The sequence below is a fragment of the Marmota flaviventris genome, chromosome 3, assembly GCF_047511675.1.
Source record: "Marmota flaviventris isolate mMarFla1 chromosome 3, mMarFla1.hap1, whole genome shotgun sequence".
NCBI lineage: Eukaryota > Metazoa > Chordata > Mammalia > Rodentia > Sciuridae > Marmota > Marmota flaviventris.
Genome location: NC_092500.1, coordinates 168,607,448 through 168,751,626, shown reverse-complemented (window position 1 = coordinate 168,751,626; position 144,179 = coordinate 168,607,448). Strand labels below are relative to the sequence as shown.

Here is a 144,179-nt window from a genome sequence, read left to right as displayed (position 1 = left end):
GACTAATCAAGCTGCATCAATTTGAGGCACTCTGAATTTGACTTTCCTGAAAAAAAAGATTTATGAATTTGTGTTTGCAGATGTGATTTCAACAAAACCAAGTATTATCATTAAAAAAATTAAAACTTGATTACCTGACCAATTATATCCACTTTAAAAAAAACTAAAAGGACTTATTTCATAGCTTTATCGGTTTATCTAAGACCTTCAGCTGTGGAACACCCACCTGTCCCGTGCCCCACTGGGTCTCCTCCCTCCCCTCCCTCTTTCAGTGAAGCGCCTTTCTCCTCTCCCTGCCTTCCCTATAGTGGCCCCTGCCCATCTTCCCTGTGCATCTATCTGCTAGGCCGCAGCAATGAACCTCCTCCCAGACACAGGAAGACAACGAGACTTTGCCTGGGGCTCGAGGCTCCCCAACAGGTGCTGGTACCCCAGCAGTCTGTGTTTAAGAACCAAAGACAGGGAGAAGTTCAGGCAGTGAGACATAATTGTAAAAATGAGGACATTCTTCCATAACGGGCTGAAATCTGTCTGCAGATGCTCCCTCCCAAACTCTTACATAATTATTAATGGGTACCCTCTTATGGCGCTTTAATTTTTGTAAGCTCTCAAGAGGGAGAGATGGATGTGATCAAAACTGTTTTTCTAAAGCTTTGATTCTGAGTGCACTTGCGTGTCACCATGATTCAGGATAAGAGCCTAGTTTGTCAGGGAGCAAGTTGCCCGGGAAGCTATAAAGATCTTGTGGTGCTGGGGACCAAACCCAGGGTCTGACGCATGCTAGGCAAGTGCTCTACCACTGAGCCACATCTCTGGCCCTGAAACTTGTGCTTTGAAAGCGAACCCTGAAATTTGAGGCAGTAGAGTGAATCTCTCTTGGTGGGAAAATCTGGGCTCCCTGATCTTGGGGTAGCAAAGGCTAATGAGTTGAGAACAGCCCAGAGCCTCACTGAGCACCTGTGAATCCAGCAACATGTGTTTTAAAAGTCACAGTTAAATATTGTCTGTCTCAGGAAAACAGGAGTGGTTTTGCCTTCAATCTCTTTATATCACCACTTGACAAATAATAATAAAAAGTCTCCTCTAGTAGATGCTTTTCACTTAGCTCCTGGTTGTTTGCTCCTGCTGCTTCTGCTCTGGGGAGATATTCATCTCATTAGAAGAGTGGTGACTGCTTATCCCTCTTGAAACATTTAAAGAAAAAATTTCTCGTTACTTTTGCTTAGAACTGGCTGAAGAGTTTCTTGTACCACCATTTAAACAGATAAATATTGTCTACAGAGTTAACTTTTAAAGGTGTGTTCACAATTGAATTCAATACTTGCAATTATGGTATAACCAATAAGTGTTTGCAACCCCCCCCCGCCCCCGTCCCCATGCCACTTGACAAGGTTTGTTTCCTCCTCCTTTATAAAAAACAATTTTGTCAGGCAGCTACTAGAAGCATCCAAAACTGCCATGGATAGAAATTTGTGTCCAATTCTCCATTTATGGATCTTGCTGTATTTTTCAGGCTGACCTTGAACCCCTGAGCTCAAACAATCCCCCCACTTCAGCCACCCATGAAGCTGGACTTCTACACAAGTATGGGGGCACCTGGGAGCAGATGGCTGTCTGGGTCAGGGGCAGTAGTAAGACTATACATCTGTCAAAACTTGCAGAGCTGTCTACTAAAGGATAAATTTTACTTCATTAAAACCTAATTTCTTTTTTAATGGGGGAAAAACAGTAGGTGCGGGTTTTTCATGTGGTGTCTGCAAGTCACAGTTTTCACTGTGTTGTGAAATTCAGTTTCTTGGAGTGTCTGAAGATAATCCACTCCCCTCTCCGGACAGGCAAGCAGTGGCCCTGGAGTTCCTTCTATCTGGGAGAAAGGAGGAGCAATCACCCTTCCCAAATCTTGGTCAGCCCCAGTGCCTGCAGCCTCTGTCTTCCTCCTGTTGGAACCTGACCTCTCTCTCAGCCTCAAATTCCTTGCCTACAGCTTGGTGCCCTTTGGGCTTTTGTTTTCCAACTCACACACCAGCGTGATCCTAACTGCTGGATGGAGTTGCAAATATACTTTAAAAAATCACTTTCTGAACAATGCTTATTCATTTAAATGGTGTTGTCCGTGAGCACGTCACTGTGTGCAGAAGTGCCCCAGCTGGCACTGTCCATCTGCCTCATGAAGCAATAGATCTTTGGCAAAAACTAAACAAAACCCTACCCTCTCCCTCCATCCCTCTCCTTGATCTTCAGCATCTCTGTGATGACTAATTTCAGGTGTCACCTAAGCTGGGCTCTGGTGCCAATATTTAGTCAAACATCTTCTGGATGTTCCTATGATGGTGTCTTTGCATGACTTTGATATTCATTATATGAGTGGGCCTCATCCCCTCAATGAGCTGAAGGCCTCCAAAGGACAACAAGGAGCAAGAGGAATTCTGCCAGCAGATGGCTTTTGGAGGTAAATCGCCCCCTGGGCTCTTCCCTGGGTCTCCCACCTGCCAGCCTGGTCTGCAGATTTTGGACTTGCCAACCTCTATAGTCACAGAAGACAATCTTTATAATAAATTCCTCTTTATACATTTTGTTGGTCTGCTTCTCTGCAACACCCTAATACAGAGTCTTCCCATTTGTATTTAAATATGCTTTTAAGTCTATTCCATCTTTAAAAAGTCCTTCCTCAAGCCCCCGGCCCACCCACTTCTCACTCTCTTCAAGGCCACATCTTCCAGGGGCGGTCTCCCCTTCTGTACCTCCTCACTGGCAAAGCACTCTAATCTGGATCCCCTCCCCAGCTGTCCTCAAAAAGGCTGAGTGAAGGTCAGTGGTATCCATGTGGACGAAACCAACAAATGCACCGTTCTCCCTCGTTGACACTGATGGTGAGAAACTCGCGGCTCGGTTTGTGCGGCCTGGTTTTCTCCCACGCTCTGGCTCTTCTCCTCTGTCCAAATCTCTCAGTGCTGCAGGTCTCTGGAGATCTTCCTGGGCCTTCTTTCTTCTTTTTCTCTCCCCCTAGGTCATGTCACCCATGCTATGGCTTCACCTACTGCCTGTTTGCTGACTATGCCCCAAACCTGTACTTCTTCTGAGTTCCAGACACATGTATCCAATGGCCCATTCAACACTTCACCCGGGCTGTTCAATAACTGGCTGTCCCTCAGAAATGGGCCCATCATCGAGAAGCAACCTAGGAGTGACCTTGGACATTTTTGGTGACATATACTATTACTCAATTTTATTTTCTGGGTAGTTTTCAAATCCCCATCTTCATCACAAACTAGGTTTTATCCACAATCTCTTCCCTCTGAGAACGCTCATGTATATAGATTCTCCCAGTGTTCTCTCTCCTAACACGTCCTAACAACTTGTACAATTATTTAATTCCTGTTAGATGAAAAATTCCCGTGTCTGTTGTCCAGTCATAGATGACATTTATCTTTCCTTTTGACTGCCCAGCATCTGAACTCCCCCCCCCCCTTTTTTTCAGGCAGGTTGCTGGTTGAACCCACGGCCTTGCACATGCTAAGCATGCAGGTTCTATCCTGGAAGCATCAATCACTCCATGAATCCTGGTGTTGAAGGTACCTCCTCTCACCTTCCCAGCCTCTCTGGCAGGTAGAACACAAGCAATTCCCCAATCAGGTGTCAGTAAAAGGATTGACTCAAGACCTGGTGACACTGGGGGAAGGGGCTGAGAAATCCATTTCTCTCCTTTGGGCAGTAGTGGTGGCAGGGGGTGCAAGGTGGGCTCCTGGGGCTGATGCAGCTGGGTATGGGGAGGTTCTTGGGTAGAAATGAGCAGGCAGTAACCGTGCAGCAGTTCCCATCGTGCTGCTGAGTGCCACCCCAGCCCTCGGTGCCCCTGGCAGCTTGTGACCTTCTGACAGACTATACTGTGCATACTGGTGGACTATACCAGAATCTCCCAGAGTTGTCCAATAGAGAAGATGGATCTGGTGTCCTGGCAGAGTCCCTGAAATGGAGCCAGTGTGGACACGACAAACAGGTGCTGGTTAACAGAATGTATCCAACACAGGAGTCGTGGATGCTTGCGTGGACTAGATTCCTTACCCTTACATATAATTAATTCCCAAAACTCACATCCATTTACATGTAAATGGCAAAAAAAAAAATTCACAAAAGTAAAACCAGTGGAAAACACCATTATCAGTTGATATTGGAAATTCCTTTCAAGTTGTGCTCACTGCACAGTAATACATGACTTCTTTTCCAATGAGGGGAGGGCATATCCAAAAATAAAGTTGACTAGCAAACAGGGAGAGTGCCTTCTGTGAGGGACAGCTGTGCACTGAGTTAGGGCTACTGGCCACAGGCTGAAGCCCCAGTGGAAGAAAGCACACAGGGCAGAGCTGGTTCACTACGGAAGATGACATTTCTCTTCTGTAAAACCCAAATAGTAACTGCCTCAAATGGCTGCTATGAGAATCAGAGCTCAAAGTCCAGAGTCAGGCTCATGGTATGTGCTCCTTCATTGTTTCCACCATTAATTTTGGCCCTCTTCTTCTCACTCAAATCTGTGCTTTATTAACCTGTAGGGCTAACACAGCAATGTTTAAGAAACCGGCAGCAGTTTTTTCATGCTATTCTCACACTTACACCCCACCCAAAGTACAGATTCTTTGGCAGGAACTTTATAGCACTTTATTTATAAAAAGCACAGATGCTATGAAAATTAACTTTCAGACAGTTGAAATGCTTACAGATTTTTTTCTTTTTCAAATTTATTCCTAATGCTGAACCTAGTGATGCCCAAATGGGTATCATGAAGCTCAAAATCTGTCTTCACACCAGGATTATTAGCGTTGCCATTTGCACAGAATAAAATAAACCCCAGTGACAACACTGCCTAGTGCTAATCCCAGGTCTCCCATGGAACTGCTGACAAGCATTTTCTAAGAAGATAAATTATTGTAGTAATGTTTTGATTAGAAGCTGTGATTTTATGGATATAAATCACTACTTCAGAAATGTTATATAAAAATAGGGGCTGGGGATATGGCTCAAGCAGCAGCGTGCTCACCTGGCATGCATGCGGCCCGGGTTCGATCCTCAGCACCACATACAAAGAAACATGCTGTGTCTGCCGAAAACTAAAAATATAAATATTAAAAAATTCTCTCTTTAAAAAAAATTGTTAAATAAAAATAAAGACACTTTCAGATGCTTGCTCTAGAAAGAGGGGCTGGAGTGTGAAAGTAGCATCCCATTGTGTGACCACACACCAACATCAGTCAAAACTCAACAGTAGTCAGTCAAAACTCAATAGAAGGGAAGGGCTTGGTGGCACACACCTGTTAATCCCAGCAGCTCGGGAGGCTGAGGCAGGAGGATTTCGAGTTCAAATCCAGCCTCAGCAAAAGCAAGGCACTAAACAACTCAGTGAGACCCTGTCTCTAAATAAAATACAAAATAGGGCTGGGGATGTGGCTCAGGGGACAAGTGCCCAAGTTCAATCCCTGGTACGCTCCCCACCCCCCAAAAAAACCCTTAACTGAGGGGCTGGAGTTGCGGCTCAGAGGTAGAGCATGTGTGAGGCACTGAGTTCGATCCTTAGCACCACATAAAAATAAATAAATTTACAACTAGAAAAACAAACAAAAACCTCAACAGACGATAAGACCACTCTTTGTAAACAAAGCATGTCTCTAGGAAAGGAAGACATCTCGGGTTCACGCAGAATTTTAATCCATCAGTTCAATGCATGTCACTTCAAGGTTTCTATGAGCTCTAGTCTATTATGATTCTAATTATCTTTTTTTTCTCAAAAATGAAAAAATGCAAACACCTTGTGCTATTCTATGCAACTTGCTTTAGAATTCAACTGTTCACGATTCCTAGGTTATCTCAAAACATAACTTGCCACTCACTTCAGCTAAATCCAATAGTACTAGCTTGAAACTAGTTTTGGGGTGTTGAAAATTACTGAACTTTGTTTTGAATAAATACATTTAACATGCATAAAATAGTTAGCACTATGTCAATTCTGAGACTCAGTGAGAAATAAAGACCGGGCACTCACCTACAAGGGCTGTGAAGGAGCTGGACAAGTAAACAGAACAACTTTACTAGGTAACTGGTGGGGCAGTGGGGACAAACACCAGCTGTGCCAGATTACAGAGGCAGCACCTACCCTAGCTACCAGGGGGGTGTGACCTATGCTGATCCTGAGACATGCAGGTGAGGATAAGGGTGGGCAAGGGAAGGACACTTTCAAAGGGCCAACGGTTAGAAGAGTGAAGATGGGAGTAAAGGAGGGCCACTGGCAGACAAGGCCCCAGAGAAGCCAACCTGAGCCATTTGAGGGGACTACAACTATCTCCAAGACAATGGGGACCAACCATTCGAGGATTTCAGGGGACACAAGATAGTATCAGATTTATATTTTAGAGCAATTATCATGAATGCTGAGAGAAACATACTAAGCTCTGAGAGAGGGTAGCCTGAAGGAAGCCGGGAAGGCAGGAAAAGTAGGCGGAGCCAAGTACAGCTGACCCTCTTCTCCTTGATGGAATGGGTCCAGGACCCCAGGGGCTACCCAAATCTGCAAATGATCAAGTCCTCTGTGAAAAATGGCAAAGAATTTGCACATAATCTGTGCAATCCTCCTGTATGCTTTAAATCTTTCCTAGATTACCTATGACATCTGATACAAGTGCTGTGTAAGTAGCTGTTATACTGTATTGTTTAAAGAAAACCCACCACCCCCCAAAAAGTTCTGCACATATTTAGTAGACACAATTTTTTCCCCCAAGTATTTTCAAATCACTGTTAACTGAATCCATAAATGTGGAACCATGGATGCAGACAGCCCACTGTACAGGGTGTTTCTGATGCTGAAGACGGAACTCAGGGCCTTGTGCACTCAGAGCACACACCCCATTGAGCTGCCCTCCAGATTCTTCTTGGGTACACCCGATGTCCTTCTGAGCATTTGACTTGTTGAACACTGGCTGGTCTCCTGGCTTTCGCTCTACCGTCTCCTCTGTGAACAACATCCCCTCGGCTGGTGGAATGCTCTGAAGGCTCCAGACCCACCGGGCTTCACACACAGCAGCTGCAGTGCTCCATGAGCACTATGTAGGGACCACTGCTCTGAGAAGAGGAAGCCTGGAGGGCAGCAGCGCCACCTGACTCTCCCAGAACAGCCAGGCACCATGGCAAGTTCTGCGTAGACAGAGGAGGCCTTGTGACCTCTGAACTCCCAGGCAATATACACAGTACAAAATAATATACTGACAGAAAAAGTTTTGTGAGAGCTTTAATGGCACAAAATGTTTATAGCTACAAGTTATACATGTATTGTAAACTGTATTTAATGATACAAAATGCTAACTAAATAGATGAAGAATGCATATTCACTTTGGCTCAGTTAAGTCCAATAATATCAATAACTGTTTTTTTTTTATAAATTCATCTAGCTGGCTAAGTCTTCAATTTTCTTTTCTTTTTTTTTAGTCTAGTAAATAATTTTACTGCAATCAAGGTAACTTGCTACACTTTTCAATGTGCAAGGTTGTGCAGTTTTGCTCTTGATGTTATTTACAAATATTTTAAGCCAGTTTTCATCAAACATAAGAAAATGAAACCTGCCTTTTCAGCCCCAATTTGTAAACAGGTGTAAAGCTTTTTAAACATTAATCTCAGAATTTCAACTGTTAATCGTTGAATTCTCCTTCCCAATCAGACAGTGTGTTTTCATTCAACAAAAGTCTAGGAGGAACATAAACATTCATCCCACATGTTAAGGGCTATAGATAAATACTGCATGAGCTCCTCGTGTGGTGAGTTCTACTGTGATAAAGTATTCATCATTTTCCATAACTTCAAAAAGGGCAACACTGAACTTATTTTCAATGCTGGGAACAAAAAATCACAAATATACCCAAAATCCAATGGCACTACTGATAAACTGCTACTGAATTTAGAAAGAGGGCAATGTATTGCCTATAAAAAGTTGCTCTTAAAGTACAATTTTCTTCTTCTCTCCCATGCTACCAATTATAATACAAATTGTATTGTTATAGCAGTTTAGTTCTCTTTATCAGCCTTTCCAATTTTATTCAGGCTTTTCAAAAACAAACAAACAAACAATCAAACAACAACAACAAAACAGTGGACCATCAGATATACTTTCTTCCCAAAGAAACTGAAACACAAAGACTTGAAATAAATATGTTAGAAGGCAAATCAAGTGCTACCAGTAAGACAGAAACAAGTTATAATTAAAAAAAGATGTCCAAAATTATTTAGATATCAAATGCTAGAAAGAAAAAAGAAAATAATTCAGGAAACTATTTTGGATATATCACCTTTCTTAAAGATAGCCAGTTATGTTCTCAAAAAAAAGCAGAAAATAATTTTTTGTTGAACCTGTGTTACTTTCCTCTGTAATATATCATTTTTACCAACCTTGATTCAAGAAAGAAGAATTAGTTTCTGCAAACTGGAAAACCTGGTTGTCATAGTGTTTTTATTCAAGTCAACCTGATGCACTTTATAGATTGCTAGCTTTAAATTTTAACAATTTTAACAATTGGTTCTCTAAATATTCAATAGCAATGTCTACATCATAAACAGTAATAGTTTTTATATATAAAACATACAGTAGTATCCTTCAGAGTCATGCTGTATGTTCTGAAATCCAATAAAATCTACTTGAAATAACTGGCAATTCTGATGCTTTCTAACAATTTGGTCCTAAAAGCTTCACATTTTAGAAACAAACGAAAAAGCACGTTGTTGAAGGGATCTGCTGAGTGTTCTGAAACGTCAAGAGTTTAACATAATTGAAAAGACTACTACATGAGAAAATCACCAACGCCCATGGAATCCCAGGGGCCACCTTGGGAAGACGCACAGTAAACACCAGCAAGGGAGGGACCAGAAGGAAACAAATGGCATCTTTCCAGAACTTTGCCAACTGTTCCCACAACCCAAGTCTGCTTTTCAAAGTTGCACAAGTGCTTGGAATAACTCTGAAGCAATTTTCTTCAGAGTTTAAAGGCTTCAGAGTATAAGTGAAGCTTCCTAAAACAAGAAGCCTATGTTAACAACAAAAATGGACTCACTCAAGTCTCTTCTTAGAGGAAAAAAAATGAAGAAAAAAAAAAGTAAAGTCATGAAAAACTCACATGCAGCTACTACACGGAAATTTCAAATACACAAAAAACTCAAAAGCAATTTTGCATGACTAGGCCTGAGACTTCCTTATCAGAAATAAAGATTCCACATCATAGAAAAGACAGCATTACAGCATACTAGTAATAAAATCTGCTGATGTATCTTAGTTTTTACTCTATTTCCTACCTATCATTTACACAGCCCGCCTCCTAAAAACTAAAAGACGCTATTAGGAGGCTTAGAAAAAAAGTGGCTCCAAAGCTGGTTTAAAATAATTTTTTATTGCCCAGGATATTTTTTCTTGTGTCTTGCTTTTTATTGTCATTGTTTTTGGTTTTTTTTTTTTTTTTTATTTGTTTTGTTTTGTTTTTGCTTTCTTTTTAATAACTATAAATTCAAGCTTTGGGAAGCTTGACTGTCTTAGAAAACAAAACAAAAACTAAACAAAGCATTTTATATCATTTGCTAACCTGATTTCATCTCAAGAGAGACAGTAGTTACACTGCCAGAGTAAAATTCCTACCGTGAGTGATGCAGGTCTAATTCTGGTGGCACTAACAGGAGACAACAGCATTGTTGACAAAATTATAATCTGCTGGTGGCATTTGCGGAAAAAAAGCCCTTGCAAATTTCTAAACAACAGTAAATTCTGTTAGGAAATTCTAAAGTGTCTTACAGGCCAAAAAGGGAATAAAGTTAGTAAAATGCCTCAACCGAGTTTGAATAAAATACTGGAATTGAGAGTTACTGGACTGGATATGTAAAAATAGGGGGAAAGGTTGGTCATGCTTACAATGGTCTCAAGTTCAAATAAACTACTGTGACAATACACCACTTCACAGGCCACACACATCTCCAGGGGCTTTTCCTTCCCTCAGTAGGTGCTGGCAGAAGGTGTGCTCAGTCGTTTTCCAATATAGATGCTGAAAGGAAGCAGAGCGATCATGTCTCACTTGTTTCTACATCTCTATACCAGCTTGTCCACAGGTTGATTCCTACTGAAGAACTATAAGCTTTCCAGTTCCTGAAAAAGGCTCCAACAGTATACACACACAGTTCTCAATTCTGACTCCCTGGAGCTACCACTTTCTTTTATTTATTATATATTTCTGTGGTGCTGGGGATGGAACTCAGGGCCTCACATGTGCCATATTAGTGCTCTCCCACTGAGCCACATCCTCAGTCCACTGACTTTTTTAAAAATTTTATTTATTTGAATTTTGGGGGTGTGCAGGGGATAGATCCCAGGAGCACTCTACTCCTCAGCTATATCCCCAGTCCTTTTAGTTTTTTATTTTGAGACTGGATCTCACTAAGTAACTGAGGCTGGCCTGGAACTTTGGATCCCCTTGCCTTAGCCTCCTTGGTACCTGGGATTACAGGCAGGCAAACCAGTCACTAGCCCTGCAGATCTGGTTTTATCTGATTCTGTCTATTCATTAACTCAGGACTGAACAGCCAAAGAGAAGAGGTCCTCTTCTCCTTTGAGATGTTTCTTTCTGGTGGACAAAAAGTTCTATTGCTACTTCAGGTAAAAAAAAAATAAATAAATAAATATATATGAAATTACTTGGGTGCTAGGTTTAGGCAAAAAATTAGAGCTACCAGTGCCTTTAAGATGGCTCTTACTGATTAGAAATAAATAAAAATACCAAGTCAAAAAAAAAAAAAAAAAAAAGGCTCTTACTTACTTACTACAACTCTATAAAGGATTAGGGTCCCAATGTGACTTTTTCCATTCCAAGCAAGTACTTAAGTACTTGACCTCTTAATAACACAAGCAAAGGGAAATTAAGAAAAATAAACAACTACCTCTACCCCCAGTGCAATAAAAGCAACTTAATGTTTTTAAGCCCTTTTCTTAACATTCATTTTGACAATCTATGTCAACAGCTACACTTGAGGCAAGAAAAGTCTGAAGATTTACAAAAGCAAGAAATACTGCAAGGTCAAAAAACCACCTCTTTAGGGCAAATGAACTACTGAGCCCTTATAACTTACTAAAATCTAACCCCTGCCTCAGGGTCCATACCCTCCCTTCCTCCATAAGCACCTCTCTTTCTGATGCTTTTGATCACCCTTACTGCCTCACTCAGGCAGACCAAGCATCAGGAGAGACAAAGGGTATGGAAGGTTACTGGGATCTGCCTCTGTGATGCTGAGCTCCTTATGGGGAAGGTAAGGGATTATCCATCTTTTGAGGATTATACATGAAAAATGACCCACTGGGCATGCTTAAAGAGCATAACACGTCTTTAAAAAATAAAAACAAAACAAAACAAGCCAGGTGTGGTGGCACATGCCTATAATCCTAGTGACCCAGAAGCCAGCCCCAGCAAAAGCAAGGTGCTAAGCAACTCAGTGAGACCCTTTCTCTAAATTAAAATATGAAACAGGGCTAGGGATATGGCTCAGAGTTGACTGCCCCTGAGTTAATCCCTGGTATGTGCCCCCCGCCACAAAAGAATGGCTGGAGATGTAGCTCAGTAGTAAACTGCCCATGGGTTTGATTCTCAATAGCAAAACAAAAACAAAGTCTAAAATTAAAATTTCACTTAGTGGATTAAGATGAATATCTTGGGCTGAGGATGTGGCTCAAGCGGTAGCGTGCTGGCCTGGCATGCGCAGGGCACTGGGTTCGATCCTCAGTACCAAATAAAAATAAAATAAAGATGTTGTGTCCAACGAAAAATAAAAAATAAAAAAATATATTAAAATTTAAAAAAAAGATGAATATCTTATTTCCAAATAAAGGGAAAAACCTATTATTAAAACTGCCTTGGGTTGGGGTTGTGGCTCAGTGGTAGAGCACTTGCCTAACACATGTGAAACACACGTTCAATCTTAAACACCACATAAAAATGAAAAAATAAAGGTATTGTGTTCATCTACAACTAAAAAACAAAAACAACCCCAACTGGCCTACAGGTAGACCAATCAAATCATGTATCAAATTTAATTTACCCATTTTTTTTGGTACTGGGGATCAAACCAAGGGGTACTTTACCATTAAGCCACATCCCCAATCATTTTTATCTTTTTATTTTGAGACAGGGTCTTGCTAAGCTGTCAAGGCCTTGAAACTAAGATCTTCCTGCCTCAGCCTCCCGAGCTGCTGGGATTATAGGTATATGCCAGTTTAATCATTGTTAAGTTTATTTTATTTAAACTAAAATTTACTTTATTAGAACTAAAACATTAAAAGCAAACCAATATGGGGCTGGGGCTATGACTCAGTGGTAGAGCACTTGCCTGGCACATGTGAGCACGACATAAAAATAAACAAAATAAAGGTATTGTGTCCATCTACAACTACAATATTTTAAAAAATAAAAAAAAAAAAAAAAAAGAAAAGCAATACAAACTGTTTTCCCATGCATTTCTTACATCTCAACAAAAAGTATGAGGATGAAATGAATGGAAAAAACTTTAAGAGTTTAATGGTTTACTTACCCTAGCCCCAAAGCCAAAACATGAGAAAGGAAGAGAGATGGAATGAACACCTTCAGAAATTCTGCAGAAAAAATACCACCTTTCTTCATGGCTCCACTTTTCCTCATGCTTAGAGACACAGCGCGCTTGGGGTGTCTGAAGTGGAACTCCCTGAGAGAGGAATCCAGAGATGGAGTCAGAGATGCATTTGCTGGACATACCTCAGGGGTCTCCAGGCCCCCTGCAGAACCCACAGGGAGACGCAAAGAACTTACTTGGGTGGAACATTTTCAGGTCTACTGGACCAGTCGGACACCCAGTCTGCACTTTTCTTCAAAGCCTCAACTTCCTTCTCTCCTTCTACCACTTCCTCTTCTGACTATAAAGAAGAATTCAACTTTCAACAAAGAATTAAAAAAAAAAAAAAAAAAGTACAATTCCTTCTAATACAAAAACAAATCTGTGGACAGAAAATTAAGAACTATACTCAGAAGGTTCTGCCCCATTTTCATATTAGAAAAAGGCTATTTTTCTAAAAAGCTGACAAAATGACCTAAGAGTATTTTCTATCCTAAAATAAACTCAGTGAGATTGACTGTTGGTACAGTGAAATATAAACTATGAACTTCAAAACTATTTGAGGATACAATGATAATTAAAGTTTGGAAAATCTAGATAACTATTCAATCCAGTGCAGATGAACATCCATTACATTATTTTCCTTATTTTTGTATGTATTTAGATTTTCATAGAAAAAAATAAATAAACGCAAACATATCAAAAAAGATATAACAAAAATACAAGTGCTGAAAAGCAAATCAAATGGGAAATACGATAAGGAAATAAATAATGGTCTTAGCACTTAGACGACCACCGTTCTAGAGGCTTTATATTCATCAATTTTCACTTGCATCAACCCTATAAAATATAAGACTGTTAAAACCTACTTTCTAGATGGGGAAACTGAGACACAGCATTTTGTACCCTGCCTAAACTTCCACGGTTAAGAAGTGACAGGGCAAGCATGCAATCCAGGCAAACTTTAACATACCTGCTCTTAAGCAACAGGTTTTACTCTCTGGAAGTAGATAACAATTTTTAGATAAATCACTATCCAAATATTTCCCAAGGTTTTGACACCATGTTAGCAAAAAGTTTTTTGGAATAATCTGTTTTAAACTGAGTCAAGAATTTAACACTTACTCTCTCAAATAAATGAAAAAGAAATTTTTATTGCTAATGACAACCTGAAGTTTCAGGCCAAGATATGCGCCAAGAACAATTAAAGTTTCCAAAAGTTTCCCTTTAACAGAACCCACAGGACTAAGAAATTCCTCAGTACTATTTCTTCAGTTTTAAGGAATGCAACACTATGACCCCAAGCCAAAAGGTCTCAAAGCTACAAAGTGTTCTCATTTTGTTTGCGTAGGATTGTCTCTCTGACCACAGCTTTCATTCTGTTCAGGAGACAGTTGCAAGGCAGAGCCTGGCATGTTCACAGCCTTCAGCTCTGACAGGTCTAGTTTATGGCTGCCCAAGGAAGAGAGCTTGAGACTGGATCTCTGTACAATCCTTTTCCCCAACAAAACCAGAGCAAACCCCTGTGGATTCTTGCTACTCGTCAATACCACTCTTATCTAGTTCTGCTGAACTTGGCAAATCCCAATGAATGACACACAATGTAGCATTTAGAATTGAGCTTTTTCCATTGGGTATTGGAGATTACTCAGAATCATGAGTTGGCTCTTTGGAGTGGCACTGAAATCATCCTAAACCAAAAACAATAAATTGTTACAATTTGCATACAGACTAGCTTGTGTGCACACAACATCTGACTCCTCAACATACTGCAGATAGCTTCTGAAGTTGCCTCCTGTGGCCTCCTATCTCTCTAAAACTGCTCACAGATTTAGCTCTGAATTTTGAATAAGTCAGTATTTTGCACTTTCCAACAGAGGGAACATGCAGTAAGAGCTTATGCTTTTTTTCCTCCCTAACATGGTGGGATTTTTCTCTCAGCTGAGTAAAGCAAAGTTTTCTCTGGAATAGCATCTTAAAAAGCTAAAGAAATTTCTTATTCTAATGTTTACATAAAGAATGGTAAGCTCCCCTCATTTAGCACTGCTCTGAGCTTCCTTTCATTTATCTTAAATTTAATTTTCAGGTTTTAAATTGTTTTCCACTTCTTGGAATGGCCAAAAAATGGTAAAAGTGCACTTGATCTAATTATATGAGATTCATGCTTTTAAATGAATCAATGATCTTCTCTCTGCACTTACATCTATTCAAAGAAGAGTCGGGCGTTTCAGACTGTTCTTGTGTGGGAGCCCCTTATCTTCACAGTTAGATTTTCCTTCTCTGGCCAATCCTGTTCTCTTAGGTCTCTAAAGTGAATATTAAACTATATACTGTGATCCATGAACAGACCAGTTTTACAAGACAGAGAAGGTTATTTCCAGTTTGAATCATCTTCCAATGACACCCAACACTCTTTGATCCTGAAATACAACGCAAAAATGTCTTGAGATCACCTGTGGTCCATTTCCTGATACAAAATGGTTGAAAATGGAGACTTGAGTACTACTATCCTAAAAGTAGTTTTAACTAGCTTTTCCCTAAATGTATGACCTTAGCAGTCCCCATACTCATAACTCATCAGACCTGTTAGTTCATTCGCAAGCCCTATGAGCTCTCCTGTGACCAATTCCATTCAGTGGCTAATTTCAGTAGAAAGAACAGGGATCATGCACAGCTTAGAAAGACCCGTTTTCTTTCCTTTTAAAAAAAAAAAAATTATGTTTTAGTTGTAGTTGGACTCAATATCTTTATTTATTTATTTTTATGTGGTACTGAGGATCGAACCCAGGGCCTTGCACAAGCTACGTGAGCGCTCTACCACTGAGCCACAACCCCAGTCCCAGAAAGACCCTTGCTTTGTTGTCTTAAATAAGTAACTTAATTGGGGCCAAGCTTCATTTTCCCCATTTGTCCAAGGGGATGATATCACCTCTTTCACTAGACTGAGAACATTAAAAGTGAGAAGTATTTTTAAAAATAAATTTAGCAACCTAGCACACACACTCCTGGTAAATGTTAGTGCCTCCTCTCCTTGCTCCTCCTAGAGAAGCTTGAAAATGTCATCTATCCTTCATAGACAGACACACATGAGAATATCCCATGTGATGAAGCATACCTAACAGTCCTTTGTTTACTGTTTTTAAGTGTTTCTTAACCCTAAACTTCCTTCTCATTCATGAAAAAAAGTAATTTTTCCAAATCCCAAAGTAATTAATTTTAAATTGTTTCTTCAATTTAAAAAGAAAAACAATGCAAAAGGCTTTTTCAAAGTTTAAATAAATGATCCCTATTCATATCTACCTTATTAAAAGTCTTACTCAGCAATGTTTTTCTTACAAGAGTTAGGGACTGCTTCTGCCAAAACTTACCCTTGTTTCAACGGGTTGATCTGTCAATGTGGCTTTTCCTTTGCCTGAGGAGAGTCAATGCTCTTTTAGGTACTTGTTTCTGATTAGGGATCCACTGGTAATCTTACTAGAATCTGACACAGTGAACTCCTGAACTTCACAAATTCCTCTGAAATTCTAAAGTGGATGTATTCAGCTCTAGAATTCCATGTCAACTCAATGATCAGATAAGCCCAATGGTATAGCTGTCATTCCATAACCCAGGAAAGTACTGATCGAAGTATTCCATGGGATTATTAAGATAGTAAGGGGGGAAGTATGTATGAGGAGGGGAAGGTGTAAGGTCAAATAAGCTAGAGAAACATTTGGTTTAGTGAAACTGGATTTCTTTAATGCAGGAATTTTCAGAGCTACTACCTAGGGTGACTACTGCTAAGGAGCCGGGCTGTACTATTTTCCACTAATCTGACTTCAGAACTGTTTTATGGAGCTTCCCATTGAGCAAATATTCCTCAGACACATTTTGGAAAACACCAATCTAGATCTTCAGTCTGTATATAGAAGCTGATACTGACTGAAGACTACTTCTTCAGGAAAGGCTATAACACAGATTTAATTTCCCCTCCCTCCCTCCCTCCCTCTCTCTCTCTCTCTCTCTCTCTGATCTTTGCCATACTTCCTGGAATGGGGACATGTACTTTTGTAAACATTAGTTACAGTTTACTGTATGGGGCCAAACTGACATACATTAGCCAGAGAATCAACAATTCTCATCAGATCACCTCATTACACAAAAGCTTTGCCATTTGCTATAAACTTCTCTACAGAATATGGTGCATCATAAAATATATGGTATTCAATCTGTAGAATTTCTAGGTTTCAGAGAATGGCAAAAATAGAGCACAGCCCAAATATGGAGAAACTGTGCAGCTTTTTGAAATGGATTACTGGGCGAATCAAGTAACAGGAAAACTATTTCTATTGCAAACAGGCCAAGGATCATGCATAGTAAGAACACTGCAAAACAAGGGTTTTTAAAAAAATAACTCATGTAAACATTCATTCAATATTTTTCAAGTGCCTAAACACAGGATAAAAAGAAGATGGTTTTTGCCCTCAAGAATCTGTACTCTAGTCATGTGTAGTGGGACACACCTATAATCCCAGCAACTTGAGAGACTGAGGCAGGAGAACCAAAAGTTCAAGACCGGCCTCAGCAACTCAGTGAGATCCTATCTCAAAATAAAAAACAAAACGAGCTAAGGATGTGTCTCAGTGCTAAAGTGCCCCTGGGTTCAATCCCCAGTACCAAAAAAAAAGATAAAAGTTGATCTGACACCTATGTAAGATTAAGGGCAGGCCATGAATGTTCTAAGTCATTAGCAACAATTATACACTCACCATATTTTATGATGCAAACCTCTGTAAGATTTAATTTTTTCCTTTTAATACTATACTTCCAACCATATCAATTTCTAGTGAATTATTTATCTTCTTTAATTCAAGGAGTCTTGCCAAAATTTAGAAGAATGTTTCTCTCTTGCTGCAAATTCACCTTGGAAGTCGCTGCTTTGATTTCAGATACAGGCAAAGTTTTCACACCCGATTCTAACACAGCCTTCATTTGAATTTATTGCAATCTTAAATAAGACATCTCAGTTTTTCTATTTATAAAGTCAAAAAGTAGCCTGGAATATTAGGAATGTTACATCATAGACAAAAAATTTCCAACACTTTTAGGGTGAAAGGGCCCCAAATTCTTAGTTCTAAAGAAGTGCAACAAGAACAAATATTATCCTAAATAACTCCAAAATTGGAAATTGAGTAACTTAAAACAGCTTCAAACTATTGTTAAGATTTCTGAATAGTCTTCTTTCTCAATATACTTCAGCAAAAGACTTAGAGAACCTTCATCATTCCTAACTGCTTACTTTACTATAAATGAGAATAATAAACACACACACCTGAGAGCTATGGTCCCTGCTGGTATGCATCTCCACATCAAACATGATCTGCCCATCTTCTTGAGGTGAAGGGCTAGGAGAGAAAGAACTGAGCTATTAGCTTTACCCCTCTTCTTATCAAATGAATTAGTCTTTACATGAAATTAGAAAATCAAATTACAGCAAGATGACTATACAAAAACAGTTAATCCAAAAGTATATCATAATCCTAAACAAGCAAATTTCATGTGATAGAAAGTGACTAAATAAAATCAAGGGCTCTTACAAATTGTTCCAGACTTCACCAGTGGTGATGAATTCCTTTACAATGCTAAATCTGCAAAGAAAATATTACATAAAGCAAATAATGTCACATTCTCTTGTTTTATTCTTTTTTTTTTTTTTTAATAAAAGCAAAATGATCTTCAAAGTCAGAATCCTAGCTTGCGGTTCTTTCAAAGTTCTTTCATCATTAAATAATTCGCTCCCAGCAGTTCTCCAAGTATGAAGAGTAGTTCTGAAGGACTACTTCATAGGGTCTTCAAGGTTAAGTTTTCTTTCACAATATTATTAGGATTTATTTGCTATTTCCATTATCTCATAAAATTATAGCAGAAAATTCTACCTGATGTGTAATATTATAGCAGACTGGATGTAAAATCAGGTGAGAATCCACCTATTCTCTAATAAGCCAGATATTAAATTTGTGAAATATAAGACAATTGTCACTATTTCTTACTAATTTTTGTTATGATAAAGCTTTTTTTTACTCAAAAAAGTTACTTATGTTCAAATGTAATATATTTATTATTTTTCAATGAATAACTACATATTCTAAATTTTGTCCTAATTTCTTTTTCAGGGGGAGGTGGTGAGAGGATTGGACTTAGGCTCTCAATTGTGCTCTACCACTGAGCTTCACCACCAGCCCCATTTGTAAATTTCTAAAACAGTAAATATCCAAATACACAATCTACATGCAAAAGCTCTTTGGCATCTCTAATAATTCTTAAGAATGTAACAGAAACTGAAAGGTTTAAGAAACGTTATTCTATTTATTTCAAAAACACGTGCTCTGAGATATTTCAGAGTGAACTACATAAACTTATATCTGAACACAAACCGTTATGCTAGTACAAAATATATTCCCAGAACAACAAAATCTACAGATGAATTCTTAGGCAAACACATGATCACAAAGTGTACTTGTTACAATCAATGAATACAATGTGCTAAGTCCATTTCTTAGTTTTATCAATGATCCTGTGTAACTACAATGAGCCACCGGAATTTTCAATAGACACATTGTGTTCCCATCCCATGTAAAATAAAACAGGTCTGAAGGTGTATATCAGTGGTAGAGCACTTCCTAGCATGGGCAAGGCCCTGGATTTGAACCCTAGCACCAAAAAAAAAACAAACAAAAAAACAACACTCAAATAAAATAGAGGTGAAAAATAGACCGTGCTCAAAGGAACAGACATTAACTACTAAAGTCACCAAGGGCATGTGTATAAGGTTACTATATGGAGATGTCAGTGAGAAAGCTTCCAAGAGAAGCCACATATGTGGTCATCAAGACCCTGACCTGACCCATCCTGGCACATGGCACCACTGATAGAGGAAATCTGAAGGAGCCAGGAGGCTTCACACATGTCCCCAGGAGTGATCTCTGAGGAACATCAGTTGACTCCTAAGACTATATAGGAACAAGGTCAGTTTTGACCAGCTTGGTCTTAAACACCTGGCAGAAGAGTATAGCCTGAGCACAGTCCTACATGGACATTTAAAAGGGGGAAAAAATTATTTTTAATATAATTTAAGACGTACATTTGTGTCAGCCCTAACAAAAGTAAAGCTGGAGACTATAAAGGAAGGGTACTCATGAGAGTGCCTAATATTTAACTATCACAAAGACTCTAGAGACACAGGCTGTCCTGCATTCCAGAGACTGGCTGAAATACTAATTGTTTTCATGTTAAGTGTTTATCAAAAAAGTAATGCTTTGCTGTCTTGTTTATTGTTGTCCCAGCATAAACCTTGCCCTATATATACCTTGTCCAGTCACCTGCCAACTCCCACCATGTTCCTCTGGACTGCTATGATACTGAATACCCATAACTGTCCATGCCCCTCCTGACAGAAAACAAGAACTCTGGGTCACTTCCCTCCAACTTCGCCCTCTCTCAGCAGGAAATAACTTGGAGATGTCATCTCCCACTTTTCCATAGAAATGGAAGGTAGAAATTGACAGTGGGGAAATGAAACAGTGTTACCTTCACCTTCTGAAAGTAGCACTCATTGTGCTAAGGCTTACTTAAAAAAAAAAAAAAGATTTTTCCTCTCTTCTCCCCTCTCCCCCTCCCTAACAAGATTGGGGAGACAGCATTATCTTTTCTTCCCCTAGTTAATTGCCTTGGAACACACAAACTACAGATAGGAGAGGCCTGCCGAGGATCTGGAAAGTGAATATTTCCCAAATTAACAAGTGAATCCTAACATGCCATCAGGGGGCTTCCTACCAGAGCACACCTGGGATGTAACCCTTGAAGTTCCTTTAAAACCCCCTTCAAAATGGATGGCATTAGAGCATATTATGCTAAGTGAAGTTAGCCAATCCCAAAAACACAAATGCCAAATGTCTTCTCTGATATAAGGGAGGTGACTCAAAATGGGGTAGGGAGGAAGAGCATGAGAAGATTACCTCTAGATAGGGAAGAGAGATGGGAGGGAAAGGGAGGGAGAAAGGGAATTGCATGGAAGAGGGAAGGAGACCCCCCTTCGTTATACAGAATACAGGTATGACGATGTGAGGGAAAAAAATAAAAATAAGTGGGTCACATTAGATTGGGTAGAGAGAAGTGATGGGAGGGGAAGGGAGGGGAAGCGGGGAATGGAAGGACAGCAGAATAAAATAGATATTATTATTATTGTGGGTATATACGTGACTGCATGACCAATGTAATTCTGCAACCTGTACACTCAGAAAAATGAGAAATTATAACCCATTTGATTCAAATGTATGATATGTCAAGATCATTGTACTGCCATGTGTAACTAAAACAAATAAAAATAATAATAATTATGCAATCACAAAAATAAATAAATAAATAAAAATAAATAAAGCCCCCTTGTCCCTACTGAGAGAGTCATAGACTTTGGGACAGGAGTCCACTGGGTTTCTCTTTTGCTAGCAAAGCCATAAACCTTCTTTTTCCTTTTTCTGAAAAGAAAAATAAGACCACCAGAAATGACTTATTAGGCCAAGGTATCTTAAGACCAGTATAGTCAACATAGGAAATTCTTAAATGATAGGAAAAGGAAAAAGATGGTTCTATGTCAAACAAACATATCACATAAACTTAAAAAACTTTTCTCTTAAATAAGAAATGTCAGCAATAGCACAGGAAACAAACAGAATGAGGTATTCTTGTCCTCAGTTTACTGTATTTGTTCTTATAACAATGTTGGCATCAAGTTAGGGGCCAGCTTTACATATAGCTGGGACCAAATCAAGACAGGCAGAGTGACAAGGCAGGAGTCCTACTGCAGCACCACTCTACCTCTGCACTGCTGCCACAAGCACCAATCTCACTCCCAGAAATACTAGCTCTCCCCTGGTCAACTGTTTGCTACTCCTAACAATTTGGAATACAATAAGGCTTCAACCATGGCTCCTATGGAGAAGCTGGGAGGTTGTAAAATATCCCAAGTCTCTGCCTCACCCCTTACAACTGAATCAGCAGCTCTAAGGATGGGGTTTTGCACTGGTATTTTTAAAAGTGCCCTGATGAATTTAATAAGCAGTTAAGCTTAAAAGTCTCTATAATTGGGTGGAGAAAAAGCAATATATACAAGGGTTATCTTCTAACAACCACTGTTAGGGACAAAAATATATCTTCAGAATAATTTATAAATACAAATCAGCTCTGGGACTAATATTCTACAATCCCAACTCTTTCACCTATAAGAAACATTTCCCAACAACTTCAAACATAAAGAGTTGCATGTCAATTCAAATGACATTAATTTTGAAGTGTTTTTAAACAGCCAAGTGAGTAAGATATTACTGAGCTAAAGTACTAGGCCTCCTTTGTCAGATGACAGTAACCCAGAGCCTGAAGTATGCAAGCTAAGTAATAAGAAAGTGTTCAAAAGCATACGCCGTACCTCTTTTCACATATTTAGAAACCTAAACTTTAAATACAACCTTAGGAAAATGTATTCATATTCCATCATATGTATAACTGCAAACAAAATGAAAGAAGATTACCAGACAAATAAACAGGTGATTTTTCCCTGAACCATGTGAACAACAGATTAATGGAGACAGTGGTATCACTATTCAAGGTTCATGTACTTGAAGATATAGTGAAATAGGCCATATTAAGCAGAAACCTTCACAAATCTAAACAGAAAACTTTAGAACTCCTTCAACAAATTCCATAACACAAATCTTCATTCTGAAAGACAGACTAATGCTATTTACTGGAATCAGTGACAAACTGCTCAGAATGTGCTCTTGTTCTGCTTATGACAAGAGACATCCCTGGCTCTAAGAATCATGGGGACAAGTCAGAGATGATTCAGGGACAAAGCGGGTGCTCAGTGTGCTGCACAGTCAATAAGCCTGCCCACTGTTGCCTTGCTAACATCAGTGGATCATAAGATGTGCAGGAAGGTCTAGCAGATTTAATTCATTTCTCTCTTTTTTGACATGTTTTTCTGATAAACACTAATAGGTGCTATATACATAATTTCTATAAGATATAAAAATGTTAGGAAAAACATCCATAATTCTGTCCTCTGAAGAAAGTCACTGTTTATATTTTTAAGTTTTCCCTTATTCCTCCTCCTGTGCGTGTGCACTTTAGACATGCTTAGTATTAGTTAACTATTAATTAACCAGAAAATTATCCAGTACTCCAGAATGCTAACAGTGTGCTGCCACTGCACTAAGAGGTTTTAAATATCTGAGAGGCTGAGGCAGAAGGATTGCCAAGTTTAAGGCCAGCCTTGGCAACTTAGTGAAATCCTATCTAAAAATAAAAAAAGGGGTGGGGATGTGGCTAAGAGGTAAAGTGCTTCTGGTTTAATGCCTAGTTTAAAAAAAAAAAAAAGAATCTTTACATATCATTTAATACCTAGTCCCTCTGAAAAGGAAAGGAAAAGCTCAGAGAGGTGTCAAATTAATAACTTGATTTCATTCCACTCATACATCTCTCTCAATGCTTACTCTGTCACCACAAGCAATCCTTAATCAGTGGAATTCGCTTCCCCACATAAAACACAGAAAAATTAAATCTGAAGTAAAACTTCTCCTGAGGAACAGAAGGTCTTCAAAATGAACTTTCTTTACAGACAGAGGTTCGTTCTTCCACTGTGCAAATATTGCCAGAACCTGAACTGACTTGCAGATCCTGTGAGTCAAACATTTATGAGTGTCTGCTGCATGCCAGCATCATTACTGACAAGGGTGCAAGGAAGAGCCATGTGGCCCTCCTATGGGGAGACAGACTTCTAAAGAGGCAAGTCAAGCACAATGCAACTTGGGGAAAGGACACAAGGGCAAAGGAAACTGGGAGGAAGTTAGATTTATTTTACAAATTAACATTTATGCTATTGAATTTTAAACTGATAAACATGTAGAAATAAAATAATTGGGGCGCCGGGTGGGGTGGCGCACACCTGTAATCCCAGTGGCTCAGGAGGATGAGGCAGGAGGATAGCGAGTTCAAAGCCAGTCTCAGCAAAAGCAAGGCGCTAAGCAACTCAGTGAGAGCCTGCCTCTAAATAAAACACAAAATAGGTCTGGGGATGTGGCTCAGTGGCCAAGTGCCCCTGAGTCAATCTCCAGTACCAAAAAAAATTAATAAAATGAAAAAAAAATCTAAATAATAAAAATTACTGAATCTGGAGAAAACCAGAGGGCCCTCAAAGGACTGTCAATTAGCTCTTTGATTTAAATACATATGGAGGTATATTTTGTTAATTGAACATTTAAGCAAATAAATTTTTTCTCATGGGAATTAGCCCTGTAACCCACCTGTCTCCTGAATTACATCAAAACATGGATCTCACTTACCTGTCACAGTGAGAACTGCCTCTTGAACTGCTCTGTCCTGATTCATGCTGTGCATCCAAAAGAATCTTTTCCATGTCTCCATTGTGGATGGAAGAGGAAGAAGGTACATGTTCCAGCCCTCCATTCTTCCCATTGCCATTATCATTGCCATTGCTGCTATTCATGGGTAGCTCCACCCAGGAACCTGTTGGACAAGTCAGATAAGTTAACCACAGCAAGACTGAAATCCGTCATGTGCATGGATGCTAATATGGCGAATTCAGATAACAATTCTGACTTGCTTTAAAGTGAATGCAAAAGTATTCTGAAGAAAGTAAACAAAGTGCAATAAAGTCAAAATCTATACTGTTCTGTTCCTGAAGCAGCAAATGCAATTGGTTAATCGCAAATGACCAATTTAGAAGAAGCTGGAAATCTAAAACTAACTTTTTAGAAAACAAGTTTTCTAAAAATAATTTTCTCCCTGCTTACAGTTTGGTCTACACACAATCAACAATTTCCTGAAAAAAAGAAGCTGCTTTTCAAAAAATAAATAGCTACTTCATTACTAGACGGGCTACTTGCCTTTAATATTTTAGTTTCTCTCTCTCTCTCTCTCTCTCTCACACACACACACACACACACACACACACACACACTCTTCTTAGCCTGCCTCAGTTATTTAGTATCTGCATCACAAATTAACTAATAAATATATGACTTAGAAAAGTCATACAGTTCACCAAAATAGGTTTAACAACTAACTACCACAAACAATGATGAAGCTGCTAGAGAAGAAATCTATATTCAAGGAAAAATTTGGGGACTGGCATTGTGGCTGAGTGGTAGCGCGCTCGCCTAGCAAGTGCGAGGCCCTGAGTTCAATTCTCAGCACCATATAAAAACAAATAAAGGTATTGTGTCCAACTACAAGTAAAAAATAAATATTTTTTAAAAAGAAAAGAAAAAATTTTAATGTATGTACAAATTTAGAGCATAAAAATAATGCAGCTGGTTCTTAACAAAATCAGGTGAAAATGACAAAAAATTCTAGGAGGAAAAAAGTTTTAGCTCTAGTCCCTATATTTGTGTCTTCCTTTCCTCTTTTATTCTGTCTCCTTTTTTATGTACTAAACATACCTGGTGAATGTGACTCTTCTCTTTTCTCTCCTGCAAATTCCTACTTTCTAGGGTTTTCATTAAGCCCTGCTGGTTTGGAAGCAGAAGCCACTGCACAGGGCTAGAGAGAGAAGTGGATTTGTGGGGGGTAAATAGTCAAAGAGGGTGGAGCCTTATGAAAAGGGGAGGAGGGACACTTGTAATCTGCATAGGTCCTGAAAAGTTTTTACTAGCCCAATGAGTTTGCAGAACTATTAGTGCTTGAATTTTAATAAGAATCGATAACAGTACCCAATAAACCAACGTTACAACAAAAAGAGAAGAGTGTTTTCATAACTTCCCTTCCTTACAATAAACTTTGTTTTAGAAAATATAACCCAGCAGGTTGGTAGGGCCATTCCTCTGAATTCTCCACAGAAGTGCTGAAGACTCCCAGGGCTAAATGCAGAGTTCCATCAATCAGAATAATCACTAAAACAAGTCAAAACCTAAAATACACTCTAAATGAGGCCATGACTATACCTGATGGAGGGTGAGTTCACTGTCCTCCTTACAAAAGAAAGGAGAGCTCAGGCATACCTGGCTGGCTGGAAGTCTGACCCTACCTCCCACCCTCTGTGTACAACCTTCCTTTCTGCCTTCAGCTTCCTCCCAGAGGTAACACTGCCTAGGACCCACCTCCATGGGCTGCCTGGAGGACTACCATAGTAATATAAGGTGCCTAGTAAACAGAAGCTCATACACATGCTATGGAAAAAGAGTTTGAATCTATAAAGTATGTTCTCAGAACAGTGTTTGCTAAATAAAGTTAGCCTGTCCTTTCCATCAAAGGCAGCCCCAGAAGCAATCACAGTCCCAGATTCATCACCCAGGACAGTGCCATCAAACAAGAGTAACAAACACAAGTTGCAAAGCTGAGAGATAACTGAATATTTGGAGTCCCTTAAAATTTAGAGTTCTGCAAAATATTTTTGGGAAGGAGGGGGAGAGAAAGAGATAAAGAGAGATAGAGACAGACATACACTAGAGATGGAGAAACTGGTATATGCTAAACAAACTTTTTCCTATTCCCATTGCTTCTAGAATTTTCAAACTTCTTTTGAAACCAATAAAAACAGTTCTTGTACAGAAGCCCAATGTGTAAAATAAACAAAAGCCCAGAGCTACCTCCTGCAGAAACAGAACTAAGGACCCAGTAGTTCCAGATGGGTCTCTATGGAAGTCGGTCTTCCCTAAAACACAATTACTCTGTACTTGATGTACATCTGATCAAAGGGAAAAAAGGCAGCAATAGTGCCAAGTTTTCTGGTCCTTACTTTCCGAAGAACTTCCAAACCAATATGTGAATCATATTTTCTGCACTAAAAATACATAAGCCATTATTAATCTAGCATTTGTTTAGGGACCTTGGAGAGACCCAGCTAGAAAAGTTTAGGGAAAGTAATGCATGGTGACCTTAATACTCTGGAGCGCACTCACAGCACTTCTGCTTAAGGCAGACTGTTTTTATGTGGCAAATGTTAGTACAGTGGTTAAAAACAGACCAAGCCAGATCCCCACTTATCACTTAGTGCTTTCACTCCCTGGACAAGTTACTTAACCTCTTTGTGTCTCAGTTTCCTCAGTAAAATAGGGATAATAGCAGTATTTGCCTCACAGAGTAGTTAGGATTATTGAATAAAGTGAATAGAAAGATAAGGATCCCTGTAAGTACTATGTACATGTCACTACAATAATTATATTCTGTTTCTTTTTAAATCATTTCTGATTGCAAAAAAAAAAAATGTGTTCTTGGAAAATATAAACATCAGTATAAAATGAAAGAATTAATGCTTCTCCTCAAAACCTCCTGTTCCTACTCCCAAAGGAAAACATGCAAACTGGTTTTAAAGGGAGACTTCTGAAGTTTTTTGAAATACAGTTGTTGAAAGACTTTTTGTTTTGGCCCTGGGGAGTGAATCCAGGGGTGCCCTACCACGGAGCTACATTCCTAGTCCTTTATATTTTTTGAGACAGGGTCTCAATAAGTTGCAAGGGCTGGCCTCAAACTTATCCTCCTGCCTCAGTCTCACAAGTGGCTGGGATTACAGACGTGTGCTTGTCTTTGTATTTATAAACAAATAGAATTGTACTATATGGACATTTCTGTAAGTAGCGTTTTTCACCTAAAACTTTGGAGATGTCTTCCAATATCAATACTTGTGGACATTCACCGTTCTGACCAATGCATTGCACCTCACCTATTATAAAAATGCACTATATTTTAACCACTATCCAATGGCAATGGGTAACCATTACCCAAATATTTCTTTTTAATATTTATTATTGTAACTGGGGCTTCAATAGACATTTTGGAGGGTAATTTGGCAATATGTATTAAGAGCCTTAAAAAGGTAGATTTCCTTAACTCAGTAACTCTCTTTCAGAAACATTATATACAGAAATATACAGGGCTACAGAAAAAGTTATGTACACATTAAGAGCCTACATGTTAGCTCTATCTTTTGAGTAACAGAGAAAAAAGCAAATCCATCTTTCTCAATAAATATACTATACACACACACACACACACACACACACACGCTTTTTCCCCATCACCTAATTCACTCCATTTCCAGCCTAAGAATTTCCTAATGTTCTAACTTTACCAGTCCTTCACAAAGTCCCCTTTCACTTGGAAAGGAAGCAGGGCAAGATGTGAGCATTGTGCTGTCCAAGTAATACAAGTAGAAAACAAATTCAGAGTGAATTATCTTCCGAATACGCAAGCTTTAAAATAAGAACTAGATGTTTTCTCTGTTATTTTAAAAAACTATTTACAAGCTGTTCCTTTATGCCAGTTTGTACATAGACACAATGACATTTTCTAGTTTTTTTTAAGTTTTTTTTAGTTTTTAGTTTTTAGTTTTTTCTAAGTCTTTGGGAACAGCTCAGAGAGATCATGAAGGCTGATCCAATAACTGTGATGACATTCACTCCTATGATTTCATAATCACCAGTTGAATCCTCTTGAGGGTTGGGGAGGTAAAGAAGGAAGAGTATTTCTCCTCATTTCCCCCCAGCTTTTCGAGGCTGTGTATAACTGGTACCTTCAACAGGGACAATATATTTATCTTCTTTCCTCAAAGACTTTGTTTCAGGAATCTGATGCTAGAATCCAGAACAGGCCTTCAACAGTCACTGGCATTCTTCTAAAAAATATGTTGACTTTTTTGCACAAATAGGTGCTTACACACCAGTGACTTATTTATTCAAAACACTATTACAAGGCAGTGGTATGTCATATGCCACAGTCTTAAGAGCCCTCCTGCCATACCTGGGGGAGCAAGAACATTGTAGTTGAAGAGATTTAAAAAGAAAGAAAAGGCTGTTTACACTCCTATGTTAATTTTCCTTATAGGCCATGTTGAATCTTATGATATAAAAGTCTTATTCAAATATTCTTAAGGAATTTGGTAGCTTTCTTAAGAATAGAACAAACAACTGAAAATGACCTTTCAACTTTAGAAATAGTCTGGATATTTGCCCTCTAATTTGAAATAAAAGCAAACAGTCCCCCTAGAGTGGCCAAAAAGAAAAAAGAAAAAAAAATCAGAGAAAGGTTTCACTATTTCAAATATTTCAATAATTTGCTATTCAAACTCTGCTTTGACCCCTGAACTAAAGATAAAATCCCAAACCAGAGATAATCTATGGAGTTTCATCTTCTGTTTTTCAGTTGTGCAACTTTACCCAGCAAAGTACTAGAACTTATCAGCAATTCAGATAGTATTAGATGCCTGAACAAGTTGTTTTGCCCAGTGACTAAAAATCCCTTTAAGGAATCAATAAGGTTTCTTGTTTTGTTCAGTCCAGTGTTGTATAATGAGCTTAAAAAGCAAACAAAGAGGCAAGACAAGACAGTAATTAAATAAGGCATTATCAAAAAGCTGTTTAGAAACTTTTGAAAGTTCAGCCTATCCCAAATAAAACATTTTTACCTAGCAAATTTCCCAAAGCAACATCTGGCAGATATCACATGCAGGCTGTGTCCTTCCACTTCTGTAAGGAACTAACAAAAACGTAGCAGGAACTGATTGGCCAAAGATATCAAGCACCTCACAGGTCTGCCAGACACCAAAACAAACATATATACAATTCACTACCACCACCCCTTTTTGGTTAAATGGTCAAAGGAAAGTTAAAAGCCCTTTGCTTTCTGTGAAATCATGAATATGTACTGACCAAATTCCTAACTCACAAGAAAACACTGAGCAAAATTAAGAAATAAAATACTAAAAGAAATAAAACAGGTTGGCCACTCTGTACATGAGGCAGAATGATAGGCTGAAAGAATAAACTACACACTCAGGCCTATTTAAGAGATGTGTCCTGGAAAGAGCACCAGATTGGATCAAAGTGGGAACAGGGCTCCCAGCTGTGGACTTGGGAAAGACCTTTCTATCTTTACTAGTAAATAACAGGGGACATTTATCTGAAGTCTCTTCTCATTCTAAAATACACCTAAGAAAAGTATGCTAAAAATGGGTAAAGTCCCACATTAATACGTAATACAAGTAACATTTAAAGATACACAAATCGACTCTTATTTACTGTGCTGTGTCAAACAGTATGAATATCTTATTCTAAAACACAGATACTTAAGCTTTTTTTGAAAAGTCAACATTTAGGGAATAATTTCATCAAAGGAGGGAGCAGCAGAAATAAATAATGAAAGCATCTTAAAATATCCCAATTCTGCCGCCACCCTGTGAGAACAGGAACTCTCTTCCCTAAAATGGTTAGGTCATGTTGAAGCACCTTCCTCTTATGAAAACGACTGCCTGCATGACCTTTAAGCACCCAAGTGCTTTCTGAACAATTCCGCCTGGCCCTATGCTACCTCTTTCATAAGAGAGGAATTACAGAAAGGGTGGGCAAGCCCTTCCAAGAGTAGGCGCTCTCACGACAACCAGGAACACTGTTAGGACAAGACGTCTGAGCGCCAGAATGTTAGGGAAAACAACTGTAGTCGGTGGACACTCCATCCTGCCCACGAAAATTCCGTTTCTGAAAATCCACTGTCCAGACTCCGTGATGGGTGCAACCTTGGGTGGTCACAAGGATGTTCTTAAAGAGGTTGCTGAGTACACAACCCACCGTTTGAAACAAGAATAAAATCACTTAGGCAACTTGGGGGAAAGCTCAAAAAGGAAAAAAGAAAAAGCAGGAGCAGAGCCTCCTCAGCGCCACACGTGACTCCAGTAACCACTGAATTACCAAATGGTTTTCCTGACCCGCGTGTGGCAACAAAGGGACGCCGCCCGCGGGCTCAGGTCGCGGCCCCGAGCGCCGCCGCGCGGGAGGGCCGACCGGCCCCGCACACCTGCTCGGCTGCACGTCCCGGCCGCCCGCGCTCCGCCCGCCAGCCGCGTCCATCCCCCGGCGTCCCCGCTGCACGTCCCCAGCCCGGCCCACGTCCCCCAGAGGCCCGCTCCGCCCCCACGGTCCGCCCCCTCCCCGCCCCGCAAGCTCCACTTCAGGGACGGCACTCGGGGTCTAGGCGACCCCTGTCAGCTCGCCCCGCGACTGTGGCCTCCAAGCAGCCCCAGCCCAAGACCACGGGAGGGAGACCCACAGGCCGGGAGGGAGACCCACAGGCCGAGAGGAAGACCCGAGCGCCTCCTCCTGACAGGAGACGGAAGCTGTCAGTCACCCGAACATCCAAAACCTAGACCAATGGGAGGCCTTCTCCTCCCGCCCCCCGCGCGGAGCTGGCAGCCGCGGCCGGAGCAGCTCCTCCTCCCCCATCCCTCCACCGAGTCCGTCGGCCCTGCACTCACTGTTGAGGCCGGCTGGCGGAGGCAACGCCTGTTCCCCTTCCTCGCAGTTGTTGTTGTTGTTGTGCAGGGGCGGCGGTGGCTCAACCAAATGAGACGACATTGTCGGGCGGCTGGAAGAGCTGCGGCCACAGCTAAGAGCGTCTCCGGTTCTCGGGCGGCAACACAACAAGCCGAGTCCCCCGCCCCCTTTTCTGCGCCTGCGCAGTCCCGCCCCTCCTCTGACGTCAAGGCCCGCCCCGGGCACGTGATGACAACACAACAAGCGGCGGCGCGGGGCGGGGCGGGGCGGAGCGGGGTTGTTCCCGTGCTGGTCCGGGACGTGCAGACGCGAAGTCATGCTGACGCGCGAGCCTGGAACGAATTCTTGCGTGTAATTTGAGCTGACCGGATGCAATGAATTATGCAGATGGCACTGGGCTAGAGGATACGGAGAACTGTGGAATGAGGAAGTGCGAGGTGCTAAGGTGCTAGCGCCCAAATCTCCCACAGGAACTGGATCTCCACGTTTTAGCCAATCCTTGTGCATTTAGTTTTTAAATATCTGTTAAGAACTCACTTCTGTAGGGGTATCGTGATACAAAGCAAAAATTCCCAGTTGCTCCCTGCCCTAAACCTAAAATATACCTGGTGAGACAAAAAACCGTGGAATCCAAGGTTTCCTAAAACTTGCTAATTGAAAAGAGAAAGGGAAATTCAGAAAAATAGAAAAGAGAAGAAAATAATTACTCAAATCTTATCAACCACCTAACCTATTTCTGGGACATGACTTGGGAAGCTGTGCGTGGGTGAATCTCAACTGTGTTCCTAAACACTCCTACATCAGATCTCTGTCTTTGTACGATTTCCTTGATCTGATTTGTGTGTGGCAATGTATTTCTCCCAGTCTGTTACTTCTTGTAACTTTGTTTCACAGTGCAGACCTATAAAGTTGTAGTGTAACTAAATCTGTCAAGTATACAGGATTTGGGAAGAAGCTCACCCAGGATTATGAATCTATTCTCCCATAACTTTTATCTAATGCTCAATTTTATGTTGAGACCCTAATTCACCTGAAATTTACTTTTCATATGTTGTAAATTATTTAACGTCAAGTTTTCCTCAGTTTTTAGTCAATTGACCCAAAGATTTCATTAATTTTTAAGGCATTTTTTCTTCCACTGATTTGAAATTAGCTTTCTAAGGTTCTAAATGCTCACAAAAGGAGGGTCTAATTCTACCATCTAAAGTTACTAGGTAACTGCTAGAGAAAGTTTCTCTTGTCTTTTAAAAAGTTTTCCTGGCTATTTATTCTTCAGATGAATTTAAAAATAGGCCTGCCCCAAATTTGACCTTGTGTTGGTAATTATTATTTTTATGTTTTTATATTTTTTGGTACTGGGGATGGAACCCAGAGTCTTCTGCATGCTAGGCAGGTGCTCTCTCTACCGCTGAGCCACACTTTCAACCCCTTCAGCATTATTTGAACAAGGTGATATATTAAACTATTCTTTTTAATATATTTGAAAATTCAATACTAAAAAGTTTTTTTAATTACTGAATTGTCAGATATTATTGCAAACTCTTTAGATTTTAGTCAGAAATTTCAATTAATAGATTAACTGGGGTGGGGGTAACTTATATGTTTACAGAAGTGCCTTTGCATTCAAGACTGTTTTATCCCTCCTTGTGGGGTGGGGGGAGGATGCTTCCTCAAAAGGCTTTCAGATGTTTCTTAATCTTTTTAAAGTTTTGATATAATCTTATGTTCATTTTATTAAAAAACAATTAGGAAGTTTCCTTTTCTTTGGTCTTAAATAAATGAAATTGAAATTACTGTTTTTAGGGATGTAATTCCCTTATAAAAACGTAGGGGCCTGGTGCTTTCAGGGGGATTTGCTCTGTTTCTGTAAGATGTCACTTTCATTTCTCACTTTGTGTTATTTGTCCTCTATTTTTTCTTGATTATATTACCTAAAGGTTTGTCTATTTTATTGACTCTTAAATCAAATTCCTGCTTTGTAATTGTATTATTCCTAATGTCTTCTTTTAACAGCTTTATTAAAATTTAATTAATATACCAGGCAACTTAGCTGTTTAAAGATCAGAATTCAGTATTTTTACTAGATTTGCAGAATTGTGCAATCATTGCCCCAACCTAATTTCAGAAAAAAGAAAACCTATAATTCTATTAGATTTCCAATTTGTTTCCTTTTGATGTGTGTTTGTTTGCTACTAGGTATGATAGGGGATTTAACCTAAAGGTGCTTTACTGCTAAGCTACACCCCCAGCCTGTTTAATTTTTTTATTTCAAGACAGGGTCTCCCTGAGTTGTTTAGGTCCTTGCTAAATTGCTGAGCCCAGACTTCAACTTCCAATTCTCTTATCTCAGTCTCCTGAGTCCCTGGGATTACAGGTATGTGCCACCGTGCCTGGTTAGTCCTCATTTCTTTAAACAATTTCTTTTAATACCCAGAAAGTTCTGAACCATAATAAAATTAGAAAACATCCTCTTTTTCTGCCTTTACTTCCATTACCCATTGTTTTAGTGGGTCATATTCTCTCTTAATATTTAACTATGTAGTTTTAATATGGTTATATTATTTAACAATTTAATGTGATAAAGGTACCTCTTACTTTTCTTCCTGTTTTCTATCACATTTTTAATTACTTACTAGAGTCTACACATAAGAGTATATATTCATAGCTATCGCCACATCATGGTGCATAACAAACCACCCTAAACTCACCAAGTTAAACAAGAAATATTTATTCTCTCTTACAGACTAGACAAGTGTTCTACCACTGTACTTTTTATATTTTATCTGTGAGATGGACCCTCACCAAGTTGCCCAAGCTGGCCTCCAATTTGCAATCCTCCTTCTGGAGCCTCCTGAGTAGCTAGCATCATAGGAAAGCACCACCAATTCTGGGTCAGTGAAAGTTTTCAATTGTGCCAAATATGGAGCTCTTTTGTTATTGTTGTTGTTGTTGTTGTTATGAACATCCAGTTTTTCCAACACCATCTGTTGAAAGGTTTTTCTTTCTCCAATGAGTTGCTTTTGCATCTTTATGAAATTAGCTATTCATATATGTGTGGGCTTATTCCTGACCTCTTCATCCTGTTACTTTATCTATCTTTATGCCAATACACACTTTTGTTGATTTACCTTTATAGTGAATCCTGATATTAGGTAATGGTATCCCTCCAACTTTGTTTTTCATTTAAAGTTATAGGTCTTTGAATTTCCATGTGTTTTAGAACCAGCTTGTGAAAATTCATAATAATGTTCTGCTGGAAAATGATTGGATTGTTTTGTATCTATGGATGAATTTCTCAAGAATTGATATATTCACAATCTTGAGCAACAACCCATGAACAAGAAATTTCTCTCAGTAGGCCTTCTTAAATGTCTCTTGGAATTTTTTTTTTTTTTTTTTTTTTTTTTGTAAGTTTTCAGTGTATAGGTTCTGTACATCTTTAGTCAGAATTATCCCTAAGTATTTCTACTTTGGGATACTATTATTAATGGTTTTGTTCTCACTGGTTCTAGTAACTTTTGAATAGATTCCAAAGGCTTTTCTACATAGAGACCATGTTGTTGTTGAGTACATGAATAATTTTCAGAGATTCTTGTTAATTATTTTCTATTAAACTCTATTGCGATCACAGGAAATACATAGTGTGAATAACTTGAATTATTTCAATTTTATTGATATTTATTTTGTGACCTAAAGTAGGATTATTTTCATAAATGTTATGTATGCATTTGAGAAAAACATGTTGGGTGGAGTGTTCTGTAAATGTCAATTAGATCAAGTTGGATAGTGTATTTTTCAAAGCTACTATAATTTTTCTGATTTTCTGCCTAATTGTTCCATGATTTATTGAGACAGGAGTATTAATATATAAGACTGTGGATTTGTCTATTTTTTTTGTGTGTTATGCTATTTCAGTTTTTGTTTCATGTGTCTTTAAACTCTGTTACCAGATATAGGTACACCAACATTTAGAATTGTCATCTTCTCAATTGCTTTCTTACTTTTCACCTTAATTCTTTCCTCTGAAATCTGCTTCACCTGATATTATTATTAATCACTTGAGCTTTTCCATGAGTAAAATTAGTATTAATGTCTTTTGACTTATTTTTTCTTTTACCATTTACATATCATATTCAAAGGACATTATTATACACAGAATATAATTGAGTCTTGCTTTTTTATTCTACTCTAACAATCTCTTTCAAGTGGAGTAATTAGATCATTTACATTTAATGTGATTATTGGTAAGGTTGTCATTGTATTTGATTTTTATCCGTCCCATCTGTTGTTTACTTTATAGATTAATCAAGCATTTTGTATGATTCCAATAGATCTCCTTTGTTGGCTTATTCCTGTAACTCTGTTTTATTGGGTTTTGATGGACATGTTTGTAATTATTATATCTCCTTTTCTTGCTGAAATTAACTTTACCATTGAACTACATCCTCAGCTCTTTTAATATTTTAATTTGAGACTGGATCTCACCTAGTTGCTGAGGCTTTCACTAGATTGCTGAGGGTGGCCTCAAACTTGCAATCCTCCTGTCTCAGTCTCCCAAGTTCCTGGGATTACAGACATGCACCACTGAGCCCCGATGTATCTTCTTGATAATTGACACTTTTATAAATAAATAATGACCTTTTTGTCTTAAACAGTTTTTGGACTTAAACATTATTTTGTTTGATATTAGTATAGGAACCCAGTTGTCTTTAGATTACTATTTACATGAAAAACTTTTTCATTCTTTAACTTCAGACTTTCTGTCTTTGGATCTAACGTCAGTCCCTTGTAGGTTGCATATGTTGGATCATGTTTTTAAAAAATCCCTTCTGCCAGTCTCTTTCTCTTGGATAGTACAGTTCACTTACACTTAATGTAATTACTGAAAAGAACGAATTTACTTTTGACATTTTTGCTACTTGTTTCTATATGTCTTATATCCTTCCCCCTCATTTTCTTCAGTACTGCCTTCCTTGATTAAATGCACTTTCTTTCTATTGTTTTAATTCTCATTTCTGTTTCTACATATCTATCTGACATATTCTTAGTGGTTTCACTAGGGATTGCATTTAACATACTAAATTTGTAACAGTTTATTTGAAATTGACACCAAATAATCTCGATAACACCCTGATACTCTTAGATAGCTCTGAGACCCTGTTCTGGTTTGGCTGAGGTGTGAATGAAAAGCTCCTGTGTTAGTCCATCCTAATTTGAAAGGACTGCTGTGGGTGGTAACTCTCATGGGTGGGGTGTGACTGAGCAGGTAGGTTGCTGGAGTGTGCCTTGGAAATTTTATCTCATTCCCGTCTGCTCCTCAGTCCTCTTCTCTGCTACTCGTCTGCAATGAGCTAGTAGCTTTTCTTTGCCCCATCCTTCAGCCATGATGCACTGCCTCATCTTTGGCCCAGAACAATGGAACCAGTGACCATGGACTGAACCCATGAAACTGTGAGCCAAAATAAACTTTTTCCACCTCTAAGTTGGTAGTCATCAGGTATTTTGGTCACAGTGACAACAGGCAGAATGACATATGAAGATACAGAATGTCTCCCCAAAGCTTGTGTGCAGTAGATTTGGCCCCCAGTGCAGCAATTTCAGAAGTGGGACTTCTGGGAAGCGACTTATTCATGAGGGTTCTGATCTCATGGATGGATTAATCCATCAATGGGTTTATAATTGAATAAATTATTGGAAGATGGTGGAAACTGTAGGAGGTGAGAAATGTGAGTTAAAGAAAGTAGGCCACTGGGGGTGCGCCCTAGAATGGTGTCACTTTTTTCTGGTCCCTTCTTCCTCTCTGTCTCTCTCTCTCTCTCCTTCTTGGGCTGCCATGAAGTGAGCAGCTTCCTCCACCACATGCTCCCATAACTATGATGTTCTGCCTTTGTCTCAGGCAAAGAGCAGGGGAGCCAATTGACCATGGACTGAAACATCATAAACCATGAGTCAAAAGAAATCTTTCTTCCATTAAGTTGATTTTCTTAGGAAACTTGTCACAATGATGGAGAGCTAACACACCCCCTGTATGTCGCACCTGTGCACAGATCATATCTTTAAACATTGTGTGCCATTAACATGGATCTATGATAGTCTAATATCATGCTATTTTATTTTTTGGGGGGTACTAGGGATTGAACTCAGGGCCACTCGATCGACCACTGAGCCACATCCCCAGCCCTATTTTGTATTTTATTTAGAGACAGGGTCTCACTTGGTTGCTTAGCACCTCACTTTTGCTGAGGCTGGCTTTGAACTCCAGATCCTCCTGTCTCAGCCTCTGGAGCTGCTGGGATTACAGATGTGCACCTAGCTTAATGTCTTGCTTTTTAAATACAGAAAACAAAAGGACTTGTTAAAAGCCAAAACTACAAACCAGACTTTTATGTTTATCTGTATACTTACCTTTATTGGAGTTTTTATTTCTTCAAGAAATTCAAGTATTCTTTCACTTCATCTTCCTTTAGCATTTTAAAAAATGTATTTGTGCATAATAATTACACAGAACCGTGGGTTTCATCTGTCATTTGTGCATGCACGTAAAATAACTTGGTCCATTTCATTCCCCATTATCTGCCTTGCTCTTTCCTGCTGCTTCCCTCTGACCCCTTCCTTTTTCCTGCTGGTGTCCCTTCTATTTTCATGAGAGCTCCCCCCTCCACTTTTTCTCTCGAGCTTCCACAAATCAGAGAAAACCCACAACCCTCAACTTTCTGAGTCTGGCATATTTTTGTTTAATATAATACTCTCAAGTTCCATCCATTTTTCTACAAATAACAGTTTTGTTGTTCTTTGGGGATGATAGAAACTCACTGTGTATGTATACCACATTTTCTTTATCCATTTATCTGATGACACACACCTAGGCTGGTTCTGAAATTTGGCTGTTGTTAATTGTGCGGTTATAAACATGGGTGTGCATATCTCTCTAGTATGCTGACTTTAATTCTTTTTTTTTAAATTAAGATTCTCTCTCTCTTTTTGAGAGAGAGAGAGAGAGAATTTTTTTTTAATATTTATTTTTTAGTTCTCGGCGGACACAACATCCTTGTTTGTATGTGGTGCTGAGCATCGAACCCGGGCCGCGCGCATGCCAGGCGAGCGCGCCACCGCTTGAGCCACATCCCCAGCCCGACTTTAATTCTTTAGAATTAAATGTCTTAGCCCTGATTTTAGAGGAAATGCTTTCAGTTTTTACCTATTTGGTATGATACTGGTTTTGAGTTTGTTGTATATAGCCTTTATTGTGTTGAGGTAACTTCTTTCTATCCCTCTAGTTTTTCTACCTTCTTTCTATCCTTCTATTTTTTTTTCTTCTTTCTATCCGTCTAGTTTTTCCCAGGTTTTTAATTTAATTCCTTAATATCAAGGAGTAGGCATAGCTAGATACTATGGTGGTTCCATTCCTAGCCTTCTGAGGACCCTCCATACTGATTTTCATAGTGGCTGTACTAATTTACATTCTCACCAACAGTGTTTAAGGGTTTGTTTTCTCTGACATTTTTTTTATTATACAGGTACTTTTGTTGTATACATATTAGATACACACAAAAATGAAAATCCTACTCTCTAGAACATAAGACAATAAATAAAACAAAGATATTACATAAACGGCATGAACATTAGACCAAGTATGTGATCTTCACATTCATATTACATATGTAGTTCAACTGTTCTTTTATAGTTCACTTATTTGAAACTATAGACTGATATAGGATATATGACACTTAAGTATTAGTTCATGGCCTTAGAAAACAAGTTTGTTGGTGGTATTTATATATGGGAAAAATAAAACTGTTCACGGTATGTAACTAGCATGTCTCAGGGGACATGAGTTAAGAAAGCAAGTGTAAGTATTATTTCAGAAATGCTACCTTCATTGGAATGACACTTCTTGAATATACATTCCTTCCTGAACTCCATTCTAATATAATTTATAAACTCTCAAATGAAGCTATGGAGGTTAAAATTTAAATATAATCCAGCTATAAAAGATTGGGACTTTTTTTTTTTTTTTTTTTTTTTTTTTGGTGCTATGGATTGAACTCAGGGGCTTCAGGCATGCTAAGCACACACTATACCACTGAGCTCTATTCCCAGTCCCATTATTTTACTTTCATACTAATTAAATAAAGGCAAAAATATTGTCGGTATTCTGTTTAAAGGCAGGGAGGTACATCATAAAGTTTTAAAACATGTCAACATTAAAAATATACTTTTATCTAGAACACCTGATGATGCATCATTACTGTACTTATATTTAGTAAAGTGAACAAGCTACCATTATGACAAACCCTATTTATATTTAAGGAATACAATAAACAAACTGACTAAATTTACCTATATTAAGGAAAAACTCAGTCTGTTGTGATTGACAAGGCAGGATGCACAGAAGGACAACTCCTATAAGAAGAATGTTAGTGAAGAAGTTCACTGCCAAGAATACTTAGATACTTAGCCAACTGTAGACGTAAGGGAAATAGAAAGCCACACAAAACAAAGGAAACCAAGCAATAATAATAATAAAAAAACCTCATTCCTCATTGGAGCCTTATTTCTCTTCTGTATCAGTCTCAGAGTACAGAGAGCACAGTGCTGCATTAGGACGGCATACGAAAGCATCAGTTTTGCCTCCTGGCTCTGATAACTGTTCCAGTGAAGACACACAGGATAATGGTCTTTTAACATATCTGGTAATTTAGAAGTCTTCTCTTGAATACGTCGAGAACGTCTCACTGGTGTTAGAAACTTCAGCTCCTTAAATGCAGAATTTGATTCATCAAATTGGATCTTCTTTTTTATACTTTGCAAGTATGGTGTAGTAGATACATTTTATTTAATTAAGCAGCTTGCTATAGTTTCTGCATCAGGGGTTTTAACATCATTGGTCAGAGCTTTCATTTTGTCATCTTGTTCTGTCTTTAAATACCACATTTCTATGATGTTTATTCTCCATTTCTGGTTTTTCTGGCTCTAAATTAACACCTATATCTTCAGTGTTAACTTCTTGAACTTGTTCTTTGGATACAAGCCTCAATATTTTCTCCCAAATTAACTTTTTCTTGACTCTTCATTGTTAGAATATCCACAAGGGGCGTGTCACATCTCTTCAATAGGCTGAGCCCCTGCCAGAATGGCCTTCTCAAAGATTGAGATAATATTTTCAATAGGACTTGTGATTGGTTCAATATGTACAAGACATATCCAATATTTCACAAGTTTTTTGGCATCTGGAATATTTTTAATTAGGTCATTCAGTGTAACCAATATTTCTCTTTTGGGCACCCCTTATTAATCAGGTTTAGGCATTCAGAAATCGTCTTGTTTACTTTTTCAGTAAATAATCTTTGTTCATCTTCTTCTGCCATGGTAGTTCAAAAGGACCCAACTGGTTTTTCATTTTGTCCTTCAGATGTGGGCTGGGTAACTGCTGGGTTAGGGGGGCCTTTTCAATACTTTTCCTTTGCCAATTTTCCACTCACACAGAGGAGCTTTTCTGTCTTTCGCAGTTTCTTTGGGCCGAGCTGACCTATCAATAGTTGCTTTTGCTATAGTATGTCTTTGTTGGTCAATGGTTTTTGACTTCTCTATCAATTTGGTATTGGAAGATGAAGCAGGCTTGGCTACAATTTCAGATGCTATGCTTCTTGATAACACCCTATTTCTTTTTATGTCCCGAGAAGAACTGGTTTTGACATTAGATACAATCGTTTTGGGTTCTTTTTCTTGAGGCCCTTTCCGGATTTTAACACTGGCAGGGGTTTGGCTGATGCCTTGTTTCATGGTGTCCTGGGTGTTATTGTAGTGACTTCTAATAGGAGGTCTCACAAGTTGTGTGGTCTGAGGTTTAGTGTTCACAAATTTAGTGCTTTCAAATTTAGTAGTAGCAGTTATATTTGAGGCTTTATTACTTCTCGCTGTTACATTGGTGGTGTTTACAAGTTCAGGCTTTGTGGTTTTGGAGACAGTAGCTGAAAGTTGCTTTGTTGTTGCAGAACTCTCATTTTTGACTTGTAGAGGCTTTCTAAATGAATTAACCTTAGATTGAACAATTTGGCCACGATAAGACCCAAGCACAGGTTTCTTGGGCATGTTAGCCGCTTGGTTTGGTTTTTCTGCAAGCATTGGTTTCTTTTTAGTATTGTTTTTTATTGTTTTTAAGGTAAAATGCCTGGCTTGATGTCATATTTTGATTTGGGGGATCACCTTTAATTGATAACTGTAGAGTCGGAGTGCCATCCTAAAAATCATGTGTTTGAATTTCCGTAGTTGAATTGATTAATTCATTAGAGGGTTTTAAAAGAATATAATTTTTTACCATTGCTGTATTAGTTTTGCTCTATATAGGTATTTTGATATTTTCTTTATCAGCCATTGTTGTCAGTTTCAGAATTTTTGTCTCTTCTTGGACTTGGTCCTCCAATGTCATCATTCTTTGGGCTAACTAGGTACGCAGACTGGGCCTTCTGACTTGGGGGCAGCTGCAGATCCCGGGCACGGCCAGGGATGCGACTCTGTCTCGATACCCTCGGTATTGCTCAGGTCGCCACCCGCTGCCTTACACTCTTTGACATTTTTGCTGGCAATTATTCTTATTTGTATTCCTGATTATTGTCAGCCTAACTGGAGTGAGATGAAATCTCAGGGTAGTTTTTATTTGAATTTCCCTAAAGGATAAAAATGTTGAACATGTTATCATGTAATTGTTTGCCCTTTGTACTTTTTTTGAGAAGTGTCTGTTTAGTTTATTTGCCCATTTTTGATTGTGTTATTTGGTGGTTTTAAAAATATGTTTATATTAAGTTTTTAAAAAAATATTCTGGATTACTACTCTGTGAGAAGAGGAGCTGGCAAATATTTTCTCCCATTCTGAAGACTCTCTGTTCATGTTGTTATTTCCTTTGCTGTGCAAAAGCTTTTCAATTTGATGCCATCCCACTGTTGATTCTTTGTTATTATTTCCTGAGCTAAAGGAATCGTATTGAGGAAGTTGTTGAGTGTGACTACATGTTGGAGTTTTTCTTTTTTTCTGTGGTGCTGGGGATTGAACCCAAGGCTTTGTGCATGCAAGGCAAGCACTCTACCAACTGGGCTATATATATCTCCCCATCCCTCCCATATATATATATATATATATATATATATATATATATATATATATATGTATATATATATATATATATATATATGTATATATATATATATATATATATGTATATATATATATATATATATGTATATGTGTATATATATATATATATGTGTATATATATATATATATATATATATATATATATATATTTTTTTTTTTTTTTTTTTTTTTTTTCCAGCACTGCAGAGTTTCTGGTCTTATTCCTAGGACTTTTGATTCACTTTGAGTTGACTTTTATGCAGGGTGAGAGAGAGGGATCACATTGGATTCAGAACAATGAATGTGAATATCATTTTCTTAGCATCATTTATTTAAAAGGCTGTCTTTCCTCCAATGTATGATTTTGGTGCCTTTGTCAAGGATCAGATGACTGTATATGTGTGAGTCTCTTACTTCTATTCCATTGGTCTACATATCTGTTTTTATGCTGTTTTTGTTACCATAGATATGTAGTATTGTTGGGAGCTGCTCTGGAAATACACACCCTTAAGTCCTGAGCAAGAGATACTGAACCATTATTGTGACCCGCAATAACTTGGGCTTTACCTCCGCTTGGATAATGAGGTGTGGCTCCAGAGGCAGGCATCACCTGGTGGGGTTGAGTTACACTCACCTGTTCCTTTGTAATCCTACCCCTTTGCTGTTTTGGGGGGTAGAATGTTCCATGGAACCTCCCCCTGTGAATAAGTAAATCCAGTGGCTCACTCTTTCCATGAACCCCTAAGGTTGGAGAGCCATCCCGGATTTAGAAAAGATACTTCTGTGTGGTGCGTGCTTCTTTCACCGTTTTCTTAGTTGTTGAAGTCGTCAGAGTTTGTGAACCCAGCATAGGTCGCCAGCTCGGATACGTGGCAATATAGTATGATTTGAAATGGGGTACTGTGTTGCCTCCATTGCTCTTTTTCTCCAGAATTGCTTGGCTATTCTGGGTCTTTGTTGTTCCATATGAATATATTAAGAGTGGTTTTCTTTTCTAGTTTTGTGAAGAATATTATTGGTATTTTGATGAGAATTGCATTGAATGTATAGATTGTTTTTGGAAATATGGTCATCTAAGCTATATTAATTCTGCATATGCATAAACATGGAAGGTAGTTCCATCTTCTACTGTACTCTTTCATTTCTTTTTTCAGTGTTCCAGAACTTCTCAGTAGAGGTCTGTCACTACTTTTGTTAGACTTATTCTATTCTTAGTTTTATTTTGTTTTCCTTTTGAGGCTATTGGGAATAGAATTGTTATCCTGATTTTTCCCCCTCAGGGGTTTAATTTGGCATAAATGAGGGGGTTTTTTTCCTAGTTGTAGATGGACATAATATTTTTATTTATTTATTTTTATGAGGTGCTGAGTATCGAACCCAGTGCCTCACACGTGTGAGACAGGCGCTCTACCACTGAGCTGCAGCCCCAGCCTGACAGTAAGCTGTTTTTTTATAAGTTGATTTTGTAGCCTGCTACTTTGCTGAATTCATCAATCAGATCTAGAAGTCTTCTAGTGGAGCCTTTAGGATCTTCTACGTATAGGACCCGTGAATAGAGATAATTTGACATCTTCCTTTCCAATTTGTATTTCTTTTTCTTTCTCCTATTTTTTTTTTGGGGGGGGGGTGTCTAAACTTTCAAGTATTATATTGAATAGGAGAGATGAAAGTGAGAGTGTCGAATCCTAACCACAAGTCCACCAGGGAGCATGGAGTGATGAAAGTGGACATCCTTGTCTGAGTCCTGATTGTAGAGGAAATGCTTTCAGTTTTTGCCCATTCAGTGTGGTGTTGGCTTTAAGTCTGTTGTATATAGTCTTTATTATAGTGAGGTAAGTTCTTTATATCCCTTGTGTTTTTCCAGGGCTTTTATCATGAAGTTTTATCATTAAAGTGTAGAATTTTGAAAAGGCATTTTTGTTTGGTTGGTTTGTTTGTTTGTTTTTGGGGGGGGGGGCGTAGTTGACATGATTATGTGTTTTTTGTCCTTGATCAGTTATGTGGTGTGTTACATTTATTGATTTGTGAATGCTGAACCATCCTTGCATCATAGGATGAAGCCAACTCGATCATGGTAAGTGATTTTTGGTGTGTTGCTGAATTTTCTTTGCAAGTATATTCTTAAGATTTTTTGCATCTGTGTTCATTAAGGATATGTTCTGTAATTTTCTTGATGTGTTCATCTCTGGTTTTGGTTTCAGTAAGATACTGGCTTCATAGAATGAGTTTAGAAGTGTTCCCTCCCTACTTCATGGAATAACTTGAAGAGTGCTGGTGTTAGTTCTTTAAAGGTCTGGCAAAGTTCAGCCGTGAATCTGTCTGATCCTGGACTCTTCTTTGTTGGGAGGGTTTTCACTACTCCTTCAGTCTCAATGCTTGTTATTGGTTTGTTTAGGTTTTCTATAGACTCTTGGTTGAATTTTGCTGGGCTGTATATGTCTAGAAATTTATTAATCTTAATGTTCCAATTTATTGGAATATAGATTGCCTTTTCTTCTTCCTCTTGTTCTTTTTTAAATTGAGATTGAATGCAGTGGTGCACTACAATGTAGCTAGATCCCAGTCATTTATTTTGGGACCAGTTCTCACTAAATTGCTGAGGCTGACCTTGAACTTGCAATTCTCCTACCTCACCCTCCTGTTTCTGGGATTACGGGCATGCACTACACATATTTTTTTCCATCTTTAATTTTATTGAGTCTCCTTTCTTATAGTTAGTTTGGCTAAGGATTTATCAATCTCGATAGGAACAACCTTTCTGTTAATTGATTCTTTTAATTTTTTTATTCTCTATTTCATTAGTTTCAGCTCTGATCTTTATTCTTTCTTTCTTTCTGGTTTGTTCTTGTTTGTCTAATACCTTCAGATTCATCATTAAATCCTTCTGATTCTTTTTTAATGTTGGCATTCATAGCTATAAACTTTCCTTAGAACTGCCTTCATTGTATCCCATAGGTTGTATTTTTTTAATATTTATTTTTTAGTTGTAGTTTGACACAATATCTTTGTTTGTTTATTTTTATGTGATGCTGAGGATCCAACCCAGTGCCTCATACATGCTAGGCAAGCCCTCTACCGCTGAGCCGCAACCCCAGCCCCCCATAGATTGTATTTCTATTCTCATTTGACTTTAGGAATTTTAAACTTTCTCCAGATTTCTTCAGTGACCCACTCATCACTCAAAAGTGTATCAACTCTGGGCTGGGGATGTGGCTCAAGCGGTAGTGCGCTCGCCTGGCATGCGTGCGGCCCGGGTTCGAACCTCAGCACCACATACAAACAAAGATGTTGTGTCTGCCGAAAACTAAAAAATAAATATTAAAAAATTCTCTCTTAAAAAAAAAGTGTATCGACTCCATGTTTGTATAGTTTCTGTATTTTCTTGCTATGGATGTCTAATTTCATTCCATTACAATATAACAAGGCACAGAATTACTTCAACATTTTTGTATCTGCCAGTACCTGCTTTATTGCTTAAAATATGTTCTACTTTGGACAAAGTTCCATGGGCAGCTGCTGTGACCTGCACAGACAAATCTTAGAAACCACTGAAGGCCAATGGGGGATTAAGAAAGACAAACAATTACAGAGAGAAAGCTGGGACCAAGTGGAACACCATCCTTTGATGGAGGGACAGTGACCCAGAGCTAGCTCAGCACCTTTATTATATGATTTTTATCATCAAAAGGGTTTCTGTGAAAGAGTTTCTTCAAAGCAGGCATCTTGAGGGTTGAAGTGCTAGCAAACAATTATAATTATCTAGGTTATGCTCATAATTCTCTATCCCAGCAGCTGGTGTCTGAACTCAGAGTCAAGACTGACAGTTCTGTGCCTTGCACAGAACCTCCTCAGGCAAGGCATCACCATAGCAATTGGGCAATTTTGTCCTGCACCGTTGCACAGAAAGTTCCCAGCACAAGTGCAGCCACAGCCAGGAGGCAGTCAGAGACCATGATGCAAGTCACCACTCTCCACAGGCAGCTGTAAACACTGACTGCTGAATGAAATATTATGTAAACGTCTATTAAGTCCATTCAATCTTTAAAGTTTTAACTCTTTCGTTGATTTTATGTCTGGTGATCTATTAGTGAGACGTATACTGAAGTGATCCTCTATAATTGAATTGAGGTCTATCCGAGACTATGTCAAATAATGTTTGCTTTATGAAATTACATGTGACATTAAGGGCATATTTACTTTTGTCATTCTTATTGGAGTATCATTTTTACTAATTTGTAGTGACCTTTGTCTCTTCTAACTCTGGCTTGCAGTCCCCTTTGTTTGGTATTAGGGGAGGTGCTCCTATTTACTTCAGACCCCACTAGCATGGGATATCATTTTGCATCCTTTCAGCCTGTGGATGTCTTCACAAATGAGGTGGTTTCTTGAAGGCAACATGTAGTTGGGTCTTATTTTTTATTATGTCTTTAAATTGTAGGCCATTACATTTTTTAGATGATTTACTTTTATATTTGGTGTTATTATAGAGGAATATATTACTTCCTGATAGTTTTATTTTTACTCTTTGATTAAATCCTAATTCCCACTTGCTAAACTACTTTTCTAATGAGATTGATTCTATCCTGAATTGTTTGTTATTTTTATCTCATTTACATGTTCCAAGCCTTCTTGGCCTTCAGGGTTTCTGTTGGGAAATCTGTTGTTCTGATTGGCTTGCTGTTATATATGACTTGGCATGTCTTGCAGCTTTTAAAATTCTTTCTTTGGTTTTGGATTTCCAGAATTTAACTGTATTTTGAAGTGGGAGGATCTTTTCTGGTCTTATCTATTTGGGGTTCTAAATGCCTACAATATCTGAATTGCTATCCAATTCCCCAGGTTTGGGAAATTTTCTGGTATGTCATTTGGCACACTCAGTTATGATGCTTGATTCTGCTAACTTTGAGGGCAATTTAGAGAATAAAACAATAATACATTTGAATTCCCAGTAGGGGGAAATATTGCAATTTTTGTGGAGTCCCTTTAACTATGTGATCCTCGACAGCTAATACTTGCCATTAATAAATTCCACCATTTGGGCTGGGGTTGTAGCTCAGCAGTAGAGCACTCACCTAGCACCTGTGAGGCCCTGGGTTCAATCCTCAGCACCACATGAAAATAAATAAATAAAATTAAAGGTATTGAGTCCAAATACAACTAAAAAAATAAATATTAAAAAAAAAATCCACCATTCAAAAATGAAATTATAACAATTTTACACACATTCTTCAACATAGGAGAGGATGGAAATTCATTTTATAAGGTAAGCATTACACTAACAAAAATTAAAACATAAGAAAACTACTGATCAATCAATATCCCTCGTGAATATTGATGCAAACATACTCCACAAAATACTAGCAAAGAATAGCAAAACTCCAAGAAGGCAACACTGGTTCAACACTTGGATTTCAATGGAATCACCATATCAACATTTTTTTTTAAAAAACTACAGGATCATTTCAATAGATGTAGAAAGAACATCAGACAAAATCCAATATTCATTCATAATTAACTCTCAGAAAACTAGGAATAAAAGAAGTTCCTCAACCACCCAGCCTATTCAATTCTCTACAGAAATCCTAGAGTGAACAAACCTGGTGGTAAAAGATGGAGTTTGCTCTTGATATTGGTGACAAGGCAATGATGTGCCTGCTCTCACTTCCCCTATTCAAGGTCACTTTAGAGGGTCTATCCAGTACAGAACAGTAAAAAGAAAAAAAGACACTGGGAAGGAAGATCAGAAAGAAAGGAACCCTGCTGGGTGCAGTGGCACACACCTATAATTACAGCAGCTCAGGAGGCTGAAACAGGAGGATCCAAGTTCAAAGCCAGCCTCAGCAACTTAGTGAGGCCTAAGCGACTTAGCAAAAACCCTATTGCAAAATAAAAAGTAAGAAGAGCTGGGGATGTGGCTCAGTGGTTAAGCATTCATTCCCTGGTATAAAACAACAACAAAAAAACTAAAAATAATATGCAAATGTGAATGTCTACTAGAAAACTTTAAAAATAAACCAAAATGTGAATTTCTCAATGTGTCTGAATATAATAATTGTATTTTCTAAATAAAAATTTCAACAAATGTGCCATTTACAGTAGCAAACATTTCATGCATATGTGCAAGATCTGTATGCTAAAAATGGAAAACATTAATAAAAGAAATGTAAGACAAATAAATTGAGCAATATGCTATAATACACAGATTAGAAGATAAATATTCTTATGATGTTTACTGTTCCTGGCCTATGGATTCAGTGAAATTAACATCAAAATGTAAGGAACTGCTTTCGATTTTTGAAGTCAATAAGGTGATTCTAAAATATGTACAGGAACAAAAAAAGCAAAATAATTCTGAAAAAGAACAAAATTGAACCAGGTGTGGTGCTATACACTTAAAATCCCAACTACTCAGGACACTAAAGCAGGAGAATATCAAGTTTGAGGCCAGCCTCAGCAATTTAACAAGATACAGATTCAAAATTCAATGTAAAATAGGACTTGGAATGTAGTCAGAGGCAGAATACTCGTGGGCTCAATCCCCAGCACCAGAAGAGCGACAACAACAACAAATGCCCCCAATATTCAATTATATAAAACTACAGAAAAAAAAAGACAAGGTATTAGTGAAAATGAATATGTACATTAATGGGACAGTTCAGAGACCTTCACACATATACAGCCAACTGGTTCTCAACAAAGGTGCAAAGAAAAACAAATCTTGATCTATACGTGGTACATACTGTATATCACTTTTATAAATGAACCATACATTAAAATTCAAAAATGGATCATAGAATGCTAAAACTGAAAAATAATAAACTTCTAAAAAAAAAAAGGCTGTGACCTTGAATTAGGCAATGATTTTAGAGATGACACCAAAATATCCATAAAAGAAAAATCTATACTGATACACTGCTTTTTAAAAAGGCACTGTTGAGCCAGGTGCAGTGGCGTGCATCTGTAATCCCAGCGTTTTGGGAGGCTGAAGCAGGATTGCTAGTTCAATGCCAGCCTCAGCAATTTAGTGAGACCTTGTATCAAAAAAAAAAGGGCAGGGGGGGCAGGAATATAGCTCAGTAGTAGAGTACCTCTGGCTTCAATCCTCCCAGCACCAAAAAAAGAGGGGGATACTGTTGAAAGAAAAAAGCCTCATGGAGAAAATATTGATAAAACATGCCTGGTAAAGGTGTCGTATCCACATTATAACAATTACTATCATATTAGAAAGACGAAACATAAACAGAAAATTCAGTTACCATCTCCTTTTCAAACTTACAAAGATAAAACATGGGTTTTTGTTCAGTAATAAGTGTGAAACATGGGTAATCCCCTATATTTATGGTGAAACTTTTTGGAAGTTTGGAAGGGAAATTTGCCAGTATGCACCAGATCTAAAACATATTCATCTCCCTTAATATGTTACTATTTTGGTGATAACTGGGGATTAAAACCTGGAGTGCTCTAGCACTAAGCTACATCCCAGCGCTTTTTAAAATTTGAGACAGGTTCTCACCAAGTTGGGATTCACTCACCTCAGCCCCTCAAGCCACTGGTGATTGCAGTCACGTGCCATCACACCCCATTAATACATTATTTTTTGGAATATATCCTAATGATTCTCACACCAAGATTGCTATATTCACTATTCCAGTATTCTTACTTGAAAAAACAAAAATGTCAACAGGGACTGGCTAACTAATGAGATAACTGAGGCATTGTAGTCATGAAAATCTTGGTTTCAGAAAATATGAGAAACTGCTTAAGGTATAAATATTAAGTGGAGAATAAGACATGTAAATATGTTGTGTCTAAAAGAGCAAAAACACATGAAAATGTGATTATTATTTTCTCTGAGTAACAAAATTACTTTTTTTTGGGGGGTGGGGGTGGGGGGCTGTGTGCTGAGGATGAAAGTCAGGGTCTATTGCATTTACCAGGTCTAGGTAAATGCTCTTGGTGGCATTTTTTTCCTACCTTAAAAACAGAAGTCCAAAACAATATGCATTCAGAATACTATTTAAAAATATTTTTTAGTTGTAGATGGACACCGTACCTTTATTTATTTACTTTTCTGTGGTGCTAAGGATCGAACCCAGGGCCTCACATTTGCCAGGCAAGCACTCTACCACTAAGCCATAACCCCAGCCCCCAGAATACTATTTTATAAGGAATTTAGAGATTTGAGTTAATGTGCAAAATAAAGTTCCTGGTCTCCTTGTAAAGGTGAGAGGTGTTTAAAATGATACACAGGGTATGATTTTGCTAACACATAGTCTGAAAGAAAAGTGTAGCTCAAAAGTCTTTTTTTGGCAGGAGTGTACCAGGGATGAGCCACAACCCCAGCCCTATCTTGTATCTTATAGAAACAGGGTCTCACTGAGTTGCTTGGCCTTGCGTCAGTGCCCGAGTTCTGGGATTACAGGCATGTGCCATCCCGCCAGGCTGGAACAGTCTTCCAATTACATTTTTACCTCTTTCCAAACAAGGTCTGACCACACAAGAACTTTACTCCAGTCATGTTGAATAGTGGTTGTATTGGGAATGTAAAACTTGGTTTAAAAACCCCAATTTGTTTTTTAAACATAAAGCTCTTCTAGTATAGAAACAGAACTCCCAGGTCTATGTTCTCAAAAATAAGTTATAAATTCTGTTCAAGACTTAACCTATGCCCCCCTAGCTGGAAAGTCCTTGAAGAACTCATAACTATTCAAATATAAAGGTGCAGTAAGTAGAATACTGTAAAAGCAGGACCAATGAGTTTCCCTCCTCTGACCACCTTTTAATGATAGTATTATCATTTTGTGGTACTAGGGAACAAACCAACACCTTGATCATGCTACTTTCGCACTCTACCACTGAACTGTGTACTTAGTATTTAGCTCTAGTTACTTTGTTTTCCCAAATCCTTTTTTTTTTTTCCCTATAAAAACTCAGTTTTGCTGAGTGCAGTAATTCCATAAATTTGGGAGGCTGAGGCAGGAGGGTCACAAGTTTGAGGATAGCTTCAGCAAATTGGTGAGGCCCTAAGCAACTTAGCAAGACCCTGTCTCTAAATAAAAAGGGGTTGGGAATGCAGCTCAGTGGTAAGGCACCCCTGAGTTTAATCTTCTACCAAAAAATCAAACCAACACAAAACAAAACCCTAAACTTTGCATTGCCTTTTGTTGGACATGCACTGTACCACTGTATGGTGGATATTTTCAAGTTAATACTTTAAGCCTGCATCAAGTAGAAGTTTAAATTCGAATAGAGAAAGAGGTTGCCCAATCTAATATCACTGTGTAAAAAAACATTGAAACAACTGAATTATTAAAAATGTCGAACTCAGTGGTAGGTAAGGAATCTTTACCATCTTAAAACACTCGGACCATAGGTTAATAAAAGATCTAATGAGAGTAATACCCAAGTTGTAATCTGACTCATATGAATAATTAGGAAATATGAAGTAAGGTATGTTTCCAAGACTTTTGGGGGAGGAGTGTAAACAACTTTCTAAACATGCTCGCTTATGCACGCTCGCTCTCTCTCACACACACACACAGCTTGAAGTACCACCTGAAAAGAGATACTTAAAATAGTGATATTCTCAAATACAAAAGAAACTTGATTCTTGATCACCTATCTTATTCTGCTTTTCTTTGTGGTACTGAAATGAAGCCCAAGGGTGCTTCAGCACTGAGCTATACCCCTGTTGACACATGTAAGTTGCTTAAGCCGTCCTTCACTCGTGATTCTCCTGCCTCAGCCTCCATAGTTGCTGGTTAGTTACAGATGCCACAATGCCCAGCACCTTTCCAGTTTTTTATTTTTTGTGGGGGTGGCACTTGTGTTCTTCCTGAAGTGTACATAATTATCTCTACTCCAATTTATGTGAAGTATAAATAAGATGTTCCAGCAATACTCCCAAAGAAAATAATTTAAATTTCACTTAAAAAGCTTTTATCAGTACTCGTCAGCTTTTACATACACAATATTCTAGCAAACACATTACTCTTATAGACTAAAAGAAGCTCAGTGTTCATGTTTCCATTTTCTTTAAAAGCATATCTACCACAATTAACTCAAATTAAGGTTTAAAAGAAACCTCAATTTTGTAAAAGAAAAAAGTGCATGAATGCATTTTTTTTTAACTCAAGAGACTAAAGGCTTCACAGAAGTTTAATACCTGGTAATTATTTGTCATATAAAAATGTGTTTATATTTATAAATTAACTATTCTTATTGCCCAGCCACCAAGTAAAGATCTAAGAAAATTAATAGAATGAAATTTCTTCTACCATAATCTTTTGAAAAAGGTTAAGGGAAAGATTGTATTAGTGGCAAGAGAATAGGAAATACAAGCAACTTGACAAGACTAAGTTTATTCTATAATTTTTATTAATAAAAAAATTAACCATGACCATATAAAATGAGTGGCTGGGCTTATAGTTTGCTACACCAAAGAAATTAAAAAATACTTGAGATAATGTTACAATAATTTATAATAGCATTCCCTTGATAGAGGCATTTTAATTTTAGCAATTGTTTCTCTTAAATATATAAAACTAATCTTTAGTGTCATGGATGAGTATCATCATAGCTACTGATGAATAAAAAGAGAATTTCCAAGAGCTTTCTCATGGTTTTATCTCAAGACATACAACCAAACTGCAGGGAAACCACCTCCCAAAAGGATCTTCTTGAAAGATACCCATTCAGAAAATAGAACATTATTAATATTTCTGTTAGGGGAACATCCCACTTGCAAATCAAGTGTGAAGAATAAATAACACAAATTAGGAATGCACCCCCAAGGCCCCCAAATCAATTAGTAAAAGTGCCATTAAGAATTATCAGACATATAATCAATGTGTTTAAATACAAATTCAAAATTTAACTCCAAAAGATACAGTGATTTTATTACATAAATTTTTTGTGTGCTAAAAATGTTAACTTACAAGATATAATAATAATATTTGCATAAGTGTATAGGGAATTACGGTGGGACTGTTTGATCATTTTTTCACTGTTGAAGATGAGAACAATAAGTAGTGGAAATATAAGCACTCGAGTCCTCTACATTCATGGCTCTTATATTACTGCTCAACCAAAATATACGACCATTCTTTAAGGATATAAATGCCTGCTCAATTCATCTTTTAAAAATAAAGTCCATTTTTTTCTTTCCATTAAAGCTTCTGCAGGACTGACAAAGGTACATTCCACCTATTAAAAACAGGGGTCATTTTCATCTTTGGATAAGGTGTCACCACGTAGGGAAAGCACAGTCACAGATTACTAAATTTTTATTTGAGGCAGCAGTTGGAGTCCATTAAGCACTTTTTGAACACTGTACCTTTAAAAAAGTTTTTCTTTAATGTAGCTTTGGGAAACCAAAGAAAAATATCTATGGCAAAGTACAACTCATTCTGATTTGACTGCAATAAAATACAAAAACAAAACCAAAAAATAGTGCAGTGTCAATTTAACCTATGGAATCACTCAACATTAGTTTCCTGTTCTACTGAATAAGAAAAAAAAAAAAAAAGCTTAACTTGTTAAAAACATTTTAAGTCTTTGAATTAATATTTAATAAGGCAAAAATTAAATTAAGCACTATAAAAAGTCTTTAAAAATGAAATTCTACAAATTTGGTTCTCATTTACAACAATTTCATTAACAGAAAATGGGTTAAGTATAGATACAATGTATCCAATACCCTCATAACTACAATAAAAAACACTAGTAGCATTTATAGATTGAAATCCTTAATACCAATATGTATTCAAACCATGTTCAAATAGAACACCTGTTCTTTCCCCATGTAGAAGAAAATGTTACAAATAATTAACAAAATACCAATGAAACAATGGAAACCCAATTTCATTTCACTGCGCCCAAGGGTATGACACAAAATACTGGCTTAAAGAGGTAGATTTAAAAGAAAAAGAAAACCAGATTCTCCATTCTTTGTCACTTTTATTCAGTAGTAGTTTTTTTTTTCCTTATTTTCAGTGCCAGACATGGCAAGGAGTGATTACAGCCAACTGTTATTAGAACATTTGTTCGCAACATATACCCCCTTTATCACTGACCCCAAACTGACTCATTTTGTGTGTGCTTTCGTTCTTTCTTAATATACCACCACCAAGACTGGGTGGAAGGAGCAAGGGTAAGAGAGATGAAGGGGGAGAGTCCAGGAGGCCAGAGAGGAGGAATGCTACAAGCCACAGTAAGAATGAGCTGTATTTAATTTAAAAAAGGGAGAAGGGGTGTACCCCACAAATGATACAGTAATGAGGATACACAAATCCCATAGCATGACTGAAGGCTTTCACTGTGTTTGACGTCATCACAATGGAAGGCATAAAAAGTGGAGTAACTCAATGTTGATACAGTCCAATCTAGTCCATTAGGCAAGATGGTGCAAGAAGTCATTTAAATTAAAAGTGCCCTACCCTTACCTAAATGGCTAGCAGGCATGGAGAACACTACAATGATAACCCACAGAGTTTTCTCCATGTAGCTATAAAAATGTGTTGTCGAATGGCACACTGTCAAACACTGGAAAGGGGTGCCACAATGGACTTCTCTCTTTTATAGGTACGAATGCTAGATTCAACTATCTCAACTAAGCAGGAAGTGGGCTCTTCCGCTAGGAATGCCAACCCTAATTCACTTTGTCTTGAAATATATACAGATTGTTTGTAGTAGCTACAGCAATGATATTTTCCTTGGGGTGCCAGGCCGTATGAAGGATTTTCTTATTGAAGTCTAGACTGTCAACACTTATTTCATCTTTCTTTCGCTTGCCGCTTGCACAGACTTTGCGTGGCTTCAAAACCGTGCGAGGCTTATTGTTTTCTCGTGATGCTTCTAGAGTTATATCTCGCTTTGTGTTCCTGTCGAACATTCTGAAGAAATTATTATAAGATCCAGTCATGACAACGCTGTGGAAGTAGAAGAGTCAGTCAAATAAATGAACAAAGGGCTGTGTATTTACTAAAATGGTTCTTGGTTAAACCTAACCCAGTACTCTACAGAAAGTAGCTACTTCAAGCAGAGTTGAATTAAGAGGCTGCTGGCAAAACTCAATCAATCATTGGAATAAGCCAGAAATATATGAGTTAACTTGGTTCTAACAAAACTATAACAAAGCTGACAGATTCTCAAGTAAAACTTCTCTTAGTACTGACCAATCCAGCCAGCCAGCTGCTGTTTTTTTTTTTTTTTTTTTTTTGTACTAGGAAATAAACCCAGAAGCACTTACTCACTGAGCCACATCCCCAACTCTTAAAAAATTTTTGTTAGTTCTTTTCAGATATACATGACAGTAAAGTGTATTTTGACATACACACATGCAGTATAACTAGGATCCCATTTTTACGGTTGTATATGATGTGGTGTTTCCCTGACTGTGTCTTCCTATATGAATATGGGAAATTATGTCCAATTCATTCTATTCTTTCTTATCTGCCCCATGCCCCACTACCTGCCAGTCTTTCATTAAGTTGCTTAGGGCCTCACTAAATTTCTGAGGCTGGCCATGAACTTGTAGTCCTCCTGCCTCAGCTTCCTGAGTAGCTGGGAGTCCACATGTGCCAGCACACCTGGTCTGGTCAGCTTCATAAAGGAATAACCATCATGGGATTTCTGAATTCTATTCTTCTCCCAAATGCGTACAAATAACTATTCATAAGAAACCAATGCTTATTTTATGATATAAATTATAAGCTATTTAACTTGTCTCAGTGTACTTCTAGTTCAGATAATATTTTATGAATGCTTATGATAAATTTGCTCTTGAGAATATCAAGTAGCATATGATATTTTTATCAATAGAAAATCATTTCAGAGATGGGGTTGTAGTTCAGTGGTTGAGCGCTTGCCTCGCATGTGTGAGGCACTGGGTTTGATCCTCAGTACCACATAAAAAAAATAAAAAAATAAAGATATTGTGTCCATCTACAACTTTGCTTGCCTAAGACACTCCCGCACTATACCTTTTTGGGATATTAGGGTCTCATAACTTTCCTGAGGCTGGCCACAAACTCACTATCCTTGTGCCTCAGACTTCTGAGCTGCTGGGATTAAAGATGGGCACCATCACCCCCAACATCAAGACACTTTCTTGTCACTTCTATTTGCTACCAATCACTGCTCAACATTCACCAAGTATTCTCAAAGGCAAAAATTCACAAGTGTGAAACCCTTAGTAGTTTGGAAATAAAGGTCCATTGCTTAAAAAAAAAAGGGGGGGGGGGACTACTACTCTAGTTCCACTATTATGTACTACCTCCTTCTCACAGGTTCAAATTATTACTGTAAGTGAAATGATAGGACACTAAGGATTTGTTCAAAGTTATACTTATCTCCTCCATATAGGGGACTATTATTACTATTATTATTATTGAGAACAATTTTAACCAATCTGAAGTTGGTGCCATGTCCCTGAAGATAATGAACTGTTATTGCTTTTAAATGATTTACGTAAATGAGACTGGTATCCCCATATTCTCTGAATTTGTGAAGTTTCAATGGATTAAAGACACTGAATCTTTGGCTATTTTTAATTTTAAAAGGAATCACCAGGCCAGCATTTTTGTGACATCCCTACCCAAAATGTATAACCTGAATTTAATCATGAGAAAACATCAGACAATCTTCAATTAAGAAACACTCAAATGAAGAACTGTTCAAGAACAAAGAATACAACTACATACGACAAATTTAACACAGGATCCTAGAATATGTGCTTTACCAGATTCTTTGCTAAAGGACATAACTGAGAAAACTTGTAGAAATGTAAAGAGATCTGTGGATTAGATGACAGTACTACATCAACATGAGTTTCTGCTTTACATGCCTGTACTGTCACTTTGTGGGAGCGTGTATGCCTTTAGGAAAGTCATTACACAAATTCAAAGGTAATGGACTTCGCATGTGGTGCTTATGTAAAACTGGTGCAAAATTAAAATGTGACAAATTAATGTGCACCCACTGCCCCCACTTCATGAGGAAACAGGTACATCATATCCTATTACATCAGTACCTTCTTTCTCTTCAAATCTGTCTATTCCCAACACGCCCTTTCCCGCTTTTCCTTTTTTCTGACTCCTCAGATTCAGTAGTGGCATTCCAAGTGTTTACTTATTCCTACCAACAGGATTCTCTGCTTAGTACGGCCAAACTAATATTGGAACTCATGCTAATATAAAAACCAGACAAAAGGTATTTGTTCCAAGTACTACTACCCTTGATAATACCTTATTATGAAACTTGAACCATATAAAGCTTCTATGATAAAACTACTATAAAATAAAATACCTCTACTTTAAATACAAGTTTTAGAAATTATGTTTTAATTGGAACACATTAAGTGATAATACAGAAGATTGAAAATAAGACTTATTTAAACTTTGGAAATAATGACATACATTTCGATGAAATAGCAGCTAACCTCCTGCTTCAAGCCCCCAAGTAGGCGGGACTACAGGTATGTACCACCTCAGCCAGTGAGAAAAGTGATTTATCTGGTTCATAAAGAAAAACACCTGAAGACATCCAAATAATAATTTAGATAAAACCATTTGTTGCAGATGTTTTGTTTCATATTACTAGTGAAATCAATACTTAATTTTTATCATAGTATTGCTATGTTACATCTAAAATTACTAAATTTACTTTAAATTTCCCTTGGTGGAAAATGAAGTAATCTATGTTAACTTAAAAAAAGTTGGTCAAGAGGGTTGGGGTGGTGGCTCAATGGCAGAGCACTTGCCTGGCATGTGTGAGGCCCTGGGTTTGATTCTCAGCACTATATATGAATAAATAAAACAAAGGTCCATTGACAACAAAAAATATTAAAAAAGAAAAAGTTGGTCATGCTGGGCACAGTAGCGCATGCCTGTAATCCCAGCGTCTTGGGAGGCCGAGGCAAGAGGATCATGAGTTCAAAAGCAGGCCTCAGCAAAGGCAAGGTATTAAGCAACTCAGTGAGACCCTGTCTCTAAATAAAACACAAAATAGGGCTGAAGATGTGACTCAGTGGTCAAGTGCCTGAGTTCAATACCTAGAACCGCCCTCCCAAAAAATTAGCCATCTTTTCTAGCTAATATGTCAATTATAATATGAGGTATGCAATGGCAAGTTTCTTTCTAATAAAATTCCTATTAGAATAAGAGATTCAAATTAAAATGAATTACCTGTCAGACCCATTCCAACAGCATTCAAATTTGTCAAATATGCAGTCATTTTCATACAGTGAACAGAGTTTACTTCTGAGGTATTCATGTACCTGGGGAAAAGACAAAATAGTTTACCTAAAGAGCCTATGCACTCAAATTAGGAAAATGAATTTAAAAGTCCCTATCTTTATTTTAAAAAAAAAGATACACACACCCCTAAACATCTTAAATCTCAGTACTCTTGGTAACAATAATAGCAGTGTTTTGAGAGTCTTTTACAAAATACAAACCGCCTTTTAGGGAAGCACATTTTCGTGTAGTACAACAGGGAAAAAAATCGCTCTGGCACGCCACATATATCCTGAAATGCCCGACTAAATCACTCAAGCCAGAAAATATTTGGAAACGGAAGAGACTAAGAAAAGAACACAAGAGCAATATGTGATCATCCCTACTTGGTTTTCAGTCCACTAACTGCTGATAAAACACTGCTTACTTCTTTTAAAATGCCATTTTCTGGGCATAGATTTAAACTTGGGCTTATATTTTTAAGTAAATGCATATGCTACGCACAGTGCAGTGAAGCCTTGGTTTGGTTATTAGATATGCATCATTTAAAATGTTGATGGTATCACTCCATATTACTTACACAATGTCAAAAGCTAATTAAAATGTATCTGTTTTTTAATTCCGTATTTACTGATATTTGAAAAAATATGGAAAATAAGAAGATTGAGAAACACAATACATTTCAATATTAACATTGCTAAATTAACAAAGAAAATGCCACAGTATTTGTTGTGATCAGAGGGAAAAAAGGAGACTTATTGACTATTCTTTTTACTGAAACAGAAGTAATAATAAAGTATACTCTAAATCAGAATTATGCTTTCCACAACCTAATCTTATTTTAATTGTCCATTTTACTTTTAGTACAGAGAACTTGCAACTTTTGTGGGTTTAGGATTGAACATGGGTAACTAATGTGAAAAAAAATGAAGATGAAAGTATCCCCCAATCACATATAACAGAGCGAATCAAGACTGTACAAATTCAAAAAAATTATGAATTTATATAGGCTATATGTGCATGAGGTGACACTAAATTATTAATCCAGTTTAGCATTGGCAGGAATTGGGAAATCAGGTAACACATCTGCTAGGTTACTGTGATTCAGCACATTTTACAATGCATGTAGTTTGTACAATGTTCCTCACCAAATGATTCAAGAGTATGAAGCTAAGGTCCAAATGAATAATTCTCAATGGGAATGGGGAGATGCTAAGGTTAACCAGGAGATACATTAACCTTTGCAGTTACACAAACATAAAGAATTAACAAAAGCACATACATACATATTCTTACTTCTTCTTGGGTACTGAATCCAAGGGCACTTTACCACTGAGCTACAATCTCAGCCTATTTTATATTTTGAGACAGGGTTTTGCTAGGTGGCCTAGGCCGTCCTGTAATCTTCCTGCCTCAGCCTCAGACATGGCTGGGGTTATAGGGTGCCACAATGCTAGCACCCAAATGTATTTTGAAAACAAAGCAGTACTTCACATCTTTGCTTCTGTTTCAATGTAGTGTTTTACTTTGAAATTTCCAAGAGAAATTTCACTGAGAATCTTGAGTGGTTTATATGTCTGTGAAAGGATACTTAGTCTGAGAAATTCTGTTCTTTGATTTTTATTGGGACTGTGTAACATAAAGGGATCATTTATAACCTGTGTATTCCTAGGCAGCATTAAGTGTCTTCTACACTATTATAGTCCAGGGCATAACAGGTTTCTGTTGGCCTCTGCCCCATGCTGGGCTGTGCGCTTCATTTCTTATCTCTGGTGGAGGGCAGATGAGTAAAGGGTAGTGGCTGGCTGCCTAGAAGAGAATCCTGAACTGATACTCCTTAATAAGCAATTCCTAAGCCATCTTTTTAGCTTTCAAGCCCCTTTCCTTTAGGTCAAAGACAATACTTCCAGCCCACAAGACACTTGAGTCACACAACTAGGCACACCAAACTGAAGCTCTCATTCAACCACTCCACATGTTCCCCAGCCGCAGCTTGTACAACCCTATCAGGACTATACTGCCCAGACCTTAATAAAGAATGCAGCTTCCTTCCCACATTATATATACATACATCTCAGCACACAAAGTTGACAATATTGAACCAAACAGATAATAAAACCACAATTCAGGGGCATTGGAAACGCTCAGTATATAAACACACACACACACTCTTAACATGAGGAAAAGCAACATATCCATGGGTCTCTGAATGGAAAATCTAATGGTTAACACACACACAGTACATTCGGATTATCACATAGTAAAAAATCCTACTCTATGAACACTTCCAAGTAAATAAGGTAGATGCTCATTGAAAGAAAAAACTCAAATACCTGGTATGTTTCCACGGGCCTGTTTTCCATATTTAAATCCCAAATTTTGACCGACAAATAGTCTCTAGTCATCATATAGCGACCACTATGGCTGAATTTTACATCAGAAATAGAAGAGATGATTTCAGAAAAAAATGACCTGTTACTGGGGTCTTCAGGTTCTTCAAACACTAAAAAGCCAAAAATGAGAGGGGGGGGAGGGAGGGAGGGAGAGGGGGAGAGAAGGAGAGAGGGAGAGAGGGGGAGAGAGAGAAGTGCAATATGAACAATATTCTGACTTAAACAAAAAATTTTCTGAACAACCATTCATAAACATTCTAAGAATGAAGTAAAAAAATCACAAGCTAATAAAAAACTGACGATTCTTTATCAGATGATTTTTTTTCCTCTCTGGCTTTAATATGAACGTAATTCCCCTAAAAGTTTAAGAAAATGACATACATGATTGAGGGGATTGTTATTAACTAGGGATTGAACCCAGGGGCTCTTTACCACTAAGTTATATTTCTAGCCCTTTTATTGCTGGGATTACAGGCATGTGTCTGACAAAAATGACCTGATATTGAAAGTTGAAGATACAAAAGTGTATGCTTCCAAAGTCATATGGCTAATTTAGTAGAACCAGACCCACCTGAGACTGGGACTTCAGTGTACCAGACTGGTATATTCTACAAAATACCTGACTCTACCTATATCATCAAGGTGAAAAACATGCCATCCTCACCCATCCAAATTTATACCAGGATTTTTCTAGTGGCTATGTAAAATTATTTTCATAATAGCCTGTTAGGAATTCCTGAGTTTTAACAACATTGAATTACAGGATAAGAATATTGCAACTCCTAATTTTTTTTTAAAAACCAAACTATGCTTTTGCATATTAAGGAACAACCTGTGTAATACCTTATGGTGTCAGGCAGGTTACCAGAGTACAGGAGGCTCTGGACACATATGACTGAGGTGAGTTCCAAACACATTAACTGCTATTAAGAAAGATAAAATAAACTTACGTTTAGAATGCCTATCACAGAGGGCAGATGCCCTCATGTCACATAACCGAATAGTTCCTTTACTGCTGCTGTACACAAATGTGTTACAGCTATTTGGATGGAATTCTGCTGCTGTGATCACTTCTGTGAGCTCTTCCATATTGGCAGGCTTGATATCCACAATATCTAGATAGGATTTTATTAAGGAATTTTCACTTGAAAAAAAACAGGCAAATATAATTCTGCACATCTCAAATCTAAAATGAATTCATAAACCTAACAGTAAGTATTAAGTCCGAATTGCAGCCTACTCTTTTGTGAGTATAGATCCCAGAAGTATTAGAACTTTTAATGCTAAAAACCAAATAGCTCTCAGGAACAACAGAAAAATTTTAGATTGTAGGAGTCTTCCCAATTATGATACAAATGCCAGAAATCCTAAAGGAAAGACCAAGAAATTTGTCTTCACAACTATTAGAGAAAACCAAAGCACACACCTCAAGAGGGTAAAAAAGGGATATTATTTCTCAATCAACTCAATACAAAAAAAGTACTTTAAATTAAAATATGTGTACATGTAAATCTAGGGGGAAAAATGGAAAAGAATAAAAAAAAAAAATACAAATACAAGTGACTGAATATAAAAAGATGCCTGAATCAACTCATAAAAAAAAAAAGAAAAAGCCTCTTTTTAAAAAATATTTATTTTTAGCTATAACAATATTTTTATTTTTATGTGGTGCTAAGGATGGAGCCCAGTGCCTCGTGCATGGTAGGCGAGCACTCTACCTCTGAGCCAAATCCCAACCTGACAAAAGACTTTTTCTCACTAACTAGACTGGTAAAGACACAGAAAAATAGGCTCTTATATACTATTGATAGAGTATGAATTATGATAAAGATTTTTTAATTTTTGAAACAATAAGCTATTTGAAAAATACATAGACAACTACCACTGATCAAGGTTTTAAAAAAGAAATACATTTCTATATTTATATCTATATTATATGAATGTGCACAGGTATATAGGTTGATATATCACATACATATATACAGGAAAATTTCAGGAGGTTGGTATAAAGAGCAAAAATGGGGTTTGAATAACTTCTTTTGACATTATATCATCTTTCATCATAACATACATGAATTTCCTTTTCCAACACTAATGAAAATATTTTTATAATTAAAATTTCAAATATAATACTCAATAATTTTTTCAACCAAAAACTCAATTATTAAAAAACCAAATTCCTATTTTCATACATACAAATCTCTTAAAATTCCATGAATCAATTTTGAAATCGATTCATCAAGCCATTTATCTTTATCAAGTAACTTTTCCCCTGTGTTATCACTTAAATACATGGAAAAAATAAGATGCCACCTTTTAAAATATCTTTTAAAATAAAAGATATTTTAAAAAGATATCAAATATATGAAAGAATAAGATGAATTTAATATGGGCATAATATGCTTTCTTTACCAAATACCAAAAACCAAAACAAAGTGGATACTAAAACTTCTGTCTGTAATTTCCAGATGCCAAAGATTAATCCGCAAATCATCAGCAGATAAATAAGTTTCATAATCACTATTTATAGAAATTGAGTTGATGTGGTATGTATGAGCATTGGCAAATATTCTTCGCGGACTAGCCTCGACCATTAGATCCATGGGTCTAAAGACTGGCACCTGTCAATAAGACATGAAAAAAAAACCCAGAATTTACAGTAAGTTCATTAAGCAGTGAAAGTTGAGAACACTTCATTATTTTAGTTTGTGAGAACATAAAATAGCATAATATCACAGACTTAAAAAGCAACTGATGCTGATCTTTTCAATTTGAAATGGGAATAAAAAAGAAAACAATGTGGACAATTTGCTGCCTTTGTTCCAACCATTTACTTGAAAGATACTAAATATTTGTGGTTCAAATTAATGAGGTAAAAAAAGAAATTAAATCAAAGCACTTAGTATTTTTTAAGTTACAACTAAAGTATATACTCCCTTTGCACTTTTTTGATCTCTGAAGAAAGACGAATCTTCAAATTTAATCTTGTAATAACGGACATTCCAACTATGAAAAAGAGCAGTGGTACAGTATAAAACATGCTCTTGTGTTTTAGTCCTAATTCTGACCAGGCTACAAGAAGACCTCTGTTTAGTTCAGTTTCTATCTTTAAATGAGAGTAACTCAATGTCTTACCTTGTTACAGAACTGCTGGTGGGGGCTGAGAATTGCAATTGCAGTTATTCCTATTCTGTTCAGAATCTAGGCTATACATGGTATGAACATAAAATCCTATCCATCTGAATCATTTTTTAAGTACTTACTCGTAGTGTAGTAACTGTAGTAGGATCTCTATACCTTCCATCTTCCTCTTTCAAGTTATAGCCTTCTGGTCTTTTATCCCTTTCACTGATTTTCCATAATTTTATTGTTTTATCTGAGGAGAGAATAACAAATGTCCTCAAAAATAAATAATACTAATAAAGAAGTTTAAGAGATAACTTTACATTTCACCTATAAAAATTCTAATTATCATGTAAAAAAATACACAAAACTTACAAATTTATATATTAATGGCAATCATACAAATTCCATGTGCTATTCAAGTCAAGCCACAGCCAGATCTCAATCCTTTAAAGAATTAAAACTACATGGTAGTGGCTGGGGGCTGTAACTCAGTGGTAGCGCACTTGCCTCACAGGTGTGAGGCCCTGGGTTGGATCCTCAGCACCACATAAAACATAGGTATACAAATATGCTCAGTATCTAACTCAAAAAAGTTAAAGAGAGTGAATGATAAACTTCCTTCACATTGCTTATTATTTACAACTGGAATGGCAAGGCATCTCTCCCTCAGTCCACTCTCTAAGCATATGTTATCAAAGATCCACAGATTCCTTCATAGCCCTGGATGCCTCCATTTAAATATGTCTTTCCCCTGTATCAGGGATTCCTAAGTGTGAAACAGCTCCCCAAAACAAAAACAAAAAAAATTGATTGAATGAAAGCATATGCCCCAATTCCTTCAAGACAAAATTTCTGAATAAACTTTACACAGTTATCTTGTCCCCTCTCCCCTTCCCCTGACCCAGGACACAAGACTGAACTCAAGGCCTTGTGCATATCAAAGAAGTGCTCAGCCACTGAGCTTAATCCCCAACCCCTAAAAATAAACTTTTACTTTGGATTTCAGTTTAGACTTAAAAAAATGTTGCAAAGACAGGAGTGTACCCTTCCCCCAGATTGCTCTGATGCCAGCATCTTATGCAACTTTGATAGGGTTGTCAAAACTAGGCTTCCCTAACACACAAGCACACCACCCCCCCTGCCACACTCTATTCTTTGGAAGTGAGTCATTAGGTTCAGTTCACACTTAGAGCAATTTTATAAAAGCAATGCAAAAACAATTTCTAGAGAGAGATACCAGTGAATCTCTAGCCTGGTAATCTTCATTTCCTTTGTTTAAAAGAGTGTTTGTTCCTGTAGATGCTCTTCTCAAAAACAAAACAAAACAACAACTAATTATAGTAACCTATAATCTATTCCTTCTAAATTCTATGTAATCCTGTTTATAATTCTCTTGCAGCTAAGTTCTATGTGTTTCCTATGTACTATTTAGTGTGTATATTTATATAATTTTTAACATGTAACTGTTTTTTAAAAGTTATATATGAACACAATATTTTTATTTTGTTAACTTATTTTTATGTGATCTGAGAATTGAAACCAGTGCCTCACATGTGAGAGGCAAGCACTCTGCCACTGAGCCGCAACCCCAGCCATATTTATATAATTTAGACAGAAGTACTGCCTAAATTCTATATTCTGGGACAAATAAATATCTGAAATCACTGATAATAAAGATGACAACCCTGTTATCCATCGCTACAGCTGTCTTGTGGCCTGTTTAAATTCATTATCTTTAATGACAATCCAGATTTTCAAAAATTACAATATACTTTATCAAACATTTAGAAGAGATGAAATTAGTTTATGTTCCTTGCAGTATTACGGGGGGGGGGGGGGGACCACCCTAAAAACAAACTACCTAAAGACTTGAAAGATTATGTAAGATCTTTCAAGGAGAGGATTTTTAGATTCTCAATGAGATCTGCTCCTTCCATAACCTCCACTCAAATTTCCTAAAACTGCCAAATAATTAAAAATTCTAGAAGCCCAAAGTCCCTGGGGTCCATCTGCCAAACACAGAGTCAGAGCAGAGAAACATGCCACCAAGCCCTCCTTTGTGGGAATGCAGCTTTTGTCTAAAACTCAAAAACTTAAAAGCTTTGAGAACAACCTACTTCTGAGTGCAATTCGTTAATATTTGTATATTTAAGACTCATGGCCAACAGGCTGATCAGATGTTTTTAAAATATGGAGGCATTAAAAAGGAATCAGAGAAGCTAGGTATGGTAGCATACACCTGTAAACCCAGGGGCTCAGAAGGCTAGGGGAAGAGGGTTGCAGGTTCAAAGCTGCCTCACCAACTTAGTGAGGCTGTAAGCCCTGTCACAAAATAAAAAAATAAAAAGGGCTGGGGATATGATTCAGTGGTTAAGGGCAGCTGGATTCAATCCCGGGTGTGTCCCTCCACACACACACACACACACACACCAGAGAAAGGCGAAAGATTTAAAAAAAAAAAAAAAAAAGAATCAAAAACATTTGAATTTTAAGTGAGTTCACTATATCCCATAGTAGTAGTTCTGAACTTATTTTTATGACTATAAAGACCCCTTACACTGGGGTACAGGGGGTATTATGCTAATTCTCACAGAGAAAAACCACACAAAATAAAGATCTCACTCAGATTTATCAGATGTTATTTCTCCTGACCTGCATTTTTGTCCTTTTAAATAAACCTTTCAGATGTAGCTTAAGTCCTACTCCTTCCTCTATCCTTTCTGCATCCTATCACCCAGGCACAACAGCTTAGAAAATGCCCATGCCAAGTTTATCCTCCCACCTTGGATCCTATTTTTTAAGTACTACTTTTAGCACACCCACAAACAAAATAATGCATTCTCAATTTATTTGTGTTTTATTTAGAATTCATCAAGACAAAAATTTACAATGTACTCACTGTATAGTGCCTTCAGATAATTTGTAACACTAGTCAAAAACTTTGCAAGTTTAAATTTACGTACTAAATCTATTTGGGAAATACTGTTAATAAAAACTACAGAGTCATACACTGTTGATCCAGCCACTGGAATTTCTAGCGGCCTCTCTCGCCACTGAGTTTTTATAACATTTAGGGTCTAGAAAGGCTCATCTGGTGATTATGTTTCCAGAGGAGCACAACAAAGGCTCTACAGAACACATGTAGACATAAAAAGAAGTGAAGGATAGTTAAAATTTAATCCACATGAGTTGAAAAGGCATTTGCTTCCAAATAACACAGAAGAAGGAAGAAGTAATGACAACTGCTGAAACTGGGAGACAGGCATGTGGGCTTCATTATACTATTCTCTCTACTTCAGTCTACACTTAAAACTTTCTTTTGTAAAAAATAAAATGATATAGTCTATAAGAAATGAGCTGCCAAAAATTATTATGAATATTCGAATACTTGATGACCGTAATTGCTATTTTACTTTTCAAAGTAGGATCCTGCATTATTTCACATCAATGAAAATGAGTCTTAGAATAATTTACTTTACCATATAAATTAAAACAAAAAAAATTAGAAGCCAACACGTAACAGAAGTAAATGTACTACTTCCACCTATGATGCCGTGAGTTAAAGGCTTTAGTTACTTTATTTTCAGTGAGAGGACAATGCAGTTTACGTGAAAAGAGGGGGAGGCAGAAGATACAGATTCAACAGGCTGATATAGAGATCTGATAAGAAAAACGGTTCCCTAAGAGGAGGTAAAATGGCATCAGGAGTTGCAATATTTTGTTGACCACATTTCTAAGATTTCAGTATAAAAGGGCTATGAGGCATAAACTGGATGAAGGGGCATTCAATGTCGTCTAGCATGTTATCACAGAAGCCATTTGAGTTTATACTCTGCAAATGCTGAGGTCTAGGTGCTAGAATTTCTCCTATTAATAGCAAGGGGGGCTGAGAAAATGAGATGTTTCTCCCAACCCTTGTTCCAGTCTCAAAAAAAGATTTAAAATTTAAAATCTAAAATTCTATATACTTGCTATCTGGTTTCTGAAATATCTCCTCAAATCACTGTAATGATTCTCGGGTAAGCCAACAGTGATTTATAGGGAAAAAAAATACAAAGGAACAAAAGGAAATTTTCCAATACTTAACTTGTCATAAAGGGCTTCAAATTATAGAGTCAACTCTAACCAGCATATAATAGAACTTAGGTACACTTAGAAAGAAGGAGGAAAGGGAATTAACATACTCCTTATGTAAGCAAAGTTATTAAATTTAATACAATAATACTATAATACAGACATTACCGTCTCTAGTTTACTGATGAGGAAAATTCAACTGAGTATTAGTAACTTGCACAAAGCTACGAAGTTGAACAGTGACAAAAATAGCACCAACCTAACCCAATGGTGAAGCAGCTTGTTCTTTTCACTACAAATAGGACATGCATTAAATAACTGGTACTCGAGAATCTAAAAATTGAGAGAGAGAGAGAGGGAGGGAGGGAGGGAGGGAGAGGGAGGTAGAGAGAAGTAGAGAGAAGTTTCTTAATGTCTCTTCACAGAGAACTCTTATTATGAGCCCTCTTGGAAAAGGTGAGCAGCCCTGTGGGACAGATTCGAGCAGTAGGCATTGAAGAGGACATGTGCACTTACCATTGGTAGACAATAAAAACTGAGCAGCATTTTTCTGGGGTAACCACCTAATTTTGTTGATCTTTTCTTCTATTTCTAAACTTTTCAAGTAGTCAAATTCTGGTTCATGGCTCTGGAAGGTGCTGTAAACATTATATTCTCCTCTGCTATGAGACTGTATTTTGTTCTAAAATGAAAACAAAAATATTTGGATCATTGTTGATTAATATTTCAAAATAATATGTAATCAATTTCAACACATCCTGCAAATCCTGGATAGTCCATTAGTTATCTTTATCTTAAATACAATTATATTCTGTTTTCTTCATTTAAAGGTCGTTAAGGAATAAATAAGAAAGCTTTGAGGGGGGGGGCTAAAGCTCAATAAATAAGCTTCATTCAATGGGCAAGGAGTGGATTAATCGAATTACTAATTTACAATTACACATCACATAGTTTGGAGTCATACTGATAAAAACAACAATCCTGAACATTTATAATTATGAAGTTTATCGAAAAACCAGATTTTTTTTTTTTAAAGCTTGCTCAGAAAAAGCTGGCTGAGGCTATACTTTGTCTACCTTAGGGAGTCAATTCCCACCTGTTATTTAATGTTTTTTCCCTTATCCTTTCTGATGCCTGTCTTTTGATTATTTCACTGCTGAAAAGACTTAAAAGTTCTCAGAAATGCAATGACCTCATTACATTTATGTGAAAAGAGGGGGAGGCAGAAGACACAGATTCAACAGGCTATCCCAAGACCACTGTTACACAGAACATGGCTACTGATTAAATATACATTCAGCATTAGCCAGCAACATCCTTCCCATTCCACCAACAAGTGCTTACCCTTAAACTACCCTTCTTATCTTCTTATAAGCCTTATACATACTGATGATTTATTTCATTTAGTATCAGCTTGAAAAAATATAATTTAAATTGTTGGATAAAGGTACTACTTGTAAACTTTTTCAGTTAACACTTAATACCTCAGTAAAAAATGAGAATTATAATAATATTTACAATTTCATCTTCTGACTACATAATTAAATAGCCGATCAAAAAAAATTGTTCAAAAAAAGAACCAATGGAAAAACAGTTTAAAACAAAGAATAATTGGTTATTACTGATGGACAACTATTTTAAATAAACATAAGTTATCAAGTGAATTTTTTAAGCTCACTCATCAGCATTTGCCTATTATGTCTGAGGCCCTGGGTTCTATCCCCAGCACCACCAAAAAAAAAAAAAAAAAAAAAGGAAGAAGAAGAAGAAATCCTATTATTAGTCTCCATATCAAAAGAAAACCTTTATTAGATTAAGTTTCAGGTTATTTTTTCCCCCAATAACTTGATGATCTGGATTGCTCATTCATGGACACGATTATACTGGAGTCCTTGGATAACAGTATCAATTATTAGGGAGTAGGTTTGCTGACATTAATACAAAGCATACCACAGAACTTAAACCACCTTGGAGATTTTCAGGGAGTAATAAAAATCATATTCAGAGCTTTGGTCTCATTACCATAAATATATACACTTCAGAAGAAATGCCGTAAATTTTACACCTAACATTACTAACCCAGTCTCACAAGATTTTTCATTATATACCAAAAAACTGCAATATATAAAGTAGCAATTCAATTTTTTATATATTCTGTTTTGAACTTTGTCTTTTCATTAAACACTTGTCTAAGGGACTACAGTCTATAGTACCATGTTTACTAAGACCTAGGTGGGACAGAGATTTAACACAGAATCCCCACCTTCAAATAACTTTAAGTTAAACTTGAGTCAAAAGCAAAAACTGATCAAGGTCCATACAACTCAGGTCACCAATGTAAAGAGCAAGGGCGAAACATACAATATATTTTTGGAGTAAAGAAAGAACAATGTATGAAAATATGTTCAGAAACAAAAGAAGAAAATCCTTCTGAAAACTCAAGAACAGCGGCATGGGTCGAAACAAAATTTCAAGGAGTTTGGCAACTGCCATGGACTGCAAGAAGCACGATCTATTCACAACAGGAAACAAAAATACATCACAAATACATCACACAAGGAGAAAATTATGTCTAAAAAAGTTGAAAGATGTCAGTCACATATTAGCCTCTCCTCTCCTGAAACACCACTAAGTTACAGAAGAATTCCTAACGACATGCTCATAGGACAAAGACTAACAGCAGAGATGACAGGAGCAGTAACAGAAAACAAACAGATGCCCGAGTGGCGATGTACAGCAGACTGGGAAAGCTGAGCCCTCAGCCAGCATAGGACTTTCCTACAACTTGGCCAGGGGGCGTTTAGATTATAATGATCAGGACAGCACTGTTCTCTGCATGAATCAAGTACGGCAAGTGAATGTGAAGAAAAAATCTTGTGTGTTCAACATTGTGCCACTTAAAAAAGACGTCACCCAAAATCAAAGAAGTTTTCTGAATTTTGTTTAAGAAACATAAACTCTTACATCACAGAGGGTCATGACACTTTTTGGTGGTAAAGTGGATTACTTGGGATTGATCCCTGGGGTGCTTTACCACTGAGCTACATCCCCAGCCTTTTTTATTTTTTATTTTGAGACTAAGTTGCTGAGGGCCTCCCTAAGTTGTCGAGGCTGGCCATGAACTTGTGATCATCCTGTCCCAGGCTCCCAGGTTGCTAGGATTACAGTCATGTGCCACTGTGCCCAGCCCAGTCCTATTTACTTTGAGACAATCTAGATATTTGTTATATGAAAAAGTACTAGTGTTCTGTGTATTTTTCTAAGTATGTTTAGTTAATGATGTTAAAAATACACCACATACACAGTGTAGCCACTATGGAAAACACTATGCACCCACTATACAGAGGTTCCTTAAAACAAAACAAAACAACAGAACTACCACAGGGCAATATCTTTCATGTATAAGACGTCTTTAAAAACCCTTAGGAAAACTATTAACACTTCTCTTAAAAGATGCCAAAGGTCATAAACAGAGAATTCACATAAAAATGGTTAGCAGATATGCACATATGACTACATTAGTAATCAAAACTAAGTAATAATGCCCTCTTCCCCTTTCTTGTGATGCTGGGAATGTGAACCCCTGGCCTCACCTGTGGTAAGCAAGTGCTCTAACACTGAACCTTTTTCATTTATTTTGAGACAGGGTCTTGCTAAATTGCACAGGCTGGCCTCTGACTTGGTTCCTCCTGCCTCAGCCTCCCAAGTAGGTGGAATTAGAGGCGTGCACCACTATGTCTTGTTGTTTCTTCCCCTTAAACTGACAAAAAAACGTAAAACATGATAATGACTACTATTGTAGTGCTGGAAGAATGAACAAAAATCATATACTAGAAGTACATGCTTACATAACTTTTCTGGAGGACATTATTCCAAAGTTTACTTATTTAAATTTTTTTTAAGAGAGAGAGAGAATTTTTAATATTTATTTTTTAGTTTTTGGCGGACACAACATCTTTGTATGTGGTGCTGAGGATCGAACCTGGGCCACACGCATGCCAGGTGAGCACACTACCGCTTAAGCCACATCCCCAGCCCCCCAAAATTTATTAATATTAAACGCTTTCAAAAATTAGTAATTTTATGTCATAGTGTGATCTACTGAAAAAAAAAAACATGTGTAAAGATGTATGAATAATGATGCAATAAAGACCCAAATGTCCAGAAGATCAAGTAAATTCTACGATACTATAATCAATTAAATCCATACTGCAGATCAATGGCTCACCATTTTAATCTCTGTGAAGTGCTTCCTTCTGTCTTCTGCCAACCCCCAACATGCTTATCAAACCCTGTCCCTGAAGTTACAAAAACAGAAAGTGTTCCTCCCAAGTACACACTTTGTTGTATTCAAGGTTCCAACAAAAGAAGCCATATATCAATCTGAGAAAACATGAACTTTTTTTGGTGGGGGGGCAGGTGGAGAAGTAGGAGGAATTGAACTCAGGGGCACTCGAGCACTGAGCCACATCCCCAGCCCTATTGTGTATTTTATTTAGAGACAGGGTCTCACTGAGTTGTTTAGTGCCTCGCCACTGCTGAGGCTGGCTTTGAACTCACAATTCTCCTGCCTCAGCCTCCCGAGCCTCTGGGATTACACGCCCAGCAACAAAAACTAAAACTAAAACTAAAAATTTTGAGTTGTGAAATATAATTAAATTTGAAAAAATTTCCCTGAGAAAAATCAGCCTTTTTCACACACAAAGGTCTTTATTCATCTAAAGGAATGATTTAGGTTTTTTATTCTTGAAGAAAAAAAACAATAACTAAAGGGGGAAAGAGGCAGTCTCAAAATTTTTGGTTGAAGTATCAATTTTTTAATTCCCTAAAAGGCATTTACTGACTATGGAAGAGGTCATTCATAATAGCAACTATAGGCTGAGTACAACAGGTTGAGTATCCTTATCTGAAATGCTTGGGGAACCAGAAATGTTTCAAATTTCACATTTGGGTATATACAAAATAAAATATCTTGGGGTTAGGATTCATGTCTAAACACAAAATTTGTTTCATATATACCTTATACATGGAGTTTAAGATAACTGTGCCAGGCAAGCGCTCTACCACTGAGCCACAACCCCAGCCCTGTGTGCATTTTTTTAGTATGAAATACCACATGAGGTTGGGTGTGAAATTTTCTGCTTGTGGTATTGTGTTGGTGCTCAAAAAGTTTTAGATTTTACAGCATGTTAGATTTATCATTTTAAGATTAGGGATGCTCAACCTATATTTTAAAGTCTGAGGATTAAATCTCTTTCTCATTAGATATAACTATTAAAGATTTTTCTGTGATTTATAATTAGTCTCATTACCAAATAGAAGGTGCCCCCCATTTTATAACCAGCATCTAGCAGTGTGAATATTTATCTCAAGTTATAGAGAATTAACTTTTATTTACTTATCTAGCATTACCTAACTTAGAAGCATTACCTAACTTTTTAAAGTCTCAAATTTATAACAAAATCAGGACATAGATAGCAAGCATAAATATGTTTTCTTATTTTGTTGTATAAATTAGATTTATAGACCTTGCAGAGGGTCTGGCACACAAATTGTTACTGCTTCCCAGTCAAAGTAGACAAAGCTATGGGCTGAGAATAAGGACATGTGGGGCTCTGGTATCAAAGTTAAGTAATTGTGTTGCCTGAACTAATTTTTTTTTTTTTTTTTTTACTGGTAAAAGGAGACTGCATTCCAGAGTTCTGCACTTTGGGTTCATGGATGAACCAACCCTCAAAGATCCATAGAATGAAACTAGGGATTTCGTCAATGTGGTAGAGGTGGGGGTAAATTTTCATATTCATATTGCTAAAATCCAACATTTCCTCTGGTTATGGCTGTAGGCAACAAATCACAGTATTAAAGTGTTCTAAAATATTTTTGAACTTTTTTTGTAGTTGTAGATGGACAGAATACCTTTACTTTGTTTATTTTTAATGTGGTGCTAGGGATCAAGCCAGTACCTCATACATGCTAGGCAAGTGCTCTGCCACTGAGCTATAGCCCCAGCCCCTTTTTAAAAGATTGATAAGTAAATTTCAAGATGGCTTCCTATATAATCTCATGTATTTTATGTGATTAGAAGTTCACAAAATTTACCAGGCTCTCCAAAGAATCCACAGAAAGGTTAAGAACTTTTGCAAAAATTAAAACTACCCTGAGATTTAATCTCACTACAGTCAGATGGTGATTATCAAGAATACAGGTAACAATAAATGTTGGCAAGGATGTGGGGGAAAAGGTACACTCATACATTGCTGGTGGTACTGCAAATTGGTGCAACCACTCTGGAAAGCAATATGGAGATTCCTCAGAAAACTTGGAACAGAACCACCATTTGACCCAGTTATCCCACTCCTCTGCATATACCCAAAGGACTTAAAATCGGCAAACTACAGTGACGCAACCACATCAATGTTTAATTCACCATAGCTAAGCTATGAAACCAACCTAGGTGTCCTTCAATAGATGAATGGGTATAGAAAATGTGGTACATATACAGTGGAATATTATTCAGCCATAAAAAAGAATGAAATTATGGCATTTGTCAGTAAATGGATGGAACTAAAGGCAATCATGCTAAGTGAAATAAGCCAATCCCAAAAAACCAAAGGCTGAATGTTCTCTCTGATAGATGGATGCTAACACACAATTGCAGGGGTAGTGGCAATAGGAAAGACAGTAGAATGAATCGGATGTAACTTTTCGATGTTCATATATGAATACACAACCAGTGGTAACTCCACACATCATGTACAACCACAAGAATGGGAAGTTACACTCCACGTATGTATGTCAAAATACATTCTACTGTCATGCATAACTAAAAAGAATAAAAAATATTAAATGGGGGGGAAAATCTCTGCAAAACCCTATAAATTCCAGCTTTTAAATTCTGTAAAATGTGCCATATACATATAAAATTCAAAGCAGGCAAAACAAATTCATAGCTTGATTTGGGAGGAGAGGGTATGGGGGATACAGAGGGCAAAAGGCAACTTCTGGAGTGCCGGTAATATCCCACTTCTTGATTCATGGGAGAGTTACTCAAGTATGTTTTATTAACAATCATGAATTACACACTTAGGATTTTGTGCACTTTTTAAAAAAATGTTATGCTCCATTCTTTTTTTTTAACTTAAATCATAAATTTATTTGAATAATCATGCTCATTTTTTTTTCAAATAATTTTATTTTATTTTTTTTTTCAAATTTATTCATTCATTTATTTTGGCTTCATTTAAAAGCCCTATTTCTTCTTCACTAGTACATATTAGTTATACAGAATATTCGGTTTCACTGTAACATTTTTGAATCCAATTACCCTTGCTTGCCCTCCCCCTTTTTTTTTTTTAATTTTTTATTGTTGGTTGTTCAAAACATTACAAATTTCTTGATATGTCATATTTCACACTTTGATTCAAGTGGGTTATGAACTCCCATTTTTACCCCATATACAAATTGCAGAATTACATCAGTTACACATCCATTGATTTACATATTGCCATACTAGTGTCTGTTGTGTTCTGCTGCCTTTCCTATCCTCTACTATCCCCCCTCCCCTCCCCTCCCCTCTTCTCTCTCTACCCCCTCTACTGTCATTCATTTCTCCCCCTTGTATTATTTTTCCCTTTCCCCTCACTTCCTCTTGTATGCTCCATTCTTAAGAAAGCTGTTTTGAAGTATTTTAAATATAAGCATCAAGATGCATTTTGGAACTTTTTTCATTATCTTGGTACTGTAATGCAGACAATTTTAACCTTTTCTATTAGGTGACATTTTCAAAAGGCTTTTACAAAAGCTGAAGTGATGAAGTTACATAACTGCACCAAATTCTGATTTTGCAATTTGGAGGAGGAGTGTGGGAATCTGCATTTTAAATACATGCCCCAGATATTCTATTGTTTTACGTTCTGAAAAACATGGCCTTGGCTGATGGATGAATGAAAAATAAAGATGGTCAAAATCTTGTAGCTGGAAAAATAACCTTATTTTGTAGATAGGAACTCTGATTTGAAACAAAGTGTAAGGGCGTTTTCTTTAGTTTCTCATGTATTCTCTCTACAATATTCCTGAAAAATTAGGGGATCTATCTCTTGTGAATTTATTCCTACATACAAAATAAATCAATCTCTTTTTCTTCATGAAGCCTTAATCATCAAAGCTCTATTTGTATTCTCTTCCCTTTAGCCTAGATCTCTCCAATCATTCTTCACGGACCTTGCTACATCTGCTATTCTGATTGACACATAGGAAAAACCATGCTAAGTGAATACTGCCACATTATCTGAAAGCAGATTTTGTTCTTACACTTATCTAACATCAAACTAAGTCAACATCTTTTGTATAAATGATACTGGATTTTGCTAAACTGCATGTTGACTCATTCTAAGCTTTCCAAATTATTTAGAAAGGATGTCAGCATATTAATAATACTTGTTATCTTTTGTAATGAACAACATGCTTTCTTTTTCTTTTTTTTGTACTGGGGATTAAATTCAGGGGCATTCAACCACTGATCCACATCTCCAGCTATATTTAGTATTTTATTTAGAGACAGCGTCACACTGAGTTGCTTAGTACCTCACTTTTGCTGAGGCTGGCTTTGAACTTGTGATCCTCATGCCTCAGACTCCCAAGCCACTGGATTACACATGTGTGACACCACACCCATTTGAACATGCTTTCTTAAGGGTACTTCGTTATCCTGTTAGGCAATTTTGGAAATGTCCCAAAAGATAACAAAAGAGCATAGCCAGGCACAGTGGCACATGCCTATAATTCCAGCTATTCATGAAGCTGAGGCAGAATTGTAACTTAAAGGTCAGCGTGGGCAACTTAACACTGTCTCAAAATAAGGTGAAAAAGTCTGGGGATATATGTAGTTCAATGGCAGCGTGTTTGCAGTGTTTGCCCAGCATTGCAAAACAGAACAAAAACATAATAAAGAGAGAAGAAAATTCAAGAAAGTTACCAGCACTCCTAGAAAACAGGAATCAAAGATCTTACATGAATCAAAAAGAATATAAAAAGAAACCCAAAAAGGAACTTTACCCACCTAGACTTTCTCCTCAAGCCCAACTCTCGCCCTACGCTTATCTTACCAGGAGTATTAGAAAGTTTCCAAGAAAATGGAAAGTCTGAGTAAACCAGAGTCAGCAGGAAACCAAGTTCTTCAACAACTGCTCATTACCTAATCTGAACACCCAAATAAACCACAAAAAAAAATCACTAAAAACTAAAGTACATATTTTACAGCTCTTCAAGTGTCTAAAAATTGCATTAATATTTACATTAACAAAAAGGAAATATTCCATCATCTCCTTTTTTTTTTTTGTCAAAAGCTATCATAAATGGTAAAGATAAATAAAAAAGATAGTCACCCATTTCAGCACATGCTCCAACTACACTGGCTTATTTATCACATTTTTGGACTTACTGATCACATGATGGCTGTGACTACCTCAGGGAAAGCTCTCTGGCTTTGTGCCTCCATTTCCTCACATACCCTGTTCTACAACAGAGAATCTGTGTAATGCATTTATTATTTATAAAAATACTATTAAATGGCAGTCAAAATATTAAGCAATTATCAGTCTGAAATATACTTGAACTGAATGAAGAGCCACTAAATAACTACTCAGTTTCTTCACATTTTGGTTTGGGGACAGATGTACAGGCAGTAGTAGCAGGACACAGATGGACACTCAATAGGATGACATGGAAGGAGACCTGCTATTTCTGAAGGATGAAACAAATCAGAAAAGATGGGTTAAAAGATGTTGAAATCGGATGTGCCAAGTTTTCTGCTAGAATGTATGACCTCTTCTTAAGTAAGGGCACTAAAAAGAGTGGTGAAGATATTTTGGTTTTTGGTCCCCAGTAAAGTCAAGTTTATCAAGGAATCTTATCACAGGTAAAAGGATAAAGTCACAATGATCAAACACCATTGTATTATATCATTACCAGACACTAAGAAATACCCACTGGTCAGGTGGCAGCTACACTGGAGTGTAACATTAACAGCTAATCTAGGGCTGGGGTCATGGCTCAGCGGTAGAACAATCCCCTAACATGTGGGAGGCCCTGGGTTCTATCCTCAGCACCACATATAAATAAAGTTATTTAAAAAAAAAAAAATTCAAGACTTTTTAAAAAAATAGCTAATCTAAAAATTAGAGACCCAAATTCTAATCCCAGAGCTGTGTCACTAAACTAAATAATATAACTTTGTTATATAACTATTCCTGAGATTGAGCTAAAGAATAGGAAGATCATCTGTAAGTTTCTTTCCACTTTTCAAGCTACCACTATTTTACAGATATATACATGTGAATTCGTAAAATTCTGCCTAACAATTAGAGGCAAAGTGTGTAAAGTCCACACAATTATAACCAATGGCATTCTATAGACAACAGCGTATTAGAAGCTCTTGGATGTATTAAGACATGGCTTTAAAATGTGGAAAATTAATTAGGTAAAAATGCATTAAATCAATTACTAACAAGATTAAGTTTCGGGGGGAAATCCAACCATTACCATCATTGTTATTTAATCTATCACTAAAAAATATATTTGTGTTAATTAATTTTAAAAATATATGCTACTTAACTGAGGTTCTACACAATGATTTTACTTAATTTTTTGCAGTGCTGGAGATGGATATTGGAGCCATACTAAGATTAGGCAAGTGCTCTACCAATGAACTACCCCAGCACCACCTATTTTGAATTATTAAAAAAGATTAAGGATGACAGATACACATAAAGGAAGCCTAATTTTTCTTACCAGTGACTCTTCCCCCAAAGTAAATCATTCTGCTCATTTCTTCTTAAAAGAGTATGTATTTGAAATATTAGCATTTTAGAATCTTCAGTGGGATTTCAGTAAAGAATCACAGAAAATGATTATTCTTTCTTTTTTTTGGGGGGGGGGGTCAGAGGAGGTACTGGGGATAGAATCAGGGGTGCTTTACCACTGAGCTACATCTCCAATCCTTTTTATTTTGAGACAGGTCTCACTAAATTGCTAAGACAGACCTTAAACCTACAATTCTCCTACTTTAGCCTCCGGAGTTGCTAGGATGTGTGCCACCACTCCCAGCAGAAATTATTATTTTTTCAATATAAAATTTTGGGCCGTATTTTCTAACATAAGTAAAACTGAGCAACTTCAGTAACATGTTGCATCTTTAATTTCAAACTAATATAATATAATTGACAATCTTTAGGAAAACACTGAACTATTATTTTGATTACACCTATTGAACCCATTATTAAAGAAAAATTTGACACATTTTCCTTAAATTCTAGCCATTTTTTTTCACATCTGGTTTGACTTTAACACACTTCCACCTACTGAAAGTGAAAATGACTTCATTCTCAAGTTAATTTTTAATCCAGACAGCTTATATTTTAAAATAACAAAGCGAAACAACCCAACGAAAATAAAGACTCTCTCTGAAATCCTCAGAATGTAAAACCTGTGTATTATCCTTTGAGATTAACCAAAGGTAAGCAAAATTAATTTATAAAAGCTTTTCTCTAAGCTCCTTTCTTTAAAACAAAGGCTAACTGTAGAGAGCTATTAACACATTCAATGGACTGGGGTTGTAGCTCAGTGGTAGGTCACTTGCCTTGCATGCGTGGGGCGCCACATTAAAAACAAATAAACAGGGATGGAGATGTGGCTCAAAGGGTAGCGTTCGCCTGGCATGCGTGGGGCGCTGAGTTCGATCCTCAGCACCACATAAAAATAAAATAAAGATGCTGTGTCCACCGAAAACTAAAAAATAAATATTAAAAAATTCTCTCTTAAAAACAAAGATATTGTGTCCACAACTAAAAAAATATTTAAAAAACCCAAACAAAACAAAACAAAAAAAAAAAAAACACTTTCAAGGGCAAAGAACGTCTATAGGAAGGCCTGCTCTAAACTAGAATAAAATTAACACATTTTGGTTATCTAACACAAAAGGCAGCAAAAAACATTGAAAAGACTAATAAGCATGTCAGAAGTTCTGGTTTCTGGTTGTTCTATTTAAATCCTAACTTTCTCACTTGCAATAAAGGGAAATTGTAATGACCTCTAAGGTCCCATTTCAGCTCTTCAGTATTTCAAGATACCTATGGTCAAGTTTTTAGTTGCTTGAAAACAGTAACAGAAAACTAATTACCCCCTTCCCACCAGACCATTCTTTGTCAAGCAAAGCTTGAGTCTTATTTATCTTATTCTTCCAATCAAAAAAAAAAAAAATTAAATTAAAAAAATAAATAAAATAAAGGAGACATATTTAGTGTTTGTGCATCTTCTAATCAGACACTATTAATCATTTCTTTTAAAATTAAATTACCTACCTCACTGGGGTGTTGTGAGGATTAATTCATTAGTGTTTGTAAAGCACTTTGAGATCCTCAGGTCAAAGGCGCTATAGAAGTGCAAAGTAGTAGTATTATTACTAGATTCTTTGCTTATTTAAGGAATTTCACAATCCTTTAAAACCTGTGTTGATTTAGACATCTATTTGTAAAAATCTATTATTTATCCATATTACTTTAAATTCTTTTTTAATATTATAGATAGACAGGGGTAGATGTTTCATAACAATTAATTTTAAAGGTCAAACTCTAATCTACAAATGGAGGGAGAGTTGAGGAAAATCCAGTGTGACAAATTTTGTTCAGCATAAAATTTTAGTAAGAGACCCTGTCAATCAGTGTGCCTAAGGTGAAAAACAAAGCAAAACTGCACTTTAATCATAGATTCTACAATGAGAAATTCCTTTCTTTAAGAGGAAAGGAAACAATATCCAATCAACTCGCTTTAAAAAGCTAGCACTACCCTTGTAAATTATTTACATGCATATGCGTGCAATTGGCATTTAAACCTCTACATTTAAATCACATACTAACAGTTTTAGTATGAACTAATATCAAAATAATTGAGCTGCTTTTTTAACTAGCCTCCCACCTTCAATTACATAAAGAAAACTAAGCGCTGAGAGGAGGTCAAAGCAAATTTGCTTTATGGAATTAAGAGAAACCCAAGGGTCAAAGCTTCTAAACTGGTTAAAATCTTGGATTATTCAACCACTCCACCCTCTTTTCTAACCAAATCATTTTACAATTAAAGCTGTTGTGTTTTTAAAGTGAAACAACACACATACATATACACACAAAGCTAAGAGAACCAGAATATCTATATATTGAACGTTCTACTCAATACATAAACACCTCTTCTTAAACATTCCAACATCCTCTGTTGAGCTTCTCCAGTGCAACACAAGCTCCAGTTAAGATGGAACTGAAAATCAGATATTAAATTTTTAAACACTTACCTCCTGCTCCTGTTGAAAGATGACAACTCTACCACCTTTATCTCCTGTTGCTAGTAATTCTCCAGAATGATTAAATTCTACTGTAGAAATTATATCTGCTGTATAATTAGAACAAAAACAAAAGACATTAGTTTGTTTTCCAATTCACTAACTTCAGAGCTGAGCATGTTTCCTGACAAATTCCAAGTCTATGTATCAATTCACCAACAGAAACAATGAATTTTAAGTTCTTTCAAGTATATTTTAATCCACTAAAAAAGAAAAAAATCCCCCATAGTAACCAACTTAAAACTATTTTAACAAACAGAAGCACAGCGAATAATAAATTAATGGTTTATTAATATTTTACTAAAATTTGTGAATGCAAAGAAATCAACAACTTCTGTAACATTCTATGAGAGAATGATCAAATACAAAATAATAGTTATCTTGCTAATCTTCTAACTATATATCTTTGAGAAACTTGGGTTTGCCTGATTTTGGGATGCTGAGGATCACAGCCAGGGCTTCAGGCATGCTATGCAACTGCTCTACCATACTCCCACACCCAAAAATGACCTATAAAATATTTAAGGCAGCTATTACTAGAATGAGGGTAAAATTGAAAATGTAAAAATAATTTCAAATGGAACTGTAATAGTCATAAATTCAAATTTTATCCTCAAAAGTTAATAAACAGAACTTACTTAGAATTCTGAACATTTAAACAACTCAAGTCAAAAGAAAACTATTACATACACAGGATTAGGCTGATAATATAAATTTAAGAATAATAAAAACTATCAATATTTGGGAATACCTTAAGATTATTTAAGCAACTATAAAATGCTTTTAAAAGGCAAACGGTGATACAACAATGTTAGAGTCTTAAACTGAACTTCATGCTTGGCCCAGTATGACAGGATACACATCAACTGAATTCTCACAAACCACCAACAATTAAATGCCAAAGAAAAATAACAGCTTTTAAAAGGAGAATCTTTCCTAAAAAGATTTATTAAAAAATGCTATTTTGAGGGGCTGGGCCTGTAGCTCAGTGGCAGAGCGCCTCACTATCATATGTGAGGCACTGGGTTCGATCCTTAGCACCACATAAAAATAAGCAAATAAAGGCAATTCTGTCCATCTCCAACTACACAAGAAACTTTTTTAAAATGCTATTTTGTTATAGGTACAGTTCAGTAGTAGGGGGATTGCCTAGCGTTTGTAAGACCCTGGGTTTGAACCCTAGTGCTGCAAAAAGAAAAAGGAGGGTATTTTACAATGGGAAAAAAATAAAAAATCCACCCTATATTAATCTTATAAAAAAAATAGTCTAATATGGGGTTAATAAACAGAGAGAACCTCCTCTCAGAATAATTACTTTCTTTTGGGGGTGGAATGGTAACTGTTGGTGATGGTGGTGGGAAAGACAATATCAGCATCACTGGTTTAATTTTTACCTCATTGTCATCCCTTTTTGTCACCTACCTTCTCTATTTCTTTTTGCAGAATAGGACACAATCAGATAGCCAAGGAAGGGCTCAAACATATAATGAGCTCATGTTAAAACTCAGGTGAAACATTTAGATAGTATATAGAAATGATAATTAAAAATAACTACGGTATATTAATTGTCCTTCACATTCTTTAAATCCTTCAGTTCTTGAGAGTCGTGATACTTTACAAAGATACTCATTGATTTTATAAATTCCATTTGAGAATTATGTTCCAAATAAATGATTTCAATGAAACAATCATGTACAGATATAACTGTATTACTCTACATATATATTTTAAAGAACTACACAATTAAGAAATGTAAGAGTAACCCACAGTCACAGGCTGGAAAGCTATGGTCCACTACCTGTTTTTTTTTTTTGGGGGGGGGGGTGGTACCGGGGATTGAACTCAGGGGCACCTGACCACTGAGCCACACCCCCAGCCCTATTTTATATTTTATTTCAGACAGGGTCTCACTGAATTGCTTAGTGCCCCACCATTGCCAAGGCTGGCTTTGAACTTACAGATTCTCCTGCCTCAGCCCCCTACAATGCTGGGATCACAGGCGTGCACCACAGTGCCTGGCTTACTGCCTGTTTTTGTAAATGATATTTTACTGGGACCCAGCTCAATCTATAAGTAGTTGGAGACTGAAGATTTACTATCTGGCCATTTACAGAAAATGTCAACCCTTGTTTGTGCATCTGGACACTGACATTAACAAATATGGTTTGTATGGATACAAAGACAATGAACTAATGTCAAAGAAAACAATTCACAGGGACATGTACAACCATGATGTACATGTGCTCGATATTTATATACAATTCTACTATTAATCTTCATAACACCACTATAACATAGATATTATTTTCAATTTAGAGAAAAGCAAAGGGATGCTCAGACAAAGTAAATAACTTGCTGAAGAAAAATACACATAACTATTAGGCTTCAGAGCCAGTATTCAAATTTAGCAGGTATGAACAACTATATGGATAAGGAAGCAGCACAGGATTTTGCAAATCACTGAATGATGACCAGTGGAATAATATAGAAATGTTCAGTTTATTGCCTCTTTTTCATTATTAAAATGCCTGTGTTCAAGAAAATATTTAGAATTAAACATCTTTATACGACTTACTAATGACCACAAGCAACTACTGCCTATTCCCTACAGTAAAGTTTTGAGTACTTAATTCAGCACCTGCTACATTCAAAGCACTGGGTGATACATGTTCTAAAGTCTACCCTCCTAAAGAGGCTTACAAGAAAGAACTAGAGCCACAATAAATAAACAGTTTAAGATTAAGTATACATTTAAGAAAATCATTATGAAGTACAGGACTGAGTAAAGAGAAGGAGTAAAAGAGAGTGAGCCATATATCGGCTCCAGGAGTATAATAAAACAAAATAATCAATTGTGAAATAAAGTCTAAGAAATAAAGAACTTGTAAATACTTAAATAAGCCTCCCCTTTTTAAAAATAAAAACAGGCGTACACACACTACTATCCAGCTACACTGTTAGCCCCAACCTTTCATACCTGGAAGGAAATTCATTTATTTCTGGATAGACTGAATCTTTAAAAAAAATAATAATAATAATTTATTTCCCATAAAGCTTAACCAGGCAATCAGTCTCCTCTAGTTTTGAATGAGAAGAAAAGTGAACAGAATATAGGAAACAAGTGTTTTCAGACAATGGGCACTATGGCGCATAGGATTGCGAGCCCACAGGAGGAGGAACAGAAACCGAGCCCTAATATCCACTGCAGCTTACTGACTGGAATGAGCTTCCAAGACAAGGTAGTAAGTCAGAAAAATCCAGAGACCACCAATCTCACTGGGTCTAGAGACAGAAACTAGGAATTTTGAGAAAGCTGAAGTAGCCAGAAGGATGGGCAGAGTAACCCAAAGGATAGATACTGTACAGAGAGTTAGAGGGATCTACCTTGAGAATCTTGGGCTGAACATGGATCTGGGCCTATGTGGAGCTTTCCTAAAAACCTTAAAATAAAAAATAAAAAAAGATCTGACTAAACTCAAATAATTTAACTATGTGCTAGAAGAAAATCCAATATTCAATATATTCAACAGCATAAATTGACCATGTCTGGCACCCTACTTAAAATTACCTGGAATGTGAAGAGGCGGGAAAATATGAACTACAACCAGAAGAACACCCAACAGAAACAGAACCTGAAATGGCACAAATGATGAAGGTCCTAGTAGATAAGGATCTAAAGCAGCAATTGGAAATATGTTTCATGTTCAAAAATGAAACATGAATGACAGAAATTAAAGATAAAAAAGACAAAAAAAAAGGGGGGGGGTGGTTGTGGTGGTGATGTGGCTTCATGGCAGAGCACTTGCCTAGCATGCATAAGGCCCTGGGTTCAATCCCTAGAACTGTCCCCTGCTCCCACAAATTGAAAAGTTAGTTGGAAATGAAAGATTTGAAGATATGATGACTAGGATTCATAGACCAGATACTATAGCAGAAAAGATGACCTTGAAGACCTAGTTATAAAATAAAAAATGAATGATGTAAAAAGGAACAAGGGGGAAAAAAAAACCCCTCAAGACCTGACTTGTGGGATGACATCGAATGTTCTAACATGCATCCCTATAGCCTTGGGTGGAAAAAAACATGGGAAACATTTTAAAAAATGATGACCAATATGTATATAAATGCTCAAGCAAGATGATACTCTATTCTCTACTATGTAAGACAACTAACACAAAAGGGTTAATACATATTCTAAGTGCAAGCTTATACTGGCATGTAGTAGTGACAAATGAAAGCCTTTTAGCAGCCTTGAATTGGTGATGTGACTTTGCAAAATTGTGAAGAACTCTGTAAAATTCCAGTACTTCAAATATAATCTTCCCTTGTTTACACAGTAAGCTATAGGTTATCCATTAAACCTATACCCTCTGCTTACTCCAAAGAAACCCTTCATAATAATATTATATAGTAATAATATAGGTTTGGATTTCAGGCTTAGAAAATTTAAAATTTTTTTCCAGCATCATGAACATTTTTTTTAAGAATATTCTAAGTCATGGAGACCAAGGAACAAATTTATGGTCCTGCAAACTGCCACACTTGGACCAATAATGTCCCCAATAACTGACAAAATTGTTTTTTTTTTTAAAAAAAGAGGAATTTAATAGTAAAAAAGGTCTTTCCTATTATATGTATCAATTAAAGCTAGGTTTAAAAATTCAAGTCATAAATCTTTATATGCTCAAAGATTTTTCTTGATAATTTCAGGGTTATTAAGAATAGAGCTGACAAAAATCTAGAAGGTTGACACACCCCCTTTGTGACTGACAAGATTAAACAAGGAGAGAAAAGTAGATGGGACCAGGGAGGGAAAAGGGATAGATCCTAAAATGATGAATGATAAACCAGGAAATTTATATCAATATAAAAAGTATACATTTCTTCTGGATGTTTTACTTGTTACATTCAGCAATAGAAAAGACTCAAAGAATTCTAATTATAAATTTTAAAGACCACATTCTCTAATTTAAATTAATAAAATTAGTTAAAAATTAACAACCACACTGGTTCTAACCAACCACTTGATAACTATAACTTTTAGGGAAGACAAAAATCAGAATTGCAATCAAAGTATTTAAAAAATACAATGGTCTCTATAAACTAATCAACTTATAAAAGAGGAAAGAAAAAGAAAGGCTTGAAATCCCACTATTTAAACATAACCACAGGTAATTAATTAGTCTCTTAGCAAATTCATGCAATTAAAAATTAGTCATCAGATATTTATATACAAAGCAATTTTTGTAGGATCATTTACAGTATGAGATTATCATAAGTCTTTAAAATTAACTTTAAATACTTTACAAGTAAATTGTATAGAAAAAAAGAGTCATCATCCTTAATCTCACTTCTAAGAGAACCACTATTATTTTAGTGTGTATTTTAACAAAGGCTATCCATGTATATGCATAGAATAAAAAATAACAAATTAACTTTTATCTAGAAGATTGTCTACAATGTCACTGAATTTTTAAAAAGTTACAAAACATGTTTGATACTATTTGTATAAACTAAAATAAACAAGGAATTACAGAATAGTTACCAAAGTGAAAGCCATTAGCACAAAAATAACCTTGATGATCTTTACAAAGTGAATAAAAGTAATGAGATATCACTACATGCTGTTCAAATACTAACATGAAAGAAAAACGGGGTAATACCCAGTGCTGTGTGGAATTACGGGAACTCTCACCTAATGATGATAGGAATGCAACATGGCACAATCATCCACTTTGGGAAAACATAACTTCAGCAATTTAAGTTAAATTTGTTCTGTGTTCACCCAAGTGAAATAAAAACTAATGCTTACAAAATAATCTGGATGTAAAAAGAAATCTGGAGCTTTGTCATCACCCAACACTGGAAACAACCCAAATGACCCTCAACTGGGGAATAAACAAACAAAATATGGTATATCCATACTTTGAGACAGCACTGAATAATGTAAGTAGGAACAACTACTCATACAAGCAATAGCATAGGTGAATCTCAAAATTCAATGTGCTAAATGAATGAAGCCAGATTCAAAAGGCTATATATTCTGATTCCATTTATATGACATTAAGCATAAGGCACAACTAAAGGAAGAAAAAACAGATCAGTGGTTGCAAGGGGCTATTATACAGGTGGAATACTGGTCTACAATGGGGCCTGGAACTTTTTGTAGTTTGGCTTTGGTCTTGATTGTGGTGGTAGCTAGGTTTTTGTGAATGCTTGAAACACTGTGCACTAAAAAGGGTGAATTTCACAATATGTCAACTATACCTTAGGAAAAGAACACCATCTTGACACTGGAATCTCATCCCCGATACCCTAAATCCTAATCTGATGTTTTACTTACTTGTTACACACTTCTTTCCTGATTTAAAACCTTCAAGGGTCCTCTAAGGATTATCATATTTTTAATGGGCTGCTTGGCATTCAATCTTCTCTGGATGCGTTACGAAGCATTCAATACTCTTGAAACATTATGTCCTGAAGTTAAACTACTAAAATAATCCAAAAAAACTGTCAATGCATAAAAATGCCCATAAAAATGTCTTTAAGTTCTCTACAGAGTTAGAAACCTCAAATGTTCTTTCTCTGTCGATACCCTTTTGCCCTAATTATTCCTGAAATCTGCCTCTCCTTTTTGCCTCTTTCCCCGTCTAAGCCCTGGTTTTTCACTAATCCTCAAGTAAGACCAACAGGACACAAGATAAAGTTACAGCTCTGCTTCATGTCAATTAATTTTTATGATCTCCAAGTCTGTTTGGAGACAGACTGTCTTCAGAGGATTTATCTTTCACGGAGCATATGCATTATCTAGACACTTAGAACACATGAGGCTGATAAAAGCAAATAAGGCCCGGAGAGAAATAACATGCTCTTCCTCGGAAACTTCTAGTATGGATAATTAAAAGACTTGAAGGGATAACACATTGGCAAACGGTGTGAAACTACCTATGACTACAGATCTCCACTAGAGAACCTATAATTCATGAACAATGGTTCTTTAGTGAAAAATACTTTCAGTAAGTTTCAAGTCAATCAATGATGAAATGGGAATGGAAGGAAGACAAGGAAGCAGAACACTTTCTGCTCTAGCAGAAAACTGCACTGCTGGAGGACAAAACGCTGATGCTAGAGATTCTTGAATCATTTACCAGGACCCTGCTACATTTGAGATGGGATTTGTGTTACTCTCACTTCCAAGGGCATGCCTCCCCATGATCCAAGGATCTCCACTAGACTCTACTTCTTGCTCTCTAGAGAGAGGGTGTACTAGGGATTGAACCCAGGGCCTTGGGCAAATTAAACACACTCTATGCCCCCTGCCCTAGGTGCCCACTCTTAATGGACACAAGGCTCTGGAGACCCAAGCTTCCAAAACACTCTTGGGATATAAATCACACTCAAACTAGAGCAGGTGTTTTCTCACTTTTATACAGAAAAGTTAGAAACAACTGTGCTTTAAGTAGTAATATATAGACTATAACAGAAGTCAACTGTTATGGAATAAAGCTACACAGCATAAGAGTTAACCAAGATGAATCTTTCTCCATAAACTTACTTTAACATAGTCTTAGATTTACAGAGGAGTTGCAAAGATGGTACAGTAAATTCCTGTATATACCCCTTCACCTAGTTTTCCCCACTGTTTATATTTTGTATTACTATGGTAATAGTACAAAAAAAAAAGGACCCAATACTGGTCATTATCATTAGTTTTTCACATTTATTCACATGTCACTGGTTTCCCCCTAGTATCCTGTACTTCTGGGTTCTCATCAAGGGTACCATATTACACTTAGTCCATTATGTCCTTCCTCTCGTCTGAGAGAGTTTCTCAGACTTTCCTTGTTTTTGATGAGTAAGTAATGGTCAGAGACTTTTAAGTATGTACCTCAATTTCGGACCATCAGATGCTTTTTATCACCACCACGACATAACTTTAGGTTTCTGGCAGAAAGACCAGAGTAGAGGACCACTTGTATCACAGCATTATTAAGGGTACATCCTATTCACATGATTTATTGATAATAATCCATATCATCTGGTCAAGGTATCCTTTGTCAGCTTTCTCCACCATAGTTACACACTCCCAATATAATGTACTCTGGAAGGAAATTGCTAAGCACAGCCAACATTCAAGGAATGGAGGGTTTAAGCTTCACCTTTTTGAGCAGAGAGTACCTACATAAATTATTCAGAATTTTTTCATATTTGAAACTTATCTCTTCCTCCCCATTCATTCATTCATCTGTATGAACACATAATACTTATTTCATATTATAGGTTATAATCTAATACTATGCATTTACTGTGTTTAAATTGTTCCAGATTTGGCCACTGAGAGTTCTTTCGCGTTGGGTACTGGAATCCCTTTCATAGGTCTCATCCTTAGGTTTTTTTGTTTTTAGCATTTCTAGAACTTAAAAATATTAACTTTGACATATTTATAATATTACCACAAACATTATTTAGTCCTTCATTCTAGTTTCATACTAATTTTTAAGAACTGAAGTCTCTAAGTTCTGAAGATTACTATAAATATACCAAGAACAAAAGTAATAACTACAGGGCTGGAGTTATAACTCAGTGGTAGAGCACTTGCCTTGCACATGTGAGGCACTGGGTTCAAACCTCAGCACTGCATAAAAAAGTAAGTAAAATGAAAGTATTGTGTCCATCTACAACTTTATACACATACACACACACACACACACACACGCGCATATGTAAAGTAATGACTGTAGTAAGTTAGGCCCATAACTAATTCCTTGGTGTATCTGACCATCACTAAGATTTCTGTTCTACAATACATTTTTCATGTAGTCGGGAGGGTTTATATATATATATATATATTTAGTTATAGGTGGACACAATATCTTTATTTTTATATTTATGTGGTGCTGAGGATCGAACCCAGTGCCTCACGCATACAAAGTGAGTGCTTTACCTCTGACCACAACCCCATCCAGAGGAGGTTTTAAAAATTAAAAAACTACACGTGTTAGCTTACCTACATGTTTTCACTAAGAATGCAACTTGCATTTCCTACTAATCTATCACTTGTTCTTTTCTTTTCGGATGTTGGGGAGGTAAGGATGAGAACATGGCAGATATACAAATCACCTTTGTCTCTGTCCAATTTAAGGATGCACCCTCAAAACATTCTGATATATAATAGTATAGAAATCAGATTCTCGTATGTTCTCATTTTGATCTGGTTTGTTTCAACACTAGAGCTCTCATTAAGAAATATACTAGTTTGTTTTGGCACATGATTCATTTTCATTATCTTTTCACTGGCCCCAGAGCTAATTATAATGATTAACTCAAATTTCTTCTCATAGGCTCATTTCTCCCCCAAAGTAAAAAAAAAAAAAAGTTTTTAGAGAGAATGCATTTATAAATGCTAGTTTATTGCTAAAGGGACCTACCTCCCTGCAGACCTCTATGATGCTTTTACCACTGTGGACCTCTAGAGGGAGCTCAAAGTTCTTGTTATTTCCCCCCAAGGTCAGGATACTCCTCCCACAACTATGTGCTATGTTCAAGATTTAAGAATATTGTATTATGTCACCCTGAACAGTAAATCAAGTTTGTGCCATCCCTTTAGAAATTTTTCCCTCTCAAAAGTGAATAAGGCTTATTAATCTATTCACCTGCTCTCGGGAAGCAGGCCCCAAACATTTCTTCCTCTCCCTTCAACAGACTCCTGTGATTTCCTCTTCACACTTTTCCCAGTTGGCACTGATAGGACATTCTTCCTGTACCTGAGAGGCTGAAAGGAGGATAGTAGTAGGTACCTGAGGGTAGAATTTCCCTCCTCTTAGTTTTAGTGCAGCAGTGAGTGTGTTCCCACCTTCTTCACGTTATGGAGTACACAGAATGCAATGTTTGTATGGTATATTATAAAGGTAAGATGAAGCTGCTTGCAGTTGCCCAGGACCCACTCAGGCACCCATTCCCAAAGGCTGAGAGCATACCTTCATCTAAGTATACCTGTTAACACATTCTCAGGGCCACATCTGTAGGAAATTGGCACAGGGAATGCCCTAAAGTTAGACTAACATGGGTCCCATACTTCACTGTTGTCTGTATAACCTTAAGGAAGTAATTCGGCTTCTTAAAGACTGTTTCCTCATCTTTAAAAACCCTTCTCAGAGTTGCATTGTGAGCTAAATAAGGAATAAATGTTAAGAAATAAGCCTTGTATGACTTACATGGTATAAACACAGTGGTTAAGTGACTTTGCTACTGAAAGCAAAAACAAAAGCCTGTCTCTAGGCTTTGGGTCAATCTAGCCAAGGTAAAGCTCTCCAAATGGTCCCATTTAGTTCATGAGAGTCCAAGGCTAAAGCTCAAGCAAGCAACTAGTATTAGTTGCCTTGCTTTGCTGCCTCTTTGCATGTAGATTTACAGAGGCCTCAGAGAAGATCACATACTATGTGTCTCTTGGCTAAAACATCACCTCAACTTCACTATGATTTCCAACCACATCATGGAGGTGTAAATACTTAAGGAATAAAATAAGTGCTACTGGCCTTTTTAAAATAGACTTTCCTCAATCTGACTCAGTAAACAAGAACATGTCATGTGATCAGCTCAACAAAGACCGCTGGCTATCATTGCTTAGACAGAACCTACATTGTAATGTTGCCATGAGAGTCAGGGTCCATAGGGTAATTTCCAGAGATGTGTTCTGGAACCAGTCTCCCTTCTTTATAACTTGTTCCTGGATAATCTGATATCATGTTTGGATAAAATGGAATGGAACCATACCCTCCTGCAACAAAGAACAGAGAGATAAAAAGTTGCTAATACATTGAGTCTAACAGACAACAAGCCTGGGTGTATAACTGCTATATAAGTTAGAAGGAAGAGCTATAAATTGACCATTCTAAAACTGAAGTTAGTTATCATCATTAGATGTTCACCAACTTTTAACTGGCTCATAAATAATTCCACAAAGCACATAAAGTTGTTTAGTGTCCTATCAAATATAATGCAAATGGTTTCTCATGAAGATTATCCAAACTAGTACTACACAAAGGTCCTGCATCTATTTATCTTATTGAAAAAGTTTTATAACAAGAAATGATATCCAGTTATTTATACTAGCCAAAAATATTTAAACTATGATTATTGTGGCCATGCTATAAAACTTAGAACATACTCCACTGTCCATTTGTTTTGGTAGTCACACCCAACAAATTTGTTTTATGATAGGATTCTCAGGTTCCCCACAAACTGGATAAGCATCAGAATATCTGGAGGAAAAGGCTAGAGACTTTTAGGTATAAAAAAATGTTACAGACCTTATTCCAATGGCAAAAATCAGCTTTTTTTTTTTTTTTAAACTAAGAAGGGAGATTTAACTAAGAATAATCCAAAGAAATGTGTGCCTTGGAATACAACTAAAGTGAATTAGGAATAGAGAGCAAGTGGAGGAAACAACTGGAGACCCATCTGGAGTTACTCCAGAACTCTGATAAGGAACAAGAGTGATCTGAGTCAGTAAAATGCAATAATATCATCAGTAGCAGGCAACATTAAAAATGTACTCCCCATGTTAGTATTTGATCTCACAGACAACAACCTAGATAAAGCTGGTTTAATTAATATACCCACTTAGAAGATGAAGAAACTAAAGCAGACCAGGTGCAGCGGCACACACCAGTAATTCCAGTAGCTCAGGCAGCTGAGGCCCTAGGCAACTCAGCGAGACATAAAAAAAGGGATGGGGGTGTGGCTCAGTGGTTAGGCACCCCTGGGTTCAACCCCCAGTAACCCACCCTCCTTAAAAAAAAAAAAAAAAAACTAAAGAAGAGGTAGCCAAGCAAGGAAAAGTGGTACACACTGTATTCCCAGCTACGTGGAAAGCTGAGGCAGGAAGATCCCAAATTCAAGGCCAGCAACTTAAGACTCTATCTAAAAATAAAAAGGACTCATAGCAAAGTGCCCCCTGGTTCAATCTCCAGCATCAAAAATAAACAAATTAATTAAATAAAACAAAGACAAAAGGGGGCAGAATTGAACGAATTTTAAAATACACATACAAAACAATGTTTGATCAATCCAAAAGAGTATGTCAATTATTTCACCAAGTCTTAACAAAAAGGAATGCCTTATGTACTTTTAAAGAAAAAGAATTTTAGTCAATAAATTATTTTTGCTCATATATTTTTTTTTTCTTTTGGTACCAGGGATTGAACTCAGGAGCACTCAACTACTATACCACATCCCCAACCCTATTTTGTATTTAATTATTTAGAGACAGGGTCTCATTAAGTTACTTGGTGCCTCACCTTTGCTGAGGCTGGCTTTGAACTCATAATTCTCCATCCTCAGTCTCCCTAGACTGTGGGATTACAGGAATGTGTCACAGCACCCAGCTTGTGCATCTTTTTTAAAAAATCATTTTCCTCTAGTTCCGATGAGTTAGCTCAGATGATTTCCTCATTTGGTTTGTAACTGTACCTAAACTGCAATTCACTGTCTCCAATATACTTCACAAACAATTGTAATCATGTTTTTCAAATGATTTAGAAAGTATTTTCACAGGATTCCACTTTGTGAGATGCAATTTCTATTCCATGAATCTCAATGAAAAAGAAGATTAAGTACTACTAAAGTTTTTCTCACTTAGGCTGTTTATTCTTCTAATTCTCAAAACTGATCTTGGGCTGGGATGTAGCTAAGTGGTAGAGAGTAGAGTGCTTGCCTCTAGTACTGCAAAACAAAACAAAGCCTGATCTTGGGACTGGAGGTGCAACTCAAAAGTAGAACACATAAGGTTCTGGTTCAATCCCCAGCAAAAAAAAAACCCCAAAATCCTTCCCTCAAAGACACTGCTTTTTACAAAAATTTCTAAATTTTTGTTTATTTTACTTTTTAAAAACAATGGTGCCAGGGCTAGAACCCAAGGCCTTGTACGTGCTCGGAAGATGCTCTACACTGAGCCACATCCCTAGCCCTATTTTTGCTCTAAGCATTATGTACTAGACATTATTCCTGGGTGCTGGGATACAAGAGCAAACAGGAGAGCCAGGCATGGTGGTACAAGTTTATAATCTCAGCTACTTGGGAGACTAAGGCAGGAGGATTACAAGTTGACCTACCTGGGCAACTCAGTGAGGTCTAGTCTCAAAAATATACAAACAAACAAACAAACAGGGCTGAGATGAAGCTCAGAGGTACAGAACTCCTGTTTATATTCTCAGAACTGAGGGGGAGGGGAAGGTGGAAGGGGGGGAGGCACATAAAACAGACAAAAATCTCTGTCTTCATAGTTTATATTCTTGTGATGGAAAGAAACTACAAACAAATGAATAATAAATACCAAATATGTCAAGTAGTGCTCTAAAAATATAGACAAAAAGAGAAGAGAAAGCCTCTATGAGGAGGTTACTTAAGCAGAAGCCAAAGTTAAATAAGGGCAAGAGAGAAAGAGGATAAGCCAACTAAATGTGTTAAAGGAACAGAGAGAGACTAGGTAGAAGTAAAGTTGGCAAACTTGATAAAAGCAAGAAAGTCAAGAAGACTAACATAAAACAAGAGAAATGATAGTTAAATGAGAGTGGAGCCCCTGGCCAAGGCCAGACTGTATACAGCATTGTAGGCCGCGGAGAAAAGACTGTGAGTTGTTCTAAGTGTGAAAAGAAGCCACCCGAGTATTTCTAATCTGTTTTAAAGTGACTATCAGGCAGGGTGCAATGGGATGCACCGGGGAGTTGAGGGGGTGAGGAAAGAAGACTACAGTTCAAAGCCAGCTTCAGCCACTAAGTGAGGCCCTAAGCAACTCAACAAAACCCTCTCTCTAAAAAAAAGGGCTGGGGATGTGGCTCAGTGGGTAAGTGCCTCTGGGTTCAATCTCCAGTATCAATAAAAATAATAATAAATAAAGTGACTATCAGTTGTGTGAACAAGTACAAAACTGGAACCATTTCCTTAGGTTACTACTGTAGCTTAAGAAAGAAATGAGAATGGTCAGGATAGGACAATAGTCACAGACAAATGACTTCAGAATACATCCTGAAGATGGCACTGCCAGAATTTGAGGGATAAAAGTTAAAGTTTCAAGGCTGTAAAAGCCTAAGGAGGAGAATGGTAGTGCCACACACTGAAAAAGACACAGGAAAGAGCATGTTTGGGGCCAAGGGTAGCTTAATATTCCATTTTCACATCTTTGGTATAGATTTTGACTGGATGTGCAAGTACAAATGTCATACAGTAGAAGCTAGATAACTTTGAAAGCCATTTAGGGAAAAGAAGATATAATAGGATATCATCAATTTAATGAAAACATTTGACATTTTAAAGGTAATTTACTAGTGAGGGTAGACAAAACCAAAAATTTGGTCTGAGGATTAAAGCTTGAGCTCACCTATATTTAGCAGATGAAGAAGAACCAGGTAGCAAGGAAATGAATGCACAGGAACTGCTGGTGCAGTAGGAAGAATATTTCTGGAAGCTAGGCAAAGACAATTTTTCCAAAAGGAGTCACAGATAAAGGTACTGCTCCAACAGTCTGAAATTTGGTTTATAAAAAGGGCACCTTCTTACTATCTGCCACAGATGAAGACTTTCCCCTACCTTTATATGCCTTGAGCTATTCTGAGAAACAGGATGGAAAGAGTTAAAACAATTTTGAAACTGACTCATCATGCTAACTTCTCTGCTGGATATAATGAGTAGCAGTCCCCAAACCCCGAAAAGTACCTGAGTGATATTCTTTGAGTCACTAAAAGACTAAAAAAAAAAAAAAAAAAGCCACTTTGTCCTGCCTATGTAAAGGACAACTTCACCTAGTTATCATTCTTAGGTTATAAATAATTTTCCCTCAGAGTTCTTTGAATGCCTCTCTATCATCTTTTAACACAGCACTGTCCAACTTCCTATGACAATGGAAATGAACTTACTTTATTTAATTTTAAGTAAAGTAAAGGTTAAGAGCCACACATGCTTCATGGCCACCATACTGGACAGAATAGTCCTAGGATTTAATTACAGAGGACATATAATCCTAACCTAATACACTTTCTTTTGCAGGTATTTGCTTCTTCACTGCATACACGCACTACTTCTATATGCTAAAATTCAAAAATCCATTGTTATTCTAAAGTATAGATATCCTTTATTTTGTCCAGTCTTTACTTATCTGTTAAGAGAATAATATTAAAAGGACCTATCACATAGGGGTTGTAGGGAATATTGAATGAGTTTCAACATGCCAAATAGTTGGCAAAAATAAGTGTTCATAAAATGTCAGCAGCATTCCATGCGCCTTTTGATCTGTTGTCTTTGACTTAGGAAATTTTTTTTACTGTTTTTCTGACTTTATCTTTTATCTGTTTGTTCTGGCCTCTCATACTGAACTTTGTTATATGCTGGACAAATTTTGTGTTTCTTATAGTTTTGTTAAACTTTTCATTTTTTTTCTTCCATAGTTGGGAATATTTCTAACATTCTGCAGCTACCTGCCTCCAAAAAGTCAACAGTCAAGAATCACACATTTCACTCAAATCTTTCCTGCTCTACCCATCCTGTTAAATGCCCATTAGCCTCCTGGAAAACACTGGGTTTTTCCTTAAATTTCAACAGTTTTTCTTGTTTTTAGCACTAAGTCTAATTCATAGGAAATCACTTGCTCATACTAGTCATTTATTTTACACTTCTGAATCTGTCTCTATCATTTTGTGTATGTATCCTCAAAGTGAAAGGCCCATGTTTATGTAATATTAAGAATTATACTGGGTTCAATCTGAAAACATTAGAGCTAAGTTCAAACCTTTCAGACCTAGGAGGAAAAATATTTACATTATTACACCCCATATAGTATTGGGCAGCTTAACAAATTATTCAAAAGGTAGCAGCCTAACAAAACATTTATTATCTCATAGTTTCTGTGGAATTTCTGTCAGGAATCTAAATGTGATTAAGCTGGGATCTCCAGTTTAGTTTCTCAGAAGGCTGCAGTCAATGTGTTGAGCTGAACTGCTGTCATGTCAAAACTTGACTGGATGGCGAAGGATCCATTTCTAAACTTACACATGTGACTTTTGGCAGGCATCAGGTCTTCACTGGCCGCTGGCCAGGGACATCAGTTCTTCGCCATATGAACTCCACAGCGAAGCTCACAAAAATTAGAGCTGGTTCCCTCAGAGCAAGTGAAAGAAGGCAGTCCAACACAAGCCAAAGGCTTTTTGTAACCTCATCTCATAAGAGACTTCCCATCACTTTTGCCATACTTGCAGATCCAAGGGAGGGAATCACATAAGGAGATGAATACCAGAAGGCAGTATTTCACTGAGGCCAACTTAGAGGCTGCCTATCATACTTCTCGGTCGGGTTATAGATCCAGTAATAAGTATGTGGCCAGGAAGTAAGTAGTACTGTAAATCAAAAAAGGCAGCTTCAGAAAAGTTTCAAATCTGTGCTTCACAGTTAAGAATCTCTTTCCTGCCAGCATGGGTAGCCAATTCCTTTCTGCTGGTCATTTCCCCCTTGGTGAGAGTTATTCTAAGCTGTGCAGTTTTTAATTCCTGCTTCCAAATACAAAACCTTACATCAACCAACTGCCCTATGGAGCACCCTTTAATTCTAACTCTCACTATTCAATATAGGTCCTTTTTCTTACTCCCCAAGAGGGCTTCTCAACCACATAAATGAACACTAAGGCAGTTAGCAATGTTGCCCCTCAACAATTCTCGTTTGTACTATTTCCTGCCAAATTCTTTTCAGCTTAGTTTTGGCACTCTTCCAGGGTTTCCAAGGATACTGAACTCTCCCCATTATGCTTGTTGGTCATTTCAGCATGTGTTTGTCTGTTTGTTTTAACACATGGGCTTGGATCACCATCCTCCACCAGAAATCAACAGTTATTTGTTTAAGTAAGGCACTTTACACATTCTTTAAAAGACTTTGTTTGAATAAATATGGTAGGAATAAAATGGTAGTTTTCCTAGCCACACAGTTCAATTCTATTGTTGGATAGAGCAAAGATGTTTTAATCCACACCATCAATTTCCAGGATATTTTCTTCTATAGTAACCATTGATTTCTGAAAAAACTTCAATGCCACTAAAGCTGTTCAAAACATTCGTTTAAACTTAGTTTGAAAAATTCCTAAATACAAAACTTAATGAGCACAGTAACATTTTACAATGTACCTACAGCTGTGCAGCAGGATTAACAAATCATGCACTGATGTAAAACCTACCCAACTACACGCCTAGCAGTGGAAACCAACCATAAGAATACTGATAAGAGGGACAAGAAAGGTAGAATCAAATGGCAATAAATGTTCTCTCTGAAACTGACAAAAATGTATAGCCAGCTAGATAACCAGAATTTAGTTTGTCCTCTACCGACGAATACTTAGGAAACAGAATTAAGAAGGTTATCAACACAAATACATCTAACAGATGGCTACCACACAGGACCTAACCTACCCAAGTAGTTATACTGTACAGATACAAGTACAGTAGAGTGTCAAGGGTCAAACATGATCTCACCAGATTTCTAGGTGATATGTCAAAGGGCAAGCATTTTAGCAATTTGCTCAAACAATAAGGTTATTTGTTATCTTCACAAAGTTGAAAAACACAAATTAACACACCAAAACAGTTGCATTTTACATAACAATGAACAACCTTAAAAGAGAATTAAGAGAACAATTCTACTTACAAAAGCATCGCAATGAATAAAGTACTTAGGAATAAACTTATCCAAGGAATTCAATACTGAAAAATTTAAAAAAAAAAAGCTGCTAAAAGAAAATGAAGTCACATTAAATGAAAAGACATTCTATGTTCATGTATTAGAAGACCATCAAATTCTTATCAAAATCCTCAGGACAACCACCCCAATTAGAAAAATCCACACAATGGATTCTACCATGAAACAGAATACAGAAATAAACTCACATAAACGGTGGAGTGATTTTTGATACGGTTGCCAAGACCATGAATAAGAACAAAAGATGCTCAACATAATTAACCATTAGGGAAATGCTAAATCAAAACCACAATGAGATAATACTTCATACACATTAGGATAGCTATTTTAAAAAAATAGCTATATTTAAAAAAACAAAAAAAAAAATCAGTGTTGGAGAGAATGTGAAGAAAAAACTATAACCCTTGTTATTGCTAAGTAAGAATTTCAAATGGTGTAGCTGCTTTGGAAAACATTAAGATTCCTAAAAAAGTTAAACAGAATTACTGTATGAAGCATTAACTGTACTTCCAGGTACACACTAAAAGAATTCAAAACTTGGACTTGAACAGATATCTGAACTACAATGTTCAGAGCAGCACTAGCTAAACAGCCAAAAGATGGAAGCAATGAAAACGTCTACCAACAGATGAATAAGCAAAATGTGGTACACATGAATGAATTGTATTCAGTCATAAAAAGGAAATTCTGATTTGTGCTACAACATGGATGAACCTTAAGAACATTAATGCTAAATGAAATAAGCCAGAACAAATAATGCATGATTACACTTAACTGAGGTACCTGGAATAGCCAGATGCATAGTAAGTAGAACTGGGTTATCAGGGGCTGGAGAACAGAGGAATTGGGGTGGAGGTGAGATTATTTAGGAAGATGATAAAAGCACAGACAGCTGTACAACAATGTATATGTATTCAATGCTACTGAATTGTACATTTAAAAATGGCAAATCTTGGGGCTGGGGTTATGGCTCAGTGGCAGAGCACTTCCCTAGCACATATGAGGCACTGAGTTCGGTCATCAGCACCACATAAAAATAAATAAATTAAATAAACACACTGTGTCCATCTACAACTAAGAAATATTTTTTTAAATGCAAATCTTACCATAATAAAAAAAATGTTATCTCACATAAGAAGTTCCAATAGGACACAGAAATTCAGGGTTAGTTCACTGGCTTAATATTAAAAGATCCAGGTTCTTTTATATCTTTATATCCTGACTAAAGATAGTTACAGGGCTGAGAACTAGGGTTGTTACTGTGGGAAAAGTGAGATACAAATATAGAATGGGGAAGTTAGGATGGACCCTGTGGTATTCCATCTAAATTGGGTATCAGCATAAACTGCTATTTAAAAAATTTTAGTACAGAATATTCCAATCATACACAATAGTAGATAGAAGAGTGAAGTGACATATTCACAAAAAAATGAGCTCATCACTCCAGAAAAATTCCTGGAGAATGCCAGGAAGAACACAAGCTGATTCTTTTGACCATGCAGAAAATTACATTGAAAGGTACAGAAAGAAAAGAGTAATGGTAGATTAAAAAAATAAAATAAAATAAATAAGGTGATTACTATTTACATAGAGAAAACGATAGCATACTAGAAAATAAAATCATAACTTATTTAATAGCAACAATAGACAGTATTTCTATGGACATTAATAACATCTATTCTTGCATTAAGTTTCTATGGCTGCTGTAATAAATGAGCACAAATTTGGTGGTTTAAAGTATCACAAATTGATTCTCTTACAGCTCTGAAGGCCAGAAATTAAAGTTCAAGTTCCACCAGGATAAAGCCAAGGTGTAGGATGGGCTGGTTCCTTCTAAAAGCTCTATGAGTGAATACATTTTCTTGCTTTTTTTTTTTTTAAGCTCCTAGAAGCCACCTGCACTTCTCTGGCCTGTGACCCTTTCTTGCACCCCACTCCAACCTTCTGATGCCACTGTGACATCTTCATTTTCCCTCAAGTTTCGTGCCTCTCTTTCAGAGGCCCTTGAGATTACACTGACGGAATGGTCAGACAATCCAAGATAATCCTTCTATCTCAAAATCCTTAATTTACTCAACATTCACTGGTTACAGGGATTACAATGTAAATATCCTTTAGGAGGCCAGTGTGCAGTCTACTATAACTCTGCACACTGGTTTAAATAATAAAAATGGTATAATAGTATTGACAAAATGGCATGTGTCGGGGAAGGGGGGCAGCAGGATAGAGCTCAATTTTTAGCTACCACTAAAATATATGTGGATATAAAAATTGGTATGTTAAAAACAGCTATATGAACACAGTTTAAAAATACTGGAAGAAACCACTGAAAAGTCTGGGAAGTTGATGCAAGAATAACAGCAACAGAAAACTTTTTAATTTTTTTTTAAGTTGTAGATGGATAGAATACAATTTTTTAGGTAGCACTGAGGATTGAACTCAGTGCCTCACACATGCCAAGTAAGCACTCTACCACTGAGCTATAACCGCAGCCAACAGAAAACTTTTAATTTTTCTTTTAAGCATTTTGAAACTGACTTTGAAAAACTACGTACATGAGCTACAGTAGTAAATAATCAACCCAAAACAAAGCTTAGAAGGCTGAGAAGGAAAGAGAAATCCTGACTTTGAAAGGTATTTCAAGGTTAACAAAACAAAGAGAACACAGATAAAAATTAAGGTTTCATTTCTTAAATTCATCCTTTTCACAATGCTGGGAATCAGGTATATTACTAGCAAAAGCAAATCTTTACTTAGTAATCTTGACCTGCACAAACCCGAAATACAAACACAAATTTAATATAATAACAAGAGATAGCTAACATGTAGTAATACGATATAAAACACTTTTAATGGTTAGCATGAAGCTCCCAAGGGCATGTTTATTCATTTATTGAACAATGTTAGCTGATATAAGAATAGCACAATAGATCTACTCAGTTTTATCAAAAATGCTGAGTGAAACAATTAAGATATGACCTTACTTGGACTACCTTCTCCTTAAAAAGGATAAGCTACTTGGTAGCTCAAGGTGCTGTCTACCTGCCACCAACAAGAGCAACACTCATTGGGAACTGGTTAGAAATGCAAAACCATAGGTTCCATCTTGGATATAAATACACAAGCATAAACTGCATTTTAGCAAAATTCTCAAGACGTTCAAATGTTCGTGGGTATGAGAAAATTTGCTTTCTATTCTCCTCAGGTTCCTGTATAATTTTTGAAGTGCTCTAAATATTTATTGGCCTACTCAAAAGTTCTAGTATAGGACTGGGATCATCACACAAACAGCTGAGGAAAGGAAAGAAGGTACTTACTGAAAAAATATTTCTAATGTAAAGAATTTACACGCATTCACAATGCTGCCTTATATAGTAAAAGGAGTTAAGAGGGTTTCAGAACCACAGGAGTTAAGGAAGGGTCAATACTTATACCAGGTTTCCCTGACAGCACACCTTCTGATGCTCTCCAGCCCACCCCTAACACACACACACACACACACACACACAAAGAGAGAGAGAGATAGAGAGATGGATGGGGGGAGTGACAAAAAAGGACCACACTTAACTCCTAACCAAACCAAGCCAAATGCTATTCATTAATTCAATACATATTTACTGAAAATGCCTATCAATGTGCCCCAAACCCTCCAAACAATAAATTAATCTGGATTTGTGGACTGAAATGAGCTTTTATTCTGTTGTCAAGTCTGTTAATCTTAATCAGGCATTAAATAATTACAACACTCAATTTTCCAAGTGCTCAGTATGTGCTCAAACTAAGCATTCATGTCCATTTAAACATTTGACTATCAAGGCAAGCACAATTACCCTAGCTCACAGGTAAGAAAACTGGCACAAAGCAATGCTCAAATGTTTGTTTCCTTAGACTGCCTACCCACCATCACTTCACTTATAAATCTTTTCCTCGCATATTATCTCCCAGACCCAAATGATTCTTCTTGGAGTCTCCACACAACTTCCCTCAAAGAGAATGCAGAATTCAAAGGAGGAAAAAGAACTGATACTACAAATGAATAAGAAAAAGGCAAGCACCACCAAAGAAAAAGAGGACAGAAACAGTTCTACACACTTAAACAAGCTCAAATAACTGGAAAATATTTTTCTGACTAATACATACTGTGCTTGGGTATTGTCAAGGTCTGGAAATGAACACTGCCCCTTTGCTGCTGGAGGAAGTGAAAAATCAACCCCAATTTGAGGCAATTTGGCAATATATACCATAAACCATGAAAAGATGATGACACCTTTTAGACCCAAATCCCATGCCCTTAAATATATTCTTAAGTAATAAGATTCTCACAGGATATTCATCATAATATTTACATCAAAAATCTTAAATCTAAATTACATATGCCAGATAGACATCCAGTTAAATAATATAGCCATTTATCTTCTCAAATAAATTAAACTGAAAAAAATTATATGTAACAATTATACATAAACTATGCACGTTTGAGAAATATACAGTCACAGCAGAAAAAAACATTATAATGGAAATATCTAGCCTTATATGTTAACAGATGTCATCTAAAAAACGGTGAAATTATGTGATTTTATTTTTCACTTATATAGTCAGGAGAACCAAGGTTCTTTGGCTCTTCCACTCACTAACAATATGACCTTGGGCAAATTACTTTATCCAAGCCTCAATTTCCTATACTATAAAATGAAAGTACTAGTTTGTCTTCAGAGACTATTTGAGATCATTAAATGAGATAATGCATGTAAAGCACTTGCACTGAGACAGGTGGTTAGCTCAGTTTCTTGAGCACTCAAACATCTTATGCTTTCAATCAGAAAGTTACTTTTCTACTAGAGAATAAAAATTCTTAAGATTAACAAATTACTGCATATCAAGAATTTAATGAAGGGGCTGGAGTTGTAGCTCAGTTGGTAGAGTGTTTGCTTTACATGTGTGAGGCACTGATTGGATCCTCAGCTCCACATGAAAACAAATAAATAAAATAAAGGTATTGTGTCTGTCTAAAACTAGAAAAAAAATTACAAAAAAAGAATTTAACGAAGCTGTACTCTCATCAACACAAGGAATATGCACTTCAGTTAACAATGTTAAAGCATTCCCAAGAAATCAGATTGTGAATTAGAGATAGTAGACACATGAATACAAGGGCTTATGTGTTTACTGAACAATTAAAAAGATACACCAGACATCAATGAACCCAATTTTCTTTTGCAGTACTGGGAAGTGAACCTGGGGAACCTTATGCATACTAGGCAAATAAACTCGAGCTACATCACTTTTTATTTTGAGACAGGGTCTCAACAAAATTGTGAAGGTTGGCCTTGAACTTGCAATCCTCCTGCCTTGGCCATACTGTTATTTTTAGACTTGAATATCTTAAACATTATTGTAAATTTCACTTAGCTTTATTTACAGTCCATTTATTATTGTGTATCTAGATGCACAATCCAAATGTGTACAACCTTCAAAGTAGGCTAATTTTTTTCTCACACAGAAATCACAACCAAGTTAATTAAAAAAAAAAAAAAAAACCACAACTAATTTTTTGGGCAACTCATTTCCAGATCCTTTTAAATCAGGGTCTAGAGACCTTGCGTAATAATTCATGGATTTCTAAATACATTTTCCTTCTTCAAATCTTAAACTGATGAAGATGCCCTGGTAACCTCTGGTACTATTTGGATTTACCATTACGGGTATCTATTAGATTAAAAAAAAAAAGTTAACAAAATATAAAATATTTGCTAACAATTGATTTGTCAATAAAGAAAAAAAAGATGTATAAACTAGATTTGATTAATAAAGTCAGGAAAACCAGATGCGCAAGTAGACTGTGTGTGACACAGAAATAATGCAAGGTTTAACATTTTTTTTCTTTAGTAAATGCAGAATTTTTTCAATTGGCTCGAGAAATTCATTTTTCAGAAAAATCAGACCAGGGCCTAGGGCTGAGGCTCAGCAGTAGCACACTTGCCTGTCATTTGTGAGGCAATGGTTTCGATTCTCAGAACCATGTATAAATAAAATAAATAAAGGTCTATCAACAAATTAAAAAAATATATTTAAAAAAAGAGAACAAAAAGAAATTTATTTATTTTCAGAGATTCCTACCTCATCTATCCTCCCGATTAGTTTTTAACAGTTATTATTTTTTCAAAATCAGTACATAATTCAGCAGGTTTTGGTATAATCACAGAATTATGCAACTATCTCCACCATTTAATTCCAAAACGTGGTTTCCATCACCCCTTGGGAAAAAATCCTCCTACTACTCCTAATCCTTTCCCCTCCCTCTAGTCCCCCCTGGCAAATACAAATCTACCTTTTATCCCAATAGATTCACTTATTCTGGACATTTCATATAAATGAAATCATACAATATGTGTTATGGCCTTACATGACTGGCTTCCTCACTTAGAACAGTATTTCCAAAGCTCAACTATGTTGTAACACATATTACTATTTTCTGTCTGAATAATACTGCATTGTATAAATACACTATTTTCTTTTCTGATGAAACAGTTGATAAAGCATTGGAATTGTTTCCACTTCTGGGCTATTACCAGAAAGGCTGTTTATAAACATTCATGTACTAGTATTTTCAATTTTTTTAATATACATACCTAGGTGTACAATTGCTGGGTCATGTGATAATAAAACTATGTTTAACTTTTAAGGAACTGCTAAACTGTTAAAAATGGCCAGGCGCAATGGTGCGTGCCTGTAATCCCAGAGGCCGGGGAAGCTGAGCCATAGAAGAATTTTGAGTTCAAAGCTACCCTCAGCAACGGTGAGGTGCTAAGCAATCCAGTGAGACCCTGTCTCTAAATAAAACCAAAAATAGGGATGGGGATGTGGCTCAGTACCCGAGTGCAATCCCGGTACAAAAAAAAAAAAAAAGGTGGTTACGGCTGGGGATATAGCTCAGGGGTACAGTGCTTGCCTAGTATGTACAAGGTCCCAGTTCAATCTCCAGCACCAAAGGGGGGAGGGGGAGACAAGATTTGTAGATTATAATATTCACCTGGAGAAATTTCCAGTTATACTCCAATAATATTAATAAATTCCAACTCATAACCATTTGAAAGCACTACCTTGACTTGAAATAATGATTCATTCATCTAACCCCAAGAAACAACTAAGTATTTGTACTACAGTCTCATTTCAATATCAAGTAGCACACTAACCTATAAAAGGATCTCATAGTAGCATGGACAGGTTAATGCCAAAAGCAAAAGTGTTATGGAAAATGCTCATTTTCAATAAAATTCATTCTTTTAATATGCCTACAATGTTTTGTATTTTCTTAACATTCTCCAGAGCACTGAAAATTCAACATATACTTCTTTTCAAAGTCACTTAGTGAATAACTGAAGTTTCACCTTAGCTCTACCTCCTCCTCAGGAAAACCAGAAACAGACAAAACCAAATAGTATTTCTAAAAACTGAACACAACATAGAAACACAAAAGCATAAAAAGCACAGGGATCAATTTTACTAACTCATAACCTTAGGTTTAACAGTTGCCCAAGTTCGCTGAGCTTTAGTGTCCAACATAACATGGCAACAGCATTGCTTACTTCAAAAGGCTATTGTAAATACTATGTGCATGTATGAATATATAACAAATTCCATCATTATGTAAGGCTATTATGCACCACTAAAAAATGTGAAGGAAAAAAACCCCAAAGGCTATAAGAAATACATCTTTAATCACTCCTTATCTATAATTTCATTTAAAAGAAATGCAATGTATGTGTAAAATTTTCCTATTATCCTGATGACTTTGCTGAGTAAAACATACATAAAACAATGCACTGGTGTCCCTTTTAATATAAGAAATTTTACAGTCATGGAATGTGACTTATAAAACCCATGGGATTTTCTTATTTTAAACCAGAAACTACAAAATAAATGAAGTAAAACTTTAGTCAAAAATTTGGATTTTATCTAATCCTATCCTGGAATAGCCTATAAGATAAACTGGTGATAGTTTTCAAACAGTCTGAGATAACAGATTTGTGTCAACATTACCAATATCTACTCAAATATTCTCATATCTGGTTCTTTGATGTTCTGCCTAGAAATCTTCCTGTCCTCCCCCAATCATTTAAAGGACGTACCTACCTGTTCCTCCTTAGAACCCCAAACATGAAGTCATTGTATGACAATGGGGACATGTTCTGAGAAATGTGTCATTAGGTGATTTCATTAGTGTGCAGGCAAGAGACAACCAGGAGTTGGAGGGAAAGGGAGAGATGGCTTAAGTTTCAGTTTTGCAAAATGAAAAAGTTTTGGAGATTATATTTCGTAATAGTCTAAACAAAGTTAACACTGAGCTATACCTTTAAAGATGGTTAGGATGATGAACTTTATATTTTTATAATAAAAAATAAAAACACCAGGGAGCAAAAACTATTGTACTTAAAGAAGTAATTCTACTTCTAGAAAAAATAATTCCTCTTATGTCAAGGGGGGAAAAAAAAGAGTGGGAGCAGGCAATCTCTTTACTACTATCAATTCCTGTACTAAGCACTTTTGCATGCATGCTGCATCACTTCACTAGATAGCGAATTTGACAAGATTTATGGCCTACAATAGCCTGTTTCTCTTGAAACAGAGCTTTCCCACTCTTATTAGTAAATAAGAAATACAAGATTCCTCTGTGCTACCTTATAAATTAATCTACTCTAGGCAGCTTACCTGTAGTAAGATAGAAAAAATAAAGGTAACACAAAAAGGTTTCTACTTTCAGGAAGAGCAGATCTGCAGTGAACTTAAATGGCAGGTTCTAAAAAGTTAATATTGTTCAGCTCTAACGTTGTCCCAGATCTTCGAAAATTTTACCACCAATCCCTGTTATCTACTCTAGTATCTGTATCTGCTTGTCTTTTTTTTTTTTTTTTTTTTGTGTGTGTGTATGTGTGTGTGTGGTGCTAGGGATAGAAAACAGGGCCTTGGGCATAGGCATACTAGACAAGTATTCTCCTATGGAGCTACATCCTCAGCCCTAGCTTCTTTTAATACAGGCCACTGACGAGTTTAGTTTTCTCTGAATGAAGTATAAAATGTGCAAATGGTCCAAAATCCAATATATCATTCTAACATTTTGACCAATGAAAGAGAGCAGTTTCTAATTTAGAAAAGAGAAATGGAGAGACACTAAATCTGTCAAGTCCAATTTCTTAGAGAAGATTCATCCCTCTAATATAATATTAAGAACAGTACTACAAGATTTCTTAAAAAAGAATTCCCTCTTAGTCCCATAAAACCTATAAAATATAACCATAAAAAGTATCCTCGATTCTTCAAAATTCAGAGTCTAACAGAAGAGTTTCAGTGAGCACATAAACACAACAATAGGTTAAAGCAAAATTTCTTGAACAAGGTCATTGGTCATAAACAGTCTGAATTGTTCATGAGCTCTTTTAGACTTCAGAAGAGAAAAACCCAGTTGATAATTGAACGTTCACAGAGAATTTAATCAGCAGAAACTGGTTACAAGAATATAACCATTGGTAACTTGGCATACAGAATACTTGAAAATGATTTGCCAAGGATTCCATATATGCCAAGAGTGAAGCTTTAAATGAAATTTTAAAAAGGGTAGAAAATAGCCACAAAAAAAGTAAAATTTTAAGCAACAGTTGATAGGACAATGTTAAAATGGGAAATTCAGCAATCATTTAAAAATAGAAGTTTGCTGTACTTTAATAGGATTTACAGAGGAAAAGTAAATAAAGTCCTTTTATTAGTTTGATTATCAGAGCTGGGAAACAGTTACCATGCCAATTTTATGCCTTTCTTCCAAGACAACACATCAAATGGCTACATGCTGGGCTCAAAATACCACATAATGTCAAGGTCATCAATTTACTTACAATAACCAGAAAGCCTAGAAATGGCATTAAATCAGGATCCAACAGCATTACCTAATGCTGTTACCTGAGCAGAGATACTGTGGGAAAAAATCCTAAAAATTTTTAATGCTAAAGTGTTGGCAAATATGTTATTGGCATTTAATCTCTGTAACGGAGAGGTAAGTTTAAAAATAGGTACTTTAAAGTCCTGAAGGTATCCTTCCTCACCAAGATCAGACAAAAGAGCTTAGGGTAGATCTAATTTAGTATCTAAAAAACAGTAAGGGAAAAAGCTGAAATAATCTCTTATTTCAGGCTCCACCTTTATAGAAGGAAAGCTTTGTAGATATTCACACATGAAAGCAGTAGTACACTATCCTGCACTTATCTTGTGGCTCGTGAGACTCCTTAAAAAGCAATCTATTTATTAACAGATCAAACTGAGAGTTATCAAATTTTGTTGATGGCAGGATCTCCCTTACACTCTTAAAATATGAGCACACGAAAGGACTTTTCAAATTTTAAAATGTGGCTAAAGCGGTAGCATGCTCGCCTGGCATGCGTGCGGCCCGGGTTCGATCCTCAGCACCACATACAAAAAAAGATTAAAAAAAAAAAAAAATAGTAATATTCTCTACACAATACAAAAATGTTAATAAAAGTAACTATATCACTGCCCAAATACCCCCCCAAACTAGAATGCTTTACATTGTTGCAAATCTCCAACATCTGGCTTAACATAAGAAGACTCTCCTAATTGTTATTGTATTCAATAGTTGACAAGGTGTTTTGTCAGTTATATGTAAGAAGAAAATCCAGCTTCACTCAGGTATGTAGTTGGGAAAGGAGGAATTTTTAATAGATTTTTCAGGTAGTTATGGATATCCCTTTAATACTATACTCAGCTTGATAATGATTTCTTAAACGTCTGTGGAATCTCAAAGCATGACACAACGGTCTGTAACATTAAAATCCAACAATCTTTCTTGTATTTGTTAAAATGAATGATTTGATAACATTACATGCACTGATCAACTGTACAACACTGATTCGCTGAGTAATGCAGGTTTTCCAAATGTTGACACATTATATTACACAGTGTCTAAAACTGTATTTATTAATATTACTACCAATTTAATCGGAAGTATTAGGAAGCCCTCAATATCCCCATGACAGATATATATTTTCCAAAACTGTTGCCTGAAAGTTCAAGTTTTATAGTGACAATAAACATTGATCAGTAAAGCAACAGGTCATCTGTTCATTTGAGAAAATGAATGCCAAATCTCCAGGTCAGAATAACCAGATTTGAAAGCCCCCAAAAACAGGGTTCCATGGAAAGAGCTGTTAGTTCATTTCAAAACTCAGAACAGCTGCATTGACACCCCTCCTCCAGACAATCACTCACTATACACTGCTCCATCACTGGAGGTATGCTTTCCACTGTCAGAACAGACATGCCTAAATTGAGAATTAACAGCTTTTACTGCTTCACTAAAGACATTCTTAAGTAAAAATCAATGTTTTTTAACTGCTAGTATATGGCAATAATGATGATCATGACTACTGGCACTGTTTGGAGCCACTACCTGATTAATCGGAACATGTCTATGAGTTTACCCACATGGCTTTTTCACCATTGCTCCAAATGTCAGCACAGTAAAAAAGGCAAATATCATCTTAGTATCATTATGAAAATAGTTTTGTCTTTGAAGATCTTTTGAATGAGTTTAAGGGTTGCTGGACAACACACAGAGAACTACTGGACTAAATGATATTTACCTTGACAGTAGCTACACACTCTGACCAAAAAAATTCATATGTATAACCACATACAACACAATTTTGCATAAAACTTCAGAAGGTCCTAAAGTCCTTATAACCCACTTATAGCACATCTCAGTTTACAAATGTCATTAGCAAGCCAGGCATGGAGGCATACTCCTATAATCCCAGCAGCTAGGGAGGCTGAGGCAGGAGAATCTCAAGTTCAAAGTCAGCTTCAGCCAACTTAGCAAGACCCTATCTCAAAATACAAAATAAAAAAAGGCTAGGGCTGTAGCTCAGTGTACAGCACTTGTCTAGCATGTGCAAGGGAATGCCCTGGTTCAATCCCCAACACTGGGGTGGGAGTGGGGTGGGGGGACCTAGTAGGGATTACAGCTAAACTCTATTAGGGGTTGGGCTTTGGCTCAGAGGTAGAGTGCTCGCCTAGCATGCATGAAGCACTGGGTTCGATCTACTGACTTACCCTCAGTGCCCAAATCTATTTTATTTTATAAAATAAAATAAAAATATTGTTTCCACCTATAACTAAAAAATAATTTAAAAAAAACTAAACTCTATTATAAACCAGTCATATTCCAGCAACCTCACACACTTTCACGTGAATATATTTCAAGTGCTGAAATAAATTATATGAAAAAAATTAAGATTTGAGATAGATCCCAGCTTTACTACCTGCACAAGTTAATAAATTAACCTTCTCAATAATGTCTACTTAATTATGTGAATATCACTGAATGAATACTTAAAAAGCACCTGAAACACTGCCTGGTATATGAGTAAGTACTCAAAAATGCTAGCTTCTGTGATTACTTAACACAGCCATGCCATGCCATCTCATCCTGATACTGACTATACAGCAGGGCATTTATAGAAAATCTAATCTGTGCTCAGGCTTTCACCTGTATTTCCTTAGTCTAAGGAAGCAACTTGTTTAATTTCCATCAACACATCAGATAAGGGAAAAGACATTACAACAGAGGATATTAGCTAAAACATATACCTCCAATCTCCAATTTTTCCATTAAAGAACATAAGAAACTTAAAATGTAGGTACCTTTCTTCCAAATCAACTTTAAATAAGGCACTTTTATGTGCAAATATGAGAACCTCCTTTATTGATAAAATAAATTCTTTGATTTGAAGGATCTCATTGTCATTGCACTTATTCCAGTTTTCAGAGACTTGACTAATTCCAAGTTTAATTTACTGTTAGGAGTATTGAATACTGAAAGCTTAATTTTAAGTGTTTTCATAACTTGAGACAAAATACCAGTTAATATGCTTTCGATCACCATTCCTTTGAATTTTTTTTAAATATATATTTTTTAGTTGTAGGTGAACACAATACCTTTATTTTTATGTGGTGCTGAGACTTGAACCCAGTGCCTCACATGTGACAGGCAAGTGCTCTACCACTGACCTACAACACCAGCCCCTTAAGTTTTTATTAGTAAGGAAATGGGAGAAAACTTAGTATCTTAAAACAAGGAAACTGTTCAATACTACATAAATACTGTCACTGATATTATTTAATGGACAAATTTACACTTATTTAAGTGAGTACATTGAGTGTGGTCTACTAGACTTAAATCAGAAGTAAAGCTGTATTAAAGGAAGAGTGTGATAGCAAACAAAAGAGTGTTAAGAAAGGCCTCTGCCACAGGTCACTGGGTTTTGGAATACAACTGATAATGCCATTACTTTAAAAAACACCGTGGTTTCTACCATTTTCTACTGACTTACCCTCAGTGCCCACATCTAACATGCAAACTACACTAAAAAGCATAGAAGAGAAATAATCTCAAATTCTGTTTATGTTGTAACATTAAACATATGGAATGAATCTAAAAGCCATTAAATTTGTGATACCCTAATAATTATCTGTTTCTCAAAATTTTACATATGTCCTTATTTGGGGTCCATTTAGACTTTACCATTTAAAAAATATTTTCTAAGAACTAATCCACAAGTCTAAATCCTACCAAAAATATGCAGGAAGCAAAGAGGGGAAAAGATACATCTGCAACCAAGTTCCATAAAAATCAGACTTCATGTAATTAAAAATCATGCCCTAAAATAATTTCCCATAAAAGAAAGTTTGTGGGGGTTGCAGTTGTGGCTCTGTGGTAGACAGCTTGCCTAGTATGTATAAGGCACTGGGTTTGATTCTCAGCACCACAAATAAATAAATAAAGGTCCAACAACAACTAATAAAAAATGTTTTTTTAAAAAAGGAAAGTTTTTAAGACTATAAAATATGAAAATGAGAGATTCTATGTTAACATTAAAATAACGTTTTGTACAAACATTACAATATACTAATACCACTTTCCAGATCACAACAGCCCTAAGGTCCTCCCCAGCCCTTCTTAATCACAACTCCCTCCCACCCAATTAAAGGTAACCCCTACACTGACTTTACTGGGGACTTACTGGGGACTGAACTACATTCCCAGCCCTTTTTTTTTCCCCCACATTTATTTATTGGTACATTACAGTTGAAAACACTGATAGGATTTGTTACATATACACAATATACAATATAACAATATAATTTGGACAATATCACAGCCCTTTTTATTTTTGAGACATGGTCTCACTAAGTTGCTAAGGCTGGGCTGGAACCTGTAATTCCCCTGCTGAGGTGGAAGACAGGTTATGAGTATGTGCCACCACGCCCAGTTACACTGGCTTTTATAGTAATTATTTCATGGCTTTACATTATATGTTTTTTGTTTGGTTTTTACCAGATTCATGCATGTCTCTAAACCTAAATATTTTTGAACTTTTTTACTAATGCAGAAAATAAGTACAAACACACACCCATAATCTGTTTCCTTCACTTTGGCCATGAAAATTTTTAATAGCCTTTTAAAGACAATACCCCAATTTCTCTACACTCCAAGGACTCTCCCTGATTTGCTATAAACATTCAAGTAGTAATAATAAGTTGCCAAAACCTTTAAGGCTCTTATTATGTGGTGTGTACTATTCATGTTTTATGTGTATAAACTCATTTAATCACCAAAATAACACGGATAGGTTTTAATGTTATGCACACTTAATAATTGGGGAAAATAAGCACAAAGAGATGAATTAACTTGCCTAAGATCATACTTCAAGTGATGGGGAGCATTCAAACTATGTTGCCTCGCATCCAAGTCTATGTTTTTACCATGATATGAAAGCTATTAATAAAGGAAAATTAAAATCTTACTGGGGCTGGGGTTGTGGCTCAGTAGAAGAGTACTTACGTAGCACACATGAAACACTGGGTTCTATCCTCAGCACCACATAAAAATAAATAAAAGAAAGGTACTGCATCCATCTACAACTAAAAAACTTTTTAAAAATAACATTTGTTGGGCTGGGAATATAGCTCAGTTGGTAGAGTGCTTGCCTCCCATGCATAAGGCCTTGGGTTCAATCCCCAGAACCATGAAAAAAAAAATGCTATCATTAAAATTAAAATAAAAACTGTATGACAAGAGAATATCAGAGTGAGACAGATTTTAGTGTCTCATCCTCCTCCCAAACAGTTTAGGAGCTATACCAAAGATAATCTACTTTGGGTACATGCCTGTAAAGACATATATAAGACAAGAATTCCAACATAGTTGTTAAATGTCCTATAATGAACTATATGGGCTAATGTTAAGTTCTGTCTTAGCTTTATAATTTACTTAATAAAAAATTCTGGGCCTTGAATAAGTAAAGATTTATTTTTAAATTAAGGCCTCTATTAAGTTCAACATCTCAACACAACCTCAATAGTAATAAGGTTACTACTGAGCTGGTCCTTTCTGAGACATGTTTGAGAACTAGAGTATAATCAACAGCAGTTTCTAATCCAGTCCTGTTATTTTATGTCTAAGCACACAGGAACCCAGAGGAGTACTTATCCAGAATGATATACACTAGTTTGTGGTAGTACTAGGGAAAAAGTCCAAGGTCTTCTGACTTTTTTGTTTCCATACAGATATATAAATATATATATCAGCAATCTAGTTACAAAGGCTGCCAAGTAAGTAAAGCCACCATTGCGAAAAATACTTCTCAATAACTGCGCCTTTCACCCATTTTCTTTCCTTTTCAGACAAAATCTAATAACGGTAGTATTGAGATTCCTTTATTCAACAAGTATTCTACACTTACTATGTGCCCAGCATTGTTCTAGGCACAGCAGTTTACGCAGGATATTCTGCATAGAACATGAAAATAATTAGTCCAGCATTAAGTTTACAGTGCAAAATTTGGGGTATGAAATACACCTATGTAACAAAATACCCGAAAGAAAAATTTTAATTTCCAAAAGAGGTAATTAAATAAAAGGGTTGTGGGCATAATTTGAAGAATAACTAGAACTATGATAAGAGAAGAACTGTAGGATAATATCAGGCATAACAAGGAGAGAATGGCAAAAAACAAAGAACGGACATAAGAGTGTATAGGACTTGCTTGATGAACAGTAGCTAGTTAGTTCAACTGTTAGCCATGGTAGGAGGCATTCTGAAGAAATATTGCACATTCTAGGCTAAAATATTCAAATTTAGTTTTAATTCAGTGAATACAGTGATCCACTGAAGATTTGGGGGGAAAATTGACAAAACTGGGACTGCATTTAAGATTGACTTAGAACAAGGAAAGAGTCTGTGTTTTTACCACCTTATGAAAGTTATCAATGAAGGAAAAATATAAAATCTAACACTGATGGGACTGGGGTTGTGGCTCAGAGGTAGAGTACTAGATAATTAGTCCAGCTCTAGAGATAATATGAGACTGAACAAAGGTAAAAGCAGGTATGAAAAACATTACAGAAGGAAAAATGGTATGTCCTGCAATTGATTGCAGAAGAGGAGAAAGAAATGTGGATGGAGCCTGATGGGAAAAAACTAAGATACAATGATACAGATACAGATAATCTAAGCTATAGGCTGATCTAGATATAACCTATGTACCGTCTAAATTTAAGGGGAAAAAACATTAAAAATCTTATTCTACGTCAGAAAAGCAAAACTTTCTAGTAATATAAACAAAAATGATTTGCAAACTTAGTATAAAAATACTCAAAATTAAAGCAGTGTAATTTGAAAATTGCATGCTCTTCATACATAATATACTTGCAAAGATATACATAAGCCATGTTTTTATTTTTACTAAAATACACATAGCAAGCCTTGGCATTTTAAAAGGCTAGGTATACACTATACATCGCAATAATATTTAACAACCTCAGAAAATTATTTAATGATCAGTAGCAAAATGTAGCTCCTAAGTGTTAGCAAACAAGAACTACAACTGATCCATTATGTAATCACAAACTATCAACTGGTTCAGTTAGGTAACTGATGTTCAGAGTTTGGAAAATCAATTTCTTCTGATTACATAAAATCCATATGGTTTTTCTGCCTAATAGTTAATAAACTGAGCTCCTCAAGAGTAGAGTTTGTGTTCTAGATGCTCTAGATCCTTAGTGCTGAACACTTAAAGAGACCTTTGATAAACGGAATAAACAAAATTCATCCAAGGAATGTTTTCCAAGTATATACCACTTTCATAACTTGGTGAGTATTACACAACAGCAAAGAACTAAAATCCAATAGTAAGTGCCTACTATTCAACAGGTATTGGGAATTACAAAATGACGAATACATTCCTCCTCCCTTGAATTTGGGATTTCTTTATCCTTTTTTTTTTTTAATATTTATTTTTTAGTTGGGATTTCTTTATCCTAACAAGTCAAAAACCATGGGCTTCAACAGAAAACCTTGACTCACACTATATGTGTGACCATCAGTGAGTCTCTTGACTTCTTTAAGCTTCTGGTTTCTCATCTGAAAGAATGGAGAGGATCCAACAAAAAAGAAAGATGGGAGAACAGTATTATGTATGTCAGTTGGCTTTCTACAGCATTTGCCACACTCTGATCAGACACTTCATGAGGAATGATACTGACATAGCAAATACAAGCATTTGGCTGGCTCAACACAAAGCCACCACACCATCCTACCACCACCTGGAAAAACCCTCAAAACAAACAGAACTCCACACTTGTAGGCTAGAACTAGGATTTTGGTATAAGAACAATATAATCTAGAAAAAGAGTATACAAATTTTCACTAGACCAATTTTTAAAAATCAAAAATATGTTACAATTTCTCTGACTTTTGTTTGGAAAACTCCTACTATAATTCAAGACACAGAATACCATTAAAACAGAAACTTTAAATAGTATTTTTGAACAAGGAAGTAATATAACTACTACATTGGAAATAATGCCTCCACCACCTCAAACATTCATTGAAAACAGTTTCAAAATTTTTGATCAACTTTTGAAATAAATTAATAAAACTTGGGGGGATTTATTCAACTGATCAGTTTTTAACTGTCCAAGAAAATAGTATATTTCCCAGAAGACAAGCCATATATTCCCACCATTTCCTCAACTACCTAAAAGAATCCTCACAAGAACAAATAATTCAAGCCAGCATTTCTTCACAGAACAGCCAACTAATACCACACTCCCAAAGTACAAAAAGTTCAAAAGAACCTAAAAATCTTCCCATAAATAAAAAGTACTACCAAGAATGTTTCTAAGTTTGATGGCATCTACTTCCACTTAATTATCCAAAGACAACAAACATGAAAATCCACCATCTTTTATTTGTTATGTGGAATTTATATGACAAGGAAATCTCTACCCTATTAACTTCAGAGCTTTCTTAACAACAGTTTTGTGTGTGTGTGTGTGTGTGTGTAAATAAATAATTTACTGCTTCCATTTCAAGTCAGGATAAAAGTAATTTTTTAAAGGCACAAATAAAAAAGTTAAGACTATCTTCCAGAAAGATGACTTTTAAAACTTCTTTCATTTCTTGTGCAATAAACACAAAATATTCTTAAACTACAACAGGCTCAGGTTCAAATCTTTCAGTAATCAAGATTAAGATTCTATATTCAAATTTTACATTATTAAACACTTTCTTACCTTCTGCTACATCATCATCAACTGCTCCTTTCACCTGAGAAAAACACCATTGAATATCATTCCCTCCTCCAGCTCCTGGAAAAAGAAAACATACCAATTAAATTGAGTTCAGTTCATGTTTACTCTCATAAACAGAGAGATAGTATCCATGGTTGGCATGATCCTAACAGCCTAGTACTGCCCACACAACCACCACCAAGCACACCAATTTGGAAAACTCCCCAATAATTGGAAGTGCATTAAAAACAAGATTCCAAGTATGAAATATTTAAAGGCGTACATTCTATTGTTATTGTACATATGTTCAAAACTTCTCTTCCACTTTCCCTTCTCCTTGAATACAGAGGAGTCTTACATTCAAGCAAGACCTACCAGAAAAAAAGTAAATACCAAAGTTAGAGTTTTTCTTTAATGTACAAAAAGCCTGCAGAAGCATTATTAAAGTTAAAATACCATGAAACACAGAACGAAGAGAAAACTTCGGAAACATTACTGTCTTATTGTGGAGTAATGATTCATATGAACCCTATTGCCCAAAACCTGCACACCACAAACATAACACCCATTTCTTTGCATTCATTACCAGCAAATCACTGGCTCCAAACAGAGGAAAAGGAACAGAAATGAATGCAGAAGAGACTGTCAAAGGAAACTTGTTCTGCTTTCCCTTCATCCTTCAGAATCCAAAGACCTGGCAAAGAATTCTTTTCGCTAATTTATCATCTTGTGCAAAACAATTTTAATCTCATTTAGTTATTCAACAAGGTCAAAGAGTAATTTGTTTATAGCAAACTGTAAATCAATTCATCATGTTAACTTTTGTAAAGGTTCCATTATCTATCTAAATACTACAAAAAGCAGAGAAAGTTAGTTTAATATCGATTTCACTTTAAGCTTTATAGAAAAAATGGTGAAAATGTCCAGGATCTATGAAGGATGAAACTAAACTAAACCTATAATTGATTCAACTAGTTAAAGGAAGACATTGGCCAAAAATATACAAAAATAATCCTCAAAGCGATTACCTCCTCTTCCTTCAACCTTATTCCTTGCTAAATATTTCCAACCTGGTTTTCTCTACACGGTTTTTTTTTTTTTTTTTTTTTTGCGAGGTTTAACGAAATCTCTCCTTTAGGCTATTTATATCACTGAACTCCACAACTATTTTAACTAACTCTACCAAACCCTTTTGGGAAAAGGACATTTGCACAAAAGCTAACATGCAAAACGCAAAGTTTAAACTACGTCCTTCGTGCAACTCGCTGTATGTTAAAGGCCTTGCACCCTTTGGTCATAAAGGATAAGGGGGAAAAAGGGGGGGGATGGTTCGCAGCAAAAAAAATTCCCCCTCAAAATAGAGACGAACCCACCGTGGGAGGAAAATACGTACATGCCTCCATTGTATTTTAACTTGTAAAGTGGTCTTCCTTCTCAGTGTAGAATATATTTGTCTATAAACCCAAGGAGGCTTGCAGCCGGGGGAGAAAATAGGAATTATACGAAGGAAGATCCGCAAAAAGAGCTGGGGGCAGGGTGGCAGAGGATACGCCGGGCTCCCGAGCCGTGGGGACAAATCTGCACGCCCCACCCACGCCTCACCCCACCGCCGCCGGCACACACCCCACCCCCACCCACGCCCATGCCAAGGTTCCAACCCTCGTTTTCAAAGCCGTTCCCACCTCCCGCCGACCAGCGCCTCCCCGCCCCCACCCCACCCCGCTTGACCAATTCCCCGAAATCTGAGGGGCGCCGGTGGCTGCACGAGAGGCGCGGCGGTCGCTAGGGGGTGATGGAGGGAGGAGGGAGGAAGCGGCGCCTTGTCAGCGGGCGAGGGCGATTTCTCCTTTACCTGCCATGTTGCACAGCAAATGGTGACCCTGCTGAGTTGCTCCGGGTCTCCGCTTCCTGAACTCACCCCCCTCACCTGGGGATGGGGGGGTAGAGAGGGCGGATGGCGGCGGATGGCACCTGTGGGGGGAGGGGGCGGGGGCCGGGGGAGAAGGAAGGAGGGGCGGGCAAACCAGCCAGCGGGATGGTGGGTTTCACTCTGGGGCTTCCCCGTTCGTGCTCCTTCTCCCGCAGCGGCGGAGGCTACGACAGCGACGGCGGCGGCGGCAGCGGCAGGCGACTCCACTTTCAAAATGGCGCCGGCTGGCCTGGCCAGTGACGTCACCCGGAGGCGGAGCCGCAGGCTGGGCGGAGGGGGCGGGGAGCGGCCGCGCGGGCTCCAGGCCACGCCCCCTTCCTGCCGCGCTCTGGACCCGCCCCCTGCGTCCCCGCCTCCCCGCCTGTGCCGCGCCCCGGCCTGCGAAGCTGGTAGCTTTTTGCGGTTCCTGCCCTCCGCTCACTGCTGGAACCGGTCCGCTGCTGGTCCGCACCTCCGCACGCTGTCCCAAGACCTCGCGCAGTGCCGGAACCTGGAGCGGCCTCAGCTATCCAGTTAACGTGCTCGCCCGCGGGCTCCGTGGGACCCTGAGTCTTTTTAGAGAATACCCGTATTGCTCCTTGAGAAAATGACACTACGGGTGAGCCCCGAAGCCACTGCCAAAAGGGACTGTGATGCAGACTCGCTGCCCCGCCAAGGTGAAAGTTCACAGAACTTAAAGGACTTAGCTGGGCTGATTCCATCTGGGTGAATTAAATTACCTTTCATGGGCTCCGGGAATCAAAGCGAGAGTCTCTGGCAACGGCAAGCAATAAGAATGGCTCCTAAGAGAAAACTGGGTTTGTTATGAGCAGTCTGGCTGAAGAAGTGGCCCAGGTCTGTCCAGCTAAAAGTGGTAAAATCAGCAGTTAAGACCTGGGCCCTGAAGCGAGGCTGCTAATTGCTGACTTCAGGGTCTGTGAGATAACAATCCCAGTGGTTGAAATGACTTAATCTGAGTACACCATAAGTGCCAACATTACTAGATTTGGAGTCAAAGAATCTGCAATAGAATTAAGAGTAAAAGGTGGTAAAAATACCAGACATTGGCCAACATGGGATGTGCACTTGGTTGAAAGTTGCTCTAATGGTGCAGCTACTGTAAACTTTACATATCTCATTTAATCTCCACAATACCATGAAACAGATAACCACGTTTTACACACTTGCAAAACATTTTCAGAAACATTCAGAATTTGACCTTGAAGCTGAATGGAGTGATAAAGGCATTCAGAGACCAAGAAGATGAAGTTTTAAGATATTTACACCTTTCCATTATCCGCACTTGCCACCTTATTCTCCATCCCCAGAATTTTTCAACTGTGAAACAATTTTTACGATTCCTCCACAAGAAACAGCTGTACTTTTTTGTCCCATGAATATTTTATTGGTTTTTCCCCCAGCCTTTCTTGCCACCCTTTCCATTTCCTTTGCTGGTTTCTCCTGTTGGGCCACCCTTTAAATGTTAGGGTGATCTGTTTCCATGGCCCCTGCCCTGGGCACCCTTCTCTAACTACTCATTTTCCTGGTCAACTTCATTTGGTCTTACATATGCAAATACCATATATAATACCAGTTATATACCAGTCATTGCCAATTTTAGATCTCCAGAGTTGCGCTCACCCTCAAACTGCAGTCTTACACTTCTGCCTGCCCACTTAACATTTCTGCAGATGTCCAATAAGCATTTCAAACATGTCAGAACACACATGTTGCTTTCATACCCACTCCATACCATGGCTGATGCTGTCCCTCTCCCTGAAACACTGTTCACCTGCCACCCTTGTCCCAACACACCCATCATTCTTTCCTTCCTGGGCCAATAAAATTGATTCTTTAAACAACAACAACCCCAGCAGCAGCAGCAGCAAACAGTTTGAAGGAGAGGTACAAAAGATTAAGGACAGACTTTAAAATTAAAAGTTAAAAAGTAAAAAACCCAATTTGGACGTAACTTCCTCCAGGAAGATTTCTGTCATTTTTTCTTATTCCCTACTCACCTTAAGCTGGGTTGGATGCCCTTACTTAAAAGACTTATAAAATCTAATGCACTTCTCCCTTTCTGGACCTGTTAAAATGATCTAAAAACATGTATGTTGTTACTCTGAATTGGTTGAGGGTAGGAAAAATGTCATTCATCTCCATTCTCCAGCTACATAATTCGTTGTATTAATGAATGAATAAGTAAATCTCTCTGGCTTGGGAAGAAAATGACTGAAATGTAGGCTCCTTAAAGCTTGCCATATCATAACCGTTTTCACTCACCCTTCTTAACTCTGAAAGAAAGAGGCATTTTACAAATGATCTTGATCATCTCATCTGCATTTATTAGGCAGCAGTTGGTTAAATATGTAAGTTGCTTATATATAGGTTTGTTCCAGTTACTTCTAACTGGGTACTTCTAATTGGGTTTTTGTCCCTTGAACATTTTTTTTTTTTTTTTTTTTTTTGGTGCTGGGATTGAACCCAGGGCCTGTGCATGCGAAGCAAGCACTCTAACAAATGAGCTATGCCCCAGCCCCCTTAAACAAATTTTTTTAACAGGATTCCATAGGACATGCATTCATCCACATGCTATAATGCAAGCTTTATTTCATGTGAGGCTCTAGCTATAACCTAAACACAGGACCACATGGAAGACACACAAAATAATGGTTTCCTGCAGAACTGGGCTCCATTTAGGCACATCAAGGGGAAAGTCCCTGTGGATTTTCCTGGTGAGATCCAGGAGCACTTGTAAGTCTCGGTGATATTCTGCTTGGGTTCTAGCAGAACTTCCTTTAGTGGAAGAGGCACTAAAGGAATCTACAATATCAGCAGCAGAACAGAATTAACAGGTCTTACCATGGGTTATTGCGAGATGGACTTTCAAAGTATATTACACACCCAGAGGAGAATCCCTTAAGAGTTATTCTTTGCCATGATGAAGCATATTTGAGTTGATAGGGACACAAACCCTCTTCCAAACTCAATGAGAAATGGCACCATTTAGCAGCCTCTGTCCTCCAAGCAGTTAGACAAAGGGTTATCCAGGAATGACCATGAACTCCAGGGTAAGAGGACACACCCCTGTTAGAAATAGATGTGGTTTAGAATTGTGGCAAACTCACCGCAACCATGCCTTGTAACCTGAAGCAGTTGCAAGGGCTCCACAGGGAAATGATAAGCAGTTGTCAGATTTTTACATAATAGCTATGAATTTTATTTAGAAATTTTATTTAGAAGACAATTTCCCAAAACTTTGCATATCTAGACTCTACTGATAATTCACTGTGATGTTCAAGGCATAGAACCCACTATAAAATCACTGATAGCCTACACATGTTTAACAAAAAAAATGATAATGAATCTACGAGGTGGATAATTTCGTAGTCAAAATTTGTAAAAACAGAGGAAGTTATTTGTGCCTCAGAAGCAGGGTACAAAGTGCAGATACAATATGGTCACAAGTATGTACAATAAACACCAAGAATTTGTAAAGTTAAAAAGGACAGGAAGGAAATACACCAAGGTGTTCATGACAATGTCTCTGGGCAGTAACACAATGGGTAATTTTTTTCTCCTTTGTCATTTGAGTTTCTTCAAGTATTCTGTAATTAACATATATTAAAGGGAAAGAATTAAATTAATGTTGAAAGTCCATTCTAATGTTGGTTTAGAGCCTGATGATAATATTTATGTTATAGGTTTTCCACCTTAAAGTTAATGTTGCAGTCTAGTATAACTGTGTGCATGGATGGTTTTAATATAATGCAGAAGCATTTTATTTTTGTTGTTTAAGAAGATACATATTTAATGATGAGGGAAAGATTAGTAAATTCATGCAGTTAACTTCTCTTTATAAATTGCAACCGAAGATGTTTTTATACTCTTCAGGTGCATTCTCCAAGTATATAACTGGAATCTCTCTGGCATAAAAATGCAAATTTGATAAGATTAAACAATTATCCCTGAAATGTATTTTCAGTATTGTTTTATTGAGTGGTCATAAATGTCCTGTCATGTGAACTACTATCCAAACAGTTGATTTGTTTCCCAGTATGAGTCTCCTTCCATACTGAAGATTTTTTAGGTGGCATTTGAATTCAGCTATAACACAGGTATGTGTTTTATGCCTATATAAGAGAAACACATAGGGTTAAGACAGGGAGAAATTTGGGGCATTCATTAACCCAATTCTTACAATGGATATTTGGATTCCTTGTATAACATGCCCTTCAGTGCTCATTCACCCTTGACTTAGAAATTTCAAAGTAGGGGCTGGGGATGTGGCTCAAGCGGTAACGTGCTCGCCTGGCATGTGTGGGGCGCTGGGTTCGATCCTCAGCACCACATAAAAATGAAATAAAGATGTTGTGTCCACTGAAAACTGAAAAATAAACTTTAAAAAAAAGAAACTTCAAAGTAACTGAGAATTAAAATGTATTCTGCTTTTAGACAGCTATCATCACTAAGTAATTCTTCCTAACTTTATACATTATACAAAAACGTGCCTCATTGCAACTTGATACTGCAGACCCCAGCTTTCCCATTTGTGACCTCTTCGATGTGGATATGAAAGTCATTTAGCTATTAGAATATAACTTTGTCTCCACAATAATCCACCCAGTTTCTTCAGGTTTCTTCCTGGCCCAGCTTTGATTCTCAGCATTGCCTTGGACATATCCTTCTGCACATAGTCTAGTTAGCTGCAATGATGCCCAGAACTAAATATAATGATTCAGGCTTGATCATACACTTGAATAAAACTGCTACCAGCCACCTTCTGCAAACATGATCCCTTTAACAGAGCCACCAGTATGTTGGATTTGATTATCACACAGACAATCTCACACATCCTCATTCTGTGATCTGTCTTTCCATGTACAGCTGTTAATTCATATCTCACCAATCTTTTCTCGGAAGGCTTATGTTTTGGATTGATACATAGTCTCTGGAAATATGGTGAATATTTGAATAAACAAATATAAGGTTTTATCTTATTCTCTATCAATTATTTTCTTGATTAGTGAGATTTTATTGGGTATTATTTGATGAATAGGTACTATAATTTGTACAGAGTATCTAAAAAGCCACATAGTTATAAATTCTTTCTGGACAATTATTCCAAAGGCTTTAGCTTGAAATTTGGTAGCAAAATGTTTAAACGCATTTCAAATTTTAGCTTACAAAACTGGTAAGTTCTTGGGGCTATAGCTCAATTGGTAGAGTGCTTGCCTTGCACGCACAAGGCCGTGGGTTCAATCCCCAGCACCACAAAACAAACAAACAAATCCAGCAAACTGAAAACTGGCAAGTTCTTAAATCTAAAGTCCTCTGTATTGCGATTTAATGTCAGTCACACTACATGTTCAAAAAGTTTACAGTCTTTCACAGCACATTGACAAATCATTTCTGATGGGGAGAATTTTTTTTAAGGAGTTTCTTAGACTTTAGAACTCCAAAGATTCTGACTTACTAGGTCTTTGTGTGTGTGTGTGTGTGTGTGTGTGTTTGTGGTGCTAGGGATTGAATCAGGGCCTTGTACATGTGAGGCAAACACTCTACCAATTGAGCTATAACCCTAGCCCCTTATCAGGTCTTTCGAGAAGCTTCCAAACCTGGACTTGGAGGCTGAGATACGAGGATTGACAGTTCAAAACTGGCCTGGGCAACATAGCAAGATCTTTTTTGTTTGTTTTTATAACTTTTTATTTATTTATTTATTTATTATGTGGTGCTGAGGATCAAACCCAGTGCCTCAAACATGCTAGGCAATCACTCTGCCACTGAGCCACAATCCTAGCCCGACAAAGCAAGATCTTATCTCAAAACAAAAATCAAAAAGGGCTGGGTGTATAGTTCAGGGAATAGCATTTGCCTAGCATGCTGAAGGCTCTGGGTTCAATCCCTAGTACATCAAAAACATTAAAAAAAAAAAAATTTTGAAAGGGTACTTCCAGGTGAATCTGAAATGCAGTCACATTTGAGAATTATTGATTTAGCATATCTGCTGTGGCATCTACGGACTTGATGACACACTACAAAGTGTCTGACTGAAGTAATTAATAATAAATGTTGAAGGGCAGGATACTTAGAGCACTACTGAGAGCAGTGTTTCCCAATGCATTTCCATGAGATATTAAGTGTTCGGTGAGGGGAGGGGTACATTCTACAGTTGTTTTAGTCAGCTTTTTTCGCTGCTGTGACTGAAAGATCTGACCGGAACAATTTTAGAAGGAAAAGTTTATTTAAGGGCTCACAGTTTCACAGGTCTCCATCCATAGACAGCCGGCTCCATCCCTCAGAGCTCTAAGTGAGGCAAAGCATCAAGGCAGGAGAGTGTGGCAGAGGGAAGAGGCTCACCTGCTGATCAGAAAACAGAGAGACTCCACTCACCTGATACAAATATCTACCCAGGGCCATGCCCCAATTCCTACCTCCTCCAGCCACACCTTCAGTTACCAGTCAGTTAATGCCTAGGAGAGACTCTCATAATCCAATCATTTCTCCTCTGAACCTTCTTGCTTTGTCTCACATGTGAGTGTTTGGGGGACACCTCACATCCAAAACATGACAACAGTCAAGTTGGAGAGTCTGGGTAGAACGGATTCACTGTATGGCTCTTAACATGTACCGACCACCTGCAGCAGATGAGTTCTAACAATACATTTCTCAAACTTGTGGGACAGAAGACATTGGTCCACTAATCAGCATTATTTGAGTATTATCATTCTATGCCTACACATTAACTTACACAAAAGAAGATCCGAACCCATATGTCCCCATCTTCACAAATAACAAATGTTTCACTGCTATTCCTGTCTTTTAACTTTCCCCAAGGTTGCTCTGACATTCTTTCATAAACAAGCAGTAGTGGGCTGGGGCCATCATGTACCAACACAAGTACTTATTAAAATTTTTAAGGAATTTCATGAGGCCATTGTTAAAAACAGACATTATTAAAAATTGGGCTGAGGGCGTATCTTGGTGGTAGAATGTACACTTAGCAAGAATGAAGCCCTGGGTTCTATCCCCAGCACTAAAAATAAATTAATTAATCAAAGTATATAGACTTACATTAAATTGCTTATATAAAAACAAAAAAAGTAATGAATACTTAAAACTCATCACTTCTTAATAATCTTTACTGTATTTACTTTTGTTCAGACCCTTGTTTCTTGGGGCTATTTACATCCACTGTAGCTATATGGTGGGGATATTTACACCTCAGAAATCAGTGTACCCTAGGAATCTGGGCTGGCCTCACTGCCCTAGAAAACTCACTGTAAAGCACCCACCAGGAGACTTTGCATGGATTCCCTGGCTTAAGTAAATCTCTTCCCTACAGGTACACTCAGCTGCCCTCCCTAATTAGTGTATCCTTACACATAAGCATTTCCTCCTGGTCACATGCTTCAGTTATGTTGACCCCCCTCTCCATATGAGGCTGACCTTTTTGTTTTAAAATTTCAATTTTAGAGTGTTTTACTAAAATGTGCCCATACCTTGACTGTGAATCTTTTTTCCTATTGCGATGGCAAAATCGTCATGTTGGAATATATGCAGGCATGAATGAAGACTGACCAACCAACATCAGCACAATCATGACTAAAAGGAAAGGAAGGGTTACTTTGGAGTTACAATAAAGATCTATTTGAGCATGCAAGAGGCTCTTGCTTATTGCTCTTAACTATACTGCCGGATACCATCTGCTCTCATCACCCGCCCTCCTAGCAGGCAGTCCTCCACCTCCGCTCCAATGTTTGATGATGCACTTTAGGACTTAATCTATTATTTCTGTGTTTTGACCTCCTTTTGGACATCCACTGTGTTAGGTTGACTGTATCTTGCCATTATTCACTCTTCTGTAGCTCCGGGCACACTACAGCAATCTTGAGAAACTCTTTCAAGCCCCAGGGCTGGAGATTCTGCATCAACCTTCATTTCTTGCCTTGGAATTACGGGCAGCACTAATGAAAGAACACTTCTAGGAGTCCTAATGTCTTATTTATACACATTCTTAGCCATAGGACATGTAATCCTAAATACTAGATCCCTGCATGTATCTTTGCTAGGCTTTCTATTTACCAAGGTTTTTTTTTATTTTTATTTTTTTCTTCTTCTTTTTTTGTTCTGGGGTTTGAACCCAGGGGCACTTTACCACTGAGCTACTCTCCCAGCCCTTTTTATTTTTTATCTTGAGACAGGATCTCTCTAAATTGTCCAAGCTGACCTTGAACTTGCAGTCCTCCTGCCTTAGCTTACCAAATTGCAGGGATTACAGGCATGAGTCACCATGCCTGGGTATTTATCAGTAAGTGGTTTTTGTGTCTCATAAACTTCAGAAAGGAGAAGTCCTCTAATATTGATTACTGTCATATTCCAATCCAGCCCATGCTGTTTCTAAGCCCTTCAGAGCAAGGAACAATTCAGTTTCACTTAACCAACTGGACAGTAGACCTGGATGTCGGCATGTGCCTCCTGAGGTCCCGCCTCCAGGACAGCGCCTCAATATGCAAAACCTACACCAACTCTGAATGGGCCTGGAGCGCAGGCAATCTGACGCGGATGGGGAAGTGGGGGCGGCAGCGGTCGCAGGGCTTTCTTTGATCACTTTCCAAGTTTTTGAGTGAACTAAACCTGCTTGCTTCAGCTTTTACCGTAATTCAGGTTTCAAAGATCATCTTACTATGCCTGACAACAAAATAAACAAGAATATTTTGCATCTAGACAGCTCATTAGCTTTGTCGTGAATATTTTCTCAAAGATCTTCATAAAATAAATGAGGAAACTCAGGTTCTAAGAGATTAAGGCATTTGTTATTTAATGCTTGTGGCTTGCTGGAGGTCACCCAGCTAGTGAGAGGAAAAGCTGAGAGCTAGACCCATCTTTGTTTTTCAATTCACTCCATCTAATGCTCCTTCCATTATCCCACCAAGCTTCTGATTTCTATACTGTTTATTTGCATTATACTCTGATTCAGAGAACTTCTAGAAGATATGTTCTCAAACAAATACATTTTTAAAATAATCCAACTAATTGGCCAAGTAAAAATTCCTTATTCATTTTGGGGGAAACATGTAAACTCATCTATGAGGTCCCTAAATATGTCCTTGCAAGACTGTATGGGACCCCTCATTTTTTAGAACAGATTCCCCACCCACCACCACCAAAAAAAAAAAAAAAAAAAAAAAAGTTATGAATGTAGCCATAAACACTTGAAAATGGCTTTAGAAAAAATTGAAAGCTTAATGAATCAAATCCGGCTTACATTTAATAGACCTGCAAAAACCTCTCTGATATGGTATGTTGGTAGCTTTGCAATAAAAATTTAAATTTAATAACTTCTTAATTTGGAAGGCAATAAAACTATAATAAAAGTGAAACTTCAAATTGCTTTCAGCAAGGAAAATTAGATGAGGCACCATTCGGCAAATGCTATTTGAGGCACCCACCTCCACAATCTAACCTCCTCCACCACATCAAAGTTCGGAGTCCGTACCAAGTTGCAGAAGGAAAAATGTGTGACTTCTTTTACAGGTCACCTGAGGATGCTATTCAGAGTCCCGCCTGGGTTCCCTGCCAGAGTTCTTCTCAAACCTAAGATTTCCTGAGGGCACTGGTACCCACCTCCACAGTTTAACCTGTCTCATCACAACAGGCTTCATGGCCTCAAGCAAGTTGTGCAGGGGAAAACATTGTTTTGTATCTGGGGTGGGAGGCCAGTAAAAATCAGGACAACACAATAAGGAAGCAACAGTTTCAACAAAGCTGGGAGATAGCGCTGTAGCTCAAGTCCTGACACATCCAATGAATGAGTGTTGGCGAGAGCTTCTAGTACCATCACACTAACAAAGGAATGCCAATGCTTGGTAAGCCACCAAGAATTGAGATAATTGAATTAACCAACTGCCATCAAGAGAACTGAAGGTAGGCAGTTAGTAGCTGAGTGGATGGTGGAGTATTGATATCTGAGATTATATATATATATGTATAGTTGTATGTATACGCATACTTATGTACACATATGGATTGAGTATACCCTGTTCTTGATTGGTCTCAAGTGTGATTAGAAATGGAGTCACAAAAGCCAATCTCAAGAGCTTTATGGGAAGGAATTCACTACACATCAGTGCAATGAGGCTGATAAAGAGGCCATACATCTCAGAGCCTGGGAACTACTTTGGACCTCCTGGAGCAAGAAACCAGGTGGTGGAGCAGAGATATAAAGCTATCCCCTTGGAAACAGCATTCTTCTTACTTAAAGAAATGGTGCTCTGTTTTGGGAAGATTCCAGAAGTAAAGTTCTGAACACAGGAATATCAGAACAGCACCATTGAAGATTGAGAAGAAGGTACATTGTCGTCAAATAACCCACGAGTGTTGGATATTTAAATCCAGTCCTAACTAAACTGGGCCTAGTGTGGAAACAGGGTAGACCAGTCTTTCAATGAGGAAAAAAAAAATAAGTCACAGAAATCAAAGCATTGCCTTCCCAGAAAAGAAATCCACTGAGGGAAAGAGAAATTTCATGCTCATCTGGGAGGCTACACTGTCAGTCTGGGGAAGAGGGTCCCTGGGAGGGGAGGTTTCACACACACAGAGATTCTCCCCCAGGAAGGAAGTGGAGTGGGGGCGTGAGGCACCCACTGGAGTTCTTATTACCCTCACTACCCTTACTGCAGGTACGTTTGTGAAATTATACTCGGAATCCACTGTGTCACCCCTCGGGAATGCCAGGATCCACATGAAAGAGAGGAAAAGGAGAAGTAACAGGAGTTAGAACCAGGAAACAGTTCTTTTGATTGACAACTCAGATTTCTTAACTGGAAAAGTCAACAGGTGACTTGAAGGTCATGGAAAAGCAGATTGCGTAAAAAAAAAAAAAAAAGAAAGAAAGAAAAGGAAAAAGGACAGCAAATGGGCTTGGGAGAAAAATAAGCATAGGTTTACCAGTTGCCTTTGTGTCCCCCCCAAAACCCAAATTCATGTGTTGAATTGCACCTACCAAGGTGATGGTATTCAGAGATGGGGTCTTTGGACCCATGATGGGGTCTTTGGACCCATGAGGTCAGAGCCCTCATGGATGTGACTAGAGCCCTTATAAAAGAAACCCCAGAGAATAGCTCAGTCCTTCTACTATGTGAGAACACAGCTACAAGGCGCCATCTCTGAACTAGGAAGTAGGCCTTCACTAGATATAGAACCTGCCAATACCTCAACCTTGGATTTCCCAGGCTCCAAGATTGTAAGAAAAACTGCCTGCTTTACAGCATTTTATTATAACAGCCCAATAGACCAGAATATTGTTTTACTTTCAAAAGTGTCTAGGTTCAGTTAGATGTGGTGACATATGTCTATAATCCCAGCTACTTGGAAGGTTGAGGCAGAAGGATCACATGTTTGAACCCAGCCTGGGCAACTTAGCAAGACCCTATCTCAAAATAAGAAATTTTTTAAAAATATTTATTTTTATGCAGTGCTAAGCATCAAACCCAGTGCCTCACATGTGCTAGGCAAGTGCTCTGCGACGGAGCTACAGCCCCAATCCCCAAATAAAGAATTTTTTAAGATAAAAATAATAAAGGAGTGAGAGAGTCGCCCAGTGATAGAGCACTTACCTAGCATGTGCAAGGCCATGGGTTCGATTCCCAGTACTCAAAGAAAAAATGTTTGGGTTTAGATGGTAGACTGTGTGGTCACCTTATTAATAAGTTCTGTGCTCAGCTGATGTCTCTTAGCCATAGGAGCCTCAGGGATGGGGAGAAAACACTGATTTCAGGAGACCAGGCTGTGCCCGCCCCAGCCACAGGAAGTGACATCACCAATCTGGCCTGCTTTCTCGTGGATAAAATGAAAAACAGCACCAGAAGAATCCCAGTGGTCTCTTCTAACTGGAAAATTATGTTTCTACAGGGAAAAAAAAAAAACTTTTTTGTCTCTGCGGTCCCACCTGCTCAGTCTTCACCTTGCTCTTCACCTCCTACGATGAAAGGATGTCACTTCTCAGATGTTCCTGCCTGTCTCTCTGGGCCTCTCCACTTATGCAGATTCATTGAGTCACCTACCTCTTCAAAAACAGCTCTTTCTTTTTTCTTTCTTTCTTTTTTTTGCCACCACCTCCTCTTTGTCTCCTGCTTTTTGGGTGAGCATACTCATGAGATCCAGCGGGGCTCAGGAATCCAGAGCAGCTTTTGTTCTTTCTTCTGCTGCCTTTCCTCCCATCATCATCTCTGAGTTAAATGAAGCCTTTCTTAAGTGGCAGCTGAACAATACACTTCATAGTGACAAACTAAGTGGCAGGAGATGAAAGCCAATTATTAGTTTAAAGAGAAACATGTTATACCCACACAGAAAAGATTCAGAACGGAGAATACAGGGATTTGAAAGGAGTTGGAATGCCCAGATCGATGGAATCATTATTTCAGTCATAGAGAGGCAGTAGAGATGTGTTTCTTATTGTTGGTGGCACGCCCATGCTATCTGGGAAGCTTTGTACACTCCTGATGCCTTGGTCCTACCCTCCAGAAATTCTGATTTAATGGATGCAGCGTGTGGCTCGGGCACTGGGATTTTTAAAATCTCCATATGTGATTTGAATATATGGACCAACGCTAAGAAACACTGCAAGAGGAAAAGTTAAAAATAAAGGCGAAAATAATTGGATCCCAAGGTTCATCGTATGACGGTGTGGCCCTGGAACTTGGCATTTGAAACAGTCACCATGGAGACAAGCCTTGAAGAATTTTGGAAAGAAGCTCTGTTCCAGAACTTTCTTTTTCTAATTCTCTTATGTTGATAGCAGGGAAATCCTAAATCGAGGTCAGCAAAGCTCATGGTATTGCATGCAAAACATTCCACATACATGTGAATGCACTCTTGTTCCCAGCAGAGGGTTTTTAGTCTTCACTGGACTTCACAAGCACACGAGCAATGTGTTGTATTTTGATGCTAGGGTGGCTACAAGGGGTGTGTGTGTGTGTGTGTGTGTGTGTGTGTGTGTCACTGTGGTCTGAATCCAGCGCCTCATGCATGCTACTCAAGAGCTTGACCACTGAAGCACATCACCAGCCCTGTTGTAAATTTTGAGACAAGGACTCCCTGAGTCACCCAGGATGCTCCCAAATTTGTGATCCCCTGCCTCAGCCTCCTGACCATGTAGCAGGGATTGCAGGCCTGGGCCGCTGTGCCCAGCAAGCTCTATTAGAATGTTATGGGACCACCATCATATATGTGATCTGTCATGGACAGACACACTGTTCCGTGGCACCACTGTATTAACTGACTGGTGCTTCACAATAACCTCATAAGGTAGAGACCATTACCCTCATTTTAGTGGAAGGAAAGAGAGAGAAGGGCGGGGGAGACTCTACGAGACCCCTCAGCTAATAAACATCAGGTAAGATTGAAATCCAGATGGTCTGCCTCCAGGGCCAAGCCTAAGTAACTATCACAGAAATGGGTTCAAAGCCAGCAACCTGCAGTGGACAATTTGAAAAGGGAGGCTCCTTTTTGTCTTCACCATGGTTATTCGTGGGCTTGATGTGTAGGATGATGATAAGACAATGGGATGTATCATGGCGATGAAGCACATTACATTCCTACTTATTCACAAAATGTGCCCTTAAAAGTTGTTGCTAAGAATGTGGATTCTCTCCTAAGTGCCCATGGGAGACAGGTTTTTGAAGAAAGGCGGTAGCGTTACTCCAAACCTTGAAGATGACAACTAAGCTGCTTTAGTTTTATCTGGAAGATTCATCCCCAGTTTCCTTTGTGGTTGGAGTGAATCCTTCCAAAGAAGGTCTCAAAGTCTGTGGAGACATACGTGCCATTTGATATCACTGTCATCACCGGGTACTGTGTAAATAATCTCATGCTAAGCAAGAGTCCTGCGTGGTACCAAAGGAGTCATCTTGTCCTGGCCATGCTGGGCAGCTTTGGGGGAAGGGGGAGAGGAGAGGACAAGGGGTGGGGGCCTTTGATGGTTTTCAGGGGAAATTTCTGAACCTTCCAGAGAAATAAACTCTGAAGCCAAATTCGAAAATGTCTATCATCTCCATCAAGTCATTCTAGCCCCTAAAAATGGATGAAAAGAGCTGGGGTGTTTGTGCATGTCTCAGTGTTTAGGTAAGCCAAAGCTCCTCATTTTCACATTTCACCGTTGAGTTCTAAACTTCGTTCTGCACCTCAACAGGCTGCAGTTGCTTTGCCAGTGACTGCCTGGAGCCCTCCCTCCAGTACCCTGTGGGAAGCAGTGTTGGATGGTGTGATCATCTCTGATGCTAAAAAGAACATCCTTGGGAAACTGGCAGTCACACTGCTGATCCTGGGTGGCTGTGTGAGCACCAGCAGTCACATAGTGACATGCACAAAGCAGGGGGAATGAAAAGACAGACAGGCAATGGCTCACTATTCCAGAGGACATGAACATGTTTCTGCAAGTGTCAGAAACGTGCTAAAACTTTCAAAAGTTTTCTAAATTGCCTATTGTGAAATGTCATGAGTCCCATTCAGGGACAATGTAAAAACTGCAAAATTTTCATCAAAAATAGAAAATAAAAGCAAAGAATAGCTACGAACACTTTGGTGTAAGGCAGCTGATAATCACAACACGTTCCCTGTCCCATCCCTACTTGGGCCGTGTTACATCTGGCTGTTTTCGGTGTGTTTGTTGATTGTCTGCTCACAAGGTCTGCATTTCTTTGTGCACACGTTTCTGACTCTCCTTCTTGGCTCCCTTGCTAATACGGGCAGAATCTCTAGAAGTTCCCCATTGATTCTTCCCAGTTACATGGCTTTTTAGCAAAGGCTCTGATTAAAGATTGAAGAAGGGGGCTGGGACCATAGCTCAGTGGCAGAATGCTTGCCTAGCATATGTGAGGTCCTGGGTTCGAGCCTCAGAACCACATAAAAGTAAACAAATAAAGTCATGTTGTCCATCTACAACTATAAAAAAATAAGAATAAATAAATAAATAAATAAAAGATTGGAGGAGGAGGCAGGATTTGCTCCAGTTCAAAACAGAACAGCATTTCTCCTTCACTCTTGACCTCCTCATCCCTCACCTGCATGGTTAAATAATAGGTGCAATCCAAAATACTGACCTAAGGACACAGAACATATTTATAAGGAAGGGAGTAGAAGTGAGCTTCTGTCATCTAATTAAGTTGTCTCAAGTGCAAAGAGGAGTGAAGGGCTGGCCAGCCAGAGGCTATCAGGAACATCACTTTGAAAGGTGTGTTCAACTATCCACTGCATTGAAGTTGATCAATTCCAGTCAGGTAAGGCAGTTTTCTTACCTCTTTGGTGAAAGTTAACAGGTCATGCTACCCCCAAAGTAGAGAGCGCTCTTGACTAAAAATAAATCCTTCCCTGGCCACTTTAGCATTGTGTGACACGTGCTCATGAGGCCCAGGTGCAGCTGCATTCAGGTCCTACCTTGAAGGCAGCCAGCTGACAGTGCCTGAATAATGGATGGCACAGTGTGTTTATCCACAATAACTTCATTTGTGTATCTGCCTTCTAAGAAGTTGCCTGGTTTAGAAATTCAGAAAATAAATAAATAAATACAATAAATCTCCTATTTTGAACCGGAAAGAGTATATTTCTTAATAAAATCAGTATTGTCAATATTAATGTATATTTCAAAATAGCCAGATTTTGAATATTTTGCTACAAAGAAATAACAAATGTTTAAGGTGATGAGCACATCAATCATTCTGGTTTTATCATTATACAATATATATATATGTATATCAAAACATCATATCGTGTCTTACAAATATATACAATTATTATGTGTGAATAAAAAATTTTTAGAAAAATTTAAAGAAAACAAATTTTGAACAATCAGTTCCTAACATTATTATATTAAAAGCTCTTAAAAAAAAAAAAAAAAAAAGTCTGGTTAAAGTGTGTGTGGTTACCAGTCTGCCTGAGGCACCATTTGTTTAAGGTAAGCTGTATAAATTCACGATTTCAGCCTGGTCAGCTACTCTGATTATCTGGCATCTTCTGAAAACACTGGGAATGATATATAGAATCTTGCTACTAGAGGACTGTCAGATATTTCTTTGATAATGAGGCCTAAGTTTTGTCCTGTATGGGAAAGATATTTTTCTTTTCTTTCTTCTTCTTCTTTTTTAAAATATTAATTTATAAGCTGTACTCTAGACCTACCAAATTAGTCAGGACTAGTTCAGGAATCTGTATTTTTTCAAATCCTCCACTCACCCCCAGTTCCCCTGTGGCCCACTGGAAAACCAGGATCTGATTCAGTCCACTGGCACAAGAATCATTCTCACCCAGGCTAGGAAGCTGAGACCCACGAGAGTCTCAAAGTATTCATCTAACACGTGTTAAACTGAATTAAATTTGGCCCAAAGAAGTCAAATTTTAGATTTGGCCTAACAGTTCTGCTACCTAGTGAACTGCAACCTAACTTTACGTGGGAACAGAATGCAACCTATCCCTGTAACAAGTTGCAGAGCCTCAGCCAATCACAAGCCACCAACCCTGTTGGAGTATAATAGATGGAGCTGTAATCCACGTGGCCGCCTGTCTCTACCTCATTTCCCTTTTCTGCCTGCCACTTCCTTCCTCTGCTATAAATGTAACCTTGCCCTTGTTGCCAGGCTGTGCTTTCTGTACCATGCTCCATGCAAATGCCCTCTGATTTTAGCATTGCAAATAAAGCAATTAAGATCTGCAAAATATATTTGTTGTAATTTCCTTTTAGCAGTGCCTGCTGTTGCTGGTCACTGTTCCGCAGGCAGGGTACACCAGGGTTCAACATCTCACAGTCTAGGGGTTTGCCTAACCCAAACAATTCGTTGAACAGTCATTAGGTACCTGCCAGGTTTATGCAGATAAAGGAGGCATCGTCCCTCTCTTCAAGAAGCTTCTAGACTGGTGGGAGAATGTGAAATCTAATCACCACACAGTAAGATGAATCCTATATGCTAGGAATCCTATGCTCCTACTAGGCAGGGAGAAAGCAGTAGCAGGTCACGTGAGACTGCAAGCAGTTCATTTTGCTTGCGATGATTTTAACTTTATCCTTCTTCATAATTCAGGTGGCATTTTTAGTTATTTTGAGAGCTTTCATTGAGATGTTAGACCAGAAGACTGATTTAAGATTTTGGTGCGGGCTGGGGTTGTGGCTCAGTGGTAGAGGGTTTGCCTATCATGTGTGAGGCACTGGGTTCGATTCCTAGCACCACATATAAATAAATGAATAAAATAAAGATCCATCAACATCTAAAAAAATTAAAAAAAAAGATTTTGGTGCTATTGAGGGAACTATGATACAACTATATAAAATTAAGTGCTAATCAGGTAAGATAGATAAAATGTGACACAAAGGGAAATAGTGTGGCTTGGCATAGGAAGTGGGGACATTTCCATAAGGCCGAGGTCTTCTTTTTATATGTATATTTCAATCCCATTGTTACCGCTGTTGAACGGTAACCAGTCCTTGCTTCCCCAATGTTGAAGAATAACACCGCCGAGGCAAGGTCAGAGTGGAAAATTAGAAGTTTATTAAAGGACAGCAGAAAAGACTTCTCCCGGAGGAAGAAGGGGACCCAAGAGATGGAATCCATGGAAGTGCGGTTGTCTCTCCATTTTATAGTTTTTGGTGATGGAATGTAGGTGGGAAGGCCCGAAGGGTTGGGACACAGGTGGGCCAAAGAAGTAATCTGGGTGGGAAGGACTCCATTAACACTCCTTTGGGATGGGCTATCTTTAAATCTGCTGGGGCTGTTCATTAACATTTCTTTGGGATGAACTTTGGGCCTAGGGCTTTTCTCACGACTTCATTAACATTTCAAGAGTTTCCCCGGAATTCATTCTCAACATGGCCTGCATGGCCTCCATTTTAAATCTTACTCGATATTAGACCCAATTTACCTAACTACACTGACTACCTAATTTAATTTTAAATCTGGCTTCACCATCATAACTACCACTTTATTAAATCCTCACTAGATCCTGCACAATAGTTGTTATTACCAATCCCCCTCCTCTCATAGATCATAGAGGTGGGGTAACTGTCCAAGGTCACACAGCTAGGAATTGAGGAGATGGCAAGGAAAGGTCATGTCTTGAAGACTACAAACCTTGGGATTTTCCCATCCCACTTCCCAAGAATCCAAGGGGTTGGGGGCAGGACTCCATAGCTCATTGGTCTAATGGTGCTATACTACTCTCTGTGATTAATGATTGACTGGAAGTTGCACTTGAGAACTTGAACTTGAACCATGCATGGATACCCCAAACCTTTATATGGAGCTTTCTAGGGCATTCTAGACATCACGCGGGGTTCAGCCAGAGGAAAGCATTGTGTAAGGAACTGGGCGCCTGCGCTGGCCAGAGCGAGATAAGACTGCTGACAAGGCCAGTCTCCGTCGCAGAGGCCTGCTCCATTCAAGCAGGAAAATGTGTCACTTCCTCCCTGGCTCCTATATAATTTCTCTGCGGGGGAGGAGGGGGAGAGAGGAATCAGAGCCTTGAAAGAATTCAGAATGGGTCTGGGTGGGGTGAGGGGAAGGCCAGATGAATGTAAAAAGCCAGTCAGAGTGGAAGAGGATTTCACGGGCTGTGGCTACACCCTGTTTAAAAGCCCCAGCACATTTTTATTTCTTGGCTGACTCTCAGCCTACCCTTCTAAGTGCGTTCTCATTCCTTTTTTAATTCAGTGCTGGAATCTCAGCTCCTTTGCTCCTCCTCCACCTCCTTCTCATATGCAAAATCTCAGTCCTCTCTTGGCTGCATGTATTTTTCTGCAAAGCTGAAACATTAAGAGCAGGCTGCTTGCTTCCCCTCTCTACACCACAGACTGCTTCCTCGCCCCACTTAATAGAATGAGGCACATGGGTGCGCGCACATGCACAATCACGATTCCCACAGCCTGGTTATTTTAAAGAATCCTGGTTTACGTAGCATCCACCCTCAGCTTCTTTTCCCTCATCATCTCTGCAAAGTGATGGAAGGAAAAGAGAAAGGGTTAGAGTCGAACCAATTCGAATCGGCTGCAGAGCTGAGGATTTGGAAAGGGAAGAACTCCTTGAGTTAGTTATTTCTGGTTGCAAATGAGAAGACGGGGCCTAAAGAGATTAGTCTCTGCTACTTCGGAGCAGCACCCTGAGTAAAGCTTGGGTCTCCTCCGTGGGCTTTGCACAGTTAGAGATTGGGCCAGAGCTTACTCCTTTGGGTATCCACTTCATATATGTGCCTGCATTGCTAGGCCTTTGGGGGCATTCAGGAACCTTCCCTGAAGCCCACCTCAAGTCAGTTCTTTCATCAAACCTCCCTGAAAGCTGGGTTTGTGACTCAAGTGCACGTCGACTTCCACTGTGCTCACTCCTGGATTCCCCACCTCGCACTCTGGTGCCTCCTGGACATTGACAACTAGTTTCTTTATTTGCCCTGATCCTTATTTGGAAACAGCTGAGCTTTTCTCCAAACAAGTTGGGGCGATTCTAGTTGGCAAAAGGTGTGTGTCAATAGTTCTAAACTCGCCGTGCAGCTTGCATTGCCTGCTTCACCTTTCAGAGTGTTTCCAGAGAAGAAGCCGGCTCCTTTCCCAGCCCTCACTCGATACCACACACGCCCAGCCCACGGGATCAGAAGGACTTGTGCAAGGAGAATTTCCTGTTCTGCTGACTCATCTCCTGCACTGAGATGGAAGACCAGTTTACATTTTCTTTTCCAGCATGTAAGGGGAAATGGGAGTCCTGTACGTTCCGATTTCTGGAGATGAGACAAAGTATAGGCAAGTGCCCTGCACATAGTAGGACTAAATAAATGAGCATTAAATGCATGTGTGATGGCCCGAATGGCTGACATGGAGTGGACAACATTCAGGTGGAGACTGCAAGGCTGGCTGGGGCGTGGACTGTGGCTAAGGGGATCAGAGCTTCCCTTGTGGAGGGAGGTTCCTGGCTAAGGACCTCTAGGAAGTTTGAAGGAGACTTGCCTGGATGTCGCTGTGGGTGGGTAACAATGCAGCAGCCAGATTTGACACCCTTGTGCTCTCTGAGAACAAAGGCATTCCTCCTGTCCTGGCCAAACCTAAATCCAGGGAAGGGTGATTCAGCTCAGGGTAAGAAGGCACAGGAAATCCATCAATAGCATTTACATTTGGGAAGCAGTAGAGCCAGATTTTTGCTAAAGGAGATGGGAATTAAGGGGAAAAAAACCAAAAAGGATCCTGATAAGATTTGCACATTTCAATGAATGGTGATTTTTACCTTAAATATATATAAAATAAGCCCGGGTGGTGGCACACTCCCAGGGACTCAGGAGGCTAAGGCAGGAGGATTGCAAGTTTGAGGCTAGCCTCAGCAACTTAGGCTCTATCTCAAAACAAAATAAATAAATAAGAGCTTGGATATAGCTCAGTGTTGGAACATCCTAGGGTTCAACTACCAGTACCACAATAAATAAATAAACAAATAAAAATACACATACAAATGAATGAGTATGTGATCATAATGAGCATATAAAGGTTTGTTTTGGTATTTTATGTTGTAAATCTTTGGAGTTTTTCATAAGAACAATAATTTTAAAACTTGGATTCCGTGTTTCCTTAAGACCTTTTTTTCTGTGCTTCACCATCTTTATCTGTAATGTAGGTGTTATGGTTTGGATGCGAGGTGTCCCCCAAAAGTTCACGTGTGAGACAGTGCAAGGTTTGAGGAGAAATGACTGGGTTATGAGAGCCTTAACACAATCAATGGATTAATCTCCTGATGGGATTAATTGAGTGATCACTAAAGGTGGGTAGGGTGTGGCTGGAGGAGGTGGGCATTGGGGGCGTGCCTTTAGGGTATATATTTTGTATCTGGTGAGTGGAGTTCCTCTCCCTCTCCCTCTCCCTCTCCCTCTCCCTCTCCCTCTCCCTCTCCCTCTCCCCCTCCCCCTCCCCCTCCCCCTCCCCTCCCCCTCCCCCTCCCTCTCCCTCATTTTGTATCTGGTGAGTGGAGTTTCTCTCCCTCTCCCTCCCCCTCTCCCCTCCCCCTCTCCCCTCCCCCTCTCCCCTCCCCCTCTCCCCTCCCCCTCCCCCTCCCCCTCCCCTCCCCCCTCCCCCTCTCCCCTCCCCTCCCCCTCTCCTCTCTCCCCTCCCCTCCCCCTCTCCCCCTCCCCCTCTCCCTCCCCTCCCCCTCTCCCCTCCCCCTCCCCCTCCCCCTCCCCCTCTCCCCTCCCCCTCTCCCCCTCTCTCTCCCCACTCCCACCCCCCTTGGCTACTTGATCATGGGGTAGGCTGCTTCCCCCACCACAGTCTTCCACCAGGATGCTCTGCCTCTCCTGGAGCCCCGAGGAATGGAGCTGGCTGTCTATGAACTGAACCTCCAAAACTGTGATTCCCCAAATAAACTTTTCTCCTCTATTTGTTCTGGTCAGATCTTTTAGTCACAGCAGCAGACAAGCTGACTAAAACACTAAAGATAACGAAATGGATCACTTTTCGGTTCGATATTTGTGGAATTATGTCTATCAAAGCACATTGTATATTATAACGTCCTATTGATATGTGGTAGTTATAAAAGGCTCATGATTCCTTTACCAGACTAAAGATTAGTGGACATAATATCTTAAAGGAAATAAAGTCGTGCAAAGTTTAACGCATTAAAATAAAATTCTGACAAATTTAGTTGAAGGATCTAACTGACTTTTGCTAGCAATTCATGAATTGGGTATCATCTCATTTAAAGATGTAGAAAACTTATTTGGGGGAGCCTGGGTTTAAAGGCAGAAAAGAGTGAAGAAGGCAGAAATAGGGAAGAAAAAGTGGATTGATAATTTTTAAGTTACTTTCCTTATAGGACTCAGAGGGGACTTTTCATGGCAGCTCTGATAAGTGGGGTCCCTTCTGATTGGTTGCTGTGAGTTTCTAGTTCTTTTAGAAAACTGGCCTAATTCAGAGTTCAGTGTAATGATGAGTAGGAGTGACTATTCTGGCTTGGTCTAGTCCATTAGACCTGGAGCAGGCAGGAGCTTAGTTCAAAGCCTTCCCTAAATTCCATCTAACACAAGAAAGTCCTGCTCTTCATAATTCTCCGGAGATGAATCATCGCTATCATAGGAATTCAGCGGATATCAGATGTCATATTTTTATATAAAATGTTTAAAGTAACTTGAAACTTCTAGATCTGTGGGGTCTCAAACTTTAAGAAACATTCACTGAAGTGAAATGCAAAACTTCAAATTTCTAACCAGAGCCCAGAAATCTTGGAATGCAGATCTCTGACCCCAGCTCTCTCATGCTGTGATGTGCCCAGTCTGGGACCACACTTTTAAGTTAGATTTCTAACCCTGCCTGGACAACTTTATAAAAATGAGCCTTACTGTAAATACTTGCAGAGAAATAGAAATAGCAAGCATATAGAATTCTAAGAACCAAAGCAATGTTGAAATGATACTAGACCAACTCTACCCCATTAAGGCAATGTCAACCTGCACCCTGTGTCATGAGAGCCCATGAGCAACTCTTTACTGGGGGACAAGTTCTTATCATTTCATTTCTTCTGGGCATTTGAACCTAGAACAAAAATAAAATCCTCTGTGCCACTCTTCAGGTGCCTCCCATGAGTGAAATCACATCTTTGAACCAAGATATAGTCCCCTATTGTTGGATTTCACTACCCCTGTCCACGAACAACTGATTTCACAAGATCTTTGCAGCTTTCAGCTTCAGCCTTTGTGGCTTGGAATCAAACAGGCAAAGGCCTCACAAAATTTTATTTATTTGCCATATAGAATTGTGGAACCCTGAGTGAGGGACAAAGGCTCACTTGGAATACATATTGATAAAAGTTTTCAAAAATATATAAACACCTCCTTTAATATTTGGAAGAAGGCCTATTACAAAAGCTCACATATAGCAACTCTTGATGGGAGGGCAAGTCCTGCTTCTTTTTGAATTTCTTTGCGCGTGTGCTTACAGTTGTATATGATGATGGGATTTGTTGTGACATATTCATACATACACACTCTTTGAATTTGTTAAGAAAGTAAATGCTCATAAGTGACTTGGAGTATAACTCAGTGGTAGATCATGTGCCTAGCATGTGAAAGTCTCTAGATTTTTGTTTTGTTGTTTGTTTTGGAGTCTGTAGGTTTGATCCCTAGAACCATCACCAAAAGAAGAAAAGAAATACTCAATTTTAGGGATATTCCAGAGCTAGTATTCCAAAAAGTTTCCTATTGAAGATTTTACTTTAATTGACATGATTTTTAAAAAATAGTTTTTAGTTGTAGTTGGACACATACCTTTATTTTATTTATTTATTTTTATGTGGTGCTGAGGATTGAACCCGGGTGGCGCCCATGCTAGGCAAGTGCTCTATCGCCACAATCCTGGCTCTATTTTATTTATTTATTTTTATGTGGTGCTGATGATCGAACCCAGGGCCTCGAATGTGCTAGGCAAGCACTTTACAGCTGAGCCACAACCCCAGCCCTTGACACGATTTTGGTAGGGGTAGGTTTCATTTTGTATGTGTGTACACATGTGCATGCTTTTTTTCCTTTAACCGCCCTATTTTTTCCCCTGTCAAGGCTGGTGCTTCTGTATCTGAAAGACTTTAAGTGATTCATGTCATTTTACCTTGCACTATTGTTGTTTAGTCATGAAGCTAAGATAAATATAGATCTTTCAGAAACAAGTGCATAGTGGGTTGGAAAATCAGGTTCTGGGGCTGTTGGTTTCCTCTTTGCTGCTGTGTTGACTCCAGCATTGTTCCTGAGGACGAGAGGTCTGGGTTGGCGTCCCCAGGTGTGTGGGGCCAGCTCCCTTCAAGGTCTGTGTTCTGTGGCTACAGGGTCCATTCCCGGCCTCTACCATCTTCTTGATTCACATGGTGCATGATGGCTGGAGGGCCATCATAGCGTTACTCAAGACCCATGTCCCATGGCTCTGGGACAGTGGCATCATCTCTATGAATAAGGACACAGTCATGTCCCTGGCTTCCCTCCAAATGTCCTCCCATTGCTGCCAGAAGGAACTGAGAACAAATGAGTCTTGTCTTTCAGATTTTTTTTTTTTTTTTTTAATCACTGAATGCTAATCTGCTGAGGAGGCAAGGCCAGAGGTCCTGCAAAGAGAGAGGCCAGGACTTGGTTTCCAGCCCTGGTTCTGACACTTGCCTCCCTGCCAGGACCCTCTGGCTGTTGCACCCTGGGGTGGGACGTGCTAGCCTCACCGTAGACACTCAGTAACTAGTTGTGAATTTTCCCATGGGGTCCTGGACAAGCCCGTTGACCTCCTAAGCTTCTATTTCCTCCTCTGTAAAAAGAAATAACAGGCTCGCATGAGCTCTGTTTTTCCTCTCAGCTTGAGTATTCTTTGATTTGAGAAGGAACTTTCTAAATTTAACTGTTATCACTTCTATGTCAGCATGTTCTGGATAAGGATAAATTCCAAGAGAACAGTTTTTAAGAATTTATCTTTCCCAGAGAAATACAATTTTGTTTTTCTTCTCAGGGTAACATGTAGGAGTTGGGGGCAGGGTGGGGAAGCTGAGCAGAATCTCAGAGATGAGTCATTACCTAGAATTAGTCTATAGATGATGGCTTGTCACAGCCCCAGGTAACTTTAT

The 144,179-nt window shown here is 37.7% G+C and overlaps 2 protein-coding genes and 1 pseudogene across 13 annotated transcripts; all 3 read right to left on the bottom strand.

Annotated features, from left to right (window-relative positions):
* Window positions 1-7,254: 7,254 nt before the first annotated feature.
* Window positions 7,255-31,140, bottom strand: Bnip3l (BCL2 interacting protein 3 like). 4 transcript variants are annotated; one of them, XM_027926876.3, is made up of 6 exons: window positions 30,938-31,140; window positions 24,018-24,201; window positions 17,954-18,026; window positions 12,840-12,943; window positions 12,586-12,735; window positions 7,255-10,055 (listed from the first exon to the last, which is right to left on the bottom strand). In XM_027926876.3, exons 1-6 carry the CDS (start codon window positions 31,035-31,037, stop codon window positions 10,007-10,009), a joined length of 660 nt encoding a protein of 219 aa, XP_027782677.1. In that variant the 5' UTR covers window positions 31,038-31,140; the 3' UTR covers window positions 7,255-10,006. The 4 variants fall into 4 exon arrangements, with proteins under 4 accessions (XP_027782677.1, XP_071466699.1, XP_071466698.1 ...); XM_071610598.1 differs by lacking the exon at window positions 30,938-31,140 and adding an exon at window positions 30,481-30,533; XM_071610597.1 differs by lacking the exon at window positions 30,938-31,140 and adding an exon at window positions 29,096-29,166.
* An 8,367-nt stretch (window positions 31,141-39,507) lies between these two features.
* LOC114085863 (cytoskeleton-associated protein 2-like) lies at window positions 39,508-41,081 on the bottom strand (annotated as a pseudogene).
* Window positions 41,082-54,025: 12,944 nt separating this feature from the next.
* Window positions 54,026-119,829, bottom strand: Ppp2r2a (protein phosphatase 2 regulatory subunit Balpha). Of its 9 annotated transcripts, XM_071610591.1 has the most exons (14): window positions 119,521-119,828; window positions 119,062-119,139; window positions 117,952-118,039; window positions 117,672-117,746; window positions 91,938-92,076; window positions 90,953-91,071; window positions 81,252-81,349; window positions 68,432-68,597; window positions 63,979-64,091; window positions 63,159-63,336; window positions 61,666-61,830; window positions 60,656-60,825; window positions 58,272-58,363; window positions 54,026-55,016 (listed from the first exon to the last, which is right to left on the bottom strand). In XM_071610591.1, the coding sequence occupies exons 6-14, from the start codon at window positions 90,978-90,980 to the stop codon at window positions 54,737-54,739; spliced, it is 1,290 nt and encodes a 429-aa protein (XP_071466692.1). In that variant the 5' UTR covers window positions 90,981-91,071; window positions 91,938-92,076; window positions 117,672-117,746; window positions 117,952-118,039; window positions 119,062-119,139; window positions 119,521-119,828; the 3' UTR covers window positions 54,026-54,736. The 9 variants fall into 9 exon arrangements, with proteins under 9 accessions (XP_071466692.1, XP_071466693.1, XP_071466690.1 ...); XM_071610592.1 differs by lacking the exon at window positions 119,062-119,139; XM_071610589.1 differs by lacking the exon at window positions 119,521-119,828 and having other exon boundaries at window positions 119,062-119,239.
* Window positions 119,830-144,179: the final 24,350 nt, after the last annotated feature.

Coding starts and splice junctions, on each gene's coding strand:
- Bnip3l (XM_027926876.3), bottom strand. CDS start 31,037: ATGTCGTCTCATTTGGTTGAGCCACCGCCGCCCCTGCACAACAACAAC. Junction 24,202..30,937: donor TCCGCCAGCCGGCCTCAACA/GTGAGTGCAGGG, acceptor CTTGTCCAACAG/GTTCCTGGGTGGAGCTACCC. Junction 12,736..12,839: donor CCTGAAAATGTTCCACCCAA/GTAAGTTCTTTG, acceptor TTCCTCTCTCAG/GGAGTTCCACTTCAGACACC.
- Ppp2r2a (XM_027926957.2), bottom strand. Junction 64,092..68,431: donor GTTTTTATTGTCTACCAATG/GTAAGTGCACAT, acceptor TTCTCTCCTCAG/ATAAAACAATAAAATTATGG. Junction 55,017..58,271: donor TGTTGGAATGGGTCTGACAG/GTAATTCATTTT, acceptor CTACTTCCACAG/CGTTGTCATGACTGGATCTT.